The 121,896-nt window shown below is 39.3% G+C and overlaps 2 protein-coding genes and 1 long non-coding RNA gene across 5 annotated transcripts; 1 reads left to right on the forward strand and 2 right to left on the reverse strand.

The window, feature by feature from the left end:
- Positions 1-28,195: 28,195 nt before the first annotated feature.
- Positions 28,196-79,848, reverse strand: LOC139044912 (uncharacterized). The gene is made up of 7 exons (XM_070506456.1): positions 79,830-79,848; positions 79,346-79,670; positions 43,250-43,287; positions 39,160-39,526; positions 37,939-38,017; positions 32,394-32,574; positions 28,196-29,718 (listed from the first exon to the last, which is right to left on the reverse strand). Exons 1-4 carry the CDS (start codon positions 79,846-79,848, stop codon positions 39,237-39,239), a joined length of 672 nt encoding a protein of 223 aa, XP_070362557.1. The 3' UTR covers positions 28,196-29,718; positions 32,394-32,574; positions 37,939-38,017; positions 39,160-39,236.
- LOC123284581 (uncharacterized) lies at positions 54,227-65,716 on the reverse strand. Of its 3 annotated transcripts, XR_011501837.1 has the most exons (5): positions 65,539-65,675; positions 63,849-63,972; positions 58,272-58,322; positions 57,748-57,820; positions 54,227-54,733 (listed from the first exon to the last, which is right to left on the reverse strand). It is a non-coding gene; the product is annotated as an uncharacterized lncRNA (long non-coding RNA). The 3 variants fall into 3 exon arrangements; XR_011501836.1 differs by lacking the exon at positions 58,272-58,322 and having other exon boundaries at positions 65,539-65,716; XR_011501838.1 differs by lacking the exons at positions 58,272-58,322; positions 65,539-65,675 and having other exon boundaries at positions 63,845-63,978.
- A 212-nt stretch (positions 79,849-80,060) lies between the features above and the next one.
- FAM241A (family with sequence similarity 241 member A) lies at positions 80,061-121,280 on the forward strand. The gene is made up of 2 exons (XM_044767388.2): positions 80,061-80,352; positions 116,164-121,280. The coding sequence occupies exons 1-2, from the start codon at positions 80,197-80,199 to the stop codon at positions 116,407-116,409; spliced, it is 402 nt and encodes a 133-aa protein (XP_044623323.2). The 5' UTR covers positions 80,061-80,196; the 3' UTR covers positions 116,410-121,280.
- The last annotated feature ends 616 nt before the right edge of the window (positions 121,281-121,896 follow it).

The following is a 121,896-nucleotide window of genomic DNA, read 5'->3' on the forward strand; positions in this document are numbered from 1 at the left end:
TAAGAAACTATTATATGCTATAATAGACACACCTAAAACAAAAAGATACAGAAAGTTGAAACTAAAAGAATGATAAATGTTATGCCATGCAACTCTAGCCAAAAAAACAGAGTGTAACTATATTAACAAAAAACATGGTAGATTTGAAGGCAAAAAGCATTACTAGAGATAAAGCAACATATTTCATAATGATAAAAGTTTAACTCACCAGGAAAACAAAATAATTCTAAGTTTGCATACACATTACAGCATAGCCTCATAATAGATAAAAATTGACAGTACTACAGGAGAGCTACACAAATCCATATTCATAATGAAGAGTCTAACATACTTCTTTCAGTAAATATTAGAATAAACAAGCAAAATATCAGTAAGAACTTAGATAATTTGAACAGTATAATTAACAAACCTGAACCAATTGACACAGAACACTGCGTTCAACAAGTGTGGGATATACATCCTTTTTAAGCACATACAATTCATTTATAAAAATTGACCCTCTTCCTTCCCTTAAATCTAATTTCATTAAATTTTAATGGACTGAAATCTACAGTACGTTTTCTGATCAATTAAGGTAAAATAAATCTAAAACATTTTTAGAAAAACTCCCCACATTGGAAATTAATCAGGACACCTCAAACTGGTTTATAGATTCAATGAAATTCCAATAAAAATCCTAGCAGATTTTTGCTTTATTTTGTTTTGTAGAATTTGACAAGCTGATTCTAAATTTATGTGAAAATAATGAAGGCCAAAATTATCCTGATACCAAGATTTATATAAAACCACACTAACTAGAACAATGCTGTATTGCCACAAGGACGGATAAATAGAACTACGGACAGAACATAGAGCCAAGAAACACTTACTCATCCATGGACAGTTGATTTATAACAAAAATGACACTGTAAAACCTCAAGGAAAGAATGATCTTTTCAACAATTTGTGCTGAGACAATTGGATGACCATGTGGAGAAAAAATTAAAATTGACCTTTACCTCATACCACATAGAAAAATATGAAAGGCAAATTATACTAGGTTCTAAAAGATAACATTAGAGAATATATTTATGATCTTGGGGTAGAGAAAGACTTCTTACACAGGACAGAAAAATCGTGAAAGAAAAGGTTGATAAATTGGTCTACATTAAAGTTCAAAACTTCTGTTTTTCAAAAGACACCATGAAGGGAGTGAACAGGCAAACTGCAAACTGGGGGAGAGCCCCAGCAACAGACAGATACACAACAAATCAATGAGGAACAGTGAACACAACAGTAATATGGGCAGGAGACTGCAAGGAAGGCTTTACGAAAGAGGATACCTCAACGACCCGTAAACCTGACTCATATTCAATGTCATAAACAACGAGAGGAATGGAAATTAAAGCCACCGTGAGATAGCACAGCATCCCACCAGAAAGGTCAGAATGAAAACATCTGATAGTATCAGTATTTGAAAGCACTGTGTGGAACAGTGGGAATTCTAACACTGACGGCAGAAGTAATGTCAGTAGAAATATTATGGAAAACAGTTTAGAACTATCTTTTAAATTTGAAGATATGTATACCCTATGAGTCACCATTTCCACCCCTAGGTATGTAACCAACAATAAGGTGTGCGCATGTGCTTCAGAGACATGTTCAAGAGTGTTCATGGCAACAGTATTCATAATATCATAAAACTGGAAACAGCAAAAATGTCAATCAATGGGAAATGATAAATGATGGCATATTCACACAATGGAATTCTATGCAGCAATGAAAATCAATGAACTACACTCAGACAACAACATGGATGATTCTTAGAAACAAAGGCACTGAGATAAAGAAGCCAAATAAAAAAGACTTTATGCCAGTTTAATTTACATGAAGTCTTTTAAATAGACAAAACTAAACTGCAGAGATTATGGATATGTGCTTGAGTACATCTATAAAGAAAAGCTAGGGAGTGGTTGTAATATTAGGATGTTAATTAACTTTAGGAGGGATAGACGGGACAATGATTGGGAAGGGATATGGCAGGGGGCTTCTGGGGATGTGACAGTGTAATATTTCTTAACCTGAATGGGTTACATGGGTATTCACTTTGCAATAATTCATTAAGCTATATTTGCATTTTGTGTACTATTCTGTATGTGTGTTATGTTTCACAATTAAAAAATATTTTTAAAAATTACCTTCTGCATTAGAACTGAAATTAAAATTCAAAGTATTATTTTGATAACAATTTCATATTACAATGATGGGCTTGCAAATGAGTAAAAAATATTGACATTTCAGGGGAATATTCAGCAACAATTGAATCAAGCAAATAATAGTTATAATAACAAATATAATACTAATAATGGCTAAGACATACCACTTACCATGTGTCAGGCCCTAGTCCAAGCATTTTATGTATATTAACTCATTCAGTCTTGCAAGTCCTGTAGACCATATAGAACAGAAATATCTGAATATACATCCTCTCTTCTAATCTGAATCATAATGATCCTATTTGTGGAGAAATACACAGCAGAAGAAAAACAGCTCTGAATATAATAGCCACCACTGCTCCCAGGGGTGCACCCTTGCCAAAGTCACAGGTCACAACAAATAAACAAAAACACCTGTCAAGGACTTTGCCCCAATAAGTCAGGACGAGATTAAATGTTTTAAAAGAGATCAGGTCTGTCCAACAGCTAAGGGTGGAGCCAGCTAGGAAGCATGTAAATAAATGAGTGGATTCAACAGAGGATTTTTTTTTAATCCAGATTATCTAATCCCAATCCACCCATTTTGGGACATTTCTTCTCTTGCCTTAGAATCTTCCTCAATGTTTGCATATAAAATATATTTCTTTTTAATTTTTAAGATCCCAATATGGTATTGGAATAACTTTTTCTTCTATCACTTAATATCCCAAATGAAATTAAGCTGACCTTGTAGGGTCATAATAGGAAAGAGCCATCAAATTTTTCATGTTTGGAAGGATGTGTTCCACCAACCAGGACACCATTAAATATGTGAACACTACAGTGTCTCTGAGTTGCTAGGAAGGTATTTTATCCCTTTTTAAATTTTGAAACTAAAATCTCACTGAGAACTGAGCTTTAGTTTGTGACAACGTACATATCTAGTCTACTATTTGGTAAAACGAAATCAGTTCTCTTAGACAGAATGGCACGGTCAACTAACTTGGAACTGGTTGAATATTTGACTTTTCAATTCTCCGTATTTTGTGTAGACACACTGCTTGCTCTAACTCCTTGGCTCTCTCAACATACAAAATAACTGCAGATGTAGAAAACCATTCCTCCTAGAACTTTAATCAGAAAAGCTCAGTGTGAGCCTTCCGCATGGTAATGCCACTTACAGAAGTGGGATAACAGATACCAGTCAGTGTAGGAAGAGGTTGTGCTGCTAACTTTGACTAAAAGTTCACTAGAGAACAGTTCTGTTCCATCTGGATTTATTGAAAAGTTGAACACAATATTGCTAAGCTGTGGTGATAAGCACGCACGTGAGATACAATCACTTTACCAATACCTATTTTCTTAGTGAATTAAGTTATTTCCATTAGGGAATACTAACTTTCTTTTCTTTTCTTTCTCTTTATAAATAGTACTACAACCATTATCACAACAAAAATATTATAGAGATATAGTAAAAACCATTTTTTAATGCTAAAGAGGTATTAAATTGTGTCTGATCAGGATGCTGTATGGCATGATCCACATTTTCAATGTAAGTAGCCAACTTAAACAGGAAGATTTAGGATACAATCCTGCACATACATTCATCAATTCAGCACTGAATTATCTTTTGTAAACCCTATTATATATTTTTAATTAAACTTTTATTTTGAGATAATTGTAGATCACATGCAGTTGTAAGAAATAATATAGAGACATCTCACGTACTGCTTACATGCTGTTCCCCAATGGTAACATCTTGCAAAACTATAGTACAATATCACAACAAGGATAGTGACATTGCCATGGCCAAGATACAGGCCATTTCCACTGCCACAAGGATTCCTCGAATTGCCCTTTTATAACCACACCCACATCCCCCTCTGCCCTTCCCTCATGCTAAAGCCCTGGCAACTATTAATCTTCTCCTATGATTTTGTCATTTCAAGAATATATATAAATGGAATCATACTGTACATAATCTTCTGGGATTGGCTTTTCTCCCTCAACATAACTCTCTGAAGATTCATCTAGGTTGTTGTGTGCGTCAGCAGTTGTTCTCTTTATTGTGAGTAGCATTCCATGGCATGGATGTACCGCCATCTGTTTACCATTCACCTGTTGAAGGACATCTGGGTTGTCACCAGTTTTTGGCTATTACACGTTAAGGTGCTATAAACACTCATGTACAGGTTTTTGTGTGAACATAAGTTTTTATTTCTCTGGGATACATGCCCAGGAGTGCAATCGCTGGGTCATGTTGTAGTTGGATGTTTAGTTTTTTGAGGAACTGCCAAACTGTTTTCCAAAGTGGCAGTACCATTTCACATTCCCACCAGCAATGTCTGAGCGAGCCCGTTTCTCCCCACCCTGGCCAGCATTTGGTGAACTCTACTATATTTCTTAATGTCAGCATATTGCTAGGACACAAATATTCAGACAATGTATTTGTGTAAGTAATTCCATTTCCTCATGAAATGATTTATCCAATTATAGATAGATAAAGAAAAGATGACCAGTTACAAAAAATTGAGTGAAAATTGAATCCAATAAATTAGATGACAACTACATATCCTGCGTTACTTCATATGGTTCTCTAATATAATTTTACGAGTGAATGACTTAAACCCCACAAGAAAAGCTCTTGAAAAGCTCATCTTCACCAACCACATCTTAAGTTTACAGTTTTACCAACAGTTTGTTGTGTTTTTTTGGTCAAAATCCAGTCAAAAGAAATCAACCTGTCAACATAAATAGACGGCTAAAAACAGTGTTATCGAATGCATTCACTTCATTTTCTTTATCTTTCTTTCTTTTTTTTTTTTTGGTTGGCAGATTTATTTTCCCTTTGCTTCAGATTATTCATCTCAGCCAGTTGTTACCTCTCAAACACAATTGTCCACAGAAGTGTTGCTAATCATTTGAAAAGACTCGGAAAAAAAATGTCGTAATCCATCTAGACTCAACTCACTACCTTAAGAAATCCATGGGATTAAATGCCTATTCAGTTATTTAGGGAGTTAAACCCAGGCTTAGATATAATAAAAGCTTGCTAAAATATCTTTTGTCCTCTTACTGGAATACACAGTCTCACATGCAAAACAGAGAAGCAGGAAGCAATCACAGGAAGAGGAAAGATAGCACCACAAACTGAGAAAAACCAGAACTTGTTCTCTTGTGTCTTGAGTTAGCCTCTGCTTTCCATACCTTGAAAAGCATCAAATTAAAAGAATGTGACTTGAGACCACAAAAAAAGTAACCACATAGATTTACAGGCACGCTCATAAGTCCATGTAGTTGCTCAGCTCCAGGCAGAAGGTTTATGTTCATTTAAGAGTGGAAAATTTTCAAGTTCTTCCAGAAGCACCATCTGTTTCTACTGGCTGGTCCTGATTTGAATTATTTATTACAATAATCTCAGATTTATCAGGTTAACCTTTGGATTGCCTCCTAAAAATAACCATGGAATATTTAGAATTTTTTGAGTAATATAGTAGAATACAAGAATTAATTTTACCCTTTTGTTGAAAGGAGGTTAAGGTCTTCATCATAATCCAAATGACAGGAAAAAAATAATGTTGTTTATCACCATCAGTTTGATTCCCACAGATATATTATTGGTCCACAAGATGGCGCTAAGGCAATTAAAATTTTTAAAAAATTATTTGTCCAATTTCAAATAACTAAAAACATAAAAATAAAAATTTCCCACCACAGTTATCACAAGATATCTGGCTTATCGGTCTGTTAATGAGAAATGGAAAAAAAACAGAGTTCCCCAAATCAAAGCCAGGACTTGAAAAGCTGACAAACAGCTTTCTATGAATCTTTATGATCTGGTAAGTCTCAGTATCTTAAGAAAAATACAAGTGACTTCTTACAAGCAAAGTTAAAGATAAACTGCATGCTATGAAAGGATTAAATATAGAAACATTGGGAAAAGCGCATTTGCAAAAGACAGCACAGCTCTCCCTAGTGCTAAATTACATTAATCTCAACGCGCGTTGTTTTTAAGAAATGGAGGGAGAAAATATAATTTTTCACATATTTTAGAACTCCACTTGTACCTTCTTGGGTTTTGCAGACTGCAACAACAAACTTTTGGTTAAAAATTGACAAATTTAGAAAAATCAGTTAAGAATCTAATTTCCACACCAAATTGACCAGTCAATTTCCCCCTTCACAAAGCTGGGTGGCTGCAGGCCGTTAACACAGGCCGTCTACTTCTATGGCATTTTCTCAAGCTCTGGCTTCAGGACAGCTCCTGACTGGCTGGTGGCATTAGAGCACAATGTAGGGGACAGGGCTGCAGTTCTTCTAAATGAAGGTATCAGCTTTTCTTTCTCTATTTCTTCTGGTTTTGTTGAGGCTGTGTTTTTTATCTTAAGCTTTTCCCACACTCAAACCTAATTCTTTTTTACTATTTGGGACCAGCAAGAACTGAGAAGGAATTATTTCTCCTTTTTCTTTGGTTGAAATTGCCACTTTAGTGATTATCGGCTGTTTGTAATAGAGCAGATAAACTTTAAGTTTGTTAGCACAAAGCTACACATGAGAAAATAAAATGAAGTCCCAGTGGCTTTTCAAAGCGTAGAAAGCAACCTAGAAGAGAAGTCAAACTCCCATAAGATCAATTTTTTTCCTAATGGGACACGTTTCAGAGTATGAGTCAAGTGTAACTTAGCTAGGAGTTTTAAATCTTTAAATCTTAATCCTTTGAATCTTTATGGAGGAGAGCCCTTAAATGGAAAGCATTCCATACCTAACTCCTAAATGGCCTCTTTCAGATTAAAGTATAGCATCAATTATGCATGGCCATATTGAAATTCTGTGTTACCAAGTAAAATTTTCAGAATTCATTTCTTAATTACAAATTAATAGTCAATGGAGGGGAAATCATATCCCCTCTTTGGGTTCACCTTCAGTTTGGTGGCTGCTCAGTAATACTGACAGCCATAGGGCAGAGGAAATAATGGCAGTGTAGCCTCTCCATCTTTATAACTTTATTCAATAAACACTATAGAATCCCTAGTATATGTTGGGCACAAACGAACCCAGACAGGAAACAGGAGCCTGGAGTCCACTGCCCCAATATCCACAGCTGAAGAACAACCCTGCCAACAGCGTTCGCTCAGGAAGATAGAGAAGGCACGAGATGGACAAGAACACTCAAATGCAGTTAAATATGACAGACACTGAATTTGAGGCATTGTATATTCAAGGATGAATAAGACACCATCTTTGTCCTCAAAGACTTCATAACCTAGTTGAGAAATAGACACTTAAATAAACATGTTCAAAGGCACTATAATTGCAGAGCTCATCACACCACAAGGAGGTAGGTCTGAGATGCAGTGGATGTAAGACCCTAACTGCAGCTCTACCACACTCAAACAAGAACTGTTTAGAACCTTTTGCCAAACATTGCCTGAAAACAACGGTAGCACCAGAGAAGTGGGAGGTCCTCACAACATCCGTATACTCAAGTCTATCTTTCTAGCGTAGGCAAGAAAACTAACACCCATAGAACATCAGACAGAACCCTGCCAAGATGCAAATCCAACTGATAATGTGATCCAGCAACTGTAAAATCTATCTCCATGTTTCATTTTCAACATTCTCAACCCTGTAGGGTTAACAAATAATTAAAGACCTTTCATCATGATCACACACACCAAAAAAGAACGTTGGAGAACAGTACGTGTTAACCTCTCCAACACTGACGCTAAATTATAGATGCTCAAAAAGGTGAGAACCTGTTTGAGCAGCAGTGGTCTAAGAAGAAAGTTTGCAAGAGAGGCAATTTAGCTTTTTTCCTCCCTACGCTGTTGAAGCTGCACTTTTCAGAGTCTACAATGTGTTCTTAATAAACAGTTCAAACATTTTTCTGGAGCCATATCATGCTTTACTTTTTGTTATGTAATTCTTTCTCCATCTCACTCCCCATACTCAACCAGATCCCTGTAGCTACCACCACATTGTCTCTCACATCCATCCCTTTTTTTTTCCATTCACACTATCTGTATCATTCAGAATTCCCCCCCAAATTATATGCACACTTAAAGGATTAATTGAAGAGAGTTGAATGAAGGGACTATTTACGGAAGTGTAAGGGATGGTGAAACATCGAGGGACTTATAACAGCTGGAAGCCATCACCACCTCAAGGCCTGAAGGAGAAAGATGAGGGAATTGTGTTACTGAAACCCAGAGAGAGCTAAACCTCTGAGAGAGGGACCACCCCATAGGAAATGTGCAAGGAGAAGAAAGGCAGCAGCTGCCAACACCATGGCCCAGAGGTGTAGGAGACAGGCAGTAAGGAATAAATACTCTGCCTCTTTCTCCTCCCACCCTCCAATCTCCCGCTTTTGTCTCCAATTAGCCAAGCCCAATTGGAAGCCAGAGGCAAAGGAGATCAGGTGATGCGTACCTCGCAAGGGCAGAGAATGGATCTCCAGGGGCAGAGAAACAAAGACTGCTCAAAGCCCCAGGATGCCTCACCAAAATAATTGCGATCACCTGACTGTTCTCTTTCCTCTACAGTCAGTCCTCCAGCTCAGTCACGGGTTCCATAAATGTTGTTTGAATTCTTTTTTGGTTGAAGTCAAACATTAGAAAAGCATTCGCTGACTTCCTCCCAATCCCTCTCTATCTTCACCTGTTTCGTTGTTTTCTTAGGATTTACATCTCTCAAAAATTGTTATGTTTACTCTATAAGTTCGTCTGCTTATCATCTATTTCCCCCAAATAGAATTAAGCTCTCTGGTAGAGCGTGAGCACTCGGTTTTTAACGAGTGAGTGAGTGCACATGAATGATCACTGAACGCCCAACAATGCGACAGATGCAAAATGAACCAGCCAGGGAACTTGAACCCAAAGAAGTAGAAATTAATTCATCATTTTAATGCCCAGCATCCAAACCTCCTTCATCTTTGGGAGGAGTTCCCCAAGATGTGTATTATTGGCAGGATATAGAGTCTTAACCTTTTATTACAAAGCCCATTGGCAGCCAAGACATGGGCAGATGACCTATATCCAGCCAATCAAATGCTTCTGCTCCAAACCTTGGAGGAGTCACAAGCAGAGACATACTCCAATCATGTGACTTCTTATCTCAGGAATCTATCAGTGATGCCTATTAAGACATTTCCTGTTAAGTATAAACTTCTTGGGCTGGTATTCCAGATCCTTCTTGTCGATTATTAGACTAATTAAGGAAGAGCTGGAGTTAGAGTTCAACGTCAGGTCTTTCCAGCAAAAAACTCACATTCTGACCACGTATCCCACTGTCTTCTCAACAAATGTTACCTGTGGCATCTAATGAGTGAATCAGTCAAAAAAGGATTAGTGAGTTGGGCAGATGTGTTTTTATTTTACCCTACAATCCAAAGAACTGCTGTTATAGTCACAAGATGTATATCTTTTAAACTTTCTAAAAGGGCTTTTCAGATGATAATTTACTCTGATTCATTGTGAATGTGTCATGTCAACTTTTAACATGAAGAAGCTCTTTCTTTTCCCCTCCTGTAAAGAAAGTGAGCAACTAGAAAAATCAACAACGCTGAAGAAGTACTGGACTGGTCTAACCTGTTTCATGAAATTAATTTTGAAATTTTAGAAGTCTTTAAATCACAAAGTAATAAACAGTATATGTAAATGTTTAAATGGTTTAATTGAGCTGTTTTGTTGAAAATTCACTACTAATGCACTAAAAGAGAAAAAATAAAACCCAGGAAAAGCATTTAAAAAGGTCTTTAGAGAATGGTAACAATCATTTCTAATCCCAAATCACAGATTTTCCAGTTCAATTTGATCAGTTAAATATAAAATACACATTATTATTGGCTGGTCAGTCCTTAAGTGCACATTAGATTTGACACACCGTTCTTGCTTATAGAGAACAGAGCGACAGAGAAACAGAATAGAGAGATAGGAAAGGTTATATCCTCTCAGTCTTTTTTTTTTTTTGATTAAGATTAGCCCTGAGCTAACTACTGCCAATCCTCCTCTTTTTGCTGAGGAAGACTGGCCCTGAGCTAACATCCACACCCATCTTCCTCTGCTTTATACGTAGGACACCTACCACAGCATGGCTTTGCCAAGCTGTGCCATGTCTGCATCCGGGATCCGAAGAGGCAAACCCCAGGATGCTGAGAAGCGGAAGGTGCGAATTTAACCACTGTGTCACCGGGCCAGCCCCCTCTTAGCCTTATATTAGCTTTGGTTAAGAGCCTGATTCTAGGTCCAATACTGGCAGTTAAGGAATTAATAATTTAATAGGTTATTTTAAAGACAATATTTTTTCATGAAAAAAATTCTTCTATAGGTAGGGCACGATTACAAAGTAGTACAAGTTAGATGGATCAAAAGACATATATGATAGAAGATAACAGGTTTTCAGATACACTGAAAGCTTTCTGATATGGTATTGAAAAGAACACTAATTTTCCTGGATGTAGTTTCCAATAAAGAAACACTAGTGAATCTTGAGAAATATTTCAAAATACAATTTCTGCAATTTATCTCAAGGCAACAGGAAACCACTAAATGGTCCCAGTATAAGGAGGTTTGTCATGTTGTTACTTATCAAGGTTGTCTAAAGCACCTGTCAGCAGCATATGATACCCCTACACTAGCAATTACTGGTATTGGTTTGCAATACCCCAGGATTTCTCTGCTTACCTTACAGAGTGCCATGAAATTATGAAAATAAAATTAACATTCTTAATTTTTAAAAGACTGTCTTAAGTCTTGGCAAAAGAACTCAGGGAACATAGCCAGAGAAGTAAGAAAATATTACAACTCCAAAATTGCAGTAAATCAACAAACTTTTCCTGTTATAGTTAAGTAAATTCATTGCTAAAAATCAGGGAAATTACTCCTTGAAGCCATGGAAAGATTATTTGCCTGATGCTATAGCTCCACCCAGTGGCAGTGAATACTAACCTGAACCAGCAGGGCGCCAGCCAAATAAGAGAGGCAAAGGAAAGAGGAAAGACGCTCACGGTGGGGAAGCGACTTGTGCAAATGGTCAGGTCCCAACCACACTAGATCTGCCTTGTACCAACATGCGTTATTTCAGAGTATTCAAAGAGTCTCAATCTGCCAGGCCATTTAGAACGAGGAAACTAAATCATGCAAGACACCACAGTTATGTCTACAATATGTAAAGAATCCAGTGGAAAGTAAAAAATTAGGTCAACTGTCCAGATAGTTGGCCCTACATGAATAAGAACCCTGGGACTGCATATTCTTGGGTAACATATGTATATCCGAGATTAGAATCCAAGCATTTTGCCTTCGTTATGTTTTCTCTAACTGATTTCCATGACATTTCTCATGAAATGTTGCTCTCTTTGGTATGTAAGTTCAGTGAAAGAAGAATCTGTCTGTCTGGTTCACAGCTGTATCCCAGCCTCAAAACAGTGCCTGCCCCACATTATGTTCTCAATACATATTTATTGAATTAATGAAGAAAAGTGATTCCTCTGAATATACTTTAGATGTGGTCTTTTACTCTCATGTTCACAAAAACCTTTGAGAATCTGATAAAAGCAATAAGCACTCTCTTCCAAAGATGCATATATAATTATGCATACAATTTCAAGGGCTTCCTGGACTCTGCCACTCATGTTTATGGACCAGAGGTTAAGAAGCTCTGCTCTAAAAAGAACATTCAGACCAACTTCAGAATTGGGAAATTGAGATGGTCACTTGCAAGCATTATTTTGGCCTGCACTGCTTCAGCTCTTATTGTCTCAGATTCTAGTCTGAGAAGAGCTGGATTTATTGAGGTTAAAATGAAAACTAATGGGAAAAAAATCAGTTCTCCTTGAAAGTCATACTAAACGTGAAAAAAATATATAAGAACAACACAGGAAAAAAACGATTAATCTGAGAACGTAGACCATTCAGTCTACTGTTGTCGCCTTCTGTTCTTCACAGGAATGAGCCCAAAGGGGTCACAATGATCAGCAGCCTGAAAAGAATGAGAGTCATCAGGTCCCAGGGCCCTAAAGAAAGCACTGCTGGGATTTTGCCCTCGTCCTGCCAGAAGGGCCAAGTCAGTGCACAGATGCTTACCCATCAGGCAATAATTCTACTGCTCAAAATGCCTTGACACCAAGGCAGTCTCTGAGCTCCACGCTCTGAAACTCACGACATCAGTAGTTGCACAACTTCTCTTTTCTGTGCCTTAGGTTTTGCAACTTATCCTTACTTAGATCTTTGTTGTAGAATCTAAGAATATTCCAATTGTCCTCTCCTAGGGCATTTCTATGAGCCGACCTGGTGTTGACTCATAGCCTTGGGACTTACCCAGCTGAAATTCGAAACAGGTCCCTGTACAGAGAGGCCAAGGAGAGACTGAAGAAAGAGGTAGACCACTCCAGATTGGTAGGTGGCAGGTTTAATAAGCAAAGGAACTTACAAGGTTCGACTTGGGTGGCAGCAAGACGAGTAGATCTCCACACCCACCCACCAGAAGCTTAAAAATTCACATAGAGACCTTAACAGGGCTCAGTCACACATACAGTCCAGAAGTCCTCCACAACGCATTACTCTCTCAAGGCTGCATCCTTGAAGGGGCTGCTCGCATGGCAATGGTAGGCAGAATATACATTTGCCCAGGTCCAGCTCTCAGGTTAACCTCTGTCACATCCTCTCAATTACCTCCTCCAATACCTGGCCATAGCCCATGACAGCCATCTCCTTTAATTCAATTGAACCGTTACTTACTGATACCCTCTATGTCCCAGACTCTCCACTGAACATTGTGGGGATGGGAAAAAAATGGCCCAGCAATTCTACACCTACGAATGTACTTGAGAGAATTAAAAACATATGCTTACACAAAAATTTGCTCATAGTAGTATTATTCAAAATAGCCAAAAAGTAGAAACAACCCAAATGTCCATCAACTGATGAATGGCTAAACAAAATGTCATATATTTATACAATAGAATATTTTTTCAGCCATAAAGAGGAAAAAAGTATTGACACACGCAACAACATGAATGAATCTTGAAAACATTATGCTAAGTGAAAGAAGCCAAACACAGAAGACCACATATTGCTTGATAAAATTTACATGAAATGTCTAAAATGGGCAAATCCATAGAGAGAGAAAATAGGTTAGTGTTTGCCAAAAAATATGGGAAGGGAAGAATTGGGACTAACTACTAATAAGTACAGGATTGGGGGGAGGAGGAATGAGATAGTGGGGAACTAGATAGTGGTGATGGTTGCATAATTTAGTAAATATACTAAAACCAACTGAAATGTACACTTGAAAATAGTGAAATTTATGTTGTGTGAAGTATATCTCAATTTTAAAAGATGCTATTAAAAAAATCAGAGGGCCAACTCCACGACCAAGTGGTGAAGTTCACACGCTGTGCTTTGGGGGCCCAGGGTTTCACTGGTTCAGATCTGGGGCGCGGACCTAGCACTGCTCATCAAGCCATGCTGAGGTAGCATCCCACATAGGAGAACTAGAAGGATCCGCAACTAGAATACACAACTATGTACTGGGGGGCTTTGGGGAGAAGGAGAAGAAGAAGAAGAAGAAAAGATTGGCAACAGGTGTTAGCTCAGTGCCAATCTTTAAGAAAAAAAAAATCAAGCCAGTCAACATCTTTGGTGAGGACAGTTATTGGGAAGGCGCACACAGGGTGTTGGGGGAGTTGGGAGCATTTTATTTCTTGATTTGCATGGTGATTACACAGGCATTTGCTTTAAAATAATTTATTAAGCCATGTATTTATGTTTTATGCACAATTCTGAAAGTATATTTCACGATAGAAAATTTTTTTGTGTTTTTGAGGAAGATTAGCCCTGAGCTAACATCTGCTGCCAACCCTCCTCTTTTTGCTGAGGAAGACTGGCCCTGAGCTAACATCCGTGCCCATCTTCCTCTACTTTATATGTGGGACACCTACCACAGCATGGCTTGCTGAGTGGTGCCATGTCTGCACCCGGGATTCGAACCAGTGACCCTGGGCCACCAAAGCAGAACATGTGAACTTAACTGCTGTGCCACTGGGCTGGCCCACGATAGAAATTTTTAAGAGAAAGAAAGTAGGAGATAGTAAACTAATATCTGTTGTTTCCATAAAGAAATTAAAGTAACAAAATTAACATAGAATTTCATTCTTTGGAAATGAGATAAATGATATATATTTAAGACTGTGAATTTTTACACATACTATATGTATTAGTATCATTGCTTATATTTCAGATTGGCAACTTCAGAGATGTGCCTTGTTGGAGAAGGGACTATTTAAAACTGAAGTAAAAGTAGAGAAATAAAGATCATACAACAACAGGCAACACTAATCTTAAAAATTTACAAACAATAAAAAAGGTAATTATACCCTTCCATAACAAGAGAAAATATGACAAGTGGCTAAATCAAAAGTTTTGTGGACTTTGCAAAAAATCATCACAGAACTAGTTAGGGTTTTGTTTGAAAAATAAACACAAAAATTTCTCTGTACTATATTCAGCTTGTATTGTTTGCCCACTCACTACTCTTTTCTCCTTCTTCTTTTCCTCTTCCTCGTCTTCCTTTTGTCGTTTCATACTAAATAGGTGCAAAAAAGGAAGCAGAATAAAGCTGAATAAAGAGAAAAAGAATAAAGAATTCTAAGGGGGAAAAAATCTCTCAACTTCACTATTTCATGACATGTAGAAATGGGTGCGATTCATAAAAGGCTCTTATGATTACTTTAAATATTCTGGAAGAGAAACTGCATAAAGGAAGACTTAGGAATACCGCCTCTCTCTCTGCAGAGAGAGTTTTACACGATGAAATTCCAGCACACGATCAGCAGCAGTAGAACTGGTAGTAATAACTTCTATTACTTGATAGGCTCTAAACCTTCCTCTAAGTGGCCCACCATTCCTAGGAATGTGCGAAAAAAATCCTTCCCACTAAGATCCTCCTCCCTACCAAAAAGGAAACCAAGAAAAAAGCATCCTTTAAATCCAAACTCATTCCCTTAGCCAGTAATGCAGTTTAACGCATCAATGCATTGGAAGTTAGAAATATGCCAGGCTTGGTCCACACAGAACATCATCTTTTATCTGTCAGCTACTGATAGTAATAGAACTGCAAAAGAAGGAAGAGGAAATCACTCCTTTTACTCCTACATGGTAACAAAAAGCTAAAACGTAGTTCGATGGTGACCCACAGAACATAGACCTCTTACTCTATCTCACAGCACATGCAAAACTACATTTTTACTTGGTCATTACTTCCTGATCTACTTAGTTCTGTAGTTAATTCCCAAAGTCCTATATGTTCAAAAATTGGTTTTTGTGTTTATTCTCTTAAGTGGGTACAATAGGTTTTATTCACTGCAGCTAGAATTTTAAAAAAAAGAAATGTCTGATCATTGTACTTACCTGCATAAAATTCTTCAATATCTGCATATTATTCGGGGGACAAGAGGCTAAATACTGGACACGACCCTCAAGGCCCTTCATGATTTGGTCCCAACCTCCTGTCCAGCCTCATTGCTGACCACCATCCCCTTTCATAGCTGAGACGTGGCTCCAAAACTTGCTTCCAATTCGTTCTATTCAACCATCAGATATGCGGTTGCCTCTGTCTGAAATATTGTTCTCCCTCCGCCTTTGCATCGTCCACTCTCTTTTACACCTGGTACTCATCATTCAAGTCTCAGTTTAAATGTCTCTCCCACAGGGACAGGGTTACATCCTCATACTCCTCTCTCACAGTACTCCGTGCTTCTCCCTCGTAGCCCTTAGCACAGTGGAAGTTAACTATTTGTGCGAGGGTTTGTCTAACTCCTCTTACCCCTACTAGATTGTAAGCGCCATGAAAACAGCAAGCATAAATGGCTGAGTTGCTATTGTATTCCAGCATCTAACCTGGTACCCGATAAATAAATGAATAAATGCATGGATGAGTAGAATTTCATATTTTTATCCCCTTAAGTTAAAATGCAAGAAATTTTATGATGAATTTAAATGCCAAATAAGATGCCTGATATACTTAACCTAGGACACTGCCAGGTTCCATAAATATTTATTGCTTAATAAATATTGAATGATATTATTATAAGTCAATACCTGGCCATAAAGTCATAAAAGATTTACTATAAATTGATACTATTCTTACTCTCTCCTGAGATATTCCTATTGAATTTCCATAAATAAGAGGAAAACTGAAATGGAAGTTCTCCAGTTTAATATCTGTGGCATTTAATCAAAACCTAATCCTGTAGCAATGAAACCAGTATGCCCCACATCACTGGTTTGGCAGGCAGGTTTGGTCACATCTTGTATTTTTCCTCTGAATCACTCTCTCCCCACCTTCCTTGGTAAGAGATAGAGATACTAGAAGGTCCATTCTCTCTCCCTTGAGACCTGCCCTTTTCCTCTCTAAGCCCAGAGGCTTACTCACTCTGAATGCCTGGCGGATGGAGAAAACCAGAAGGGCTCCTTGACCCAGCACGGCTGTTGTTTCTTTTACTGCCACAAGATGTCACTGTTAAAAACAGGTCTTCACAATCTTATGGATGCGTGTCTTCTGCAATCTGCCCCAAAATCCTTGCCAGCGCTAGTCCCTGCATAACTCCACACTTGCATGTAAATTCATGGCTGTTTAATTTCCTACCCAGATGCTCAGTGTTTTTTCCCAAAGCATGACATCTAGGCAAAGTGGCTCAGACTAGACGAGTTTACAGCTTCAGCTACGTGCTATACCATAACCAGCTCCATCGTGACCTGCAAATCAGGCGCCCTCCGTTCAAACATATCTCTTTGATATATTTTGTTCATTCACACTCTCTGAAAACTCACATGAAGTTTTTTCATAAAAGAGCATAATTTCCAGTGTCTCTTGAATAATATTGCAATACTGAGCTCATACCCAACGCAGTGACAACCTTCTGGAGCTGCGTTGCAGGTATCTCCTTCCGCCTCCTTCTCCTCAGATTACACCGGGTGAGCCCTTGACTACAGTTTTCCCCCACTCCTCATTCTTTGATGTTGGCTGTTACCTGCCCATGGGGCACTGAATTCGTGATGTCTGTTCTGGGCTCTGATGGTTATCCAAGGTCAACATTCTGGATGTCCCCCTGTATGCACAAGTTTCTCTATGTGGACCTGTGGGTCCTTACCTTCAATTAGATGTCAGTCAAGGCCTCTTTTGTCCATCAGAGAGACCTCTGGGACCTTTCCTCCCAGAAGACTCATTGACCCTCAATCATCTGGTAACAAGCTTTGCAGGCAAGGCCAGCTACACTATTTGCAAAATGAAAACGTAGGACCTCTTGTTCAAAAAGCAGGAAAAAAGTGTCACTAAAAATATTACAATATATAACTTTTTCCTTTCTTCCATGGTCCCTCTGTCTCAGAGGGTCATGGTGGTTTTTATTTGCTACTTAATGGCATTCTCCCTTGGGCATGGGGATACTGTAGGGCAAGTGCAGCCCTTCACAGGTGCCCAGGGGCCCCTCCTGCTACTCTGCACTTGCGACCTACCAGCTGCTGGGATTTGTCTCCCCGCAGCCATCAGGTGCCTTGCCACAGCCAGCGGCAAGGAAGCCATCTCCCCTTTCCATGGCCACACTCCCCCAACCTGTGTGGACAAGCAGCCACCAAGGGATTTCAATTCCCTATGCCAGGATGCATCCAGTACCTGGATGGGAGGTGGGCAAAGGACTCTCCCCCGCCAACTCACCTGCCAAATATACCATGGAGTTGCCAACCCGGGGTGGAGACCGCCACCACTTACCTTGCCTGAGATGCTACAGGGCACACACGGACCCTGAGCCTCCCATATTTGTTCCCAGGCCACCACTAGGTGCAAAGGGCAGTGGCAGAAGGCTGTCCACCCCACCCATCACACACCTCCTCCCCGCCAGCCCAACTTGATTGCTACCTCAAGCAGAGGGCAGCAGCAGTCACCGGGTACAGGCAGGGAGGGGGAGGCTGGGTGTGGCCAGGGCATGAGGGAGACAGGAGCAGAGAGGCGGGAGCCCATCTTGGGGAAGCGGGAGGAGGAGGGACCAGGAATGAGTCCAGACTCAGCCCCCGGCACATGCTCCATCATCCCACCAGACTTCATTTACAAAATACAGATTCTAAGATGAAATTATTGAAATTTCATAACAACAACTACAGAGCATGGAGCCCCAAGTGTGGGTCCCTTCTGAGCAGGGGATCCTGTGTGACTGCACTGGTCCCACGCCTATGAAGCCAGCCCTGCCAGCAGACTGTGGAATATGGAGAGAAGGATCTTCATTAAGCCACAAAAAGTTCTATTACCCTTTTCTCCAGGGCCACAGGTACCTACTCTCTTTACATTTCATAGCCTCAAGGGGTACTCAAGTGACTCTTGTCCAAAGAAAAAAGTCTGTTTCCCGGTGATTTACTGTGTCCACCTAGGCATAGAGGTGACCAGCAGCTTCTTATCAAAAAAAAAAAAAAACAAAAAAACCGTTTTAATTTAAATTCTGTATCACCAAGCCCCATGGGTAGTGTGAAAGATGGCACAAGTGGAACCATATTAAAAAAGAGCCAGAGCAGCCATTTCAGAGGAATTGCCTTGCACACCTTGTTTTCTTTATCTCCCAAACTGAACCAAAGTGCCAACATTCCAAGAAGTCCATAAGGACAAGAATATCCTTATAAGGATATTTTTTTGTAAGGACTGATAAAAATAGACTCTGCTGATGACTGAATTGCTAATCAATCAATAAATTACAAATCTAGCCTTTTGCCTGATAACTGAATCTCAAGCCACCCAATAAAGTACAACCCTAGCCTTACCTCATGTGGCACCAATGAACTCTTCTTTAATACAACGCGCCTCCTCTTTCCTTCCTTTTTCCCATAAAAACCCTAAGCCCTTCTCCTGTGTCTCCCAAGTTGCAATTCTAATTGCCCAAATAAATAGCTACTGCTTAAATTATAGTGATTTTTCCTCAGTGGACATTAGGAAAAGCAAACTGTAAGAAATTCAAACTCTTCAAAGAGAGTGATTAAATCATTAGTAAGATAAAATAACAACAACAACAATAATGATAAAGGTATAGACAACTTCCCCATCAATGGTGTGTCACCAGAAGAAAGGATTCCACAAGCACATATGTGTTCATTCAGATGTGTTTTAACTGGATTTGGTAGAAAAGAGGACTAATATAAATGCTTATTTTTTCAAGTGTCAGAAGAGAAAAAGATAATAAACACGATGTGACATTGTGGTTAATAATAAGAAATATATATTTCTTTGCCTGTTTCTGGCACAGAGCTCCTAGAATACTTGGAATTTCCTAAGTGATAAGAGCGGAGAGATAAAGGTGTCTTAATATTCATAACAAACCCCTTTCAACCACACCTGATTTTATGCTAATGAAGTGACTTTTGGAAAGAAACTAAGGATGGGGGCTGGTTGCCAGGAGAACAAACCATGTGGTGAGAGGGTTGGAACTTTCAGATCCATCTCCAGATCTCTGAGGGGCTAGCAGTTGAGTTCAATACCAATGGCCAATGGTTTAGTCAATCGTGCCTATGTAATGAAGCCTCCATAAAAACCTAAAAAGACAGGGTTCAGGGAGATTCCAAGGTGATGAACCAGGGCTCTTCCACATGCCACCGTGCTGGGCCCCAAACTCCATAGGAACAGAAACTCCTTTGTTCGAGATCTTACCCTATGTATCTCTTCACCTGGCTATTGATTTGTGTCATTTGATATCCTTTGTAACAAACTGGTAATTAAATGAGTCACCTAGTTTCCTGAGTTCTGTGAGCCATTCTAGCAAATCAGTCAAACCCAAGGAGGAGGTCGTGGGAGCCTCTGATTTATAGCCAGTCGGTCAAAAACCCAGGGTAATAACCTGGGCTTCTGATTGGCATCTGAAGTAGAGGACCATCTTAAGGGGCTAAGCCCTTAACCTGTGGAATCTGATGCAGTCTCCGAGTAGATAGCCTCAGAATTGAGTTGAATTCTAGGACACCCAGCTGGTATCAGAGAATTGCTTGGTGGTGTGGGGAAAATCCCCCACCACATATTGTAATGGGTGTCCAGAATCATTACATGGCATGTTTTATTATGAGATGTTATCAAATCATATTGGCCAAAGTCTTCTGAAGATCACCAAATAACAAATATTAAAAACAATCAGGCTATAGCCTAATAAGGAGGCTCAGCTTTTCCTTTTTGGTTAAACGGGCTGATAAAGAGCAAAGAGAATTAGTTCTCTTTCTTTGCCTCACCTCTTTTCTCTTTCCATCTATGTACATTATATTGTGAGTATCTCTGAACTTTACTACTTTTTCCCTTTTTTCTACATTATTTTAGCATGTTTGATATTAAGCATATTTGACTACGTCCCTGATTCATAACTGTATAATTTGAACTTAGTGCTCTGTTAATGTCAACACTGACATTATTACAGTTTCAATAAGCATATTTCATGCTATAGTATATGTCGGTCACTGGTTCAGGCTATGGCAATAAGGACACTAGAGAAACAAAAAAGTATATTAGTTTTTTTTTTTCTTTTTTTAAAGATTTTATTTTTTCCTTTTTCTCCCCAAAGCGCCCCAGTACATAGTTGTATATTCTTCGTTGTGGGTCCTTCTAGTTGTGGCATGTGGGACGCCGCCTCAGCGTGGCTTGACGAGCAGTGCCATGTCCGCGCCCAGGATTCGAACCAACGAAACACTGGGCCGCCTGCAGTAGAGCGTGCGAACTTAACCACTCGGCCACGGGGCCAGCCCCACAAAAAAGTATATTAGTTTTATATGGGATAAATCACTATGCAAACATTCAATTTTATTTTATGGCTTGTTTATTACTTCATAATTCCCTTCCAAAATGTTAATGGTTCTAATTTTGACATATGAATGCAACATGCAATACACAAATAGTTTTGTGTGGCTGTTTCAATAATGAGAAAAGTGAAATTAAATGAAAGTAAAAGGGAAAATTTTGCCATCTACTACTTTGAAGGATTATTATCCTATTAGTATGTTTAATCTAATTAGTGCATATCTATGTGATTCTCTGCCTCTATCTTGCTTTTTCAACTTTGAGGGAAAAATTCATTTTAAAATCTTAGCTTCCAGGGGCTCCAGTGTACTTCAGTAACTCTGTCTGACCTCCTTAATTCCAATGGCTTCAATACACTTGAGTAAATCTCTCTCATGGCCCCTCTTTTAACCTTGTCTTCAACTCTAACACTTTACCCAAAAATATCTCTCTCTACCTGCAAGTTTCTGTCATGCCAGGTCTCTCATTCCCACACCCCACCTTTAGACTTGGACTATGTGTCATTGACTCTGCCATTGATCCATCCTGGCCTCATGTCCTTCCCTGTTTAAATGGGACACTATGGTTTACCATTTGATGTGTCATTTCTCTCCAATAACTTTGGCTCTCTAGACCTTGAGTCCAGTTTCACAGAAACTTCAACACAAGTTATCAACTTTTTTGTTGGTCTTTGGTCTTCTCACTCATGTATTCACTTAGCTTTCACCTTGAGCTTCCCATCTAACCCTAACCTCCTCATTCTTAGCAGATGGTCTTGCCTTAAAGGCCTCTGCAAACCTAGTTAAGTCTCAACCATCTTCCTCCCTTTGTCCGTGCTCAGAGAAGAGGTGTGCCTCCTTTCCTTCACAATTCTCTACCTTCTTCGTCACCTCACGCCTCCACAACCTTCCACTTCCTTGGAGACCTTGCTCCAACTATTTCTCTCTACCTCTCCTGTATGTCCAATCTCTCTCTCTCTCTCTCTACGAGGTCCTTCCTCTCAGACTGTAAGCATGCCCAACTTTTATCCATATTTTAAAACAGCAAAACGAAAAAACGTCTTCTTCTGATCTCATGGTAGCAGAAACTTTTCCCTATCTAATACAAGGGTTTACATTTCACATGACATTCTCCCTACCTTGCCCTCATCCCACCTCTCTTCATCTCATTAAATCCAACTCATCTTCTGGGTGTATCATTTCATTGGGGAAATCATTCTTGCTGCCTGAGCCTCATCAACTTCCTTTGTCAAACACTTTCAATAAACTGTGTTCCCTTCCTTCAGAGAATTATCCCGTTTTGTAATTACATATAATTTAGCATGATTCATTTATTAATTTTCCTCCCCACTGCTCTTCAAGCTTTGGGACAGCAGGCACCACATCTTTTTTTTGTCAACATTGTCCCTCCAATGTATTACACAGATCCTAGAATGTATTTGGTGTTCAATAAGTGTTTGTAAATGAATGGATATGTTCATTTATTGTTTATCCTGGATCCCTCTTTTGAAAGCATATTATAGCTCTTCCATCCAGAAAAAGAAATATGAGTCCTTCAGGAAAAATAAAACACTTAATTTTTCCTTCATATTAGTGATGCTAAAAAAGGAGAGAGCATGTGTAGAGAGAAAAAAGACATTGGCTTGGGAATTGGGAAGCCAGTTCTCTGCCACTGTGGAGATCCCTGTACATGGTGGGAAATAAACTGGACTTTCTTGAAGCTTCTTTCTTCCTCTGAAATCATCTAATTTTCAGGTTATTGCCCATTAAAGCAATTAATGGGCTATTCCAAAAAGGAAACTTTGAGAAATTTGTTTTATATATCAACAAATATTTTGAAATTCCTTCCATTTATTGAGCACCTATGTAACAAATGTTAATTTGGCTTATTGACTTGTTTTAAAACAATATACTATGTAACAGGTCATACAACCATAGTGACCTGCATTCCTGAATAAAACTGCTTTAATATGCCACAGAAAAAAGTTTTCTTTACCAGAAGGAATCTTAGCCAGCCCAACTTCAATTACACATTGAAACTAGGACTTCAATGCCACTTAATTTGTCTGATGAAAAGATGATGAATGTGGTGTAAAAATATGAGATAGTGTGTCCATTTCTAGCGGGAAATTTTAACAATCTATTAATAATCAATTTTCCATGGATTTTCCATTTGTCTTTTTCCCAGAAGATATGGTTTGGGTTTTTTCCCACAGAGGTTTAAAAATTCATCTTTTTCAGGACTCTTCTATTCCTACAATGCATCTTCCATCAAACTATTTGCCTTGGATTTGTCTAAAATAAAGGATTAAAAAATAAAAAACTAACAAAAAAAATGTTTATTGAGTTTACCAAAATGAAGCTCCCATCAAAGAAAATGTATCCCTCTCCTTCTATTACGTATTTATTTGTTTGTTTACAAATACCAAGTACAAGTATTGGCTGGCCCTCCAATATTTCTACCACAGAACAAACTTAAGTTGAATTCCTAAGGCAGGTTTCACCTGGTATTCCTACTTCTAGAGACACCACCATGTGGAAAGATGCTCTAAACTGATAATAATGTAAACCTGAAGGAAAACGTTTGGCTGAACATATTAGCTGGACTTTAGACAAAGTGTTCAATTATGCTTTGTGAGAGTACTGCCACTAAGCCAAAAAAGACAGAGTGCTTTTTTTAAGTTCTCGTAAGAAATTGTGTTAGGTCCCAGAGGCCTGATATTTACTAAGGTTTCCTAATGACATTTAGCAACGATGCTGATGTTAAGAAAGGAGACATACCTCAGCAAAATATTTAGGCTCTAAATATTTAGAGAATTAAAGAGATTGTAAACGGCTATTAAGACAAAGAGATGCATAGCTAAGGAAATAGAAAATGAAACAGGAGCTGTTAATGTTTTTCATAACATTTATGCAAAGAATGTGGTTTATAAGTATGATGTATGAATAGACTTGTCTTCAAAGACACATTGTGGTGAAGCCAACATCAAAATAAGCTCAGAATGCTGGAGCAAACCCTTTCTAGTGGTAGCCATACAACATTAACCTACAAACAAAGGTACTAACCTCAATATGCCTTGGGACTTAGACTATGTCAAACGAGAGATTTCTTTGAAGATTAAAACCAGGCAGCATTCACCACTCTAGCTGATGCTCAAAACTAATATTGAGTATGGTGGTTCCTCAAGGAACTAAACATAGAATTACCATCTGATTCAGTAATCCCACTTCTGAGTATATACCCAAAGGAACTGAAAACAAGGACTCAAGCAAATATTTGTACCCCAGTGTTCATGGCAGCATTATTCACAATAGCCAAAAGGTAGAGAGAACCCAAATATCCATCAACAGATGCATGGATAAAACCAAAAATGTAGTATACACATACAATGGAATATTACTCAGCCTTAAAAGGGAATGAAATTCCAACATGTGCTACGATATGGATGAACATTAAAGACACTATGCTAAATGAAACAAGCCAGTCACAAAAGGACAAATATTATATGATTCCATTTATATGTGGTACCTAGAATAATTGAATTCATAGAGACAGAAAGCAGAACTGTAGTTTCCAGGGACTGGGAGAGGGGAAAATGGGGAGTGGTTGTTTAGTGGGTATGGAGTTTCAATTTGGGAAGATGAAAAAGTTCTCGAGATGGATGGCAGTGATGGTTGCAGAAAAACATGAGCGTACTTAATGTCATTGAACCCTATACTTTAAAATTATTAAAATGGGGGCCGGCCCAGTGGCCAAGTGGTTAAGTTCATGCACTCTGCTTCAGCAGCCCAGGGTTTGGATCCTGGGTGTGGACATGGCACCACTCATTAAGCCATGCTGAGGCGGCGTCGCACATGCCACAACTAGAAGGACCCACAACTAAAATATGCAACTATGTATTGGGGGGATTTGGGGAGAAAAAGCAGAAAAAATTATTAAAATGATAAATTTTATGTATATTTTATAATTTTCAAAAATCTTATAAAAGAAAGATGCTAACCATATAAAATTTAGAAAATTCCGATAAACAGAAAGTTCTCATAATTTTACGATGCTTATGACTACTGTTAACATTGTAGCGGGGGAGACCCTATGCTGATGATTATGCTGAATGTGACACGACTGTTCACATCCCTCAAGAAAAAAAAGCAGAACAGGTTAAGCAAAATCAAGTTGAAAGGACTTTTGTTTTTTATGATTGCAATTTGTTTTTTAAAGATTGGCCCAAGCTAACATCTGTTGCCAATCTTTTTTTCTCTTTCTTCTCCCCAATCCCCCCAGTACATAGTTGTGTATTCTAGTTGTAGGTCCTTCTAGTTCTGCTATGTGGGACGCCGCCTCAGCATGGCCTGATGAGCAGTGCCATGTCCGCACCCAGGATGTGAACTGGTGAACCCTGGGCTGCTGAAGTGGAGGGCACGAACTCAACCACTCAGCCACGGGGCTGGCCCCCTGAAAGAACTCTTAAAACTCTTATCTTATACATATTTTTTTAAAAACCAGAGTTCCAGAAGGGTTGAAGAACTTCCTCCAACTTCATAGAACACAAAATATATCTTGACTCTTAGCTAATGCTCATTAATACTAAATATCTATTTTACAAATATTTTATTTTACCTAGGAAAAAGCTCATTGAGTCCTAAACAAATTAAGCCTATCCATGAACACCTTGCTGAACAGATATTAATAGCACCAGGCTATAGCACTTTAATAATCAGCAGATAGAAGGAGGTGGAGAGGACGGTTTAATGACAGCAGAGCTTCTATTAGGGATACAAGTACCAGAAATGATGTATATTTGAGTCAAACATATGGTTACTGCTTGTGTTTCCAACTCTTTTTTTTTCCCCATATATGTAGATTACTCCTTATCATATGGTTTCTCAAAAGGCTGAAAGTTAATCTCCAGTGTGGAAAGGGAAACTGATTAAGACAGCACTGAGAACATGCCCTGTGGCTGTTACTCAGGTCTTCAAGTGAGCTCACTGCAATAAGAGGGAAAGAATCCACTTGATCTAGAATATGGCCCCTGGAAATTCACCTTGACCTGAACTCTAAGTAAATATATATACATGCTTTGTATGTGCACCATTCAAAGTTGAGGTTTATTAAGACTGTGTTTCTATTACCCACATGCTGAAAAGAAGAGTTTGCGGTTTTTTAAGTACACACACCTGCATTACACACCTCGCAAACTCACCCCAACTTGTTGCTTGTTGTGTGGAAAGTCCCATTCACATTTCACACCCCAGAGAAAGGCTAAGTAATTTGATACTTAAAAACAAAACAAAAAATCATGGTGACACTTCTTGGTAAGGTCCCAACATTATTATGGTATGAGACAAGCCCGTAGTAACTTATCTGGAAAAGGAACAAGCCCTCCTCTTCTCAGTGATCCTGGACCTCATTTGTGACTGGGTTTCCTCCTTCCCTGAATGTTTGTTTCCCGTGATCCTAGAGGAGCAATGATTCATCTCCTCAAAGACGAAATTTTCAGGGTATGTATTATTTGAGATTTGGCTGACTCAAAAACAAAGGAATTTTTTATTGTTCTTCCTTTGATTTCTGTTTTATTCAGAGGTTCCTGAGCATGGACTTTATCACCTCCTATGACTTGTATATGCTTTTCCTCAGGAAGGAATGCCTGTCCTAAAACACCACTTTCCCAGGGGGCAATATTTGTCCTTCAAGTCCAAGTTAATAAAGAATCTCCTCTGAGAAGCTTTTCAGGCTCCTCATTCCCATTTCTCATTGAATTAATCACACACACCTCTGTGTTATTGGGATCTCTCGACATACGACATCCATTGTTCCACTCACATTATTACACGTCCATTATTGTTCCACTAAATTGCCATGTTCTCAGATTCATAGGGGAGATAAATGTGTACTCTCCTACTAGACTATTGCTTTCCTTCCAGGGAGAGAATTTTTTTTCTCTGTATTATCTGCACCTTCAATAGTGTCAAGTACTAATAGATTAGGCCTGGCCACTAAAAATAACTTCCTGCCAATCTTCTACCGTTTATTTCTTCTCTTGTCTGCTAGCTAGATTCATCAGATCCAGTAGAGGAATCCAAGACTTTAGAAAATGGCAGAGTGGGGCTGGCCCGTGGCTGAGTGGTTGGGTTTGTGCACTCTGCTTCAGCAGCCCAGGGTTCACCAGTTTGGGTGCTGGGTGCAGATCTAGCACCGCTCATCAAGCCATGCTGAGGTGGCATCCCACATAGAAGAACTTACAGTTGGGATATACAACTATGTACTGGGGGGCTTTGGGGAGAAAAAAAAAAAGAGGAAGATTGGCAACAGATGTTAGCTCAGGGCCAATCTTAAGGAAAAAAAAAGACTTTGAAAGACAAAGAAAATGGCAGAGCCACCAGATAACAAAAGCCTAGATCCTCAAGTCACCACTTGGAGGAGAACTGGAATACTCAAGTAGAACTACTGTGTGAGCAAGAAATAATTTTATATGGTTGTAAGCTCCTAATAATTTTGAAGCTTTTATTCAGCGGTTTGCCTACCCTGATTAATACATTTCTAGAATTGTAATTTTGATACTGAAACCAGGGGCCAACTTGCTTTAACTATACTCAGTTAGCTGTCTGTTTGCAGAAGTACTTAGATAATGCCTTACTAAAACCCACCCTATAGATAACATCCGTGATGCCTGGGTCACCATAGTAACCAGTGCTTGACTTTTTTAAGAACTGAGATTTGATTCCTTGCCCAGTTTGGGCTGGTTAAGACCGCTGATTGATCAACTGGGCCTGTGTAGTTGACCCACAGGTGAACTTTTGAAGTCCAGGAGCTGAAAATTCCTCCCTAAGATCATGGTAACACTGCCATTTTGTAAACATGCATCCTATGAAGAGCCATGAAGCTTGACTAGGCTTGCACAGATCATCAATTACCTCACTTCTCTTTACCTCCAATCATCTGTCTCCACACTTCAGACTGCCCTGCCCTTCACCCCATAAATTTTGCCCCAAACCCCGGATTGGGGAGACAGATTTGAGGGAATTTCCTCCTGTCTCCTTGCAGATCAATCTCGCAAAAAAGCTGTATTCTTTTCTCAAAAGCTGATGCCATAATAATTGGCTTTTTTATGCACGTCGGGTAGGAGAACCCCATCTTTGTGTGGTAATAATATCTTTTTTTTTTGGATTTTCAAAAGCTATACGTACAATATAGAAATTTAAGGATAAGAATAAAGAAGAAAAATAATACTCACCACTCAGAGATAAACAGTTTTATTTTTGTTATATATCTCCCAGTGTTCTTTTTGGGGGAGTGGGGGCTGGGGCGGAGGGAGGTAGACGTAGTAGAGAGAATAAACAGACGTTATTTAAAAGATGGAAGCAGAAGTTTTCTTAGACAAGAGAACTATCTTTTGTTCCTTAATGGATTATTTCATTGTGTAGTGATGGGTCCCAGGACATAGTATGGAAAGCAGAAGAATGACAAAATTAGATTGCTTTGCAATAAGTAAAAGGATTTTGAAATTCCATGGACAATGTAGGAGCCTAAGAGAAGAGTGAAGGAGCCAGGAGCAGGAGTAAGCAAAGACTGGTGAGAAAGAGAAAGGTTCCATCAAGATCAGAGAAGGCTAGGACCTGGGAGAGCAATGCCATTGAGAAGTTCCCAGTGTTGGGAATTCCTGAGGGACAAGAACAAGACTGTAAAACATGCAGTTTTACATTGTTGCCATGATGAGTCCCACTAGCCTGTGATGCAAACCCCTTGCCATCATACCCCTGCATGTTTGATGACGTCTCATCTATGTGAGTGCCTATGAATTGTGTTTTAAGCAAATCAAGGGAAATGGCAAGAAGTGAGACATAATAGAAATTACAACCTCAGAGGAAGAGATGACTAAGCACAAGACCCCTTCATCCTAAAGAATGTCATGTACATTTTCCCAATCTTTAATGTCTCTGAAAATAGGCTTTTTAATAGCTGATGCCATTCCAGTGTATGACCGCACCATCACTTACTGAACCTTTGGCTGTTTGGTGCATTTAAACTGCTCCCAGTTCCCCACTGTTAAGCAGAATTCCTCAACAAATATCCTCTTATATAAAATTAGAGCCCAGATCCATTGTCTCCTGGTTTAGCCAACGCTCCTTCTGTTGTGATGAACAAAAAGCCACTCAAATCTGTGTAAGTAGAGAAGTGCAACTTAATATAAGGATCCAGGATTACTGCACCAAACCCACAACCTCATGTAATTGGCCTCATGAGGAACTGATATGTGGGGGTTGTAAAATCACGAGAAATTGCTGTCTCAGTTGCTTCCGTTGACTTGAAAAGCCTCAAACCGAATTTCTTCAGGAATAGCCAAAAGAATTGCAATTTGGGATGTGCATGCTGTGGCAAACCATAGGCAAATCCAACAAACAAGGAAGGCAAGCTGCCTTTAGAGAGAAAAAGGAGAGTAGGGAGGGGGCTTCTAAAAGAAAGTCCATTGGGGGAAAGTAACAGTTCCCAGCAGCAATGGCTTCTCATTGGCTGAGCTGCTGTGTTCCTCTTTGGCTGGGCTGTTGCCAGGTGGGGAGAGAAGTCTTCATTCAGTAGTAAAATAGTTTTACTTCCTGTCCAAGATGCAAGCCCTGGGTTTCTTCCTGTTTGTTGTAATTGACCATATGTGGTAGGTCATGAGACCTCCCCTTACAGGCCTTCTCGACTCCAATTTAGTTATGATTTCTTTTATAGTTCCACACTTCTTTCAGAGGACACCCATTTTTGTTCATTTCTGCCTCTATATGAGTGTAGGAGAGACAAAATTACAATTGATACTCACATTAAATAAATTTTAAAAGATACACAGTAGGTTCTTATAGCAATCTCCAACTCCTTCTAAGAAAGTGCTAGATTTCCTATAACTACTTTCCTCATGTGTCCTATGTCCTACACTTACATCAGTTTTTCTCACGTATATTCTTAGTCCATGTGTTTGCGAGGAGGGGCCTCCTTCTCACCTCAGGGTCACATTCAATCTTATTTGTTCACTGTTTCTAAACTCTGGAAATGGCTACTTAGTCCTTCGACCTAGTCTGTCTCACTTGAGTGCCCTGTCCTTATGGAATGGCCACTACCTTCTCTCTGCGAAAGAAGCCTTCTTCACTGTGAGGCGTGGGGCAGGGGTTTGTGTCTTCTCCATAATCCCAGTCATCTTCTCCTGCCCTGTGGCCACATCAGGACCTAAAGTCTGACAGACTCCTGACTTCATCCCTGCCCACGATTATGGTTTCTCTGTTCTGTTTGTGGTGTGTGGAGGTGTTTATCTTGTTTCTGAGTTGGCCAGGTCCTTTCAGATATCTCCTTATAAAGATTATCGATGGTGGCTCTTTGTTTGAAGCAGAGAGGTTGTATCAGAGCCCAGAAGTCCTCTCTACCTAATTCATCTCTTTCTTGTACCTATTGACGTTCTCTCCTCCTCAAGGACTCTGACATGGAGGTCTTCCCCCAGAGTCCAGAGAAGGAGGGTACAGGCTGGGCAGATACCACAAAAGACGTATCTACACATCCTTAGGATAAATTCCTAGAAGAGGAATTTCTGTCTCAAAGATGCGGCACTTACAGCTTTCGATATATATTGTAAAATTGCCCTCCAGAATGGCTAAATCAAGTAATGTTTCTACCGGCAGTATGAGGGAGTAGCCAACACTAGGTATTCTCAGGAGCTGTGATTAATAATTGGTATTTATACAACATGACCTCTGATGAGGTCGAAGTCCTGCACTACCTTCCCCTTTCATCTTGGTCAGACTTCAGGGAAGCAACACTGAGATCATAGCTTGGCACTTTCTGGATGCCAATCACAGAGTTCTCTTCCTGTCATCCATATCTTTGGACTACCTTCATGTTCTTGCATAAATGCAACTGGGCATATGAGATATATAATCTTGTGATTTATAGTAAGAAATATGTATTCGATCTTTGTCCCTGTTTCTGAAACAGAGCTCCTAAAACTCTTGGAATTTCCTAAATGATAAGTGCCATAAAGATGTGTTGATATTCCCAACAAACCCCCTTTAACCACACCTGAGTTTATATTGATGAGATGACTTTTGGAAAGTGCCTAAGGATGGGGGCTGGCTGCCTGCAGAACCAACCATGTGATTAGAGGGTTGGAACTTTCAGTTCCACCTCCCTCACCTCTGGGGAGGGAAGAAGGGCTGGAGGTTGAATCAATTGCCAAAGGCTACTGATTTAATCAATCATGCCTGTGTAATGAAATCTCCATAAAAACCCAAAAGGACAGGGTTTGGAGAGCTTCGAAGTTGGTGAGCCCATAGAGATTTAGAGAGTGTGGCACCCTGGCTCCCACGTACTTGCCTTATGTTTCTATCCTATCTGGCTGTTCCTTGAGTTACACCCTGTTCTAATAACTGGTAATATAGCAAGTAAAATGTTTCTCTGAGCTCCGTGAGCCGCCCTAGCAAATTAATCGAACCCAAGGAGGGTGTCATGGGTCTACAGCTGGTCGGTCAGAAGCACAGGAGACAACCCGGACTTGCGATTAGCATCTGAAGTGGGGAGGGTGAAAAGTCCTGTGGGACTGAGCCCTTAACTCGTAGGATCTGACACTATCTCTAGGTATGTAGTGTCAGAACTGACTTAACTGCTCGGTGGTGTTGGAAAGAACACGTACTGTAGGATACCTAGTTACTATTACATAGAATCTGTGGACTAAGCATTAACAGTTTAGTACAAATTTTACCAGAATATCTGAGGCTAGATCCAGGTCACATAACTTTGCAAAGTCCCATATAGGCATGTATTTATAAATTTTTATTATTGATAACTTCTAGACTAACCATTATGGGCTTAAAAGAAATATTATTAGAATACCCAATATCAAATTCAGGTGACACAGATTTCTAAAGGTAATGTTTACAACCATCCAAAGCAATTATGCTATAAATTTAGGAGATTGAATTTGGGGTATAAGAGACTGGTAGACTCCCACTGACATTTCCCCTAACCTGACGGACCTCCTCTAGATGGGGATGGCCAGCAACCCACACACTTGTCCATAAAGAATAGGGAAGCGATGCTCACTGAGCATACCCAGCCTGATATCTCCTGTTTTTTTCTGAGAATGTGTTTTTTGCATTCTTCTCAATAAATTAGAATTTTATAAGAATTAGGGTCAAAGGGCTCACTTCCACCAAGCCCCTATGGGACAACTATAGTACTTTTACACACATTGTCTCATCAAATCCTCATAATAACACTGGAGTTCTTCCCATTTCACAAATGAGAAAACTAAGAGTATTTACCTTACAAAGCTAACTGACATAAACTGTGAAGTTTGTTGTTTCTGCCCTCAGGCTCAACTTCCCTGTTTGTGATATTTGCATCTGGATTTTGTTTTGCAGCAAGTTCTCCTCAATCCGTGGAATGCAAGTAGCATGGACTCCACATTACCTTTGGGGGTGTCCATGTGACCCAGCATGGGTGATTCTGCTGTCTTCTGGTCACAGAGAATGGTTCAGGGAAGGACACTATTAGAAGAGAATGGCTTCTTCCTCACTCTTGATATTTCCCTTATGTTTTAAGGATACTCAAATATTGTAATTGTTACCAGCACATTGGGTTCTTGTCCTCCCTGAAGATGGAAATCAAGAGAGACAGCAAGCAAGAGTGAGATAATAGAAAGTTTATCAGCTTGTGCACAAGGGAGCCAATCACAGAAAGGGGAGAAGAGAGAGAGAGGCGAGTGGCTCCCCAAAGAGCCACACTGCGGGGATTTTTATCAGGCTGGGGCAGGGGATGTGTCTTCTGTCACGGCATGTAGAGATGGGGTTATGCTTGTGTCTGCGTTGTTCAACACGCCACCTCATGTGGCACATTGTCATTAGCATACTAGCTCTCCACCCCTGGGAGTGATTTTTACTATGTTAATGGGGCTAGGGTCACCTTCAGTGGACTCCTGGGTGCTAGGGTGCATGTGCAAGCCCAGGAAAGTCCAGAGGCTGTGGAATGTGGGATCTTGGTGGTCTCTGTCTGATTCTCCTAGGCTGCTGATTGGTTAGGGCCAATCTTGTTAGGGCCTTATCTTGTTAGACCTGGGGCCTTGCAGATGGCCTTGTCTCCTTAGGCTGATTCCTGTCTCATAACGAGCATTCTTTTTCCCCATTCCTCCCTCAGCCCAAGGAGAGGTGGAGAGATTTATATGATTGTTACACTTGGGAAGACAAGACTGGGCATGTTCACCTCAGCAACTCCAGGTGTTCTCTGGAGAGCTAGGTCTATGAGAGCACAGAGCCTGTGTTGCTCCCCCAGGACAGGCTGAGCCTTTACAGAAGAAGGAAGGGCTGCAGGAAAGACTTGGGTCAATCTACTGTTGTCATGACCTGGTAGCTAATCTACAATATTCTCAGGTTCAGTTTAGTAAATCTATTTGCTCTCACACTAAGATAATCCTCTAAATTATCTTTCAGCAGCAATAAGAGTGACATTTGGTTTCTCTGCCTTGTTGGGCCACACAGGTACATGACTCAATCAGAGCCAATCCCCAAGCTTTTACAGGAGTGAGGGGCAGAAGGAGAGGGAGGCACACTCTTTTCCCCTGGACTTGAATGGGGGGAGGATGTGAGCCTGTACGTGCCAGAGAAAGTCAGAGCTAAGTCAAGGACAGAAGCCAGGTCCTGCCAACATCTGGTGAGTTCCTGAAACCAGTTATTCCTGAAGACAACTCTACAATTTAGATTTCTAGATTAATGATCCAATAAATTCCTTTTTTTGCTTAAGCTGATATGAGTTGGATTTTCAGTCACTTCCAAGAGAGAGTCCATACACAGGAATTAGCAAAAATTAAGTGAGAAGGGATAGGATAAATGCCGTTGGAGTTTGGAGAAGAAAGTTCAGACCAAGATGACCTTCCCAGAGAAGCTCTTAGTTTGGATCAGTTAAAGACACAAACACTGATCACTATTACATGCTAAGATATAGAAATGAATACAACAAATTTTCTATCCTCAAGCTATTTACTGTGGGGGGAGAAGGACATGTAAAAGATTATTTCCATGCAAGGTGACAGGTTCAACAGCAGAGCCATACTCTCAGTGTGCCGTGTGAGTGCACAAGAAGAGCATATCATCCCTGGAGCTGGAGTGGAGATTTTTCAGAAGCTGACACCTGAACTGTTTCCTGAAAGGTGAATAGAAGTTAGCTGTGTTAAGATGGCAGGAAAAGGCTTTCCAGAAAGAGGGAAAGGAAGTTGCTTAGGCAGAAAAGTATAAATAATATGATGTTGGGAGAGGGAGAGGTGCTGGCCTAGGCTTGTTGGACCTTGAAGGACAAGGAGGAAGATGGAAGCACATGATCACCTATCTGGAGCTTCTGATTCACACAAGGAAGGAACTGGAGACACTGGAAAGATAGGTTGTCAGCAGACTTTACAGGACCCAAAACGCCAAGAGGGGCAATAAAACTTGACCCTACAGGTGATGAGATGGAACTGAAGCAGAGCTTTTAGCAGAGAATTACATGACAAAAGCAATGCCTCAGAAAAAATAATCTGGCAACAGTGTCCAGCATGGATTGGATGCTGAAATACCAGTTAGAATACTATTACATTAGTCTAGTTGAGAGATGAGTACCGTTGACAGGAGGTGAGGACTTGAATTAAGGGAGTGGAAATAAAATGGGAATGGATAGAAGAAAAGCCAACTATCAGTATTTGCTCCAGTTTTATAATAATTGGCTTTAAAGTAGGTATCATGAGGAAATTTTTCCTCTCTGCCTGGATAGTGGTTGTGTATAAATATGTTTTTCTATGTACAGTTTGTAAATTCTCAAAGGCAGGGACTATGGCTTGTTCTTCACAACTTTCTTGGCACATAGTAGGCATTTCGTCAATATTATAGATTTTAACTGAATTGTTTTGCTGGTTTTGTTATTTTTTATCTTCTTGAAATATGTGCCTGTGTTTAATTGACAAGGTTATATTGTCTGCATTGCTAAAGAATCAGCGGGAAGATGAGTTCAATGGGGCGCTGGTCCAGCAGAGAGAATACACGGTGATTCTGGTATTGTTTACTAAAGCTCCATAAGAAGATATTTAATCCCACTTACCTGCTGAAGTCTCCCAAGGTGAAAAATGAGCATAATCTTTTATAAAACACCTGGAGACTTTAGGCTAAAAAGACGAAGGAGGATTAAGAAACAATCCCTGCCCTCAAGAAATGCACAAGGGGAAAATGAAAGCAGTGATAACTATTATATAGATCATTTTCTTAAACATAGGGTTCAGACATATCCTAAGCCAAAAGAATTTTAAGGTTTTTGGAGGAGACCTACAGTTTAATAAATAAACAAGATCCTGCTCTCAAGCATATTTTCTTTCACCTAACTTTTTTTGGGGAGGAAGCCTGATTAGAAGCAAATCAACATTAAAGAATAATAATAATAGGCACTGGAACCACTACCATTAACTGCAATAATGATGACTGAGGCCGACGCCCTGGCCTTGCTGCCGATAAAGCTGTGAGTGCTCTGACCTCCTGGCATACGTGTTGTCGACACACGCAGTTCATGAGGGATGGCCACTTCACCTGAAGTGTTGAATTTCTGCAACTGATAGAGCAGTGGTTCTCAAACTTTAATGGACGGAAGAGACTCACCTATACTATTTGTTTTACTCATTGCAGACTATACTCCTAGAGATTCTGACTCAATAGATCTAGGGTGGGAATCTTTCATTGATTATATGCCCTGGATGATTCTGAGGCAGAAGCTCCATGGACCACGTTTTGAAAATCCCTTGCTATCTAGGTTTGCTATGTCACAAATATCTGGATTCAGGCAGAGAATATGACAGTGTGAAATGGGCTCTAATTGAGATGTAGCGGCACAGATGAGAGAGAGAATAACTCTGCTCGATGAAAAGGGAAAGCAGGGGGAGGATAAGAGAGATCGCCTCCCTCCTGCCCCCTCAAGAATAGGCGAGATTTGATCTGCGATTTAAAAGTTGAGAAGAAAGTTTACAGCTAGGAAGGGGCAAGAAGAGAAAGAAAGAGGAGGAAGGAAAGTGCATGTAGAAGAATGACAGGTAGATATGGCAAAATATGAGACTCCAAGGACAGACTTTGGCTACCTTAAGCAGAGCGTGTGTCTTCAGAGGAACACAGTTTGTCCTGTGGGCTTGTGGTCCCCCATACACCACAGGTGCACCAGAAATCTCCTAGGGTATTTATCAAAACATAGATTCCCAGGGCCTCCAGCAGACCCACTGAATCAAATCCCTTGGGGAGAGACCTGGGTATCTGGACTTATAACAGGGGTCCCCAGGCATCCTGATAAGTAGCCAGTATGGGAACTACTGGTAGACCAAGAGCATGTCCAACCTGAGACTCTAGGTCCTTAAGGGAATACAGCATCTGAGAGTTGATGTCAGGAAATATCCAGGGGAGCAAAATACAGTCAGGAAGTTCTGAAGCCAGAAATAGGTCAGGCAGAAAATTTCCACAAAGGAATAGATTGCAAAGATGAGAGGTAGGAAAATGAGCTGGACTGCAAAAAGCCAAAGGTGTGGATCTGGAAGGCAGTTTCTAGAAATAAAGACAAAGTGAGTCAGAGAAGTGTCCTATGAGAGACCAGGCAGAAGTGGACTTCCTCAATTCTACAAGGTATTTTCAAGGAGATGGCTTAACAGCATCCTTAATCTGACTGATTTTCACCTGCAGTTGTAAAGATATCCAGTTCAATTAGCAATTGCAAAGACAAATCTAGGAAAAAGTGAGAATTGGAGTTTGGAGATTATCAATAGAAACCTGACTTTTAAGGGACAGAGTAGAGAAAAGAGGCACTGAACCATCAAGAGGAGAAGAGGGTAGTGCGAGCTGGCTCTCTTCATTTTGTAAGTGGCACAGGCGGTAGGATTCCGCTCACGGTTTCCCTTAATATAAGCATATGGAACTGTTCTTTAAACTACCAGTAGATGGCACTATGGTTTTGGCAAAAAATGCAGGTGAAACCAATGCTAGTAAACGCAATACTTTGTTTAAGAAGAAAAACTTGTGTTAAGGAAAGATTAAAACCAAATTAATATATTAGATCAATATCCGATGGCTTATTTTTTGTTCAAGACTCATCATATTACTCAGAATTTTACACTTTACTCTAGTTTTAACTTATGACTAATAAATTACATAACAGTCAGAAATGTAACCGATCATCAAACCGCAAACATAAAAACTCCAAAGATTTTCAGATATGATTGTCAGTTGAGATGTTTATTTGCTGTAAGAACAGCTAGCTACTTTCAGTGCATGCTATGACTTCTGTGGGCTTAGGTACTTCTTTTCCCTTCATGGGCCCCTTTCTCCATATACATATATGTATATATGGGGGGCGGGTTGGGGTTTTTTTTTTGTTTTTTTACTGAGGAAGATTCACCCTGAGCTAACATCTGTGCCACTATAAACCTCCACTTTATATGTGGGTTGCCGCTCCAGTATGGCTGATGAGTGGTGTAGGTTCACACCTGAGATGTGAACCTGCAAACCCAGGCCGCCAAAGGAGAGTGTGCCAGACTTAACCACTAGGCCATGGAGGCCTCCCTCTCTGTATATTATATTTTATAACTGCTTTGGTATAAAGACATATATACCGCAGGCTGGGGTAATTGGTAAATATTATTATTACATTTATTTTTTCCTCTGAACTTAAAATAAAGTTAAAATATTTTTGTGGGCCCCTAAAAGTATCACAGGCCCTATACACTGTGCCTATTATGCCTAATGGATGAGTCCACCCTGGATACTTTAAGTTATCCTAAAGAATGAAACTTAAATAGAGAGTAAAACTAGAGGGAGAGAATAAGAGGCATGTAGCTGAGCTCTCCACAGCAAAAGTGAAATGCCTTTGAAGCTTCATGCATTGTCTTAAAATTACACCCAAATATTGCAAGAAATGTGTTCTAAATTACTTTGCATCAGGGAAAAATAAAGAAAACAAAATATCTTACCTGATTCACTGGTCAATGGATAAGGTGCAACCGCAGTGAGTCGATTCGTCTCTGAAAAGTGTTCCTCAGGAATTCCCTGCTGTGGGAAGCAGATTTAAGTATATACACAAAACACAGATCAGGTGCAGTTGCAACAGAAAGTAGAACCAATTTGTGAGAAAGAATGTACTCATTCTGAGAGTTCTAGGTTTCTAGTTTGTCAAGGGGGGGGGGTGGATGGAAGCAGAAGAGAGCTGCTATTAGCTTTCTCAGGATCTGATTCTGAAAAAGGAAGTATATGGCTGCTGTATTTGAAAGTCTACAGTCTTAAGTAAGGGCCTACATAGCGCAATAATAGCAACTTGAAGTATAATCCAAAATCCAAGAGTGAGAGAGCTGGGAGTGGAAGGGGCTGATAACAAGGATTCTTGGGGAATCAAGGAGAGCCATTCCAGGGCCTTGGGAGAGCCGGTACCGCAGGTGAGGCAGTGTTGGGTGTTGGAGCCAGGAATCACAGTAGGGATTAGGGTTGGAGGAAGGGGCCCCTCTCCTGGCAGAGCAATGCCTTTGAACACCATCCTTACTGTGGAAATTTCTTTAATTGAGCCTATCTCCCACCATTTTTTGCTAGACTTCAGGTACAACTATTTTACAAAGAATGCTGTAGTTTTTAATTTGTCTTTAAGATTTTGTGTATTAAAATAATCATTCATCTAAAACTTTCTGTATTGTCAAACAAAAAAGTCTTCCATTCAGGGTCTGGCCCAGTGGTATAGTGGGTTACATTCGCACACTCTGCTTCAGTGGCTGGGGTTCACAGGTTCAGATCCTAGCACAGACATACACACTGCTCATCAAACCATGCTGTGGCAGCATCCCGCATACAAAATAGGATGATTGGCACAGATGTTAGCTCAATGACAATCTTCCTCACAAAAAAAAAGTCTTTCATTCAAATTGGAATGACATGACTGCTTTTTTTTAACTCTAATTTTGTTTCAATGTTCACACTTCATAAGGATTACAGGGGGAAAATATTCATTTATATAGTCAATTCTTACCATAACCTTTTTCAAATATTCAGAACTACTGAAAAAAGAAAAATAATAAGAGTGGAAGTAGTGGATTTCTGGATTTCCTATTCTAGTAATAAGAAGTTAAAATCAAATTGGGATTTATTCGAATTCCAAACAAATACTCAATTATTTATACTCAACTTAAAGATTTTTGGCACAGAAGTACCTGTGTAGGCGAAGACTTCCCAGAACCTCCTTCATTAATGATTCAGAGAAAAAGCTTGAAGGAGTACAGCCTTCTCCTCAGGTGCAGTTCTCAGGGGATTTCAGTCCAGAGCAAGGTCCCAGAGAGACGGTGGTGAACGCGTAGTCCCTTCTACCCGCTATTTTTCTCAAAGAGCTTGTACCTGCCGATTCACCCCATGAGAGGTGGAGAAGGAGGGAAATAATAGGCTGTCTACCAGCTCCTTCTCTTCCAGACACCTGAGGAACAAGGCTACAAAATGACCTTTGTGACAGTCCTCCGGTTCCCATCCACACGTCTGATCCCCAGATTTGGGCAGGTCGCAGTAGGTGCAGGATTCCAGGGAGTACTTTGCACGTGGAGAACAAGCAATACAGACTGTTTATGCAGCTGCACTCTCACTCGCATGTCAGTCTAATACAGGTATATAGCATTTAACATTCATCTTCCATTCTGTCCATTAAGCTCACACTACGTCCATTACGGAGAGTGAATTCCCTGATGGCCAGCCATTAGGAGAGGCAGTACAAGGTTTAGAATCAAACTCCCTGGGTTCAGAGCTGGTCTCTGCTACTTACTAGTTGTATAGCCCTAGTCAAGCAGCCTAGCTTCTCTAAGCCTCCGTTTTATTACCCACGATATGGAGAACATGATAATAATACCTACATCAGAAATATCTAATAAGGATTAAATGAGAAAATCCATACAAAAGCTCTTAGCTCACAGCACCTGGAACAGGATGAGAGCTCAAACTTAGGTGTTAGCCCTATTACTTGTTACTCCAGGAAAGGGCACTTCAGGACACGTCTGTTAAGGACAGTCGAGGCCCCAAATGTTACAGACGAAGAGCTGGGGCAGAGGAGTGTCCCCCAGTGCCTCTGCCAAAAGCAACTTGAAAGTGAAACTTCAGTTTTGGAATTGTAGAGCTTCAATGGTAGAGAACAAGAAATAAAGGTCAACAGCTGTTTCCTCTGGAATCTGGCTAGCGATTTGACATCTGGGAAATGATTCAACTTGTGGGTAGAAATAAACAAACCTTCCTCCCTACAACCTTCCATACCTACTTTTATTCTAACGCTCCTCTCTACCTAACTCCTGCTTCTCAAAACTGTATCAAATAATTGCCTCCCGTAAGCCTATGTCGCATTTTTCAGGTGTGATCCCAAATTGCAAGGATGCCTATCGTTCTATGAATGCTGAATGTTTCTATTTCCATTATAGGACTTAATGACAGTAATGAAGACATGCTTTGTATTGAAAAGTTAAGTAACCTCTTGATTTCAAAATTTGGCTTCTTTTCCTTTCAATGACCACTCCTTATTTCACAGTGCATTACTATACTATTATTTATAAAGCGTTCTTAGTCAACATTTATTTGATTGAAAATCACTGTGAAGAACAGAGTTGTCCCCCATCATTTCAGTTCTACATGTACACAATTTGTCTCAAACAAAACAGAAAGATCCCCAGTCACACAAATCACTTTGCTCTTAATGAGAAGAGGTCATGTTATACGTGTCCTTCAAGGCTGCGCAGAGATGTAGAATCAAGGAGCATGAGAAACGAAGCCTCTTCCACATTTAGTAGCCAGCTCATACTCATGGAGTGACTTGGAGAATTTTTAAAAATCCCTTTCCTTGAGCTGTGCTTCTATCCTTTAATTTATGCTGCACACCACCTAAATTGAAGTTTCATATGTATCCTTTTTCTAAATTATTCATTTTCTGTTAGTAGCCTGGTCACAGAAATACTGTGAAACTTTTAGCATAATCAAGGAAACACTTCGATCTACTTTTGATTCAAAAAATTATTCATTGACTACCCTCTGTTTCAGGCATTGTGCTAGGTGTTGCTTATACAGTGATGAATAAAACAATTATAGTCTCACCCTCATGGGGCTTACTAGTAAGTGGAGGAATCAGATGTGCAACAAATAAATATATAATTACAAATTATAGTGAGAAAAACAGATGGGAACGTACGTGATTATAACAAGGGGGGACCCAATTTATGCTGAGGGATCAGAGAAGACCTCTGTAAAATAGAGGATGTAGTTTGAGACCTAAGAGATTCCTCAGCTAGGTGAAGACTTAGGAGAAATTATTCTAAGCAGAACACATGCAAAGTCCTTAGGACAACAAAGAACTTGCCACATTAAGAAACTGAGAAAGTCCAACGTGGTTGAGCTCAGTGAGCAATGGGGAGAATCCTATAAAAGGGACTTGACCTCATATAACTTCGCTGAATTCAAATGTTTTAAAAATCTGGAGTGTCTATTCAAAAAAAGATATAGCTAGATAACTTATAGTGTGAGTTTAAATTTCAAATTCCCAGCAAAATTATACAAATAAGCCTGTCCTCTAACCTGGCATCTTCCACACTCTCCCCCACACCACACCCCTAGGCCCTGTCCCTGCCAAATGACACTACATGTTTCAAATTACTCATCAAACGGTCTAAAATTATTGGAGTATAAACATGAAACAATTTTTGTTTTTCTCCTTTTACCATGCTCTATGAAATCTCTCTTTCCTATATTTTAACATCTTACACAGATTCCTTAGGTTGGTGGTCATGTCCACTTATTAATGTCTAGCCTGGTGTAATCCAAACTTTAAAACTCCCACCTCAATCCAAGTCTGTGTTGGTTGATTTCCCTCCTGGCTCCTGTCAAATTTGGTCTGAGTGATTTGGGAAGAAGGGCAAGTTCTGCTGTTCATTCCTCCTGTCCTACGCCTGGGTCCCTTTTTCCTCCACTGTATTGGAGAGAGGTAGGGCCTCAAAGCTCAGCAAGGGCTACATCCTGAAGAATCTTCTAGGTCGAACTAAAGAACTTGGGCTTTATCTTTTAAAGGAGATAAAAACATCATTAAAGGGAAATTACACAAATAGGTTTTCATTTTAGCATCGCCCCTGCACCACACGGTAAAGAGTAGATTAGAGGAGGAAAGGATTTGGATTACAAAGAGAACACTGCCCTCTTGAAATCTCACCCTCCATTCCCCTCTCAAGTTTCTTCTCACAAACTTCTCTTAAAATGCCATGCAACCTCCGATGACTTTGAAATAAATACTCCTGAAAATCCTTCCTCTAAACTTGGGCAAGCCTGACCAGTGGTTTTCTGGATTTATTAAACACCACTATGGGGGAAGTGGCATTTCTGCTTGATTAATCTTTGTTGAAGGCAGAAAGATATTAATATAAGACTCTTTTGTCTTGGGGTTTCACCAGTGGCCCTGAGTGTCTAAATTGAGGTACTAGACAACAAGGAAAACATCCTAAGGTCTGTGACACTGATTCCACCAACATCGCTCAGTCTCCCACCTCCATCTCACTAAATGATGAAACTAGAGAAGTCTATAGAGAGAATGCCTTTGCAAAGAGCTCTGGATGCTAAAGAGGGGATTGGGGGAGGGGAGGAGAAAGTACTTTCCCTTACCTTAATTCAGGTGAGAGGAGCTTCTAAGAAACTCTCAAAGAACTTAGTCTACAGTCTCTGAAGATTGGGAGACTAGAGAGCGGACTCTGCTGGGAGAAATCTGAAGATGCCAGGCTGTGACTAGATTACCCTGACTGTAAATAGCAGAAAGGGCTGCTTTGGACAAGCTCTATACCTCCAATGACAGTGGGAAAAGGTGTTTGTCTCCTAGGACCCAGATGTGGATCTTGGGTCTGAGAGGAGCCTAAGGTCAACCTGCAGAAGCCAAAGGCCCACAGTGGAAAGGTATGTTGCCAGAAGCTTATGGCTAATGGGGGACTCAAAAGCAGCCAGATACAGGAACTGTACTTGTTTAAAGGGAACTTCAGTCACAGGTCCTCAACCACGAGGATCTTCCAGGAGAAAAAGCACCCCAAGAGAAAACGAGCCAACACTTGTATATCTGTCATCTTTGACACACTTCCTATCTAGGTCCCCTGCCCTTGACCCTAGGTGTGCATATGACTCTCTTTTTAACCAATAGAATAGAATAGAAGTGACACTGCAGGACTTCTGTGGCTGGGTCAAAAAAGCAATGCAGCTCCCACTTTATCACCAGATAGAACTATATCGGTGAAATAAAACCTTTCTCACCTCTTATTGTTCTTCTCTGGAGGAGCAGGAAATCACACCTAGGAGTGGAAGAGGACACAGAACCAGGAAATCACCAAGGAGCAGAGCACGCTTCCCCCATTCCTGGGCAGGCCTAGGCTGGGAGACAGGAGAACCCGAAATCAGATAAGAATCCTAAGTTTTGAAGTTTTAATTGATAGGAATTTTTATTTGCTAAAATGAGACTTTCTTATGACTGAAGGAACCAGAAAGCTCTTAGATTTGCCAAGTATTTCACACAGGGCAGGAAATAATAAATCCAAAAGCAGGTTTGAAAGGAAAGAATAGAAAATAATTCACACACTACAGAGTTCAGTTTGTTTGATAAAATGACAACACGATTTATAAAGTGTTTTAAAGCAGATATAAATCAAGAGCCATGGAATCAACAGAGAACTGGAATTACGTAGAAAGTGAAGGCCATCTGGTGACTACAGCAAAGTCAGCTAAAATTCTTGGCCTGCTCAGGGTTAGGACTTTATATGAAATAAATAAACCAGCTAGTGAAATCATTCGAATGAGTCATAAAAAAACAGAAGAAAGAACAAATGGGTTATACTTGCTCCTCTTTATTTTATACTTTCTGTTAAAAGCTTATTGGAATTTGGGGGGGGGTCATTCCTGGAAGCACAATGGATAGTGAGCCATATGGAATTTAAAAAGCAAAAATTATTCTATATTGTGGGAAGACAATATGACCAGTAGACAAAATGGAGTTAGGAAGCTCGAGTGGCCCCATGTGGGTCTCTCTTTTCTGCATGCAGTCTGTTTTCTATTTCTTTCTAAAAGCGAGACAAAGAAGCTTGGTTTTCTCTTAGAAGGTATTGTACAATACGCCCTATCATTTAAACTTCCTTTCAATAGGTATGTGATTTTTATTGATCAGAAATTCTCCTATCGAGAGAGAGAGCCTCTATTTCCTCTTCAATATCTGGGTGGGCACGTGATGCACTTTTAACCAATAGAATGAGGCAGAAGTGACATTGCAGGACGTCCACAGTGGGGTCAGAAAAGGCAGCACAGCTCCCACTTTGTTTGCTGAGGTCTAAAATTGGGACCCCTGACTACCACACAAAGGGGATTACCCTGAGGTTGCCATGCTTTGAGGAAGCCCAAGCAAGGAGAGGCTGTGGAAGTGTTCTGATTAATACCACTATTGACATTACAGCTGGCCAATAGTATCAACCACCAGTCAAGTGAGTGAAGACACCTCCAAATGATTCCAGCCCCCAGCCCTTGAGTCTCCTCTAGCCATCAAATCTTCCAAACTGAGGCCCCAGACTGTGAACAGAGAGAAGCCATTTTAACCACGCTTCATCTAAATTCCTGATCCGCAGAATCTGTGCACATAGTAAAATGCTTATTTTAAGCTACTAATTTGTGGTAATTTGTTACACAGCAATAGTAAGTACAACCATAGAAATCTTGCAAAATATTGACTGACCTGGCTAATTTCTAGAATTCACAAGTTCCCCCAGTATCTTTACCCTATCAGCCCCGTTTTCCCTTATAAATCTGGTATGGGTTAAGTTATGTCCCTCAAAACTCCATATGAGGTCCTAGCTCCAGTACCTCAGAATGTGACCTTATTTGGTGACAATGTCTGTACGGAGGTAATCAAGTTAAAATGAGGTTATTAGAGTGGACCCTAATTCAATAGGACCCGTGTCCTTATGCAAAGGGGGAAATTTGGAGACAGATACGCATACAGGGAGAAAGCCATGTGAACATAAAGACAGCCAAGTACAAGCCAAAGAGAGAATCCTAGAAAATCTTTTCCTCACAGCCCTCAGAGGGAACCAACATTGCCAATACCTTGATTTCTGACTTTTAACCTTCAGAACCATGAGACAACAAATTTTTGTTGTTTAAGCCACCCAGTTTGTGTTACTCTGTTATGTCGTCCCTAGAAAACAAATACAGCATCCAAGCTAGGGCCGGTAAGCAGGGAGAATTTCATAGAGCCACATCTTCTACTATCGGAACCGCCCCAATGTGTGAGGATCATTGCAGGTGTCTCGTCAAGTGGTCTGCTGACCTATTATCCCTGTGGTGGTAGGGGTCTTACTACCTCCCAAAGCAGCCAGCAACTCTGCCAGCGATTCATTTAGTAAGCCGAAATCACCTTTGGGATCACACAGACTGAATTTAATCCACCTTACACAGGATGGTCGTTTACATATTCTCAGCCGCTGTCCCCTCTGAGTATACTCTTCAACAGAAGAAACATCCCCCGGCTCTTGCAGACACTCCTTATGTGAGATGACCCCATGTCCCTACACCACCACAAGCATGCTCCTCTGAATTTGAGTCCATCTATTTCAAAACAAGAAAGAAATTTCCCATAATAAAAACTGTCCAGTAATGCCACAGACTATCTTACATGGGAGGGAGTTAATTGTCACTGAAAGAAGAGCTTTGAAGACCCCCTCAAGGGTGTTGTAGAGAGATGACTAAATCAGAGAAGATATGAGACTGGCTGTCCTCAAGGATACCTTTTGATTTTATGATTTTGTAACATGTTAGACACCTGAGATTCTGTTTACATTCTTTCGTGAACTGGGTGATAAATGAAGTACAGAAGGGGCACACTATGAAAACTTTAGCAAGTTAGTATACTTCAGTAAGGCTTCACGAAAGAGGAAAGCTGCAGAAAAAGAAATGAGAGCAATCTGAACAATAAACAGCAAGCTAGCTACTGACCATAGCGTCTCCTTTACCTTCCCTTTGGATAAGCTAGGTCTTTATTTAATCCTTTCACCACAGATGCTCAAGAGAACATTTTTACAAAAGCAAGTTTATGGAATTAGATCTAATTGCTTGATTCGTTTTATTGATATTGAAATAAGAAAGCTCAGAGGAAAACGTCTTTCACATGGTTAGCCCCGTGGCAATTTCATACAAACCTATCTACAGATCAATCTCTGGAACGTAGTTCCTTTTAGTGAAATGTATTTGAACAAAGCTTTTGTCTTTGAACAAATAATGAAAAGGTTAAAAGGAAGTTTTTTGTGCCTGACCCAAGGCACAACTAGGTTGTGAGTTTTCTAAGCTGTCCAGCTCCCTGCTGGTTTCCTTGATAATGCTCCTGAGCAAGAGAACTTGTGTACACACTAATTCCTAAAATTCTGTGTGTCTGCACTCAATTTTATTCTGCTCATGGAGTTAAATGAACTTCAACTGGGACACTTGCTTTAAAACAGGAAATACAGAGTATCATAACCTCAGGAGACCAATATTTCAGTCATGATCTTTCTCTACTCTTGAGATAGAGACACTTTCCAATTTACAAGCCCTTCACTCTTTGAGAATACTCCGGAGAAAAGCAGGGCCGGGGTCAAAGGAAAGAGTTGTGTGAAGGGGACTTTTGTACCATTGTACAAGTCTCAAGAAAAGTGGCTTCACTCCTTACCCCAAAATAAATTTAGGTTTAAGATCAAAAATTTAAACAAAACAAAGCAGAAACCATAAAATATCCAGAAAAATATAAGGCATTTTTTTTCTAATATTGAAAGAGGAAATGGCCTTCATAAGCATGACCCCAGACACAAAAGCCATAAAAATAAACTAAGTTTAACTTCATAAAATTTTAAACTCTCTGAATGGTAACAAATAAATAAACAAAACAAAACCATTGGCAACAGGATACGAATAAACCACTCACAAGAATGAATATAAATGACAAACATGGAAAAATGCTTAATTTCACTTGTAATTTTAAAAATGGAAATCAAAGTGAGGAAAGTGAATATTTTACCTATCAGATTAGCATTCCTTTTAAAATATAACCTAGTGTTGTCATGAGTGGAGAAAAATAGACCTTTTCATACACTGTTAAGGAAACAGTAAATTGTTGCAAAGTTTTTGAAGGGCAATTTGACGATGTCTATCTCTAATGCTTTTCATCAGTTTTAGAAGGTATTGACCATTGTCTGTTTGAATATTGCTTCTGCCCCATTACCTCTCTTCTCTTCTTCTAGTGCTCCAATTATATGTATATTAGCCAAAATAATCTTAAAGAACAAAGCTGAACAACTTAGACTGCCACATATCAAAAATTATTATAAAACTGTAGTAATAAGACTGCGGTAATGCTGCAAGTACAGACAAATCAACTGTGGCAGAATTCTATAGATAGCAATGCCCCACTCTCCCCATACGCACACACACACACTATTCACTGTTATTTAATCAAATTTAATCAAAATAATGCTGTGAAGGAACTTTGCTGATATAATTATGGTTGCTAATCAGCTGAATTTAAAAGAGGGAGATTATCCTGGATTATCTAGGTGGGCCCAATGTAACCACATGAGCCCTTAAAAAGGAAACAGGAAGGCAGGAGAGCCAGTCAGAGATGCAGCAGAAGGCAAAGTACAAGAGATTCTAAGTATGAGAGGAGCTTGGCTTGCTGTTGCTGGAGGAGGGCCACATGGAAAGCATGAGAAGGAACGCAGAGCCTCTAGGAGCAAAAACTAAACCCCAACTGACAGCCAACAAGGAAATGGGGGAACTCAGTCCTACAACCACAAGGAACTGAATTCAACCAACAACATGACTGCCTTGGAAGCAGATTCGTCTCCAGAGCTTCCAGATAAGAGCCCAGCTCTGCTGACATATTGACTTCAGCCTTGTTAGACTCTAAGCACAGGACCCGGTGGAGCCATACCATCCCCAGACTTCTGACTCACAGAGCTGTGAGATAAAAAGTGAGTGTTATTTTGAGCCACTAAATTCATGGTAATTTTCAATGACATCAATAGAAAACTAATATTCTGACCAAGATAAATAGTCCACAAACAGTCCTACAGATATTACAAAAGTGACACTGAAGTGCAATGGGAATAGGATGTTCCTTTCAACAAATAGTGCTGGATCCATTTAATTTCTACATTTTTTAAAAATGCATCTGGACCACTATTGCACACCACATACAAAATAAATTCCAGATGGATTGCCGATTTGAATGGGAAAGTGGGGGCAGGGAGAGGGAGTAAGTTTTTTTTGTTGTTTTTTTTTTAAAGATTTTATTTTTTTCCTTTTTCTCCCCAAAGCCCCCCAGTACATAGTTGTATATTCTTCGTTGTGGGTCCTTCTAGTTGTGGCATGTGGGACGCTGCCTCAGCGTGGTTTGATGAGCAGTGCCATGTCTGCGCCCAGGATTCGAACCAACGAAACACTGGGCCACCTGCAGTGGAGCACGCGAACTTAACCACTCCCCCACGGGCCCAGCCTCGAGAGGGAGTAAGTTTTTAAAGAAAAAAATGGAAGAATATCTTTGTAAGCTTTTTTTTCCCAGCATTTTGGAGGTATGATTGACAAATAAAAATTGTACATATTTAGGTTGTACAATGTGATTTTTTTAAAGGTGTACAACATGATAACTTCATAAACTATATATATATATATATATATATAGTGAACTGATTAGCACAATCAAGTTAATTAACACATCCATCACATCACATATTTACCATTTGTGTACGTGTGTGGTGAGACACTTAAGATCTACTCTCTTAGCAAACTTCAAGTATGCAATACAGTATTATTAACAATGGTCACCATGCTGTACTTTCGATCCCTTGAACCCAGTCATCGTATAATTGCAAATTTGACCATCTCCCCACTTCCCCCACCACTCAGCCCCTGGCAACCACTGTTCTACTCTCTGGTTCTATGAGTTCAACTTTTTAGATTCCACAATAAGTGAGATCATACAGTATTTGTCTTTCTCTGTCTGACTTATTTCACTCAGTATAATGCCCTCTAGGTTCATCCATGTTGTCACAAATGGCAGGACTTCCTTCCTTTATGGCTGAAGAATAGTCCATTGTATATTTATTCCACGTATTCTTTATCCACCCACCTATAGACAGACACTTAGATTCTTTCCCTATCCCGGTTATTGTGAATAATGCTGCAATGAACATAGAAGTACAGATAAAGCTTTGAGATACAAATTTTGACTCCTTTGGGTATATATCCAAAAGTGAGATTGCTGGGTTATATGGCAGTTCTATTTCTAATTTTTTAAGGAACCTCCATACCATTTTCTGTGATGGCTGCACCAATTTACATTCCTACCAACAGCGTATAAGGGATCCCTTTTCTCCACACGCTTGCTAACACTCATCTCTTGCCTTTTTGATAATAACCATGCTAATAGGTGAAGTGATATCTCATTGTTGTTTTAATTTATATTTTTCTAATGATTAGTGATGTTGAGCACCTTTTCATGCACCTGTTGGCCATCTGAATATCTTCTTTGGAAAAATGTCTATTTAGATCCTTTGCACTTTTTTGTGTGTGTTTTTTTGAGGAAGATTGGCCCTAAGCTAACATCTGTGCCCATCTTCTTCCATTTTATATGTGGGACACCTGCCATGAATGGCTTGATAAGCAGTGTATAGATCGGCACCCACAATCCAAACCAGTGAACCCCAAGCCACCAAAGAGGAGCACACAAGCTTAAGTGTTACACCACCAAGCTGACCCCCAGGACCCTTTGCACACTTTTTAATCAGGCTATTTGTGTTTTTGATCTTTGTAATCTTGAAGTAGCAAAAGATTCCTTAAACAGGACTCAAAAAGTGCAAACTATAAAGGAAATTTTTCAAAAATTGGACTACCACGAAATTAATAACTTTTCTCCATCACAAGACATTAGTAAGAGAGTAAAAAGACAACCTATGGAGTGGGAGAATATATTTACAATGCATGTATCTGACAAAACACTAGTATTCTAAATATATAAAGAACTCCAGCATATCAATAAGAAAAAAGCCAGACAACTCAATGGAAAAATGAACAAAAGACCTGAATAGACATTTTACAAAAGAGGATATCAAAATAGCCAGTAAATTTATAAAAATGTGCTGAGCTTCACTAGTTGTCGGGGAAATGCAAATAAAACCACAATGAGATGCCACTACACACCCATCAGAATGACTAAGATGATAGCACAGATGTAAAGCAGCTGGAACTTTCATATACTGCTGGTGAGAGTATAAATTGGTATAACTTTGGACACCATTTATCTACTAAAACTGAACATATGCGCATTCTGTGAGCCAGCAGTTCCACCTCTGGGTATAAACCCAAGAGAAATGTAAACGTACGTTTACCAAAACACAGTTACTAGAATGTTCAGAGCAGCATGATTGGTAATAAACCAAATTTCCAAAACCTGGAAATTACATGTGCTGGTTTCCAGTTATTGTTAGTTCTGAAACCACCATTCCGTCCTCTGCTTTGTAATGGTGAAACTTGAATTCTGCAAACCACATTTCTACTTCGCCAGATAAATCTACACTAGGCTCCACCAATAGGAGTGCGAAAGAGAGCCTGGAGGGCTGGAAGAGGGAGAAAAAACTGGATCCTTTCCGGCTTTGCTCCCTGTTTCTCTCAGCATCACTTCAATAACAATTCCTCACTCTGGCATTAGTCATTTTTGCATTTTTCAGTTTTTTCCACATTCCAAGAACCAGCCTCCCCATTCCCCTCAGAGACATTAGCACCATCCAGGCCCCTCAAGGAACCCCTCATCCAAGGTCCTGAGGCACCAGCACCAGCTGAGCAGCAATCCCTCTCCGGATGTCTTGATGCCAGCTCTGCAGAACTTCTTCAAACTTCTAGGTTTGAATGTTAACCTCTTCCCTTTGTCCACGAGCCTTACAGGTGCTTCCTGCTGTTGTTATCTTTGTGTCATCTTAATGTATCTTTTTGTCTTTTCAGTCCTTCAGTACCTACTTAGCCAATTCTTTATACTAAATTCTCTTTTGAAATAACCGGTATGTTGATAGCCCATCAACAGTAGAATGGATAAAGTATAATAGATTCTCAACATGGAATACTATACAAAAATAAGAATGAATGATCTCTTACTATATCTAGTGATACAGATGAATCTCATAAAAAATAGTGAGTGAAAGAAGCCAAACACAAAAACAGTGTTTAACGTGATTCTATTATTATAAAAACAGATAAAACTAATGTATGATGTTCAGAAGTCGAGAGAGTAGTTGCACTTGGCAGGATGGTGAGGGTGTTGGTTGGCGGCTTTGGGGCACAAGGAGAGCTTCCGCAATGCTGGTAATGTTCTGTGTCTTGATCTGGGTTTCATGACACAGCAGTGCTCAGTTTGTGAAGATTCACTGAGTTTTACAATTATAATATGATCACTTTTCTGTAGGTTAATCGTAAGTCCATAAAATAGTTAAACAACAATAATGTAGCTATCAGTTGTAAGCTTTTGCAGTCCAATTGGACATTGCCAGTAGTGTTCTTTGTTTATGTCATAAAAATATTTTTCTATATTCAAAAAAGTGGTGGAATCATGAGTAATTCATATTTTTAAAATAAGAATAGTACACAAAAATAGGCACAGTTCTTTTTCTTAACAGTCTGTTTATGTAAAGCATCACACTTATTTTTGTACTCTTGTCTCGTTTCTCTTATAAACTGTAGTGTACTGACTAAAACATTAGTCACACCTTTACAGCACTCAAGCTAGTTTTATCACTGTGGTTTTATAAGGATATGAGAAAACTGGAGGTGATCTAAGCAGTGAATCATAAATTTATTCTTGAAAACCGGTTCATGCTTTAAATCTTGGTTTCTATCTTCCCTTTTAGGGTGTAGGCCCTAATATCTGCTGAAAACCTACAATTGCTTTTTCTCTGCTTTAGTTCTAGCTTTTTATATTCGTTTCTCATACCCCACCTGCTTGACATTACTTATTACATCTTCAGTCTCCCTGAGGCACTCCTGGGCCGGACTGTTTATCTTCAGTAGCAATGCCTCTGGATACCATGATCTGATGGCACACCAGACTTTCCTACAACATATCCCAAAGGGTCATCCACTCAATATCTTCCTCACCCCCATATCCAGGTCCTGCCCCTGGCCTTCCAGGTCCTGCCCTCTCATGAGATAAGATTCATTTGAAAATAGAATTTTCACATCTGAACACATCTGTAAAATGAGAGCCCAGATCAAGACACAGAATACTACCAGCATGCCTCATGGGGTAGTCAGATGAGAATATGTTACAATCATTTATTCATTCAATCAATATGTATAGTATCTCTACAATGCCAGTCACACTTCCAGGTGCTGCTGCTACCCTAGAAAATCATGGCGCCAAATTTTTAGTCCTTGCTCTGCCGCTTTCTAGCTGTGCGATCTTAAATGCACTATTTAATTTCTCTGAGCCTCAATGTCTTTGTAAAAGTGTATTAAAACATTTCTAAGTTTTCATAGTTATCTAAGGAAAATCAAATAAGTCTTACTGAGAAAACATGGATTGAGGGGGGAAGGCATAGACTTCCAGTTAAGCATAGTTAATTGAGCATGTTTTTATTTCTTCTCTTTTCGTAAATCCCACAAAAATGAAAAAAAGAGAAGAATTAAAAGGACATATATTATAAGAAAAAAAAGAATGGACAACAGCAGAGAAATATTTCAACAGATTCAGTAGAAAAGAGACAGAGCAGGGATAACTTAGCAGTGTGGCCTAAGTGTCTGCAGAGGTAGAGCCATAAACCAGCCAATTTGTTGGCTAGAGGCTCAGGGCCAGGCTATGCAAGTTCCCGTGGAATATGGGATGGGGGTGAGGCTCAAGCTAAAACCAAGGTCTAGTTGAAAGTATGTTTGTATATGAAGCAGTTGGAAGTCTAGGTCCCACCTCACCAGGTGAGGACTAGAAATTGACTCAGAGATGCACTGGACTCATGAAACCAAAGAACAGTGTGGGGGATGGAAGGCTGAAAATAGGAGAGAGGATTACATGAAAATCTGAATAGTGAAAGCTGAGAAATTTTCCACCCTACTATCTACCCTACTTTCAGAACAACAGCAGTCAGACATACATGCCAACTTGTTTACATTTACCCCTCCCTCTCCAATTCCCTTTGCATTTAAATATGCTCAAAAAGTTGTTGACAGCCATGTCACAGAGATGTCATAATATTTGCAAAAATTAGCAAGAAGATCTTAGTAAACCTGGCAAATGAAAAGATGAATTATTAACTGCAGGAAAAAGTATTATATGAGAACAGTGTGATGTAGTACACAGCACGACTTAATAGTGCATAACATTTGCACAGTCATAAAGTAAACACTGAGTATTGATTTAGCCCAAATGTATTGTGTTACTACATTGGGGGATGAGGGAAAGAGTGGATGTCCCACTCCATGGTGGGACATGGGAGTGTGCTAGGTATAATTGTTCAGTCTTTAACATACATTCTCACCTCTTCAATGTACCCCCTTAATCACAGAAGCTGGGAAGCTAAAAATGGTCACATTTCCCAAATGATCTTGACGCCACAGTTCTGCATACAATTTAAATTCTGTCATACGACGCACTCGCTTGAGATTTGGAAGGCAGAAGTGAGGCAAAGGCCATTTCCTAGTGGCTGTGGCTACTGGTAAATGAGGTTGGTCAGACAAAAGTGTTTGCAGAAGACTACCTTCACATTCCAGGGTCTATTCTGGACTCCATGGGTGTGTCCCACGCTCTCCGGGTATGCCATTGAATCCAATAGTCCTGTGATGGCCTTTGGCTCCCACTCTACTGTTGCCTGCCCCACCCCCCGCTTACACTTTGGTAATCACCTGATTCCCTGCCCTCAACCCCTAGAACGATTGCAGCTTCCTGAACTGAACACTGACTGATACTGAGAGAAAACTAAGTCCCTAAAGACAAACTGAGAAGCAGCACTATGAGCACATTATTTAGAAATCCAGCATTTCTTATCAGGGAAGGCAGCTAGCAGAGTGGGGCTGAGTAGCCTTGGAGAGCAGGCCTGGGGATTCATAGAAGTGAATAGAATTTATAAATTATAAAAATCCTAAAAGCATAAGTGGGATCTGGCCTCATTCATCTAGTACTGTTGTCCTAATGATGCGGGCTCAGCAAGCTGAGGAGTCGGAAGGAAGATTTCTTGGACTCTCAAGGTCTGGCAGTAGTGCTCCTTTATTCAGAGAATAGCATGGAGTAGCATAGGGACAGGACCCACGGGCAGTGAAGGGCTGCAGTGTGTTGAGGGTTAGAGCTAAATTTATAAGGCATAGGTATGTGAGTTATTTCTTTACAAGACAAAGGAAGGATCATGAAAAAAATCGTTAAAATGTTATCAGTGCAGGTGGGGTGTGGTTATTGGGTGGTCCGATAATTTTAGATAAGAATAACGTCAGATTAAGTCAGGACGTCCTATGCTTCCCCGAGGATGATATAGATCAGTGTGTAGGGCAGGACGCCTTGGCCTTCTCCCTGGGGCAGCCTTGATCCTCATTACTAAGATTAAAGATAATATTATGGTAGAGCATTTTAAACAGTTACACACAAGCCAATTCTCTTCAAAAGTTTTTCTCGTGTCAAGTTTATAGTATTCGTGCAGCCAAAGGTAGAAGCATATCCACACCTTTCACAACATGGCTCACCACACATCTCTTCATTGACTTCTGCAAACAAAAGAAATAATATGTTACAGTATGTGTTAATATCAACAGACTGGTTTGATGCTTTCTTTTTAACCCATATACAAGGAGTCTTATTTGACCCCAAATCTCTAAGAATTTTCATAAAGCTTGATTTCACTGATCATTTTTGGTTCTGTTTCTACTGAATTATCATTTCGCATTTGCTAACTCTTGTCAGCCAGGATGGATTCACACAAGGATCTCAGCTACTTTTTTTGCTTTTCTCCATCCCACTGCTTCAATCCGCCCATAAAAAACACTTACACTCATACTTTCACACACGCTTTTGAGAGGAGCTGACTTTGCTGAAGTTTTGGGAAGATAGAGGGAATTTACTCTGGGGAAATTTTCAGTTTCAGAACAGAGCCGAAACTTTCCCCATTTTGGGTCCCAAGGTAGGTTGTAGGGAGAGAAGTTTTAACTTAAATAGCATATAGAATGAGTTTCTGATTATCAGAACAATAAAATAATGAAAAGAATTCCCCAAAAATTACAATGTGCCATATTTGAAAATATGATGAAAAGGTAAATAGTAATCTCTTCTGGATGGTTTATATTAGGTTTTGAATATATTTTTGCCGTTGTGTGGTAAATCTTCATTCCTTGCCTCCCACAGGAGTATACAGAATAAGATGTTGACGAAAATAATCCATAACCAATCTATAAATGAAAATTTGGGAGAGTTTATTCTGAGCTGTAATCTGAGGACCATGGCCGGGGGCCTTTCTTCCCAAAGGAAGAAAGGGCACCAAAGAGGTGAGGTATACAGAGTGGTTATATACCCCCATACAGGACGGTTTCACATATGATTGAAATGTCCCTCCCACAATAGTCACAAGATTGCCCTGTCAGCACAGCACTTGATGGACACAGCAGGTAGTGGGTCTGCTATCTCGGAGGGCGTAGCAGGAGGCAAGTCTATTGTCTCGAGCAGAGTGGTCACAGGTGAGTGCAGCAATCAGTTCCTAGCCTAAGGAAAGATGCTTAATCCTTAAAGAAATGCCAATGTTGGGAGGGGGAGGGAAGTTGCACCTTTATCTCAAGGGCCTTTGCTCTTGCCATAGGGAATATCTAAAGCAGATATACAATGCATGCTCAACGGCCTTGGTCAGGCCCTTTCGGAAAGACAAGGTCAGGCTGAATTAGGTTTATACTAAATGGCTTCCTCATATACTCCAATATATGCTATTGCTTGCCATTTTTATTTGTCAAAGATTAGGTAAAGAAATCCAAATTTATCCTTGCAATTAAATTCCTTACTCTGTGTGTGGGTGTGTTTCATGTGTTTTTATTTAATCATGTCTTTTTTGCTGCTTTGGCAAACATTTCATTGGCAATATCTCTCGATTTTCTTTGTGATATTTTGATTTCCACATAAACAGCCATTGGGTTATAACATAACTTGAAAACAATTTTATTCAGTAAGCTGGTTTCTGGAACTGCAGAGAAGTACATATCTTTTCCTTCAGAAATGCAGACGTATTTAATGTTTCTGGACCCACTCCCTGATGAGGATTTTAGGCTGGTTAATTTTAAAACTGCAGATGAGAAGCAGGCTCCGAGGAGCAGAGTTTGCTTGCCCTTTGAGAGACATTTGCATTTGTGAAGGAAATCTCCATGCCTCCCTCTCTGCACCAGGAGGAAGGGGCGATGGCCTTATCTCTGGAAACTCTTAATGGGGAAGGCAAGGACTTAAGTTGGTTACTGTCTGGCAACCTCATGTAACTCATTTAGGGTGGTGGTTTCTGGCCTTTACTTAATCTGATTTGATTCTTATCTAAAAATTGTGGGACCACCCAATGGCCAGACCCCACCTGCACTGATACCATTTTAACTTTTTTACATGTTCTTTCCTGTGTCTTGTAAAGAGATGGCTCACATACCTATGCCTTAAATTTAGCCTTACTCTCCACCCATGTTTGCTGCAGAAGCAGCGGCAGCAGCACCTCCTCCTGCCCGTGGGCCCTGTCCCCACGCAGCAGCCTGACTGCCCATGGGTCCTGTCCCCAGGCTATTCCACACTATTCTCTAAATAAAAGAGCACTACCGCCAGATCTTGAGAGTCCAAGAAATCTTTCTTTCAACTCCTTGGCTCACTGACCCCGCATCACTCTGCATATTAAAGATGGAAGCCAGCAGATGAAAGAAGCTGAAAACTGAAAGGTTAAATCCCCTGAATACTTACTACTTTCATTTATTAATGAGAAGTTAGGTGAATTTGTGACTTTAAGGCTTTTTAAAACATCTTAATTGAATTATAATTTATATATCACAAAATTCACCATTGTAAGTGTACAAGGATTGTTAGTAAATTTATAGACCGTTCAGCAACCACCACAATCCAATTTTAAAACATTTCCATCGCCCCAAAAACTTCCCTGGTGCCTGTTTGCAGTCACTCCCCTTCCTCCTCTCAGCCCTAGGCAACGCGGATTTACTGTTTGTCTTTGTAGATGTATCTTTTCTTAAGATTTCTTATAAATGAAATGGCATGTAGTCTTTTCATTTGACATCTTTCACCTAACATAATGTTTTAAGGTTTATCCATAACATAGAATGTATCAATAGCTATTTTTTATCACTGAATAACATTCCTCTGTATAGATACATATACCACATTTTGTTTATCCATTCATCAGTTGATGGACTTCTGGGTTGTTTCCACTTTTTTGGCTATTATAAATAATGCTGCTATAAACACTCAAGTGCACATTTTTCTGAGGATACAAGTTTCCAATTCTCTAATTGTTGGGTCATTTGGTAATTCTTTGTTTAGCTTATTGAGGAACTGCCCAACTGTTTCCAAAGCAGCTGCACCATTTTTGCATTCCCCCCAGCCATGCATGAGAGTTCAGAATTCCACATATCCTCACAAAAACTTGTTAGCCTTTTTTACTACAGCTATTTTAGTGGGTATGTAGTACATTTTCATTCTTTGTAGAACTTCTTATTTATATATTTTTATAATCTGTGTACTTAGATCTTTAAAAACTCACCTTCCTTTCATTCTTATGTGAAGGATCAGTGACTTCTTTCTTGGTAATCTGCAAATTCCTCCAAAGCAGTTGCCTTTTTTTAAAAAAAAAAAAAAGGAGCTTCTTTTCAAGACTCCTTATTACCAGTCCAATCATCCAATCATGGATTTTCAGTAGTGTACTTGAGCTAGCTCATTCTGGCTCTCTAGAGTCAATAGCTAAATATTTAGAAATTTTGTGAGCTGGTGGTTAAAGCATTAGTATCTTGACATAGTCTGAGGGCAAGAATTTACACTGTGGAAATTGGAAATGCTACAAATCAGCATCTCTAACCCGTGGCCCCTGCAAGCTGGTTAGCTGTAAACCACTAGTCTTATATCAAAATATATTCTTATAAAAGGTTCTTGTGTTATAGTTCATCCTCTAGGGAGTAAACTTTAATTCTGGTTTGCAAATTCAGTCTGCATTATTACCCAGAAGCTCTAAAGTTTGTGTTTGAGGATTTAAAAGAATAAAATTATTAGAAGATTCAGTATCTTCTTCACCTAATATTGAGTCCATTACATTTTTTTTTTCCATTTCACAACCTGAAAGTCCTAAGAAAATAAAAAGACAAGATACAGATATGAGAACATATTTGCAAATAATACATCTGGTAAAGTATTTGCATTCAGACTATATAAAGAATGCTTATAACTCAATAATCGTAAGACAAACTACCCAATTAAAAAGTGGGCAGAAGATATGAATAGACATTTCCCAAAGAAGATATATGAATGGCTAATCGGCTCCTGAAGAGATGTGCAACATCATTGTCATTAAGGAAACACAACATAAAACCACAATGAGATATCAGCTCTGGGGAATTCATTCTATGTGGTTTGGGTGGTGCTGACCCTTTGCATCTCCATACAGCTACAAACACACAACTCTGGCTGTCCAATTAGTGTCCTTCACCTCCCCGTCCCCTGAGATTGGTTCAGGAAAGGCAGATGAGCCCATCCAGAGGCCTCCCTGGAACTTTCGCTAGAAGGAGCAAGAAAGACAGATATTCTTTTTGCTGGGGTCACTAGGCATGAGGACAATGGCAGCCTGGAGCTGTAGTTTTCTCAAATGGTGAACCACTCTTCTCCCACTGTTCAGTCACAGGATTTGGGAGAGATTAACAAAATCAATTATCCCACCTCTCTTTCTACAGTGCAAGGCATTCCCCTTAGCTACATTGTTGGGCTAGAAGTGATCCGGTCAAGGCAAAGGTCAGGACATTCAGTTAGTGGTTATGAAAACTAGATGCTCTCTTTCCCAGGAAGTGACCCAGTGGCCTCCAGAAGTCATGAGAAAATTCAGCCTGAGGATAAACCTAACACAAGGAGGACAGCAAAGCCTGGAGAATCTCAAAGAAAGATCCAGAGCCCCGCTGAAGCCATTCTTGTAGATGGTGTGTGAACAAATAAATCTTGTTTTTAGCCAGTTTAAATTCAATTTTCTGTTACTTGCAACAAAATCTTCCTATCTAGTTAAACATCTTTCTGCCCTGGGTTGTTTTGTTTTTTTAACTTTTCTGTATCATTTGACGCTGACAATCACTTTTTGGAATTTTGTCCTCCTGGGCTTCACCCCTTCACTCCTCTTCTGCTCTTTAAAGGCATCCAGCATATCTTGGAAACAAGCATGGAAAGACAAGAATAGCACAGCATATTGCTGTTGATGCGAGTCATCTCTCCTTTTTCACCTACAACCTCTTTCCACGCAGGGCTACATGACCAGCTTTGGCCTGCATCCTCACTCTAACCTTGCTCTCCATCAGAACACTGCTTCTGCTCATTACTCACTGACTCCCTGTGGAGAACTCTGGTCCCTTGGGTAAGAAACATCCTGCCTTGGAGCCCAGTCCAGGCTCTAGGACTTGTCCAAGCTGAGCCCATAGGACATGCCTATTAAGAGAGGGAATCAAATACCTGTGTCAGCACTTTCTACTGGCTCCCTTTCTGCCTTTTTAACAACTCCATTTCAATTCTTTTGAATAGCTCTACTGGCCATGGCTACTCCCTAAACATTAGTATTTCCCCAGGTTCAGGTGCCATAAGGTAATCTCAATTTTTATAGTTAAATAAAACTAAATCCACAGAAATTGAGTGATCTGTCTAAATCCATTGTGACAAAATCAGGCTTGGAATTCAACTTTCTAAAGCCTAGGAGAGATTTGGTTTACTTTCTACAGTAGATAGAACAGTCCTGTAATAGCCTTCATTGGACAAACTCCATGGAACGTTTTATATTTGATTCTAGAGGTGACATTTTAAGCAGAATATTGATATATAAGTCATTCTAAGAGGGAAGGAGTCAAAAGACATCATCAGGTGAGGAAATTAAAGGGACTAAGAATGTCCTTTCTTGGCAAGAAAATTCTTAGGAGAGAGCAGACCACTGCCTCAAATATCTAAACATCTGGGCTATGTAAAGGAAATCAGATTGATTTCATGCTCCTCATGAGCAGCATTAGGAACAATGAGCAAAAGGTAAAAGGTACAATTAAGTCAACTTGAGTTAACTGCATAATAAGAGAAAATTCTAATCATAGGATTGTTCCCAAATGTTGTCACCTTGTGAGGTGGTCTCTCATCAATAGAAAATCGCAGGCAGAAGTTAGATGACAATCTCTCAGGGATGTTGGAGACACAGACTCCTGATTGGAACTGATCAATTGCTTTCAGGAATCTAGATCCTTTTAAACTCTAGAGTGTGTCTCAAGTGAAATACAGTAAGTAAAATTTTAATTGGTGCTTCTCAAACTTCAATGTGCATAAAAATCTCCTGGCGAGCTAGTTAAAACACAGATTCAGGTCCCCGCCCCCTTGAGATTAGGATTCAGCGAGTCTGAAGTGGGGCCCAAGAATTTGCTTTTATAATAAGCTCCCAAATGACGATGGACCATGCTTTGAATAGCTCTACAAATCATAATTATTTATTAGATATTTGTGAAGAGATGAAACAAAATTACAAGGCTTTGGCAAGCAAAAAGGGAAATGAAAAGTAATGTGTACTTGGCATTCATATAGGAAATAAAACACTGTAATGACTACTTCAAAGGAAAGAATCCTTCCAAAACATAGGCCACATCTACCCAACAGTTTAAAAACATTTGGAGAGGAAATTAATTGGTACATATGGCTGTGGGTGTTCCTTTCTAACCATACTAAACCTTCCATCAAAACCTTTCTTTTAAACACTTGGTTGAGTAATTCCAACGAGACGATGCCACTTAAAAACCTCCTATTTGGGGGTCAGGAACCCACTCTAGCCCAGGTATCTCTTCCATTTGTCTCTAACACCTTTACCAACTCCATCCAGACCTGTAGGAAAACCCAGGGTGAACTTGTCAATAGGAGTAAAGGACAGCTGTTTGGGAAAAATAATGCAATTCAGTTTGTAAATGTCTTTACTCTTGAAATGGAGATCTGAAGTAATCATCTTAAAAAATACAAGCTCCCCAATGGCAAATTCAAAGGAAATCCTTAACCATCCTTCAAAGTTCCTCTCAAATTGCACTCCCTCATTAAATCTTTCCTGATGCCATCAACAGACTGTGAGCTCCACATCCTTCTCTCACATTCAGATCTCTGAAGACACTGCTTACCATATTCTGACTTGCAAATGTTATTTGTCTTACTTGTGTAGGCCCAATCACACAGTGGGTTTGACAGAGGATGTGTAATATAAAGAATTATTAAATTCTTATAAACAAGTGTGTAGGAACAAGAATAAGGAAACTGCATGGTACCTAGGGCTGAGGGAGAGTAGCCAAGGAAGAACAAAGTTGGAAGGGTTTCCCTTCCCCAAGGCTGGAGTTTAGATCTCATTGGAGAAGGTATAGTTCAGCCTACTAGATAACAAAAAACGTTCACGGGTCTGACTGGGGCCACTGGGAGAACAAGAGGCATCCCTCTAGAGTGCAGGCCAAGGATAGCTGATCAGCAACCAGAGATATGGGTGTGCACGGGAGATTGGGGCCCTGGGAGCAGGCAGGCCACAGAGGCCGGAAGAGGAAGTAATGGCTCAGTGAAAACACTCCAGGCTCCTGGTAATCCATATGCGGGTCTGCAGAGGGAATTAGGACACTGACGTGGGCAGGAGGCTTTAGAGAAATGAATTTTTATGTCAAGGAGGAGGGTGCTGTGGCAAGCTTATTGCCAGTCCACGCTGAGGCTGCAAGGTCACCGAGTGACCACATCTTCCCGGCATGTGGCTGAAGCACAGCTCCACCAGATGTCCTCACCTGCTCCACCAGCTGGAAATACCTTCTAACAGCCTCTACTGAGAAAACTTGGCATCATGCTCACTGTAAAGGGGAGGTACTTAAAAGAATTCTGTCCATTATTGAAGAGCATATATTAAAGAACAAATTTGGAGCTGAGAGGTAATAAGTTGATAATCGATACATCTGTATAATTCCAAGATTATTGGGTCTTTTAAGATTGAGGACTGGGTTTCATCTCTGTAGTCTCTGTGGTGCCTAATTTTTATAACAAACTATGCCTTAGCAAATATTGAGAATTCCCAGTGACAAATAAAAATGGCAAGCAATAGGATATATTGGAGTATACGAGGAAGCCATTTGGTATAAACCTAATTCGGCCTGACTTTGTTTTTTCCAAAAGGACCTGACTGTGGCCATTAAGCATGCATTGTATATCTGCTTAGACATTTTGAGATAAAGGTGCAACTTCCCTCCCCCTCCCAACATTGGCATCTCCTTAAAGATTAAGCATCTTTCTTTAGGCTGGGAACTGATTGCAGCACTCATCTGTGACCGCCCAGCTCGAGGCAACAGACCTGCCAGCCTGCAGGGTTCACTGAGACAGCAAGCCTATCTGCTGCTTCCATCAAGCGCTGTGCTGACAGAGCAGCCTTGTGACTATTGTAAAAGGGACATTTCAATCATATGTGGAACATACTCTTTGAGGGTATATAACCACCCTGTATACCCCCACTTCTTTGGAGTGCTCTGTTCCTTTGTGGAAAGACTCTCCTGGGTTATAATCCTCAAATTTAAGCTCAGAATAAACTCACTCAAATTTTCATTTATAGATTGGTTATGGATTATTTTTGTTGACACCAGCTATCTTTTTTCTTCTTTTTTTTTTGCAGAAATTGACAAAATGATCCTAAAATTCATATGGAAATGTGAAGGATCCAGAATAGTCAAAGAACTCTTGAAAAAGAACTAAGCTGGAAGATTCACTTCCTGATTTCAAAATTTACTTCAAAGCTACAGTAATCAAGACAACATGGTAGTAGCATAAGGATAGAGATATAGACCAATGGAAAAGAATTGAAAGCCAGAAATAAACCATTAAACTTAGGTTAATTGATTTTTGACATAGGTGCCAAGATCATTCAATGGGGAAAGAATATCTCTTCAATAAATGATACTGGGACAACTGAATATCCACATACAACAGAATGAATTTGGACTCCTACCTCATATTACATGCAAAAATTCATTCTAAATGGATCATAGATTTAAATGTAAGAACTAAAACTATAAAACCCTTAGGAAAAAAGATAGGAGTAAATCTTGACTTTGGATTAAGCAATGTTTTCTTAGATCTGACAACAAAAGCACAAGTGACAAAATAAAAAATAGATAAGTTGGATTTCATCAAAATTCAAAACCTTTGTACTTCAAAGGACATCAAGAAAGTAAAAGACAGCCCACAAAATGGGAGAAAATATTTGTCAATCATATATCTGATAAGCAACTTGTATCCAGAATACATAAAGAACTTTTACAAATCAACAACAACAAAAAGCAAATAACCCAAAATTAAAACTAGGTGAAGGATTGAACAGAGGCTTCTCTAAAGAAGATATACAAATGGCCAAAAAGCACATGAAAAAAGGCTCATTATCACTAGTCATTAAAGAAATGCATATCAAAACCACAATGATCGGTAGATCACACCTACTAGCAGATCACACCTACTCACACCTACTAGGATGGCAATATCAAAAAGACACTAGTAAGGGGGCCAGCCCGGTGGTGCAGCAGTTAAGTTCACGCACTCCACTTCAGCAGCCCGGGGTTTGCCAGTTTGGATCCTGGGCGCAGACTTACTCACTTATCAAGCCATGCTGTGGCAGGCGTCCCACATGTAAAATAGAGGAAGATGGGCACAGATGTTACCTCAGGGCCAATCTTCTGCCGCAGAAAGAGGAGGATTGGTGGCAGATATTAGCTCAGGGCTAAACTTCCTCAAAAAAAAAAGAAGACACGAATAAGTATTGGAGAAGATGTAGAGAAATTGGAACCCTTATGCATTGCCTGTGGGGATGTAAAATGGTGGAGTCACTTTGTAAAATAGTCTGATAGTTTCTCAAATGTTAAACATAAAGTTACCATATGACCATCAATTTCATTCCTAGGCATATACAACAGAAAAATGAAAACGTATATCTACACAAAAACTTGTACATGAATGTTTATAGCAGCATTATTCACAATAGCCAAAAAGTGGAAACAACTCAAATGTCCATTAACTTATGAATGGCTAAACAAAATATCCTATATCCATACAATGAAATACTTATGCTGCCATTAAAAGGAATAAAGTATTGATACATGCTAAAACCCGGATAAATCTTGAAAACATTATCCTAAATGAAAGAAGCCACACACAGCTACATATGATTCCTTTCATATCAAATGTTCAGAATAGGAAAATCCTAGAGACAAAGAATAGATTAATAGTTGTCAGGGGCTGGGAGGGGAAAGGAGAATGGGAAATGACTGTTAATGGGTACGGAGTTTTGGTGGAGAGAGATGAAAATATTCTAGAATTAGATAGTAGTAATATATGCACAACATAGTGTCTATACTACAAGCCGTTACATTCTACACTTTAGAATTAACTTTATGGTATGTGAATTATATCTCAATAAAGCTGTTATTTATTTTGAGAACTAAGATTTCGATATTTACTTTCATTTTCTTTTTTCCTTTCCAAGTACAGGATTACATCCAAAGAATCTGTACTGAAAAAATAAAATTTCTCTTTCTTTTCTTGGAACAAGTAGGACATATAGAAAATTGGAATGTGATAAATTTCAAATATTATTATAAGAATGTCCCATGAATTTAGAAAACAAGTGAGATAGCATATGGGACTAAATAACCAATGAGAGAAGACTTGAGCAAGCCACCTATAGTCTCTCTCAGGGCTTCCAATTACTCAGATGTGAAATAGGAAAGTTGGGAGAGGACCTCCAGCATGTGCATGCTTCCATCATTTTCCCTAGAAAATTAGCTTTAGAATCAAACTTTCAAAGACGTTTAATGTTTATGAATTAAATAAATAATGATAAAGATTATTTTCTGACAAAAAAATACTTATTAAATGTGGGTGGAATTATATACTTTGCTTTTCTTTCTCTTGTGACAAAGGCCCATGTCTCTTTATCACTAGACTAAAATATATAATTCCAATCTTCTGTGTGTGTGTATACATAATATTATATTTAGACTTTTATGTATTCTTTGAAGGAATCTTTACCCACTAGACAACTTAGGCCTTCTAATTTTATACATATTTGTGCAAATGTTGATTACATAGATTTCATTTTTCTCTGTGTAAAGTTAAAATACAGGCAGCTGAAAAAAGCATGAGCTATTTCTGCCAGCTCTCTCCTGGGATTCTGTTCCCAAGATAGGCAGTTATTTAAAACTGAGCAATTGTGCTGTCTTTTTTCTAATAGTTATCATTTTAAAAACTCATGGCCCTTTTTAAAAAAATAATGAAGAATAAAGCAAACCTCCTTCAACTGGTCAGTGTGCTCCCTTGAAGCACAGCAGGTCCTTCTCCATCTATCTGTATCTGGATTTCAGTATATATTTAGACTCTTATCCCAGGGAGCTGAGTGCTTTGCTCTCTGGGAGCATGTGCTCTTCGGTTAGTCATCTTAAGAAACCATTTTTTTCTCTTCCCACTTCAAAAAAAAGTATGAGGCTAAGAAAAAAGAAAGAATTTGATAAAGAGCAGGAAGGAAGAATAACCAGCAAGAAAAAACCACAGCAAACCAAGTTCCTTGCATCTGCTGTGTCTGTCCACCTGCTCTCCACAAGCGATCGCTGCCTGCTCTCCAAGCCCTCCTCGATCACTGCAGTCACAATTAACCCTGCCTTTCCTCTGTGCACCTACAGCATAATACTTGGGACTATTTAATGCTCATTCTGCTGTGCATAACATTAAATGTCTGTCTCCCCAGCCAGAATTGTATTTCCTGGAGTATTGTGTCAGAATACTACTAAGTCACATTGAATAAAAACCTAGTCATTTCCCCATTTAAAGCCCTCCAGGGCCAGACTGGTGGCACAGCAGTTAAGTTCGCACATTCTGCTTCGGCAGCCTGGCATTCACCGGTTTGGAGTCTGCATGCAGATATGGCACCGCTTGGCACTCCACGCTGTGGTAGGTGTCCCATGTATACAGTAGATGTTAGCTCAGGGCCAGTCTTCCTCAGCAAAAAAAAAAAAAAAAATAGAAGAGGATCGGCAGCACATGTTAGCTCAGGGCTAATCTTCCTCAAAAAAATAAATAAATAAAAAATAAAGCTCTCCACATTCTCCTAAAATGAGGAAAGATGTCTAATTGATATTTCTATTCCTTGAATAGCTCCTCATACAATGATTTCATAAAGTGGATTCTCAACAGAGTTCGTTGAATTAAATTCACTTGTGGGATCATTCAGTTAAACCATATGAAGTGGGCACTTCAACTCAAAAATTGGTAAGGATTCTATTACCCCGGCCCAAACACATTTAAGAAACCCACTGTTTGGTGTTAGCTTCTTCCCTCCCCATAAATGGGCTCTCCTAACAGGCACTTCACATTCAAGTGATTTTGTCAACATTTCGTATGGTTCAATTTAATAATTTTCACTAAAGAGTTTAAATTTATAGAAGCATATTAATTATAAAAACACTATTTGGGAGTAATTTCCTCTTGTCTCCTACAGATTTGATATTTAAAAAGTCTAACAGGGAAACCAGGGCCAGTAACTTGCAAATGGAACAAAACATGGAGCAATGGCTCAGTCTTTTGAGGTTAACACCTCAAAATTCTATAAGTAGAATCTTTGAGAATCTGACAGAAAATATGGACACGCTTCCCAGAAAAATGTACACACACACCATTTTGCATATAATTCCAGCAGGTTTATTAATCTTACCATCCCCACCAAGTCATCAATTAATAGCTCCTCGTCTAGAGGACTATACTCAGAAGATGAAGAAAGTGTTGAGTAATTGTCCAGTAATGCCAGCCATTTCCCAATTTTAGAAGAAGAAAAAAGTTGTCTATTTTGGGATCTACTAAGTCCACAAATTACCAGATGGTTGCTACTCTTTGCCTATGTAAACACAATTAAACTGGAAGAGCATACAACATAGTGTCCAAGCTGAGACACTTCTGAGGGTGAAAGGGGTATTAATAATTACACCAAGACAATAGAACCATGATCTACTAAAAAGAAAACATCATCATTAAATATTTATAGAATTCATTTTTTAAAAAGTATCAGACTTTTATCGTCCAGACGATCATCCCATTTCTTCACTTTCCATAAAGGACTAATATCCAAGACCCATAAAAAATGGTGACCAAATTCATGGATTTTTCTTCCTTTATATTTCACTCGGAGTGAGTCAGTTAAATACGATAGGATTCAGTCTCTTCACTAGTAAATCCATAGGTGGAATAGATGCTCTCATACGGTTTTTTAAATTTTTCAATCTCTACCATCCTATAAATCCAATTTGAAAATGCTTTTTTAAAGAAGAAGATTAGCCCTGAGCTAACATCTGCCTCCAATCCTCCTCTTTTTGCTGAGGAAGACTGGCCCTGAGCTAACATCTGTGCCCATCTTCCTCTACTTTATATGTGGGATGCCTCCCATAGCATGGCTTGACAAACAGTGCATAGGTCCACACCAGGGATCCAAGCCAGTGAACCCCAGGCCACCAATGCGGAATGTGCGAACTTAACTGCTGCACCACTGGGCTGGCCCTTGAAAACGCTTTTTATCAGAAATGTTTCTAAGTGAAAAGTTTCCTAAATCTACTGCTTAGGAAAAAAAAAAAAAGACTTTTAAAATCACAGAATATTTGTAAAAGGCAAATAAATTTAATTGATTTAAAGTCACTAATAGCTTACAACTAAGCTTACAATCTACCATATAAATAATCAGTCTGTAATTTTGAAGTGTAAATTGTTAAAATGTTTATTATTGATAACCATATAACTATCATTTCTAGAGTATTTCCTGTGTGCCAAGAACTACGTTAACTACGTCATGTATTTTCTCGTGTAATTATCACAATGAGGTAGGTAGCTTAGTCCCACTCTACAGAGGAGGAAAACAGAACTTAGAGACTTAACGGAAATTACATCGCTAGTGAAGGTGAGACTCAAGGTTGAACCCTCATCTGACGGCAGAGCTTGGGCTCTTTACTGCTGAACTAAAGCTAACAAATTTACCAAGTAATGTCCCTGGTTTGAACTTGGCTTCAGTCTACCTGTAGCCCTGACATAAAAAATACCTATTTTCTAGATGTCATAACACATCTTTCCATAATCACTTAATTGCTTGTTATCACAATAAGTGATAATAGTCACTCGGTTTAGATGAGGAAAAAATATTATTCAATATTTGTTAGTACCTATCAAAAATATCAAGTCTGTTGAGATCAATTATCTAAGGAATAATTCATAATGGACTATGTCCTTGAACATGAAATAGCTGCAATTGTGAGGGATATGACGGCACCTGAAAGAATATTTAAAATGATGACCTAAAACTACACTCTGTATTTTTACGCGGTACTTAAAACAAACTTCTGTCCAAGTTTTTTCAAAAAACGTAAAATATAATTTAAATATGTATAATAAATGTATATGTAAAATTTTCAATTGCTTTCAGCATCAAGAAGATACATTTGCACAACCTATGGTTACTACTACTACCACTTTAAAAGACACCACCCGCAGCGGTTAAGTGCGCAGTTCCACTTCTCGGTGGCCCGGGGTTGGCCAGTTCAGATCCTGGGTGTGAACATGGAACCACTTGGCAAAGGCCATGCTGTAGTAGGCGTCCCACGTATAAAGTGTAGGAAGATGGGCATTGATGTTAGCTCAGGGCCAGTCTTCCTCAGCAAAAAGAGGAGGATTGGCAGTAGCTGGCTCAGGGCTAATCTTCCTCAAATAAATAAATAAATAAATAAGACACCACCTTGTAGTACCTAAAAACTACCTTGAAGAAAGTCATAGGCTTTTATGGATTTTTAAACCTAACTAACAAGGTTTAAATGTTTTAACCTTGAAATCTAATATTGTAAGTTAACATGCAAGATTATAATGCAGATTTTCCTGGAGATATATGAAAATTCAAGCAAAATTTGGTAAAGGACATGTCATTAAATAATCAAAGTGAACCACTTCACCAACACTTAAATAAAAATTGCTGGGGACTGTGCCATTTTACATGCTCAAAACCATACAGTAAGCAGTTAACAAATGAAAACAATCATAGGTATCTACCTGTAATTGCCCTCCTGTCCTTACATGAATCAGCCAGTTTAGGTCTGGCACAAGGCAGAAGGAAGGTTTTTCTTCAGAATAGAAAGCTTTGGAGACCCTAAAGATGTTCCATTAACTTTCGACATTTTCTCAACTCCAAAACATTTATTGTTAGTTGTATAAATGTTTTGTATTCCCTATTAGATTTTAAGCACTCAACAATGTGGAGGATCTCTTAAGTGAATACATGTTGCTAGCTAGCAAAACAACAAAAGTAGTAGTTATATCAGAAGATGTAAATGTTAAACTAGTCTATATTCTTGGTGACCTGAAAGCCATAAACTTTAGAAAATATTTTAGAAAAAACATGTGTTATGTGCCTTTCATCTAGAATGTAACTTAAGTTCAGATAAATCTTAATATTAACATTAACTATAACCAATTCATTTCCTCCCCACAATTCGGGTGAGAGTAGTATAAACTTCCATTGGGAGATCATTGTATTTTACCAAATTACCCAGTTCAAACTAAAAATATTAAATGTTTGCACAAAATGTATCTAACAGAAAACCAAAGCTGGAGAAAAATTGTCTTGTAAAATACATAAAGAAATAGGTCCAAAACCAAGGGCAATCTTTAAACACAGGCCCAAAATCCTATTAAATCAAAGGCAAAACTTGAAGGTTAGTCTAGCACTACTCTCCAGAAACTTAAAACCAGCTGGGTACAGAAAAAAACACAGGGAGGTTTCTTCAAAACCACCCACACAGAGGCTGTCTTCCTGCTCCCAGGTCTGCACATGGAGACCAGCTTTCTGCTCAAGCACGAGGAGCACACGGTGCATATGGAGGACTGCGGAGTCAGCCAAATTCCAACCCACATCAGTTCCTCTCCTCAGCAGTGCCCTGACAACCCAGAGGAACCAATCAGCTCACTGCGATGGTGAGATGAAAGCCAGGACCTGCTTCTCTTGTAGATGGAAATCTTTAGGTACACTGCAGAGACTCAATGAACTCATAGAGCAGATGAACGAAATATCAAGAGTTTTAAAAAGGAAAAGTTGAAAAGGTACATTTCGTTAGAAAAGGAGAGTTGAGGCATGAAGGAATGGAGTTTTCCTAATAAATGGAGAAAGGAGCAAAAGATACTAAGAAGAAGTGATACAAAGAAAACTAATATGAGAAATGAAATCTATTTCAAAGGAGTTAGGAAAGGAAGAAAATAAATTGAATGATATAAATAAAATTAAAACCTTGTCTCTCTAGAATCATTAGTGAAAGAATTATGGTATGCAGAGTTTTCTGGAGAGCTGGCAGTATATCCTTTAACTAATACACATTTAAAACGAATTTAACCATCTTGAATGCAAATCTTTCTAAAATCTATAATACATTACCTTGACTTTTTAAAGGCTCATGATAAGAAACACTGTGTAATGATTTACAAACTCCAGCCTGAGATCAGGCCCTAGGTTGACTCATAAGAATCACCTGGGAAACCTCATAAAAATATACAGATTCTGATTTACTAGTGCAGGAGTGAAACCTAGAGATCTGTGCTTTTTAAAACCTTCCCAGGTGATTCTGATCCACAGCCGGTTTCATGGACCAGAGTGTAAGAGGAAAAACGCTTCCCTGACCACTAGTATTCTGGTAGCTTTATTTCTAATAGCTTGTGCATGCATTCAACAGACATTGATTGGGCATCTAACACATCTTAATATTGAGCACCTAATATTGGCTTTGGTATACAAAGATGAAGAAAACGTGGTCTATCAAAGAGGTCACAATCAAATAGGGTAGCCAAATACATAATTTTAGTACAATGAGTCAATCAAATAAAAGGACGCAATGAAAATCTTGAGTCAATCAAATAAAAAGATGCAATGAACATCTATCACTGTACGATGAAAGACCTCCTATCTTAGCCTAGGCTTTCTGGAGGAGACAGCATCTAAGATGAGTCCTAAAGGGTGAGACATTAGCCAAGTAAATTTGGAGAGGGAATGAGGAGGGGGAAGGGGGCAATGTGCCAAGTCCCCCCTCCCCCCCAAATTACACATATGGTATATATAGTATCAGGAGCTGATGGTAGAAAGCAGGGAGGGGCTGGACAGGAGCCTGAAGTTCACCTTGCAGGCAATGGAAAGCTGTTGCAGCATAAACTTAGTGAGTGTCACCATCAGATTTGCATTTCAGCCAGATGTCTCTGGCTGGATAAGTGGTATATAGATTTAAGAAGGATAAGAAATGGAAAGAGAAAGATGAGTAGGAATCCATGGAAGAGTTCCAGGCAAGAGATATTGAAGTTCTGACGTAAGGCAATGAAAATTGAGATGGAAAAAGGAACATATATTCGAGGAAAATGGAGGCAAAAAGATAAGATCATTGATTAGCTAGGGATGGTAGGTGGAAAGGATGGAAAATATGAGGGAAAGAAAAAAAGAGTCAAGGATGATCAGCCCCCCCAACCCGGAGAAAAGCTGAGGCATGTACTTACCCTTTCTCAATGCCATTAAGAAAATGTGGAGCCTAGATGGCCTTTAAGAGAACTTCTAATTCTAAAAGTCAATGAATCATTATTCTACTGATTATTTTATTCAGTGATATCCTCGAAGCTTCTTAAAGTTGACCTTACGTTAAATGACTCCTGGACATTTTATGTTCACATACCTGCTTTCTAGAATATTGCTAAGTTCTCTCTTGATGTTAACTTATCAGCTGTAATAGTAGCTGCTGACAGCATGCCTGCCTATAGCAGTTCTTTCTTCTTCTAAATTTACTATTGCAGATGTACACTGAAGGTCTGGAGTCAGGTAACTAAGTAACCTCCCTCTCTCCTGAACTATACAGCACTTCCCTTGCAATTCCCCATGACACTTTTCTCATTCTACACTGCTTTACTCTTAGTTGTGTAAATGCTTTATATCCCTTATTAAGGTTTAAGCACCTGAGAATAAGAAGGGTCTCAATATTCCTTGTGCCCTTTCACATAAATCACCCCAAACACAATCACCTTGCATACAGAATTTAAACAATACCTAGGTGTCTTTTTACATCATGATTGTTAGAATTGAGAATAGATAGATTATGAACAAACAGACTCTGAGCGAGGACCCGAGCAGCGTTCTTTTTTTCTGAGCAGAGGAACTATAAGGCTTAGGAGGTTTAACAGTCTTTCAGAGGGCTTTTGCTTAGTTCCTTGTTCTTAGTCCTGTTTTAGACAGATAAGGTTATTAAGAGGTAGAGACAAGAAACAGCAAGACGTCGTTAAAACAGGAAAAACTGAAGATACTCAAGTACAATTTGAGAAAAGAGGCACCTATCAAAAAAAATAAATATAAGCAGTCCCCTACTTTTTCATACAACGGATTTCTAAAACTCTATGTGAGGGTTAAATGTGTACTTTCTCAGAAGGCTAAAAACTGTATAAAAATCCTTAAGGTACATCTTCTTGGTACAATTTGAAAATAAATGTCTGGCAATTGGTATCAACTCTTTATTTTTATCTTCCCTGCTAATTGAACCTCACAGATGAACTGAACAAGTTAAAGCTAAATAATGTATTGTTGATGTCAAAATTGTGCCATTAGGAACATGCCTAATGTCCCTAATGATTTTGACCTTTGCTCCACTGCAATTAAGTTGATGCGGACTATACCTCTTATACATGTTTCAACAGAACTTTAATTTTTCTAGCACACTGTCCCTTATAACTGTAAAGGTGTTATGTCAAAATTCAATTGAATAGCTAAATTGTCACTGTTGTTCAGAAAAGGAAGGCAATGGGGCCAAAACTGAGCTATTGGCTTTCCCCTAATGACTCAGAATAATCATTCTCCAACTGCTGAATACAATAGTACACATTTTATTTATGAGTGTCAATTAATGACATGGAAAGTTCAAGTTGGACAAAATCTCAGAAATTATGAGTTAAGGACTGCCTATAATTTGAATATTTAAGAAAACAAGGAATCTTAGAATTTTTTTAAAATTTTTAATAGATACTATGTCTATTGGGTTGCAGAAGCAGAAAGGAGCTGGTTAGTATTCACAGACAATCTAAAATGTGCTTCTCTAGGGTCTTCCAAGTCTCTATTCCCTACCCTAATTCTGTCCTACATGAACTCTGAAAAAGGATTTAGCAATCGTTGGCTTACTGTCCCTTCTCTATAATGATTAAAGTTTGGCAAACATCTTTTTGCTCCTAGTTTACTTGATATGAGATGGGAATTTTCCAAAGATATTTTTAATAGGAAACTAAGCAGAGCAGGAGACCTCAAAATCAGCATAGAAATAGGGTGAGTTTTACAGGGTAAGGACTTTACCCAAAGCTAATCAAAATTTAGATATAGCTGAATCAGCTCAAACACTGATTATGTACCTACTACATACCTGGCACTTTGTAAACATATAGTCCAATTGGAGAGAGGAGAATATAAACAAGGGAGTTACTGTTACTATAATATGGTAAATGTGAGGATAGACATATCCACATATTATTGGTTTACTAAGAGGCTTGATGATAGATTTATCAGCCAACATAACTGAAAAAGGCATACAGGGGTAACTTAACTTTGGGAGTAACTGGCTAAAAAAGTTCATCTCTCAGTCATGTATTCTGCTGGGTTGACTTCATTCTTAGGCCCTATAAGATGGTTCTCCTATAATTCCAAGCTCATATCATCACACACCACAAATTTTGGAGACAAGATTGCTTTTCTTATAATACAAACAAAAGTCCCAGAATTGAGTTTTATTGGCCCTGATCTGCCTGACTTGGGTCATGTGCCCATCCTGGAACCAATCACTGTGGCTATGGGAGGTAGGGAAGGTGAAATGTATTTGATTTACGCAGTAAAGGTAAACATTTATATTCATATTCTCCCTTCCTGGACTTAGGAATAGTGTCATCTTCAACAAAACCACAGACTGAGAGTGGAAGAGAGTTGGATCAACAAAAAAAAAGCTGGGGTACTGTTAACACAAAAAGTGGGTACAGATGATAAATGGCAAAATCCACAAATTCTACAACATCTACCTATAAACAACAGTTGAAAGAATAAAGGCTAAGAGAAGACAAAAAAATGCTTTCTAAAAAAACATTCAAAAAACTGTCTTGATGGAAAAAAAGATTAATCCATTTTCTTGTACTGCAGGAAAGAATTAGGGCCAATAGGCAGAGGAGATAAGGATACAGATTTAATTCAGTAGATGTAAAGAACTTTCTAACAATTAGAGATGTCCAGTAATTGAACAGGTGGCATCATGAAGTAAAGAGTTTCCCATAGTTGGAAGTGTTCTCGCAGGATGGTGGCCATCTGTTGGGAATGTTACAGAAGGGACTACACTGGGTAGGAGGGTGCTCTACACTGCCTCTTAGATTCCCTCCCACTCTAAGATTCTAAATTACTGAGAACAGCATGAATAAAAGATCCAAACCCATTCAAGAACTAAATTATTCAACAAAAGGTAATAGAACTTTCAGCTATGAAGTTGAATCTACCAGACTTTGGGTGCCAGCCACCCATTTTATAAGGAAAACAGATCCAAATCTTTAAAAACGATTACTTTTAAATTACAACATTAAAAGTAACGTTACCAAAAAAACCCAAAAATGTTTTTCCAATTTTAAAAATTTCTCTTCCAAATTTAATCAATATGTTCATATAATTTCACTTCTGTCAGGCTTATTCCCTAAGCTGAACAACGCTAAGTTTTGTATTACTCTTTTTACCTTCCCAGCTCCTGAGATACAGGATAGCTGAGTGGCTCTGCTACTGTCAAGCTGTACTTTTTCACTTAATGTTATATTAAATATGTTTACCACGCTGATACAAAATCTTCATCATTACTGTTTTAGGGCCTTACACACTTAGCTGTGTTGGTATAACATAGTTTACTCAGCCATTTCCCTACTGGAGGGCATTTACGTTTCTTTCAACTCTTCACTATACTGCTGCCTTGAACATCTTTATACAAACAGTTTTTTCCCTCTTTTGAATTATTTCTTAGGTCTGGGGTTAGTGGGCCAAAGGGTATGAATATTTTTATGGTTCTGAATAGGTACTTCCAAAAGAACGCTATCAGTTTGCAGTGCTACTAGCAGTAACTAGTTTAACCTTTCCCTAAGGCATTGTCCACGATAGGTTTTATACAACATTTTAAAAATTACTAACATATATTAAGTAGTACTTTATAATTGTTTATATTTCCATTGTTTTCCTCTAAAAACATGAGTAAGTTGGAATAGCCCTCTTAACTCTTTTTTTTAACAAAAATACAACTCTTAATCTACATTCCTACTTTAGTGAAAGAACTCAGCAGTGCATGTAGATGAAAAAAGTCACACCAGAGAAAGCGAATAAGCAGCATTAAAGTAACCAGATTAAGCCCAATATGGATTTGCTCATGCTAAGCCTCCTATCAGCAAACCAAAACTTAACTAAATTTCTATGCTCAGCTCTCCCAGGAAAGGAGGGCCTAGGTCAATCAATGAGCGCTGGCCTGCCCTGCACGAGTTACCTAACCTGGCTCTGAGACTTCCCTTTGCTCCATATAAGGGAAGTAACCTTGCTCTAACCAATCAGCAAATGCCCAGTATAACTTCTTGTTCCTGCTCGCCGTGGTGTATAAAACCCTCTCAAACTGTACAATTCTTTGGAGTTCTTTTCTATCTGCTAGATTGGATGCCGCTCTGTTCATGAATCACTGAATAAAGCCAATAAGATCCTTAAAATTTACTCAGTTGGATTTTGTTCTTTAACAACAGAGAGGATAGAAATTAACTCCAAGAAGGGCAAATATCTCCTTCTCCCAACTGGCATGCACTCTGGGAAGGCTAGAGAACACTGAGCGAGCACTGGTTCAACATGTCTCTGATACAGCTTCCTGAAACTGAAGGAACACTAAAGGAAGTGAGGGTTCTCCAAGAAGTTCTTTTTTCCTCCAAATTCACATATATCGTCCAGAATCCATACTTTTTCCTGGGATTTCAGTTAAGATTCCAATCATCTCAAAAATAATTCCCTATACCAAAGGCTCTGTTAAACAGGAAAGAAGGAGATAAAAAAATCATACAAGAAGCAAAAATTAAAGCACAAGAAGCATATAATAAAATAACATCATAGTTTGTCAAAAATAAACTGGGAAATGAAGTTTGGCATAGTTTCACAAATGACAAAAATAATTTGTTTTCCTAACATTATATTATTAAATGAGTACAGATCATTCTGACTTGTTCATTTTTCCCTCTGGATACAAATAAGAGTGGAAGAACATTAAAGATAAGATATTAAAGGTGCAAAAGTGAGAAATTAAAAGTCCTTGTTCCCATAGCAACTACATGAGACACATTTGCGCGACACAGGCCACTCCTTAGACATGCATCTGTTTCTTGCCACTTAATTTCTGGGAAAACATAAGGCAAATATACCAAAAAATCACACCTGAACTACACACAATTTGAGACCAACATGTTATCATTGCCTAGGTAATAAAAATTTACATTTCCCACGGGAAACAGGCAGTAATCGCTTTAAGTGTATATTATTTATATTGTGCAGCAGAGTGAAAACAGCCCTCCTGTCCCATAAGACGTGCTTGAAAGTGTGTTGTCTGTGATGTAACCTGAATAATATCTTTTATGTAAAATGCTACTATTAGATCTTTTTTTAAAGGGGTGATTTCCTAAGTCTCCCAGGAAAGACCAAAGTCTCTATGAACAAAAGAATAACAGTTCAAAGAGAAATTCATTCCCTAAATGAAAAGGAGACAATACTAAGAAAAAGAAAAGGTTCTGACATCAGTCCTAGGTGGGGATGAGAGGATTCTGGCCACCCTCTGGTGAAAGCTCTTGGCTTTTGCCAGGAGAAGCAGACTAGAATTCGAAAGAGAATAAAATGGAAGCTTCTTAAGAGTAGAGAACTTGACCTCGGCCTAATGCCTAGTGGTGTTCAATAAATACCTGCTAAATGATGAATCAATACACTCCTGAAAGAATCAAGAAGCCTGAATCTCCAAAAAGCCAGACAACATATTCTAAAGGACTTCCATAGGATTAGTCCCCTAGGAGCTGGCTCTGTGGCCGAGTGGTTAAGTTCGTGTGCTCTGCTGCGGCGGCCCAGGGTTCGGATCCTGGGCGCGGTGCTGGGCGCGGTGCTGGGCGCGGACATGGCACCGCTCCTCAGGCCACGTTGAGGCAGCGTCCCACATCCCACAACTAGAAGGACCTGCAACTAAGATATACAACTATGGAAAAAAAAAAAAAGATTAGTTCCCTAAATTGAAAAAAGCTATGCTCTGTATTACTCTTTTTACCCGCCCCACCATGTATATGCTGTGCCTTCTGAGTCCTCATGTACACAAGAGGGTCTGCTCACTCTGTGGGCTGACTGAAGAGTGCATGGCTGCTTGACTCACCAAGTCATCGGACACAACCCGAAAGAGGGAGAGCTTCAAAATGGGCCTCGAGCGCCACAGAGTTGGCAGTAAAAGGCTGATGTTCTCTGCCACTATATGTAATTCTAAAGTTTTATTTAAAAATATGTAAGTTCATTTTTGGTAAGAAACACTAGTAAGAGCCAAAGCAAAATTTCAAGACTGAAAGTGTCGTCATTACGAGAGGAAAGCAATAAGGACGGTCAGGGTGTGTTTTCGGGTTCCCATGGTGACATTGTTTTCTGAGTTTTAATACACAATATTAAATTCTTTCTTCTGGGCTTTTTAAGGCTTTTTAAAAAGGAAATAAACCAGATTCATTTTCTTTCTAATTGGCGACATCCAAAGGCATGTTTTCTAGTCCCTACGATCCTACCAAAAACAGGAAACAGGTCTTTAAAACAAGCCTTTAAGTTCCCGCCTATTTTAATTTCCTCTCTGGGCTTGAAGACATTTTAATAGAACGTCCCAAATAACTGCAGTTCATCTCCATACCTAGGCATATTTACTTTCCATTGACAAATGTCCTGATATTTTATCTATGCAATAGTCTATCATTTTCTCAACATACACATAAGTGATACACAATTGGTATTTTATTTAAATGCCCCTCAACTTCCCTTAACAAAATGGGTCAGGTAGTCTGATGTGTTTTTCAACACCATCAAGCAATCAACTCAGTTCTGACACCATCGACCTGGAGATGAGATCCCAGATCTCACAGTTTAAAGGCCAGGTCCCTCCACTTCAGCGGCCAGTCACAAGTCCAGGTTGGCACCTGTGCTTCTGACCGACTGGCTACATATTTAAAGTTCTAAGCACCCCCTCCTTGGGTTTGATTAATTTTCTTGAGTGAGAAACATTTACCTACTTTGACCAGTTTATTATAAAAGATATTATAAAGGATACAGATGAACAGCCACACGAAGAGATGCACAGGGTAAGGTACGTGGGGTGCAGAGGTTCCGTGCTCTCTCTGGGCGTGAAACCCTCTCAGCATCTCCATTTGTCACCCACCCTCCCTGCAACTCCCCCTGTCACCCACCCTCCCTGCATCTCCCCCTGTCACCCACCCTCCCTGCATCTCCCCCTGTCACCCACCCTCCCTGCATCTCCCCCCCCACCCCGGTCACCCACCCTCCGTGCATCTCCCCCCCCATCCCTGGTCACCCACCCTCCCTGCATCTCCCCCTGTCACCAACCCTGAGGCTCTCTGAACCCGGCCCTTTGGGGCGTCTATGGAGGCTTCGTCGCACAGGCCAGAGGGATTAACTCATCGGCCGTTGGTGATTGATTCAACCCCCAGCCCCGTCCCTCCCCACAAGCCAGGGGTGGGAAGGAAAGTTCCCACCTTCTAAGCACAGGTTGGTCTCCCGGTGACCAGGCCCCTCGCTGGGTTACCTAGGGACTTCCCAAAGGCACCTGGTACATAAGAAGAGACACGCTCTCCTCCCTCAGGAAATTCCTAGGGTTAGGAGCTGTGTGCCAGCAATGGGGATGAAGACCAAACACGTATTTCTTGTTATAAATCACAGTGTCACAGGTAGTAAGAAAGTCATAAACTAGTCGTGTCCCCCTTCCTCTCCCCTGAGAGAGACGGATTCTTACCCAGTTATTGAAACACACACAAAGGCAGACACCCCACCGGACGCTCCCAAGGCTGCACCAACCAACCCCGCCAGGCAGCACGCGCGGAGCCTCCGCGGGGCCCGGGACAGGGGCGGTGACGCGCACAGGCCGGCCGGAGGCTCGGGACAGGCGCCCGCCGCACAGCCCCGGGGCCAGGCGGCCGCGGACCCGCGAGAGCGCGACCGTGTGCGCGCGCTTCTCACGCCCCACACACACGCTCTCCTCTCCCTCGCCAGCCCACTCTCTCCCACACACAGCCTCTCCCACACAGCCTCACACTCACGGTCTCTCACACACACGGTCTCTCACACACAGCCTCTCACACACACGGTCTCTCACACACACGGTCTCTCACACACGGTCTCTCACACACAGCCTCTCACACACACGGTCTCTCACACACAGTCTCTCACACTCTCGCTCAGTCTCTCACATACAGTCTCACACGCACAGTCTCACACACTCGCAGCCCCTCTCACCATCCACGCCCTCTCACACACACACACACACACACACTCCCACACTCTCTCACAAATGAGCGCACGCGGAAACCCCCGTCCCCCCAGTCCCCCGCCTTGGCCCCGCCCCGCTGGCCCCGCCCCCCGCCTTGGCCCCGCCCCGGGGCCGGGGGCGGGGCGAGCCGGTGACAGGAGGCTGCCCGCCCGGGCCGGGACTTCTGGCGCCCTGGCCGGCGGGGCGCGCTCCGGAGGCGCCCGTGTGCGGCGAGCGCGGCTGATCCAGGGCTGCCCTCGGGCGGCGACCGCCGCTTCGCTTCGCCTTCGCGGCTTGGCCCCCGGCGGCCGGAGCGGGCGGAGGGAGCTGGCGACGGGATGTGCTCGGCCGGGGAGCTGCTCGGCGGCGGCGGCGGAGACGGCGGTGGCGGGGAGCGCGACGAGGACGCGGACGCGCGGGCGGCGGGGCCGGAGCGGGAGCCCGGGGCGAGCCCGCGGCGGCGCGGGCGGCGGGCGCAGGAGGAGCGCGAGCAGGTGAGCGCGGAGGGGCGGCGCGGCCCGGCGGCTGGAGGCGGGCGGGCGGCGCGGGCCGTGCTGCCGTGGGCGCCGTGGCCGCGGGGCGGGCGGCCCCCGGGAGCGTTGGCCGGAGCTCGGCCGGCCGCGGGGCCGCGCGTGGGCGCCGGCAGGTGCTGCCGGGTCCCCCTCCGGGCGGGGGGTGCGCAGCCCTGCCGCTGCCGTCGGGCGGGGGTCTCTGGCCGGCGCCGGGCCCTAGGCCGTGTGCCCCGTAACGGTCGCTCATCGAAGCGCCTCGCGTGGCGACACTCGCTCTCAACCGCAGGTCCACACCCCGCGCGGGGCTTCGGGGACCGCTGCCCGCTCGTCCGCCATCCGTCGCGTCTCGGGGCGGCGTGGGTGTCGCTCCAGATAAGCCATCAGAGTCGGAAGGCGGTGTAGGATGGGGGGTGACAAAGATGTCTCGACAGGGACTCTCCCGGAGCGAGTTCTTTCCATGAACATAGAGGAGATCCAAGCTTCATTTTAAAAGTGAAAAAGCAAGAAAATTGCTTTCGGTTGCTACCAAAGAGAGAGAAGCGTAAGAGGCCAGCTGTAATAAGGGGAAAGAGAAGTTGGGTAATTTTTGAGATTCTGTGAATTTGCTGTTACTAAATGAAGTGTGATAACAGGCATTATATCACATTGGATCTCTTCAAGATTAGGCAGGAAATTTTTAAAAAGAAATTGAATTATATGTGGGATGAATTTTCACCAGCAAATGCAGTAATTAGGCCTTCGGAAAGACCCGAGAGAAGCCAGCTTTCAGAATTACATTAAAGAGCAGGAATTCAAATGGTTTTTTGCCTTAACTACAGTCTACCCTATTGGGACAATCAGTTAATTCTGTCTCCTCTCAATTTTCCTTGTCCGTCTGTCCTTTATGTCACATTTCAAGAACTCCAAGATCATCGCTAAATGCATTCATGGGTAAAGCATACCTTTTAGTATTTCAGCATTTCATTTGGGGAACAGAATTAACAGTGTGTGGCACACACAAAACCTTAGCATTAGGTTTGCTCACCATGTGGAAGTGCAATTTTTCATCCTTATGACAATATAAGAGACGGTGACTGAAGCAAATAACTGGTAGCTAGGAGATCTTCCTGATTCCCTTCCTGGTGGTTTTCCCCCATTGACTGTCCCATGACTCCGTAGCTAAAGGGCTTAGTTTCCTCTTACTTGAGTTGTTCAACTGGAAGCGAAGAAAACAGCAACAGAAACTCCCGGAGGTGGGGTGGGGGCATCTTGAGCTGAGGTTCCCAAAGTAAGTTTGCAAATTGTAAGGCAGCATGTAAAATACTTCATTTAAGTTTCTGTGGATTTTGTGGATCAGTAGCTCTGGTCTTACCAAAATTGCTTATGGTACAAAGAAAAAGGATGAAATGAAAAAAGAATGAAACATGTATCCTAGAAAACAGATAGCACTTCTTTGCATATCTGCTTCTTTCATTGCATGTCATGGAAATTCATTTTCCTGTACTCCTTTGAAAATGTTACCATTTCAGTTTTTATCACATGATTTATTTGTGTACTCCAAGCCTACATGCACAATAATTGAAAATTATACCTGAGATGTGCATTTCCTCCTATATCAACACCAAGGAACAACTTCTTATTGAGAAGCCAAAAATAAACAGAAAAATTGGTGTAAGAAGCCAGCCCATTGGTGTAAGAAGAAAGCTTTTGTGATAAATCATTTCTTGGCAATATTATCACAAAGCCTTGTTTTCAAGGTTTTTTTCAAGTCTTACAAGTGAAATGTAAAATTTTTATGCACTGCCTTGCAGTGATGGTAGAGGTACCTGCAGAGGTGTCTTTACCTGTATTTAATGACTGTAAAACATATGCTAAGGAGTTATTTTATTTATTTTTTCTTCAGGGGATATTGTGTGTTTGTTTTGTTGTTTTAAGAACACATGGACTCCAAATTACAAATGGAATATTTTTGAAAGCTTGGCTCATGAGCTAGTTATTTAGAACTTACAATGAACTCTTCTACAGAAACAATGATACACATAAATAGAAACAGAACCAAAACTAATTAGCTGGAAATGAGGCAGAGGCAGTCTTCCTGCTGTCCTATCTGCTTAGCACACTTACTTGGTCTTCCAGAGTCTTAGTAGCCTCCTGGATGTGGAGAGAGAATTGGCGGCTTCAGCAGCAGCAGCAGCAGCAGCTCCTTTCTGTCTGGAGCAGAGCTATTTGATGGTGTGCTCATGAACACAATAGCTCCAAAAGGCACCCAACTTTTGCTTCTCCAGCTCTTTCAAAGATTTTTGTCAGCCCGTAATTTTCTGTATTAAATCCCTTTCTATTTCCTTCACAGAGTTTTGCCCTTACCTGACAATTTGATGAAGGAGGTTTCTTCCTTTACCTATTCACCAGGCTAAAGGCTCCTCCACATACGGTAGTCCCCCTTATCCACAGGGAAAATGTTCCAAGACCCCCAGTGGATGCCTGAAACCATGGCCAGTCCTGAACTGTATATATACTATGTTTTTTCCTACACATACATACTTGTGATAAAGTTTAATTTGTAAATTAGGCACAGTAAGTGATTAACAACAACAGCTAAGAATAATTATAACAACATACTTTAATAAAAGTTACTATAGAGCTTAGCAACCTGGGCCTACAATTTTTTTTCTTTCCTGATTAAGTGGAGAACTTTCACCTTTTCACTTAAAGGAAGCACTTGAAGGCTTCTCTGTGGTGTATCCAAATTGTCAGCATCACTACTCTTGCACTTTGGCGCCATTATTAAGTAAAATAATGGTTCCTTGGACACAAGCGCTGTGATACCTCAACAGTTTATCCGATAACTGAGAGGGCTACTGGTGACTGATGGGCCGGTGGCTTGTACAGTGTGGATCTGCTGGACAAAGGGATGATTCACATCCAGGGCGGGAAGGAGCCAGATGGAGGGAGATTTCATCACTCAGAACTGCGTGCAATTTAAAATTTATGAATTTCTCTTTCTGGAATTTTCTATTTAATATCTTTAGACCGCAGTTGACTGGAGGGGTAACTGAAACCCCAGAAAGTGAAGCTACAGATAAGGGGGGACTCCAGTGCATTCTTTTTTTCACTAATTTTTCTTTCCACTCCTGCTTGAAAGGGTCATGCCCTTCCACAACCTCGAAGGCTCTTGCATCAGCTTTGACTGTACAAAACCTATCTGTGGCTCACTGTTACTATACTAGATCAAAATGTGTATGTATTTTTGTTTGTTTGTTTTTTGAGGAAGATTAGCCCTGAGCTAACATCTGCTACCAATCCTCCTCTTTTTGCTAAGGAAGACTGGCCCTGAGCTAACATCCATGCCCATCTTCCTCTACTTTATATGTGGGACGCCTACCACAGCATGGCTTGCCAGGCGGTGCCATGTCCACACCCAGGATCCAAACCAGTGAACCTCTGGCCACCAAAGCAGAACGTGTGAAGTTAACCGCTGCGCCACGGGGTCGGCCCCTGTATTTTGGTATTTATTTCGTCATATTGATATAGGTGTTTCTGAATAACTAAGATATTGTCAGCATTATTGTTTATAATTTGTCCTTAAATGCTACTCCGTCTGAGAGTAAACTAAGGTTCTTCTGTCCTTCTGGCCTGAATTTTTTCAGGTAGGATGACTGACCAAGGAGGCCTGGTTAAAATCAAGTATCCTAGGAAAGAAGGACTTAAAAGAATAGACCAAGCTCTTGAGATGAAGGAACTATGTCAAGTTTGAAGAGTCAGGCCCCTAAGAGAGATTGGCAAGAGAGGCAAAATGCCCAGGGAACTGAAGGGACAGGGACGGCTATCCCACATGTGTGTTGGTAATTGTGTGCATGGGAGATGATCCAAGGATGTTGATGACTGTGAATGCCAGGTGGCTTTATGTAAGAGAGTGTCTGCCTTGCCGCATGGCTGGAAGACGAAACATCTCCAGTCCTTTTATTATATGTCTATAATGTGAATAGCCTCTGCTTAGATAAGGTGGTTCATAGCCTGAATAATCTGAGATGGCCCTGCTTACGCAGAGCATAGAGAGGTCCCATTATCCTTAGATTGACTTTAGAAGCATTATCTTTAGCTGTAAGGTCTTTCTTTGTGGTTATAAAAGTAATATGTACTTTGGAAAATGGAGAAATAGAGAGAGATCTGAAGGAGAAAATAAAAGCATTTGAAATCCCACTCCAAGTAATATAATGTTATGAAATATCAAATATTTCGTATTACTACATTCATACATCTCTCTTTATGTGTGCATATGTGCATATACACAGAGAGATATTTTTAACATGTTTTAATGTAATATTTGAATTTGGCATCTTGTTTTATCTACTTAGCATGTTGTGTCATTTTCCTATGTTATCAAAAATTCTTCATGAAAGTTATTTTTAGGGCTGCCTAAAAGTCTATACCCTTAATACTGCACATTTGAGTTGCTTCAGACTTTCTTTTATAAATGCTGTAATGAAAATCTTTGCCTGTAAACCCTCATGGCTCTACCTTGGGATGGATTCCTAGAAGTGGAAGAACTGGGTCAACAAGTCACACTCTTTGAAGCCTGTTGAAACACCCTAAAGAATTGCATTCGAGAAAGGTTGCACCAGGGTACACTCCCAGCATTGGTTTATAAGAGTGCCAATTGGAAACTGTCCATGCCAGCAATGAACAGTATAATTTATAGATTAAACTTTGCCAATGTTGTAGGCAAAAATTATCTTATTGTTGTAAGATATTGCTGGAGAGGTTTACTAAGCCATTCATATATTTATTAGACATTTATATTTCTTTTAAATCATGTTCTTTGACCATTTTTTTCTTTTGGAATTATTGTAAGGTATTAATCCCTTATTTTATGTTGATTATATTTTCCCTGCTTGCTATTTGCTTTATAATTTTGTTTATGATGTTTTTGATTTAGAAATGCTTTAAATTTTTATTAGCTAAAGAAATTTTTATTTGTGATTTCATACACACACACCACCCACTCACACACACACCTGCCCCACACATATATCTATATCTGTTTAGAACATTCTTTCTATTCCTACAATCAGTTAAATATCAACCAGTATTTTCTTGTGTGTGTGTGTTTATGGTTGGACGTTTTTTACTCTATGTATTTAGTCTCTTTAGAATGACTATATGTATTGTGTGAGGTTTAGAGCTAATCTGTTTTTTATCCCCCCCAATCATTGAATAATGCACTTTCTCCCTGGCTTTACAATCCTTTATGATAGTTATAAATACGAAAGTCTATATTAAGCTTTTATATTTTTGTTGGTATTGTGAAAGGAATTTTTCTTAACCACATCGTGTTTTTGCTGCTGGTTTCTAGCTTTTGGTTTTTATATGTTAAGTTTTTAACTAGCTGCCTTTCTGAATTCTGTTATTAATTCTAATACTATAAATACTAGTATCTCTTAGACTTGATTTCTTTGCATTTTCTAGGTGTATAATCTTCCAGTCTATAGATAAGGTTGATTTTGCTTCCTTTCAAATGGTAATTCTTCATTTCTATTTCTTGCCTTTTGCAATGCCTGGAACTTTGAGATCAATGTTCATTCAGAGATATTTAAATAAATAAATGAAGGAACCTCTATAACAGCACCTACTAAAGTATGTTCCACAAGATCATCTGTAAAAAAACAATGGCAGTGGAGGGAAGCCTTATGCTTCCTCTTTGATCTGTCATTAAGTATATGATTAACAGTACAGATTCTAGATTCAGAATACCTAGGTTTGAATCCTAACTCTGCCACTTACTAATGTAATTTTGGGTAAGTTAATTACCCTCTCTGCCTTCAGTTTCTTCATCTGTATAAAGGGAATAATAGTTGTATCAACCTTAAAGGATTGTTGGGAGGGTTATATGAGCTAATAGTATATCTAAAGTGCTTAGAGCAGTCCCTAGCACATAATAAGCATGTAAGTGTGAGCTTTCAGACCTGATTTTTAACCAGAACCCTAACCAAAAAGAAACCTGAGAAATGTAGTTTTTAACCTTTCCAGCCTCTGCAGTTAGAAAGTCACCCTTTCTAATAATCTCGTAGGAAGGTGGAATAGAACAGTGCTCCTCAGCTTTAATGTGCAGATGAATCATCTCTTGTTAAATGCAGATTGTAATTTCCTTGGTCTGGGGTGAGGCCTAAGATTTTGCATCTCTAACAAGCTCCCAAGTGATGCTGATACTTTGCCCATGTACCACACTTTGAGTAGCAAAGGAGTAGAGGATAAGCAAGCCAGTCCACAGTATTCACACTACTTGCCCTTCAACAGAGTAACAGTAATAGATATATATAAGGAAGTTATTTAACTATTTCCCTAGAAGAGTATATTTGAACTCGTGGTAAAGTATGAGAAGCCTACAGTTGTTCTCCAGGCCAAGTGATTTGCTTTAGGTCCTACAGCTAACTAGTACTAGAGCAGACCAGAATCCAGGCCACAGCCTGTGTTTTTCATACATACAAAGAGGCCTCCCACGTGCTGGAAGAACAGTCTCGGACAGATCAGCTGCCCTTCCTTAGATTGTGTAGCTCAACGTTAGACATTCCTTTATACCCATATGCTTTCATATCTTTTAGAAGCAATTTTCAGGCAGTACTGTAACAAGTGATATGAGTTTAGATGAATTCAGCTCTAAACTTAATCTCACCTTGTTCCCGAGAGTGTTCAGTCACTAGAGTAACTCGGAATAATTTTGCATATCTTAGGCATCTTTCGTTCATTTTTTTATCATTATTCAGAGGGGAACTTCTAAATCAGTGGTTCTTAACTGGGGGCAGTTTAGTTCACAGGGGACATTTGGCAATGTCTAGAGACATTTTTTACTGTTAAGACTAGGGGAGTGCCACTGGCATCTAATAGGAAGAGTCCAGGATACTGCTACACATCCTATAATGCACAGAACAGTCTCCTACAACAAAGTGTTATCTGGCCCAAATGTCAAAAGTGCCAAAGTTGAGAAAGCCTGCTCAAAATGCATTAGAGTTACAGTGGTTTGAGTTGTTAAATATAATTACTCTGCTAATAGATATACCAATGGATAGGTAAAAATTTATTTTCTTGAAGCTTACATTCCAAACAGGTAATCTCCCAAGTTGTATCTTTTCTTGTATCACTACTTTCAGCAACTCCTCATATGCACCTTTCTCTATTTTGCTCTCTCTCTCACATTCTTTTTCTGTCCCCCTTTCCTACAACCTGTCTTTCTGTCTCTCCCTATTGAGAAAGTCTCATCCTCCTGTTGTCTTCTTATTCCTCTCAACTAACTGCATCACAAAACTGTATTTTTAGTACATGTAATTTTCAGGTTTATAAAATAAATATTATTTATTTATTTAATAAAGTATTAAGATTTCCTAATCTAAAAATCAGATGTTTCATATTTCTCTAAAAAAAAAAATTAACCCCGCAACCTAAATTATGTTGCTTTTTGTGTAAATCTTCAGTTATTGTTGTTGTTTTTTCTGTTGTAGGTCATTGATCCTTGATAGGAAAAAGAATACCCACCCTCCTCTGTACAAGTTTTTCTCAATTTCCTATTCCAGAGAAGTGGTAAAGCAAGGTTAAGGGGAAAAACTGAAAGTACTATTAGCCTTGCCCTAAGAGGCCAAAGTAGAAACCCTGTATCTTTATTCGTACCTTCTTTAAGCCTTAGCCACACTATCTCTAGTTTCTCTCTTCTTCTCTGGAGTCACAAGCTTATCTAGCAGTAGCAGCCACCTATCTTCAAAAACCTTGACAGTCCCTAATAGTCACGTTGTGATTCTTTAAGTCTGATGTGTGTGTGTGTGTGTGTGTGTGTGTTTAGAGGAATTCATGAGACAAAGAGTAGTTTCATTTGAGCAAAGAGACTGAATTTGTAATTAACTTGATGCAAAAGATATTTTCTAACTTCTCAACTAATTTTTTTCCCATATCCAGTGTGGTTTTTTTTTTTTCCATTTAACCTCATTGGCAGCTATGCCTTAGCTTGGCATGAGAAGAGGAGATGGTTGGCTTTGTTTATTGTTGCTGTTTCCTTATGGCAACAACTAGTAGAGTTTATCAGAGCTCTGATCAAAGAGAAAGCATGGAAAAGTTTTGAACTTCATGGAAAATGAAGGATAAAATTATTATTAATGCTTAATATCTAAACAGTGTTAAGATAATTAAATTTCCATTGTGGGTTTTACTATATTCTCTTTGATATAACTTTTTGTAACATCTCTGTTTGAGATTTTTTTATTCCCTCTTCTAATTAATCCAAAAACATTGATTTTTGTTTTCTACTTCGATGTATGCAGATCATCTACAGAGGCAGGGAATTCAAGTTTGATTTCCTGTGACCAGCAAATTTCATCAGTCTGATTGAACTCAGAATTCCTTAGTCCATGATTTTCAGAGATAATAACGTATAATAGAAGCTGTTGACACTGCCGTAAGTTGAGAATTGAGAAGGAAAGTCAGTTTTAAGGAAAGCTGTTTGCTTTTGGCTACTTTTAATAGACAAGATAGTCTGTCTTGTGGTAGAATCTAGCATATGGCCCTGCACATACAAGGTACTCAATAATGTCACCAGACACTTCATTTCTTAAAAATTAAGTAGATTTTAGGAAAAGTACAAAATGTAGAAATTTTTAACCTGCAGCTTGAATTAATCATGTTCTTCACTTCATGGCCTAATATTATCTATCATCAGTTCATGCACAGCCCTCTCTTATTTAATTTAAATATTTTTTCATTGCACAACCATTCTCTTCCACTATAGTAGGCAACTCTTTTAATATTTTTGATGGATATGGCTGAAATTGTGTGCATCTTTTTGAATACTTGGTAGTTTCATTTGTGTATGTTTGCAGCTATGATTTAAAATATTGAATCCTATTGGTTAAAGTGAAAATGAATACAAATTTTAGTATTTTTCAGTTTGTAATCATTTCAAAGACTAATTCAAGGAGTAGTTGATATTCTCATTGATTTTTATCCATCTCCTCAGAATGTGTTTTTTTCCTTTATTGGTTTTATGTAATTTAGTGGGAGATAAGTGTAAATAAATAACTGCATTTAATCCAAAATGACAAGTTATGATATTTAATTAAAAATGACAAACAAGTTTATAAATATGATGATAACCATGTTCTGAATTATATAATGTGGCTAGGCAAAGCTTTGTATAGTTAGTCAATTTTTATATTTAACATATTTTTATACATTTTGTAGGAAATGAAAATTGCAACTGCATTTAATATCCAGTGAGCGGGAAAACATGCCCAGCCTCACTAGGAATTTTAAAAATGCAAATTAAAGCTAGTTGTTAAAGATTAAAAAGATGAATGGTGTGGGTTTAGAGAAACAACGTATGAAATAAGAATACACTGAAGTTAAAAGCATAAATTGGTTCAGTCTTTCTGGAGGGAAATCTGATATCAGACCTCATGAGTAGATACTATTATTACCCCCACTTTAAAGATGTAAAAACAGCAGCGTAAGTAACATAAGTTAACATATTGACATAAGTTAACATATTAACTTAAGTTGAGTAACATATTGAAAGTATCATAGCTAGTAAGTTGCAGAGTTGAGATTCAAATCCATTCTTAAAGCCTCAGGTCTTAACCACCAAGCTGGTGTTAGGCCATGAAATCAATTTAGTGGATTGTGAACAGGATAGGATACAAATGGTTAGAATGTATCACACATGGTATAAGTATCATTTTGTGGAACTTTGGTTTCTGCTATGTACTGGGTCAAGATGGAAAATATATTTCTTATTGTTGATCACAGTCAAGATCACTGCACTGCCCAGCCAGCTCAATTCTGTCTCACGGCCTCTGCCTGGACTTTCTTCCCCAGATCTTCTATCATCAGCTGATGTCACCTCTCCGAAATCCCAGCTCTGCCTACTCTATAAAGAGAACCTCCAATCCACTCCATCTTCCTCTCTTCCGCTATTCTGTTTTTTATTTTCCTCATAGCTCTTCTCACTATTTGAAATGATCTGATTAATTTATTTCTTAATGTGTTTATTCTCTGCCACTTCCCACTTCCCCCTTCACAGGCTCACGCTAAAACATAAACTCCATGAAAGAGGAGATCACAGTATATGGCATTTGCTTCAGACAGTTATTATGGCATCTCTGAGGTAGTATAGAGTTTGTAAAAACTTCTATCGAAAATGACACTGCTGGTAAAACCTCAATTGATGTTTTTGCTGAAGCAGGGTGGCTTCCCAGGGGCCATTATCATGACAAAAATTAATTCTGAAGAGAAAGGACTTTGTGTATAACAAGAACATACTTTATTGTCAGAATTAAAAGAAACTAGTGCTGTTAGTTGTGCGTTGAGCTAAAGCTCCCTCTAAGATACTGGCAAGAATTTAGGCAAGGATTGTGTTCCTTGATATGCTGGGTTTAAAAACCACCAAAACAGGAAGCTGAAAGGCTATCAAACTTGGGATCTTGGTATTCATTTATGAAATTGGTCTAAATTTGCAGATTTGTTTTTAAATTTTCTTGAACTCAACACAGGAAAGATAGTAAATGAAACACAGAGCTAACATAAGTTAAAATTCAGATTAGCCATTTCAATAATGGCAATGTTAAAGGATAATTTTGAAAAAGAAGTAAAATTATAGTGCTCATTAAATAGAAAATGAGCACTTATTAAGGATTTTATTTAACTCATCATTAATGAGGGAACCAGACAAATGTTACAACTGATTCAAAGGAGAAAACAAAGAATCAAAAATATATATGGAGAAAATGGGTATGTTGAAATGAACTGACAAATTGATATGAAACTGGCTTTTTCCATAGGCAGGGGAAGGAAGACAATTGAGCCTCCACTGTAACAGAATTTGTTTGTATGTCAATAGATAAGAATTATTTTGCATTGCTATTTGTTATCTGTAATTTACAGACGTAAAATAGCTCAAAAGCTGTGAAGGCTAAACAATATTCCAAATAATGCAGAGTTTTCTGTGGAGACACTCTGTAATTTTTTTTTTTTTTTGCTTATTCTTAGTTTCCTTAGAGTAATAAAGAAATTTCTAAAACTTGCTGCACAGAATAAATTAATTTGTAGATAGGGTACCTGATCTCTCCCTTTACAACGTCTCATGCTGCCAGAAAATATTAGTTCTAATCTAATCTTCTTTCATGGTAATGTATAGACACATTCAATGTGCATGTGAAAATGCACAATTTATGTGCATGTGAAAAGCAAGGATTGATTTATATTTGAAATTGTTTCTGTTGAGTTATATAACTAAAATTGACCTGATGCTAAGATAACTACTGAAAATCAAATTTTTGTCCATGGCCGTAACACCCTGAACACACCTGATCTCGAAAAACAATTTTTTTTTTTTTTGCTTTTTCTCCCCAAATCCCCCCCAGTACATATTTGTACATCCTAGTTGTGGGTCCCTCTAGTTGTGGCATGTGGGATGCTGCCTGAGCATGGCCTGACGAGCGGTGCCAGTCCATACCCAGGATCCCAGCCAGTGAAACCCTGGGCCACTGAAGCGGAGCACACAAACTTAACCACTCAGCCATGGGGCTGGCCCCCGAAAAACAAATTTTGATGAGAACAAGATTGCTGCTCCAAGGATTCCCTACCTATATCTAGTTTTCATTTAGCAAACAAATCCCAACTGCTTATTCATATCATCCTAGCATATTTTCTCCATGTGTTGAAAGGTTATTGATTTCAGAGACAGCTTTGTCTACTCAGGAGTTTCACAGGAGTATAGAAGCACATGTAATTTAAGCTTTTTAATTTAAAGGGTAAGAATGCAGTGATTTCTTCATAGAGAATTAACCAGTTAGCGTAACCATCCTTGATATCAATAAAAAATACCTGATGTAAAACACTTGAGAATAAATATATGAAGAAAAAAATTAAAATACCAAATTATTCCTTCATTATGCAGTACGTATAAAAGTTTCTCTAACAGTAGTGTAATGAAAAGGTTATAATGATTCTGCCATTTCTGGATGATAATATTTTCCCTTTGGAGTTTAAATGACTGACTATTTAGATACACTGTATTTATTTGGCTAGTATTTTAAGGCTTCAGTGGGTCTAACAACCTGGCCATATACTGAAGATACTTTCTTTCTCCATTTGTATCATATTGAACATCAATTGCTTTAAGAACTGATTAAAGTTTTCTGTATTATTTGTTCCTTATTTTTCTGGCTACCATATACTTTCTTGATAGTTTCTCATTCATTCATTCAAAAAATTTATTGAACTCCTACTATTTTCCAGGCACTGCTCTAGACACCCAGGATAGAAAGAAACAAACAGAAACAGGCCCAAATCTCTCCCCTCACTAACCTCGCATTGTAGTCGGGAGAAAGAGACAATGAATAAATGAACAAGAACATGAGTGGGTTATAGGTGCTATGGAAAAAATAAAAGCAGGGAAGGTGCATAGGGAGTGTGGGGATGGGGTAGGGTTGCTCTTTTAAATAAGGTGGTTATGGAAGGGCTCACTGAGGCGATAGCTAAGCAGAGACCTAAAGGAAGTGAGAATTACTTACTGAGCTGTGCCCCTCCTTTTGCTTTGACTAGCTAGTGGGGTAGAGCCAAATCTGAGACTCGGTCTTAGTAATTGTGGTAACGTATCTTTGCCCAGTCTAGATTCTCAGTTCTTTCTCACACAGCACCCTTTCCAGTTGTCTATATTTTATTACTATTTTATTCATTTGTTCCTACTATAAGCAAGTTCAGATCCTTTGTAGAAAGATAAGAGGCAAAAGTAAGTTAATTATGATTTTACTTCAGGCAGCAAATTTCGTCTTTTAAAAAGTGTATTTCTTAAGGAGCATCATATAATCACACATTATAATGAATTTGTTTAAATATTTTGCTTTCTTTTTAATACCTGGTTCAGTTCCTTTGCACTAAGGGATTTAGAAATTTGAAGTGCAGTTTATTAGAAAGAGCTCTGAATTTATAGTCAAAAGACTCCTGCATTCAAATCCCAGCTGGTTTGATTCTGGAGAAGTCACTTGACCTTTAGAATCTGATAACACCCACCTTATGGCATTTTTATGAGGAGAAAATGCCAGGAATACATGTGTTTAATAAGTTTATTGAACAAATGACTAATAAGCAAATGAAAACGTGGGAGAAATTGCAATTAAAAATGGGGGAAAAATCAAAGTAAAACTACAGGAATTTTTTTTGAAGAGATTAAAAATATTACACTGATAATTTTCTCTTGACCAAGGTGTGATTTGAAACTGAGAGTCTTCAGCATATAAACCATCTAAGCATTAGTAAACTCGGGAGAGTACCTGAAGTCTCCATCAGGAGAGACTGCAGAGTGGGAGGAGAGCATGGCCCGCGGAGAAGTCGAGAAGTCGCTGAGGAGCTGCAGCGCAAACTCAGAGGGGAACGAGCCGGCAAAAGTAGATCAAGAAGGCCAAAGGCAGCGAAGACATCTAGAGTGACACAGGCTTCTTGCTTGCACTTCTGAGTTGTGCCATTCACTGAGGTAGGAGACCCTGGAGGAGGACGAATTTTAGGGCAGATGATTCTAAGTTTAGTACAGGGCAGGCTGAGTTTGAGGTTCCTATGAGACATCTACGTGGAAATGTTGGATATGCAGTCAAGCATACAAGTCTAGAAACCTGAAGAGTTGCCTGAGCTGAGAAGTAACGCTGAGAAAGATAGGAAGAAAACTATGAATCTTTTATAAAAGTACAGGTCATTTTACTTAGTAAGGGAGAGTGCAACAATATTTTAATATGATGATTTGAATACCGATCTTTCCTTATATCATAAGCAGCTTAACAGCAGGGAGTATGGATTATTTATTTTGTGTCCCCCACAGCACTTACCTTGCTCATGGTAGGAATTCAATTATTATTTACTAAATTGAACTAAATTGACTAATTGGTTTATTTTGCAAGCCAGACTGTTCTGCGAGTCAAGGATTGTGAGTTACCGGAGTTGGAGTTCAGTAATCAAAGGCTGGTGGTACTCAGGGAGGACGTGACATACACCAAAAAACAGAGTGTGGTTTCCTGAAAGTTAGCAGCTGTCAGTCTGGCAAATCAGTCAGGTCTGTGCAGGTTTGCCACAGCAGAGCACAACACATCTTGCATAAAATGCAAAGCATGCTCAGAGAGAAGATCATAACTTTAGAACATAACTACAGACTATTACAGTAGCAGAGAACTTGTAATCATTTTCAGTTTATCACCATTCATCTAAAATTAAAGCTAATATACTTCATTATCAAATAAGGTGGCTGTATATGCATATACTGTTTTTCAAAGAACTTCTTCCATAAGAAATGTCATAAACCCACATACTTTTCTTTATTTACAAGACTACGTTCCTACAGATTCTTTAGTGCCATAAATAATGAAAAGCATTTAAACTTTTTCCCTACTTAGCCTAAATGGTTGATTGGTAACTTAATAGGCGTTTCATTTCATAAGAACTGCACGGCAGTGGTTATTTGAGAACTGCAAAGAGAAAGATCAGCCGACTCACTGCATTTGACAAAAAGTGCAGTGTGAATACAAACAAGAAGCTGCTGTTGTACAGAACACAATCAACAACTCTCGAACATTGTTATATGAGTGGCATTTTCTTAGCTTTTTGAAAAATTGTTAGATCCATAACTACTGTTAATTTTGCTATGAGACAAAAATCTTGTCATAGATCTTAGTAAGAAATTAATGATAAAAAGTTAACTTTAAAGGCAACTTAATTCTAACAAGGATGGTTCATATATTTGCATAGTTCTATTAGACCAGCGATGTTTATCTTTAACTCTTCAAATATCATATGGAAAAGACTTATAAAAATGTACACAAGTAGAATTTTCAAACTTTCATAAAGCTAGGCATCCTTGGTCTAGATACAAACTTAAAACTTTTATTCTAAAATTTAATTTAAATAGAGGTATTCAGGGGGCCAGCCCCTTGGCCTAGTAGTTTAGTTTGCCACACTCTGCTTCAGCAGCCCAAGTTTGGTTCCCAGGCGCAGAGCTACACCACTCATTGGTGGCCATGCTGTGGCAGTGACCCACATACAAAATAGAGGAAGATTGGCACAGATGTTAACTCAGGGAGAATCTTCCTCAGTGAAGAAAAAAAAAGAGAGAGAGAGAAAGCTATCACAAAGTCATAAATGTTGATGATTCTTTCAATAGATTATGGTCAAGCAACCCAAGCAGCAGCCATCAGTGATAGACCCAGTGCTTGTAAGAATCAGTCTTCATCTAGTTTGTGCTTCAGATTCTGTCTAGTGCCTCTGATTTTGTTATAGCTTTGCCTTGCTTGATTTTGTCATAAAAGGAAGTGTAATTTGCCTAACACACAAGTGTTCCAGTTCCAATCAGAATCTCTATTTTGTGTCTTTTGCTTTAGGAATCAAAAGTTGTATTATAGTACAAAATCCACTTTTGTACTTAGATGTATGGATGGGAGCATTTGGGTTGTGAATATAGGTTATCCTTAAAAAGAAATAGCAACCCCTCTAGGAAGAAGATAGAAGAGTGGCAAAGATTTGGAACAATAAATATGAGGAATTGGATGAACAGTTATTGAGAGGTGAATGAAGGGTATAGAGGAGTATATGAGAGTATGAAGGAGTAATGAGAGTAGAGAAGGAGTGCCGAGACAACATGATTTTATAACAAGGCATCTGAGCACAATTTTTTACCACAACACTTAGCAGCCTAGAAGAAGCAGCAGGGAAATTGGAGGCTGCTGAAAGTCAGGGAGTGGGGAGAACATGTGGCTGTGAATTCAAAGATGAAATGGTAGACTGTGGATTCTGAAATACAAGAAGAAAAAAGCCAAAAGGGCTAAATATATAATCGAGAGGCTTTAAAACTTAGAACACCTTCTCTCTTCCTCTCTCTGTTCATGCATTTGTTTCTCACACTGTGATGTTATGTCTTGTTGGTGCTTTGCCGATGTCAGACTCCTGCCCTTTTAGAGGAAAGTAACACTATCTTTTTCAAAATAAGGTCTTTCTTTTGAGAGGTTGAGTGGGATGGTGGAGTAGAGTAAGTGAAAGAAAATTCTAGTATTTTGGGGGGAAGACTTCAATCTAAAATCCCTCTGAAACTGATCCCCACCTTGTTCTATCATTGTTCGTCCCCTTCATTTTTGTCTCTCCATAATTATGTGCAATCAAAAGTTACGTTATGTATAAAGGCAGCCTTTCTGTGATCATTGGAGCACTTTCTACTGTGTTGGAAGTTCATTGTTCATACTACTAAGGCAAGAAAATTTCAAGGGGGTGGGGAGGAAGCTGGTTATTTTCTGTCCAAATAAGATAGATTTTTCTCTCTTAACTGGATATAGTTAGAAATATTGATGCAAATAATCAATAACCAATCTATAAATCAAAATTGGGATGAATTTATTTTTTTTTTTTTTAAAGATTTTACTTTTTATTTTTCCTTTTTCTCCCCAAAGCCCCCTGGTACATAGCTGTGTATTTTTAGTTGTGGGTCCTTCTAGTTGTGGCATGTGGGATGCCGCCTCAGCATGGCTTGATGAATGATGCCATGTCTGCGCCCAGGATCCGAACCAGCAAAAACCCTGGGCCATGGCAGTGGAGCGCGTGAACTTAACGACTCAGCCACAGCACCGGCCCTGGGGTGAATTTATTATGAGCCAGATCTAAGGACTAGCCCAGGGCGTTCCTTCCCCAAGGACAGACAGGCACCAAAGAAGTGGGGTATACCGAGTGGTTATATACCACCTTGGAACAAAGAACATACATCACATATGATAGGAATGCCCCTTTTATAACAGTCGGGAGATTGCCTAGCCAGCACAGCACAGCTATTCACTCAGCAGGTGGCAGGTCTGCTGTCTTGAGCTGGGTGGTCATGGGTGGGTGCAGCAATAAGTTCCTAGCCTGGGGAGAGATGCTTATCCTTAGGGAAATGCCATTGTGGGGGAAGTTGCATCTTTATCTTAAGAGCATTTGTTCTTGTCTTTGGGACATAGCAAATGCTTTAAGCAGATGTACAATGCATGCTCAACGGCCACGTCAGCCCCTTTTGGAAAAACAAGGTCAGGCCAAATTAGTTTTATACCAAATGGCTTCCTCGTGTACTCCAATATATCCTATTGCTTGCCATTTATCAGAAAAATGAAACAAAAATATCTGTGTCTGAAGTGTTCTATGTGCTTAGTCTTTATGCCAATTTATGTTGCTTTCCTTCTGGGGGGCAGTGGTAGGATTAAGAATTAGAGATTGGCTTGCTTTTTATCTGTAAAAAAAGAGAAATTTTAAATCCTAGACAGCGTTAAGTATCACACTTGAGACCAGGTGCTGTACTCTATAGTAAGCCAAAGGTAGACACCACAAAACCATTTTTAAATGATTTGTTATTTTTGCTGAATATAAATGAGTCAAGACTAGTGTAACTGTTTGAACTTGTCAGGGAAGTGGGAGAATTCCCCCCACCCTTTTCCTTAAGGTTCTTATGGCTGGTCAAATAATTAAAAAGACAGGTTAGCAGGAGAAAATCAAACAAAGTTTAGCAGCATGTATACATGGGAGACACTCAGGAGAGACTGAGTGACTCAGCCAACTGGCCGAGGCTGCCTGTTTAAGTATCTTCAGCTACAGACAAGGAGGATGTTTGGGGTAGTGATTTGGGGCTTCAAAGGGGAGGAAGGCAACTCACATGGAAATGAAAAAGCAAATGTTTGGTAAATAGAACTTTGATAAGAGTGGGCTTAGCAAGGATCCTCCCAGTCTACTGAAACCCACAGTTATCTATGGTGATGGCCTGTCCAGAGAACAGGCCTTTATTTTAAATTTCTTTTAGGCAGTTAGGGGGAAAAGCTCCAATGTTTTTTCTGAGTCTGAGCCTTTATTGTCTTCAACTCAAAATAATCCACGTACCAGAGTGACGCATCTTGGGGTGGCCTGCCCTGGACCCCATCACATTGCTGTTAAAAACTGAGAATATGGGGGTTGGCCCTGTTGCTGAGTGATTAAGTTCATACACTCTGCTTCGGAGACCCAGCGTTTCGCCTATTGGGATCCTGGGCATGGACCTAGCAGTGCTCATCAGGCCATGCTGAGGTGGCATCCCACATAGCAGAGCCAGAAAGACCTACAACTGGAATATACAACTATGTACCGGAGGAGGGGGGGGGGCCTTTGGGGAGAAGAAGAAAAAAACGATTGGAAACAGTTCTTAGCTCAGGGCCAGTCTGTAAAAAGAAAAAAACAAACAAAAAACTGATAATAGGGGGCTTGCCTGGTGGCGTAGTGGTTAAGTTCGCACACTCCGCTTTGTTGGCCTGGGGTTCACCAGTTCAGATCCTGGGTGTGGACCTGCGCACCACTTATCAAGCCACGCTATGGCAGGCATCCCACATATAAAATAGAGGATGGGTACAGATGTTAGCTCAGGGCCAATCTTCCTCAAAAAAAGAAAAACTGATAATATTAAAACAAATAGAATGTGAATGATTACAAGATTGATTTTATATTTATAAGAAAGCATATAGTATAGGGCTTTAGAGCAGAATGCCGGAATGTGTGTCATCACTCCACCAGTTACTAGGTGATCTCAACTAAATTATGTAGTCTCTCTTCCTCAGTTTCCTTTATGTTTGAAGATCAAAGTACTTAAAACACTGCCCAGCACATAATAGATATTCAGTAAATGTTAGGGTTTTTTAAATTAATAAATGTGTTGTGAAATCCATTAAAAACTTCACTTAAACATTATTTGGTTGGGTTTTTTTTTTTTTAAAGATTTTATTTTTCCTTCTTCTCCCCAAAGCCCCCCAGTACATAGTAGTATATTTTTAGTTGTGGGTCCTTCTAGTTGTGGCATGTGGGATGCTGCCTCAGCATGGCTTGACTAGTGGTGCCATGTCTGCGCCCGCAAAACCCTGGGCCACCGAAGCGGAGCGCAGGAACTTAACCTCAGCCACCGGGCTGGCCCCTTAGTTGTTATTTTTAAGACTCATATATCAAAGCATCTCTACTTAGGGCCAGCCTTTGAGATGAAGAGGAATAATAAGCAAAAAAATGAGTCTTTGCAGGTGACTAAAAGCTGAAGTAAATGTGTTTTTGATAACCACAGAATCAGTTTGTAGTTCATCAGTAGTATTAACACTTATTCTATTATATAATGAAACAAAAGCAGTTAAGCACACCATCTCATTTTTTCAAAACATCAGCTAAGTATTTGAAAGCATTGCATTAATGGTTTTGTTTTTTTTTTTTTTGCCAACTTTCCTGATTTAATTTTTTGAGCAAATTGACCTTTTTTGAACTAAATTCCAAGCATTTTGCAACTCTTAAACATATCATATCTTGCCTTAAAAAATACTTATTTTTTCATAAGTCTTAACCTCCTTACTAAATCGTTAGTTTTTTAAGTTAAGGATATAGTCTTACTTATCTAATGCATTATAGGCACCAGGAAAATGTTTGTTGAATTGAATTCATTCTATAAAGTAGAATTGTTTTGACAGCAAAATAATTATGTGTTATATTGAATAGACATAATAGATTAAGATAGTTTTATTTGTTCTTATATGTATTAATATGTTTATTTCTTTATTTTTTTTCTTTCTGGGCTGCCAGGGATTTAGGTGGAGAGTAAGAAGGAGGAGATGATTTCAATGCTCATAGAACATTCATGATTTACCTCTGACATTTCTGCATCTTTTATGAACTTTGCCAGAGGGTTATAAATACTGATTTTTAAAAAGTATTTTAATTATGCTAAAAATCATTTTAAAAAACAGATCGAGGTGTGACATTTAATGTATTGAAAGCAACAAAAGCAAAAAAAAAGGACTATTGTGAAATTTGAATTTCTGGTTAACTTTCCTTAGGCTTAATTAAAAAAATGAGTGAATTACCAACTAAAGAACTTGGTAGACTCTGCTAAGCAAAGAGCGAAAACTGCCTCTGTAATGATGGGTGTGAGAGGAAATGAGAAAGGAATAAAAGAAACCCATTGTTTTTTATTCATGTAAACTTTAAATACAAGTAAATTTTTAAAAACTTTTTAAAAAAAAGTTTTAGTGGAAGAATCATCTGATTAAATGGATCCTCAAAACTTGAACTTTTATACCCAGAATTTAACCGTCACAAGACATATGAAAAATAATAAATACTCTTCAAAAGGAAAAGGTCCCAAGACTTATTACAGAAAACTAGCTGTCTACCACCCTGGATGGTTCACCCTTGCAGGAATTGTCCCTCAGTTCGTGATCAAAAATAATTAATGTCCAGCAATAACCAAGGCTGGGCTTCTAGAACAATAAAGTAAGGAACTCAGAGGATTTTCCCCCAGCAAAACAACAATTTAGTACAGACTATTTGAAAACAAAACAATCATTTAAAGTCTTTGGGAATCATCCTAACGGCAAACGGCAAATTGAGAAACTTTTGTTAAAGAAAATCTACTAAATCTCAGTAAGAACAGTGAATATTTGTGGCATTTGAGCCACAACCCAATCTATTACCTCCCCCTCACAGTGCTGTGTTACAGAAGCTCCAACCCCAGCACATGTAGCCAAGAAGACGGGGTTCCCTCTCCCCCTAACCCCCAGGCTAGAGCTACAGTTTCACCTGGAAGGGTAGACCTCTTGTTGTTTTTCATCCCTTTCCCCCCTCCCTCCTCTTCCAGCCTTACCTTTACAGGAACTCTTCCAGGTAGGTGTGGCCAAGAGGACCAAGTCTCCCTTCCCGCAACCAGCCCCCACTCTAGGCATGGCAAACTGAGAATACTGCAGCCCGATTACCCTTCCCCCACTCACCATGGGTAGAGGTTCCACACCAAGAGAAGCAAGCCTAGACAGAGAGCTTCTCCCTACCTCCAGTGCCTACTTGTAGAGTGGGGTTGTCACCCTGGGAAATGAGGGTCCCAGCCCCCAACTCCAGTGCACTGGTGCAGGTGTTCTGCCTAGGGGAGAAGGCAGACAATAAGGGGTAAAGAGCTCCATAGATCTGCCTGAGAGGACTGACTTTATTTGGAAGAAGGAGTGGAGAACTCCGTAACTAAGGGTGTTGAAAACAATACAGATCTGGGAAAAGAACTATTAAGAAGAGGCTGGTAGTTCCATAATACATCAAACAACATAGCAGCCAGAAGTTTTAAAGAAAGAACCAGGGAAAGAGTCAGCCAAGAAGAGCCCTCCTGGGATCCTAGTCATCTGTGGGGATCAGGAAGGCAGTGTGCATGTGCTAGGCTGCACCCACTCAGGAGCAATCAGAGCAGGATGTGGGGCAGACCTGAAAGCATTTCCCAAGCTGCACACAGACCCATCAACACGGGGCAGAAGGCTCCCAGGAACAAGGGGCTTCACACAACCTGTGATCAAACACTGATGGAACAATAAACTACCCTGACCCAGGGTAACTCCTAAGAAACAAGGTTTAAAACTAATATCACAATCGTCCCTGGCAGTCTGGAAAACTGTGTACGTGCCCAACGCCTCTCAGGAGCAGTCACAGTGGAAACCTCCAAGCTACTAGTCCCTTGCTGAATGTGGGGCAAACAAGTAAAATCCATGAACTATGAAAGTAGTCTCTAAGCTACAGATACAGTCAATGGTAGGGAGTAAAAATTGACTGGGGGTGGGGGGCTTAAGCACAACCTTTAACCAGTAAACGACTTATGCTAACCTAAGGACAATCCCTAGGTAATGGGGCTAAAAGATGAAAACAAGGGGAAAAACACAAGTAGGAACATCAGAGTCTGCACACTGCAGAGGACTAGACTTTGTAGAATTAGTTTAGCCAAGTCACTAAACAAATGCATAATCAAGCAAACAATAACAGCAACCACCTCTACGGTGGGGGTGGAGGATCAGTAATCTAGTGTTGCTGAAATACATTATCTAAAATGTCCAGTTATCAACAAAAAATTATGAGACATGGAAAGAAACACGAAGTATAACCCATAAATAGTAGGGAGAAAAGCAGGCAATAGAAAAGGCCCAGATGATGTACTTAGCAGACAAAGACTTCAAAGCAGCTATTATAAATAAATTCAAAGAACTGAAGGAAATCATGCTTAAAGAATGAAAGGAAAGTATGATGACAGTGTCTCATCAAATAGAGAATATTAATCAAGAAAAATTGTGTATTTTTTTAATTAAATGGACATTCTGGAGTTGAAAAGTACAATGACCCAAATAAAAATTATTTGAGCTGGCAGAAAATAAAAATCAGTGAAGTTGTAGATAGATCAATAGAGATTATGCAATCTGAAGAACAGAGAGAAAAAGAATGGAAAAAAATGAACAGAGCCTCAGAGAATTGTGGGATATGATTAAGCATACCAACATACAAATAATGGGAATATCAGTGAAGGAGAGAGAAAGGGCCAGAAAAAATATTCTAAAATATAACGGCTGAAAATTTTTCAAATTTAATCAAAAGCATTAAGCTACACATCCAAGAAATTTAATGAAATCTAAGTCGGATAAACACAACACGGTCCACGTCCAGACACATCATAATCAAAATGTTGAAAGACAAAGACAAAGAGAAAATCTTGAAAGAAGCATGGGAAAAACAACTCATCACATGCAAGGGAACCCTGTTAAGATTAATAGTTAACTTCTCATCAGAAATATTGGAGGACAGAAGGCAATAGGGCAACTTATTCAAAGTGCTGAAAGTAAAAACCTGTCAACGAACAATCTAATATCTAGCAAAACTATCTTTCAAAAATGAAGATGAGGGGGCTGGTCCCGTGGCTGAGTGGTTAAGTTCGCTCGCTCTGCTGCAGGCGGCCCAGTGTTTCGTTGGTTCGAATCCTGGGCGCGGACATGGCACTGCTCATCCAACCATGCTGAGGCAGTGTCCCACATACCACAACTAGAAGGACCTATGACGAAGAGTATACAACTATGTACCGGGGGGCTTTGGGGAGAAAAAGGAAAAGAAATAAAATCTTTAAAAAAAAATAAAAAATGAAGATGAAACACATTCCTAGAGAAACAAAAGCTGAGAATTTTTGCCAGCAGACCTGTCTTACAAGAAATATCAAAAGAAGTTATGAGCATAAAAGCATGTGACACCAGACAATACTTTGAATCCATACCAAAAAAACGAAGAGCACTGGTAATGGTAATTATGCAGATAATTACAAAAGATAGGATAATTGCATATATATATTCTTGACTGATTTAAAAAGCAATTTCAGGGGCTGGCCCCGTGGCCGAGTGGTTAAGTTCGCGTGCTCTGCTGCAGGCGGCCCAGTGTTTCGTTGGTTCGAATCCTGGGTGCAGACATGGCACTGCTCATCAAACCACGCTGAGGCAGCATCCCACATGCCACAACTAGAAGGACCCACAACGAAGAATATACAACTATGTACTGGGGGGCTTTGGGGAGAAAAAGGAAAAAAATAAAATCTTTAAAAAAAAATTTTAAAAAAAAAGCTATTCATTACAGTTACATGATTAAAACCATGTTCTGTTAGTCAGCTGTAAAAGCATTTATAATGAAAAATGAATAAAATAAAAAAGTAAGAAGCAATTGCATAAAACAATATGTATGTAATTGTATTGTTGAGCCTATAGCATTGAAATGTAATATATTTGATAATATCAACACAAAAGAGGCAGGTAGAAACAAAGTTGTATTGGAGTAAGGAAACGACACCAAAAAGAAATGCAGATGCACAGGAAGGAAGAGAACTAGACAGGGAGGTAGTGAGAAGACAGATTATATACCAGCCAAAGAACAAGAGAGATTAGGAGAAATATAAGTGCTTGTTCTATTATCTTCTTTTGAGACACTTCTTACAATTGCTTTTGACTAGGAACTCGTACCATTTCCCTGCTCACAAAAGTTCACTTAAAAGGAAAAGGGCAGAATTTAAAATGAAAGACCAGGATGTGTGTGTGTCTGTGTGTGTGTGTGTGTGTGTGTGTGTGTGTGTGTGTGTTTGTAGTGGGGAGGGAGCACGTAAGCTAAAATAAACCTCTTGAACCATTATAGCACATAATCTTGCAAAGTTTTGCAAGATTGCATATAGTTAATGCAATAAGGAATCCAATAAAGAAAACATTATTCTGGGATTTAATATTTTAATTAATTGATAAGACACTATTTGTTAGTGTTCTTCACATATTTATTTCTCTGGCATGTAGTAATGGGGGTCTTCACTACTGCTTGCTCGGTTACATCTTGCCTATTTTTAGCCCTCATTCATTAATGCCCATGGAGAAGAAGTCTCCTCCGTTTAAGAGGCTCTCCTTGCCTTGGTCCCAAAATTTTCTATCTTATCTAAAAATTTAGGTTTGGGCTTTGTAAATACTCAACTTGTACTTTATGACTAAACTGTAAAGAACCTTTTACATACTGAGTTTAAAAATGGGAATAATATTACCTAACTAATATAGTGCCATAGTTGTGGAATCAGTCCAAAATTCAATCTTGGTTCTTCCATATACTATCTATACATTATATACCTCTATTTGAGCAAGTAGTCTCAGATGCATCATAATATACGTATCTTGTAGGGTTCTTTTGAATTTTAGATAGGATAACATAGGAAACAGGTATAGTAGATGTTTAATGCAATGTTTGTTACCGTAAGCCTTACATGTGAGTGGAGAGGATGAGGAGAACAGGAGGATGTGACTAGAATAGAGCTTATTTTAAGGGACAGTTAGAAAGTAGGCTAAATTAGTAGGATGCTTACATGGAATACCTTGTAAGACCTTGTAATCTAGATGAAAGTGTCTAAAATATGGCAGGTACTAAGAATATAAAACTTAAGGGGAAAAACATGATTTTTGCTTTTTTGCTACTTGCAGGCCAGTGAGGAAGATAAACAAGAATCAGATAATCAAACAAAATACAAAATTCATCTGATAAGGATATGGTGTCATAAGAGCATTTAATAAGGAGATTTTTCTAGCAGAGAGGTCAGGACAGACTTTCTTGAGATCTGAAGAATGAATAGGAGTTAGTAGATGAAAATAAGAGGGTAGAACATACCAGGCAGAAGAAATAACTTTAAAAAAACTCTAAGTCAAGGAAAGCAGGTGAGTATGAGAGACACAGATTAGGAAAGGGGGGCTAAAGTAGAGAAAGTAAAGGAGGGAACTAGGTGTAAGATGAAGCCAAATGAGATAGGTAGGTAGAATGATATAGGGAGAATTAGATAGATTAGGGAGATATTTAAGATTTAGGTGTTAAGACCAACAGGACCACTGATAAAGTGGATATAGGAAATGAGGAAAAGGAAGGTTTTGCAGATCATTCCTCGGTTTCTGGCTTGTAGAAATTAAGGATGGATTTCATTCCTGAGAATCTGTTCATTGAATGAAGATGAGTTTTTGAGGAGGAAAGTCATGGATTTGGCTTAGAATATCTTGAAAATTGATGTATACTCAAGATATCCAAGTGTAAATGTCAAGAAGGCAGTTGAATATATGGTTCTAGAGTGCAAAAGAAGGGTCTTCCCTGGATATAATATTTACATAATTGATTGATTGGTAGTAGCTGAAACTGTAAGTTTTGGATGACCTTATTTGGGAAGAGAATATGAAGTGAAAAGACTTGAGAACTTAGGACCAGGGGTTGAGGACCAATATTTAATAGCTGGTGAAGGAGGATGAACCCACAAAGGAGACTGAGGTGGCCTAGCCAAAGGAGTAAAAATAGGACCAGGAGAATGTAATGCTGTAAAATTCAAAAGAAGAGAATAAATGGTCATCATAAATGCTGCGTAGCACTTGAATAAAATGAGAACTGAAAAATGTCTATTTAACTTATTGATATGGCAGTTTATTGGTAATTTTTTCAAGAGCTGTTTTGGTAGTGTCCTGGGGACCAAAGCTGGACTGGAGTAAGTTGAGATGTGAATGGAAGGTTGTTGGGAGCAATTCTCCATGGATCTCTTGAACCTCTGGAACAGAGGGCAGATTTGTTTGCTGTCCAGTATAATAAAGATAATATCTCCCTTTGGGACAAAGGTCAGGCAGGTTTGCCTGCAGCCCATAATAAAAGATTAGAGTTCCCTAAGCTCTGAGTTCCTCAGCAGTGACACAAACCCACTGCATGCAGCTTCCCTGTGCCACTCTGTCACCCTGTGGGGCATAGGAGGAAAGGGGAAGCAAGAGTCAACATGAAACTCATGCTGATTCCTGTGGCCTGAGTAATAAAGTCTTTTGTCTCTGACCCAGGAGTCTTGTGTCTTCCGCCAGCACCCATGAAACTCTGACAAGCTAACTTGTTAACTTGCAAGTAAGATAAAATCTCAGTCCTTCACAGTTTTTGACAAAGATGAAGAAATGGAAACAAGTGGAGTGAATTGTTTCAAACAGTCTGGCCATGGAGGAGAAGAAAGGAAAAGACAGAACTAGTAGAGGATGTTGCATGGTGGAAGTGTTTTAGTAAGGGGGGAAGATCTCAGCATGTATAAATATTGACGAGGAGCCTATTGAGAGGGAAAGATTGAATGTATCTGAGACAGAGGATAATGGAAAAGGGATAACATAAGGTAGGAAAGAATGTGATCCTAATCATAGGTAAGAGGAATTGGACAGAGGAGGAACGCTTCCCCATTTCTTTATTTGTAACAAAAGAGAATGCAGGGAAGAGAGCCATAAATTTAAGTAGTGGATACATTTAATATCACAAAGTTAAGGAAGCTCTTTTCTGACTGTTCCCCTTTTTTCCGAGAAGCAGGAGGTCAGGTAATTTGTTGGAGGAAGGGGATAGAGAAAGAGAGGAGCAGGAGGCAATTACAGGTTTAGAAAAGAAGAGATTTGAAATAGTCTGTGTAGAGAGCAGAAAAAAAAGTTGAGCAGAGAAGTGAAGTAGCAATGTGAGGTATTTGAAGATCTGTTTGGGGTTAATGGTCATAAACTTTTGGTACCAATATACCCTTTGCTGTGACTTTCTCTGGCACCACAGATGCTCAGGTGCAGGCATAGAAAATAGTTAAGTTCCTCCAAAATTAGACTTTTGCCTGATGAGACAAAGGAATTTAAAATTTTATTGAAATTCTGGGTCATAGAAGCCAAGCTAAATGAGGAAAGTAAAGAAAGAAGAGGGCTAGTGAATTGAGAGAAGTTAGAGATCCATGGACTACAATCCCAGGGAAGCTGGAAAACAGTCTATGGGAAGTTGAATGAACAGGTGGAAAGAAGAGTTTGCAGCACAGCTTAAGGGTTGTTCATTCATTCAGTCATTCATTCATTCAATAAACCTCAATTCACAGACCAGTATGTGCCATCCAAAAGTTGTTTCCCTTTTGCTTGGTATGCATCTTGAGACGTATATTAAGATAAATTTACCTTCCTAATTATGATTTCCTTGGGCTTGTATTATTGAGGCTCTGCTTGATGGCTAGGGAAGGCCAACCAAAAGTGACAAGGAGGAATCGGCATCTCAGTTTTTACTCTCTATTCTTTTGTGTTGTGTGAATATTTACAATAACCATTTATTGATGTATTTTTATGTAGTTTTTAAAAAAATTTTAGAAAGTTATGTCTAAAATTTCCTCTTGGATAACTCCCATTAATTGTTTTTTAACGTTATTAATATATTTGTCATGTTAATTATTACTAGTAAAAAACCAAATTAATGAGGAAATAGTTGAGCACTAAAAGAACACAGGCTTTGGAATTAACTAACAATATTTATTGTAAAAAGTGAAGATTACCATAATGAATGTAAAGTACTTAACACAATATCTAGCATATAGGAAACATTCGCTTAACAGTAACTATTATTATTTTTTATCATCATCATCTATAGTCAGAACTCTTGGTTCCAAATGACAAAAATTTAACTTCTACTGGATTTTGCAAAATAGGAATTTATTGGCTCATATTATTAAAAAGACCAGAGGCAGATACACTAGCTGGATTCAAGTTTTCAAACTCTATCAACTATATCATTTCTTGGCTTTACTTTATATTGACTTCATTTATAGCAAGCTTTCCCCTCATGGGAATAAGATGCCCTATGTCTTAGCAGCTAACCAGTGCAGTGAAAAAAAAAGTGTCTCTTTCTCAATAGTTGCAGCAAAAGTCTTAGGTAGAGCTTTCGTTGGCCTGTCTTGGGTTACATGCTCATTCCTTAACTAATCATATGTCCAAGGAAATGACATGTTCTGATGGCCAGGCCTGGAACTGGGAGAATGGGTACATCTTCAACCAAAACACGTGAACTAAGAGTGGGTGGGCGGGTGCCTTCCCCAAAGTTAAAGCACGGTGCTACCAGCAGAAGATGGCGCACTAAATCCCAGTCGGTCAGAAACAGCAGCTGTCCCACACTGCACACGTAGGCCTGTGCAGTGACACAACACACAACACTGCAAACAGGAAAACAGGTGCAAGTGAGGCTAAATTGTCATCCACTCAGCAAAAGCCTGTTTATAGAACGGAGCTTGTGCTCTTCTTAAAAGTGAATAAACAGGGCCTCCACTATACTAATGTGCACAGATTGTTCCATAGAAAACAACTTCAACTTCTGTATAATTAAATTGTCATAACACTTGAAGAAAAATACAGTTAAATTTAATTATCATGAGAAAGATGATCACCAAGGTATTAATTATCTCAGGCAGCATGGTACAATAGAAAGAGAAGTAAAAATCACAAGACATAAATTCTACCAAAAACATAGTAATCATACTAGTTACCATATATTGAGTGATTATTGCGTGTGTTCTAAAAGCTTTTTATCTATTTCCTCATTATCACAACTCTGAGGTAGGTATTACTATGCTCCTTTTATACACTGAGGGTCAGTGGTTAAGTAGTTCGCCCTGTGTACATGACAGAGCAAGATTTGAATCTGTCCTATTCGCTTCTAGAGCCTTGTTTTATATTAATAGGCTGTGTGACTTAACCTTTTATTCCTTGTTTCTAAAGTAGGAGACTTTGACTTATTTTTAATCATCCTTCTCTCTTAAAAATCCTTTGATTCTTTAAGGGTTCACCTTTAATTTCTCATCATTAATTTTGTGTATTTTTAAGAAGGATTTTGAATTAATTATATTCCCCCTTTATTTTTATATATGTCTTTAATCATGGACAAAAAATAATATCACTGTTTTGGTGAGAATACTTTTTAATGTGCATGTCATCGTCAGTACTATTGTACAATCATGAAGGAAACTGTGCATTTGACAAATGTTCTTCCATTGGGACCTCACATACAAAGAAAAAAATTTGGCAAAGACACAACGTGATTAATGTTAGAACAGGGGGAGAAGCACCATCTGCATTTCTGCGCTACTGTGTTATGTGTGAAGTGGGGTTTTTTTGCCTTATTGCAATTCTGCCAAGCATATCTCTCCATTTTTGCTGGGAGTCTTTTTTTTCACACTTGAATCTAAATTCTAGTCAATACCAAAAGGGCTATGAAAAATGTACTAAACTGCTACAAATAACTTTACCTTGTTTATATTAGATGAAAAAAAATTTGAGCAGTTTTTATGCTTGATAAACTCACTTTTAAGTATGCTGTAAACTGAGAAAAGATGTAAAGCAATAAAAGATTCTGCTGTGTTAAATATACTCATTTTGTGAAAAATTAAAATGCATACATAGCTTTTCTTTTTTTCAGAGATCAAATATATAAAATTTCTCTGAAAACTCAGCAAAGTTAGACAGATGTTAGCTATTAATAATATAATAACTGGAGAGAGTATAGTATAGGGATTAATGCTGTGGTCTCTGGAGTGAGGAAGGCCTGGGTTCATACCAAAGCAAATTCAATTACTGAGTATAAGTCAATGGTCAGACATTTAACTCCTCCGATTGCTTAGTTTCTGTATCTGCAAATGGGGGAAAATTATACTGCCTCCCTTCTGGCTTTTTGGAAAGATCAAACAAAGTAATGCTTGTAAAGCACAGTGCCTGGCACATGGTAGGCTTCCAGTGTTAGCTCTTCTACTCTACCGTTAATAATACCGCCACTCCTACTGTCACTCTGAGGATTACAAACATTTGAGAGAAAGTCAAGGACTCAAGAGCTCATCTGTTCATATTAGCCTCTGCTCTTAAAATATAATGGTTTAGAAATTGAGTTGAGCATGTAAATTTTAGCTAACAGCTAAATCTTGTAATCTGGTCTAGAATTCATTTATAAATGTTTGAACTAATTCACAACTGTACTCATGGGAGAATAAAATAATTGATGTTACACAGAAGTTTTGTATGTTTTTATTTTGTGTGTGTTTTTGTTTTCTTTTTTTTTAAAAAAGATTGGCACCTGAGCTAACAACTGTTGCCAATCTCTTTTTTTCCTTCCACTTTATCTCCCCAAACGCCCCCGTACATATTTGTATATCTTAGTTGCAAGTCCTTCTAGTTGTGGGATATGGGATGCCGCCTCACCATGGCCTGACGAGCAGTGTCATGTCCGCGCCCAGGATCCGAACTCTGGGCCGCCGCAGCGGAGCCCGTGAACTTAACCACTCGCCCACGGAGCCGGCCCCTTGTGTGTGTTTTTTTGCCTAATGTTGTAGAATGTTTCTATTGTTCAATAGTTCAACAGGTACTTGTTGTGAGCCTACAATGGGTCAGGCACAGTGCAATATACTAAGTACTGATGTTAAAATTTATAAGACATGGTTCTTGCCCTTTTTATCAAAGCTAGTGATGAGAAATAGATATATAAAGAAATAACTTTTAATAAAACACTGTGATAGGCAGAGTAATGGTCCCCACCACCCCCCACCCCACACACACACACAAGATGCCCACACCTTAATCCTTAGAACCTGTGAATATGATACCTTACTTGGCAAAAGAGATTTTGCGGATGTGATTAAATCAAAGGACCTTGAGATGGGGAGATTATCCTGGATTATCCAGCTGGGCTAGACCTTATCACATGGGTCCTTAAAGAGAGAACCTTTCCCTGCTGTGGTCAGAAGAAGTAGTTAACTACAGAAGAGTAGTCAGAGCTGTAACATTGCTGGCTTTGCAGATGGAGGAAAGGGGCCAAGAGCCCAGAAATATGGTCAGCCTCTAACATCTAGAAAAGGTAGGGAAATAGATTCTGTCCTAGAACCTCCAGAAAGAAACACAATCCTGTTGGATGACTTCTAACCTACAGAATGATAAGAGGATATATTTGTGATGTTTTAAGCCACTGTTTGTAGTAATTTCTTACGGCAGCAATAGAAAACTAGTACAAAAACAATAAATTCTCTTTACCTAAGGACTATACCTGGAGAAATAGAAGAAGGATCATTTTCCAAACTTGTGTCAGAAGGGCTAGAAAGAATTTCCCCAGAAGATGCACAGAAGTCATTGTTCCAAAGTGGATCACATGCCCTTTCCAAAGCTGGCTTCCAGTAAAGGGACAGAGATTACTTAGACCTCTCATCTCTGGGGCTGTAGGGGTCTGCCTCACCTGAGGAATGTGGGCTGGATTAAGGTTCTAAGAGGAAAGAGGGATGGATGCTTAATAGTAACCACAACAGAAATACTGCTAATCCCATAAATGTTTACACATTGTTTTGAGATTACTATAATAAATAATACTTCAGAAAATAAAGATCATCTTTTGTTTGGCAAGAAGTGAGCAAGAGGGGCTAGCCCCGTGGCTGAGTGGTTAAGTTCGTGTGCTCCCCTTCGGCGGCCCAGGATTTTGCCGGTTTGGATCTTGGGTGCAGACCTGGCATCACTCAAGCCATGCTGAGGTGGTGTCCCACATGCCACAACTAGAAGGACCTACAACTAGAATATATACAACTATGTACTGGGGGGCTTTGGGGAGAAAAAGAAACAAAAACAAAAAACAAAAAAGATTGGCAACAGATGTTAGCTCAGGTGCCAAGCTTTAAAAAAAAAAGCAAGGTAGCAATTCAAAATATTCAAAATCAAGATATTGCTCTAATGCTTGCAGATACATGATACATTCTCTCCATTTATTCAACAAATATTTATTGAGCTCCTTGTATGTGCTGCTATTCCCAAGATAGTACTTGCCTTTATTGATATCAGAGGATATCAGTAATCAGCAAAAATGGATAGTGCCCCAGCTGTGGGGTAGCTTACACTGCAGTGAGAGAGAAAGACATTCATCAAACAATCACATACATATTTGCATTGACAGCGCATTATATAGTGCTATGAGACTGAGTTCAGGCTTAAACTGAGACTAAATGAAGAGCAGGCATTAACTAAGAAAAGGAAGGAGGAAAGAGTGCACTGGGCAGAGAAAACAGCTTGTGCAAATCTGTGGCAGGCAAAAGCATGGCCTGTTCAAGAAGTTAAAGAAGCCCCATGTGGCTGAAACAGAGAGAGACGAAAGGAGGCTGATGACAGGACGAGGCCAAAGACCCAGATAGAAGCCAGACTACACAGGGCCTCATAGATCATGTTAAAGATTTTGGCCTTGATCCTAAAAGCAGGATGGAGGTGGGGTAATTGGATTTGCAATTTGAAAGGGTTGCTGTGGCTGCAGTGTGGTAAATAGTTTTAGGGGAGCTAAGGGATGTGTGCAAGGGCATTTAGGAAACCATAGGAATAGACAAGAGATGTTAGTAGATTGTTTTAGGATGACAGCAGTAGATGGACTAGTGTATACACATTAAGGAAATATTTAGTAGGTGAAATAAAGAGGATATGGTGATGAGCTGGATGTGGGAGGTGGGGAAGAGGGTAGAGTCAAGAATGCCTCAGGTTTCTAGCCTTTGGATCTGGCATATGGATGGCAGTGCCATACCATTCACAGAGCTGGAGAGCATTGAAAGAGCACCACTTGCTCACAAATCAGGCAGTTTAAATTTTATTGTAAATCAGAACTAAAAATTATTGAACTTGGTGCATTTTTGATATCTGCATGAAACAGACCAGAAAAAGCAAAATGCTATTAACTTGTGGTGGTTTTGTAGCATTCCATGTATTGCATTCTATCTAACCATATCCACTACTTAAGTCATAATGTATTTCTTTCTTAATACAGTTTTCTTAATTTCAATATATTATAATGCAGTGATTCTATTTAACTATCCCAACTTGTCGCTTTTGTAAACAAACTCATAAAAATGTACTGGTTGATGGAAAGAAGAGAGAGATCAAAGATAAAGACCAAGCAGGTCTTTATCTCAACTAGTGTACCTACAGTGGAGTGCTGGTGCTGGCTCCTATCAGACCTTAAGAGCCAATTGCTAAACTTTCAGGAACCTTGCCAGCTGGTTATAAGTAGCTTGAAATTGGCCACAATGGGAGTACTAGCGCTACAGAAATTGGAAAACACCGCAGAATTGGTAAATGGTACAAATCAGAGATCCACCATCCCTCCCGGCCCACCCCTACAATTTTAATTCAAGAGGATACTATCTGTATCAAAGAGGAATCATATGAATCCGTTTTGTGGATTAGAAAACTGAAGCTCAGGAGAGTGAGGTAGTTTAGTCAAGTCACTAAGTTAAAGTGTTGGAGCCTGGATCTGAACTCCCTAGATATCTCTGCAGCATTTTATTTTTCCCACGGTTTTTTTTTTTTTAATAGAAATAAAATCAAAAAGTAATAAAAAATTATAAATATAGCTCAAATAATTCTGGCTTTAACTTAAAATATAGACTAATAATGACGCACCCTTGAGTCTCATTTTTCCACTACTTCATCACTGACACTCTGCTCTACATAAGTTACTATTATGTGAGAAAAGACCACCTTAAAAGTCATGTTGAAAATCATTTTGTCTAACTATTGCAAATAAAAATTAGATTCTTTTCACTGTCTTCCCTTAAATATGTTTTGAACTGTATATGTAGAATAGAAAATAAGGCATTTTTTAAGTGAAAAGATATTTTTAGTTATTTAATGATTGATGACTGAAATGATCAAGCTTTGGTTTCCACTAAAGGAATCTAAGTTTGCCTCATGCGTTTGAAGAGTGCCTCAGAACTCCCTCAAATTCATTGGCTCTTTTTGGCAGGTGATTTTTGTCTTTTTAAGCTAATTAACTTTCCTGTGGCCTAGACAGCATATTTAATGGTATTTGATACTTACTTTTTAATGAAACCCTATACCTAAAGGCTTTGTTTTCACATATGAGTAATTTTCCATCTTGCACCTCCTACGAGCAAGTAGATGTTCATAAGTACTGATTTGAATCATGACTCCTAAAAGAAATTAGGTTTAGTAAATTATAATTACACCTATGTCACCTACATGACATGTTTGTGTGTGTGTGTGTGTGATTGTATTAGAGCCTAGTGAGAAGAGAGAAACTATACCAATTATTTTAACAAAGGTAATTTAATCTAATGAATTGTTAAGTAGGCATTGAAGAATAGGAAAGGCAGAAAGACAATGCTAAGGCTGTGATTTTTCAAAAGATGGTCACCAGACCAGCATCCATAGCATCACCAGGAAACTTGTCAGAAATGCAAATTGTCAGACTCCAAGGCCCCCACCCCCCACCCCCAGTTTACTCAGTGGGAAACTCTTGTGGTGGGCCCAGCAATCTGTGCCTTAACAAGCCCTCCAGGGGATTCTAACATATGCTAAAGTTTAAAAACCACAGCACTAAAGTAGCAAAAGTATCACTGTTAGCAACAGCCAGAAGCAGCCACCACTCGTAGGCCTGGCGCAGCCTAGAAAAGAGGTGGAATTACTAAAACTGAGATTAGGGAAAGGTCCCATGGAGCTGAAAGACTTCCAAGAACCCATCACTGCTCTCCTGGGGGTGGTGTCTCTGAGCTCAAAGAAGGGATGCCATAGACCTGGGAGCCAGGTATGTGAGGAGGAGGCCCCCATGAGTTGGATCTGGTGTCTCAAGAAGGCACATTGAGATGGGTTCTGCAAGTATTGGGAAGCCCCCAAATTGAAATCGGTGGCTGCTGCTGGAAGGAACTGTTACTGCCAGAGTGAAGAACTGTTGCAAGAGTGAGACTGACAGGATCAAGAAACCATCAGAAGCAAACAAGAAAGAGCAAGTCCCTTCTTCCTTCTCCATCTGTGCGATGAGCCTAACAGGGAGCCAGAAATGTTTGCAGAATTCCAAAGGGTCAGTTTGAAGCTGAGGGATAGTAGCTGAATAACTGGCATGAAGGCCTTAATTGTAATAAGACTGAGAGGCAATGTAATAGTAGATACTTTTTGGTAAGTATAATTGAGTACACATGACATCTTCTGGGGCGCTGACTTCTAGGTGGACTTTTGAGCTTATTGTACAAAATTATTCCTATTTGGAAACTATGTGTTTCTCCTGATGAGATTAATAAGAAGCATTTAGGACATTTGTGGAATTTGGACAGGAAACTATGCAGAGGCCAACACTGAAGTGTCCTTAGCTGGGGCTAAGATTGAAAGGTCACAGCAGTAATGGCTGAGGATTGCTTAATAGTAGCAGCAAGACATGCTCCAGTCAGTCGAGACTAGGTTCCCTAAAGTCTCAGTGTCAAACGAATGGACTACAAAGAAGCTTATTTACCAGAACAGAACAATCTGGGTATTGCCTCAAAGTAGGAGGTTGGTAGAAAATGGTTCTTCTGAAATACTTGATTATTTAAGGAGCTGTCTTTGTGCAATTCCAGGAAACTAGAAAATGAATGGAAATGAATCAGTTCCTTCATCTTGTAAATCACTGTTCTGGTAGTTGAGGGTCCAGTCAGTGTTGATTCCACAGAAATCAATAAATCAGTGCTTTCCATATTCCTGAAAGGTGGGCAAAGACATAGTTGTTTTATTGTCAATCAAAAGGAACATTCTCAGGTATTGGAAAAATGTCAGAAATATGCCGAGTGCTTTGGCAGATGAAGAAGAACTATGAAATTGTCATTATTTTTAAAGACCTTCACCTATTTCTCATTTTATGTTTGTTTTGTCTTTTTTAAAGGATATTGAAGAATCACAAAACCACACTGGCGAGCCTGTTGGAGACGACTACAAAAAGATGGGAACACTTTTCGGTGAACTGAACAAAAGCCTCCTCAACATGGGCTTCACAAGGATGTATTTTGGAGAACGAATTGTGGAACCGGTGATCGTCATCTTCTTTTGGCTCATGCTGTGGTTCCTTGGACTACAAGCCCTTGGACTAGTTGCTGTTCTTTGCCTTGTCATTATTTACGTGCAACAGTAAAGTACGGTCAAATGAGCTGCTGTCTGACATTTGGTAGCCATATGTGTAATTGGTGAAATTATATATTTCACTACATGAAAGTCGAGAAGTTTGCTTTGTGTCAAATTGTGTGCTGTTTCGTAATTAAATTTATGAGTGGATGTTGTTTAGAATTAAACTCAACTCTTGATTATAACAGGGTTGAATATATATTTTGTAGCTTATTCAAAACTCATGTTTTATTACTGTAATCTCTGCCCACTTATAAACACCCTGTTCCCATGCCAAAATTTAAATAACACCACCAAAAAGTGAGCAGGGAAAATGACAGGATATGGAATTCAAATTGGGCAATATAGGTCTTGTGAAGAGCTCCAATAAAACATTTTAGGAGAAAGAAGATGAAACAAGGAACTAAAAATAAGTTTTAATTGGAGAATTGCTCCCCACCCACACCCACCAAATAACCCCATATTATTTAGGAAATAATTTGGATTTCTATTGTCCCTGCTCAGCTCAAACCAATGTAAATGATAATTACTATACACTACCTTAATATTTTGATGAAAACCAGTAATGCTAGCACATTTTCTAAAGATTGAAAAGAATATATTTATTATTGCTGAGGAAACTTCCCGAGTTAAATGTATCTTTTTTATAATGTAACACTTGGGCCTGGAATCATTTCAGTATATCATTTGAAGTTTTAGACAATTTTGGTGCTAATTACTCCTTGTGAATTTTTTAGGTCTCATAAGCCAGGTCCATAGTTGGCTGCACCCCATGGTAATGCTGTATTTTCTTGTATCTAACAAATTGCATATTTTTTCCTAGAGAGACATTTTCAGTGTATTTTTTTCCAGAAATTTACATTTTATAGTTCTTGTATAGCATTATTATAAGATTTTAAAAATCTATTTCCTATCTTGGCATGGATTTCTGCCCCCCCAAATTGATTTCTATTACGGCTGATTACTTTACTATTCTTTTAAGGAAAAAAATCAGCTCATTTTCTTTAGTATCTGCATTGGAAAGTACAGTATTACAGTATAAAACCAAATGCTTAAGTTTGGAACTTAACAGAGAATTGTAATAATAGTCCTCTGAGGCAAAAGCCAACTCAGTAATTGGCCAGCCATGTTATTCATGTTATAATGTGAAAATGGAAAATGGCTTAGTGATATATTGGATTTTGTTAGAGAGCCTAATATCTTTACACTTTTGTCTCAAAGACTTTCTATATAGATAAAGAAGAGGTAGTTAAAATAATTATCCAGAAATGCAAGTTAAATAAGAGGAAAATGGGATAATGGCTCATTTTTATCTTTGGCAGGGCAATAACTAAAGCGTGTAAAGTGTATACTATTTCACCTTGTAAAGTTTTTACCCAATCCTGTTTTAAAATTTATTTCGTAAGTTCTCAGTGTCTTCCATTCTGAAGCAGAAAATTGATGAAAAATGTTCAACTTAGATTTCTAAAGTCAAATAATCTGAAACAAAAATACCGTTCACAGGGCACTGAAAAGTATTGTGCATTTGTATAAATATGAACCCTTGAAAGTTTGACTTTAAAAAAAAGACTTTGTACTATATCGTGTTTTTATTGGGTTGGCAATATTTTTATAGTAACCTTTATGAACTCAGCACAAGTGCAAGTTATTTGAAAAGCTGTCTTCATTTGTGCACAGCATAATTTTGAGGTTTTTAATAGAAGTCATGAGATTTTGTATATCTGCATTAAATATGAAAAAGTTCATTCTTTTCTAATGCTATCAGGAATTTTAATTTCCCTTTGGAATGTAAAAAAGATACAGTGCACATAATAACAATTCTGGTTCCACCAGTGCATAATGTTGAAAATACTTTAAAAGCAAGTTTTAATAGTAATTATTTAGAATACTGTCACTACTATGCATCTGCACACTGCTGTTTATAGGGTATAAATTAAATTATATAAAGAAATAAGATATTTTGCTGCTACTTTTTTCTGCATATATTGTTAGTTAGAGCAGTTATACATCAGATTGTTTGCTTGATAGGGAAAAAATAAACTTTGCTTATTTGATGGAAATAAGATATTTTCTTTTATGAAATATATTAGAATCCAGATTATACTGATATCTTGAAGTAAAAAGAAACTGATCATTTCTTTGATTCATAATAAAAGGAATTAGATTGAAAATGATTCTCAACCATTTCAATCTCAGATACAAGCCAGTTTTAGAAACTGTTATTGCTATGAATAGAGTTACAAAATAGAAGTTACAAAAATAAGTTATTAATAATTAATTTATGCATCACTCATACCATCAGTCCTCAATTCAAAGGAAGGTCAAGATCTATGAAGAAACTGACAATAGACAAATAAATCAATTTTCCTTGAAGAGAAAATTCAGTATTTTGTAGAATTCAGTCCTGTCACATCTTAAGCTGTCACGTACAAGGTATTTGCCCATTCTCGGCCACCAGACAGATCATTCTTGGTTCAGTAGTGTGCTGAAGCCAGCTTGCACTGGCTTGCAAGAGCCAATTGTGTACATTTTTTCCCTACTCTGCCTTCAGTGGCATCAAGTTGGTAGTTTGAAACTGTCTATGGGGGGGGAGGGTATTTACACCATAAAAACTGGCAAACATGACAGATCAGGGCTCTTTTTCCTGGTGAGCCAGTAGTTAAACATGTATCAGCACACCACTATTAGCCACTCTAGAGGCCACATTCCCATTTCTACTCCTGTAGATATAAAAATCCCCATTGACCCATCCAAAACTGTATTTGGATATTTTCCCATGTGGGAATTATGGACCATGGTTGTCTTCTGACTGATGTATCTCTATTTAATGACGTTTTGATCAGAGAAAATCTTTCTGGGCTGTCACTGAGCTGCAAATCCATTAAAGACTATCCAGACAATCAGGAAATAAGAAACAGTTACAGAACTGAGGGAGGGAAATTACAGCCTAAGTAAAGGTCTGTGGTAAAGTAGAAAGCCCAGAATAGTCAAAGCTAGGTATTAAGCAATCAAGGGCTGTTCGTTTGGTTTGTAGATTACATTTTAACAGTTATTTTATAAATGCTTATTGATTTCAGTTTATTTAAAATGTTTTCATTGCCAATTCATGGCTTCCCAAGGAGCAAGAAGAGAAATCAAACAAGACTTTCATACCTGTTAGTACTTCTAGTAACAGACTGGACCAAGGAGAATATAAACTAGTGTACAAATTATGGCTTCAGGATTATTTATTGGTGGACTTAGGGTATTTTGTAACTTCTTTTTCTCTGCCCAACCCTTAATTTTTGGTGTCCCTTGGGCTTCCTTCCAACAGCCTATTCTTTTCATCACTCTACACATCGCCTTAGACAATGTCACCACTCCCATGGCTTCAGTTACCATTTCAGACTAACAACTCTCCAGTTCATAGCGCTGTACAGCATATCAGATCCCTTCAGTCAATTGCTTGCCCAACGTTTGTACTTGCTTGTCCCTTAGTACCTCCAATTCAGTGTGTCCAGAAAAGGAACTTGGCATCCTTCTCCCAAACCTTTTCTTCTTCCTATGTTTCCAGTCTCAGCAAATGACAAAATTCTCTCCTACACTGCCCACATATAACAATCACCAAGTCTTATCTATTTTAAACTTCTACTTCCTAAAAATGTCTTTAACCTTACCACTTCTTGCCATTCTCAGTATCACTAATCTAGTCCATACCACCATCCTCTCGCTTGGATTGCTAGCTCAGAATTCTAATTGGTCTCCCTGCCTTCATTTTTCTACTTTATACTCAGTATAATCTTTCTGAAACATGACTGATCGCCTTGGCCTAAATCTTTTCAGTGGCTCCCTGTTACCATTATGATCAAGTCCTTACTCCTTAGTATGTTTTACAAGGCCCTTCATGAACAGGTTCTTGCCTACCTCATCTCCCTATACTACCACCCTCCCTTTCCAAGACTCAGCTATACTGAATTTGTTCTCAGTTCCTTGAGAGACACATGCTTTCTCTCTTCCAGAGCTCTGTACCTGCTTTACCTTCTTTCTTTAACTCCTCCCCGCCAAACTGACCAACACATTTACAGCTTTCAAGCCTCCACTTAGACATTGTGTGCCCCAGGAAAATTTCTCTGACTCTTTTAAATCCAGTTTTCGTACTTCATGTGCTTTCAGAGAGCCCTGGACTTCCCCTATAGCACTTGTCATGCTCGATTGTAATAGCTTATGTGTCAGCTTCTTCCATTGGACAATAGGCTTCACAAAGGCAGAAGACATGTCTATCTTGTTCATAATTGCATCGCCTACCACAGTGCTTGCTCACAACACATAATATGTGCTCAAAATATTTGTCAAGTGAATGAATCAACTTCATTTATTCATGCTCTTCCTATAGTGATTAACCAAGAAGATCTAGAGTTGGTTGTACTTTAGAGTTCTTTCACCCCAAAAATGTACTCACTGTGCATGAAGACAGTGGATTGATATGCATGTTGTCATTTGTAAGTTTCTTCACTTTTGATGGAAGAATATTGCTGTTATTTGCATACATATGCAGGATTGCTACTACACCCTCACATTTTTTAAGAGAAAATGTATTTTCAGTGTTGTGCTTGGTGGAATCACTATTTCTCCAGAAAGGATATTTTGGAATGCATATGATCACAGAAGCTACCTAAATTTCATATTTTTCCAGTGTTTTTCAGTAGACCTTTATCTACTAAATTTTAATGTTTTAAAAAACTCAAAAGTTTTCAGCAGGAATTCTCAAGTATCTCAGCTTGGTATTTTAGGCTCCAGAATAAATTCCCTCCTAGAATGTCCTCATAGCCCAGATCATGTATGTCAATAACATGTGTATAAAGTTCTATGTTATTCTTTCTAATAAATAATATTCTTTCACAACCCTGCATTCTGAGTCTCTCCTCTGACTCCCTGTATCATGTTCTACTTATCAGTTAATCGCTGCTATATCAAGTTCGGAAATTGCCAAAGAAACAACACATCTGAGAGTGAGCAGAGCTTGTATATTTTCCACATTCCTGTTGCTGGAGCAACCTGCCCTGGTGGTCTGGTGGATAAGATCTGATGCTGTCACCGCCCTGGCATGGGCTGTTTCCCAGTGAGGGAACCACACTACCTGTCTGTTGGTTGTCATACTGTGACGGCTGCATCTTGCTGTGATGCTGAAAGCTATGGCACCAGGATTTCAAACGCCAGCAGGGTCACACATGGTGGACAGGTTTCAGTGGAGCTTCCAGACTAGACAGAGTAGGAAGAAAGACCTGGCCACCCACTTCCAAAAAGATTGGCCATGAAAACCCTAAGACTAGCAGTGGAGCATTGTCTGATATAGTGCAGGAAGGTGAGAGAATGGCGTAAAAAGACCGGGCAGGGTTCCACTCTACTGTACACAGGGTCACCAGGAGTCTGAATCAGGTAGAATGCACTAAAACAATTGCCGGAGCAGAAAGCCAAGGCCTGATGTATGTGTGGCTTCCTAGGCAATAGAGTTGTAGGA

This window comes from Equus asinus, chromosome 3, assembly GCF_041296235.1.
Source record: "Equus asinus isolate D_3611 breed Donkey chromosome 3, EquAss-T2T_v2, whole genome shotgun sequence".
In the NCBI taxonomy this organism is placed as follows: domain Eukaryota; kingdom Metazoa; phylum Chordata; class Mammalia; order Perissodactyla; family Equidae; genus Equus; species Equus asinus.

What these genes read in the sequence shown, in the direction of transcription:
- LOC139044912 (XM_070506456.1), bottom strand. An exon ending in GTGTGTGTTTCAATAACTGG is followed by an intron (nt 43,288 to 79,345) that starts GTAAGAATCCGT and finishes TTCCACTCCTAG; the next exon opens with GTGTGATTTCCTGCTCCTCC. An exon ending in CCAGAGAAGAACAATAAGAG is followed by an intron (nt 39,527 to 43,249) that starts GTGAGAAAGGTT and finishes CCACGTGCAAAG; the next exon opens with TACTCCCTGGAATCCTGCAC.
- FAM241A (XM_044767388.2), top strand. Translation starts at nt 80,197, where the DNA reads ATGTGCTCGGCCGGGGAGCTGCTCGGCGGCGGCGGCGGAGACGGCGGT. An exon ending in CGCAGGAGGAGCGCGAGCAG is followed by an intron (nt 80,353 to 116,163) that starts GTGAGCGCGGAG and finishes TCTTTTTTAAAG; the next exon opens with GATATTGAAGAATCACAAAA.